At 39.3% G+C, this 144,179-nt stretch overlaps 2 protein-coding genes and 1 pseudogene across 9 annotated transcripts; 2 read left to right on the forward strand and 1 right to left on the reverse strand.

Annotated features, from left to right (window-relative positions):
* Positions 1 to 2,807: 2,807 nt before the first annotated feature.
* On the reverse strand, positions 2,808 to 3,294 carry LOC109437540 (transcription factor BTF3 pseudogene; annotated as a pseudogene).
* A 3,022-nt stretch (positions 3,295 to 6,316) lies between these two features.
* Positions 6,317 to 72,250, forward strand: TLCD4 (TLC domain containing 4). 7 transcript variants are annotated; one of them, XM_019716838.3, is made up of 7 exons: positions 6,317 to 6,511; positions 26,902 to 27,067; positions 30,975 to 31,064; positions 32,778 to 32,836; positions 35,015 to 35,109; positions 40,525 to 40,598; positions 67,219 to 72,250. In XM_019716838.3, the coding sequence occupies exons 2-7, from the start codon at positions 26,913 to 26,915 to the stop codon at positions 67,535 to 67,537; spliced, it is 792 nt and encodes a 263-aa protein (XP_019572397.1). In that variant the 5' UTR covers positions 6,317 to 6,511; positions 26,902 to 26,912; the 3' UTR covers positions 67,538 to 72,250. The 7 variants fall into 7 exon arrangements, with proteins under 7 accessions (XP_019572397.1, XP_019572403.1, XP_074175053.1 ...); XM_019716844.3 differs by having other exon boundaries at positions 6,323 to 6,603; XM_074318952.2 differs by lacking the exon at positions 6,317 to 6,511 and adding an exon at positions 6,666 to 7,351.
* A 10,718-nt stretch (positions 72,251 to 82,968) lies between these two features.
* On the forward strand, positions 82,969 to 100,052 carry RWDD3 (RWD domain containing 3). Of its 2 annotated transcripts, none has more exons than XM_019716847.3 (4): positions 82,969 to 86,201; positions 95,393 to 95,880; positions 97,691 to 97,806; positions 97,905 to 100,052. In XM_019716847.3, the coding sequence occupies exons 1-4, from the start codon at positions 86,117 to 86,119 to the stop codon at positions 98,017 to 98,019; spliced, it is 804 nt and encodes a 267-aa protein (XP_019572406.3). In that variant the 5' UTR covers positions 82,969 to 86,116; the 3' UTR covers positions 98,020 to 100,052. The 2 variants fall into 2 exon arrangements, with proteins under 2 accessions (XP_019572406.3, XP_019572407.3); XM_019716848.3 differs by having other exon boundaries at positions 95,393 to 95,833.
* Positions 100,053 to 144,179: the final 44,127 nt, after the last annotated feature.

The following is a 144,179-nucleotide window of genomic DNA, read 5'->3' on the forward strand; positions in this document are numbered from 1 at the left end:
GGAAGAACTACTTTAGGTAAGCAGTGAAACTCCAAGGAGTTTAAGTAACAGAAGACACACATTCTATTCCCATGTAGGGGAGAAGAGAAAGAGGAAGATAGCTGGTCACTCAACTTCTCGGGAAACCCTTCATCTTATGTAAAGTTGGGGGGAAATCATGAAATTCTGGAAATAATTTTCTATAGAAGCTAGTGGAAGAGCTGAATTTTGAGTTCAGAGTGATGAAATTAACAGGGCTATCAGTGAATTAACTCTTTGTATTTTTATACTGACTTCCAAATTCAAAGGATGATTGTTTTTTTAATTGTTGTAATGGTCATTACAAACCAAAGAAGGACAGATCTACAAAAAAAAACAAAAAACGTATCTAAATTATTTAGGAGACATGTGGTTTTGAACTTCAGCTCTTCAGAAGTGCCCCCTTATCTGCGGGGGCATATGTCCCAAGGCCCTCAGTGGATACCTGAAACTGTGGATAGTACCCAACACTATATATACTAGGTTTTTTTCCTATATATACATAACTATGATGAAGTTTAATTATAAATTAGGCACAGTAAGAGATTAATGACAATCACATAATAAACCAATTATAAAATATACTGTAATAAAATTTATGTGAATGTGGTCTCTCCCTCAAAATATTTTATTGTACTGAACTCACCTTGTGATGTGAGATGGTAGAATACCTATGTGATGAGATGAAGTGAGGTGAATGAGACATTAGTAAGTAAAATAAGGGCTACTTGAATACAAGCACTATGATATTGAGATAGATGATCTGGTAACTGAGACAGCTACTAAGTGACTGATGGGTGGGTATGTATACAGTATGGATATCCTGGGCAAAGGGATAAATCATGTCCAGGGAGGGACGGAATGGGACTTGTAAGATTTCATCAAGCTACTCAGAGTAGCATGCAATTTAAAACTTATGAATTGTTTATTTCTGGAATTTTCCATTTAATATTTTTGAACTGTGGTTGACTGCGGGCAACAAACTGTGGAAAATGAAACTGTGGCTAAAGGGGACTACTGTATTTGTTCCCTCCCCCTTCCAAATCAATATAACAAATGTTGAATGTTTTTAGCTGTTGGTTATATTTACTTATATTCCAAGAATTTTTTGTATGGCTATCAATCAGAATTTATGCAATTGTTTTAAAAGTTTCCCATGATGCTCTTAGAATTTGCATTCTTTGTTGAAAGAATTAACAATTTGGATTAAGACAAAGTGAATTGAAACTGAGTGCCTTTTACCTCTGCACTGAACATTAGGACTACTTTCCCTTTCTGTACTAGTAGAATACTGTGTGCATAAAACTGTTGAAAGTCAAATCCTGATAATTTTTAAACTGTCATCTGGTACAGGACTTGCTGTACCAACCAGAGGGCAGTTCTTCTGAGGGTCTCTAAAAGGGAAGGCAAAGCAGTTCTTGAACTCACTTGATTCCCTTTTATTAACCTCAGGTAATTGCTTTGGATAAAAAAATGAGGGGAAATATATCATTCTTTCGCTCTTTTCCTCTCTGGAATGTAGGGTATCAGTTAAGACTCTCCCCTAGCCATAGAACTTCAAACTCTTAAATGAGTTTCTTGACAAGCTAAGAAAAGTGGGAAGAATATGTGTGTGGAGAATAGATGCACTTGGCAGGGTGTAGTGTAACGTGCAAAGGTGTATAAGATAGGAACCTTGTCTTCAAACAACTTAAAATCCAGGTGTGTTCATTGATCTAACACCCAGAATAGTTTGGAGACTTTCAACTGTTTTGGACTCTGATGTACCATAATAATGTTGTCTTTTCTACTGGTGATGGGCTTCGATAATTAGGTACTTGTTCAAGAAAGCTGAACTTTGGATGAACATGTGATTTCATTTATTTCTAAATTCAGAAGGTATTTATTGTTTTCTGACTAATGGCAGCAAGAGAGGTAAATTAGGTGTGGGAACGAGACTGGAGCAAAGAAGACTAGTTGGAGGTGGTAGCTTTGATCCAACACTGAATGCTTCTGTTGGCCAAGAAAGGAGTCAAAGGTGACTCTCAGTCCTTTGTGGTGGCTTGGGGGGTCATGTAGCCATGCAGAAAGATAGAGAACCACTGCTAATAATATTTCATATGCAAACTGGTTATGCCAAAGGTCCAGATTTTGAAGACACCAACTTCTGTCTCTAAATGTTTAGAGGAAAAGTGAATTTCATATCTATATCAAGTCATTTCTATGCTAAAGAATTCTGACACTTCATTTTAATTTGGTATGTATATTGTGAAATGCTTGATTTGTATTTGATTGGGAGAATTCATAGATTAAGTTAAATTTTCTTATCCTGATGATCTTTCCATTATTGATATTATAGTTTTTAATGTTATGCATACATAGTATTAATAGTTAAACTTTTCCTTACCCCACAATCCATTTCTCCCTACTTTTTGGCTATTAAACAATATGTTAGCATTTTGAGATAGTCCACATTTTATTATGGGATATATTTGACAAAGTTGGAAGACATTTAATTGTAACAGTCTTCCAAAAATTATTTTTTACCTGGTGTTTTCTTTCTTTTACTAGGCAAAGAACTTTATTAACCTTTGTTTCAAACTTTATTCCCTAGCCTCTTCACCTTAATTAGCTGTAAAGAATGATTTGTGTATAAGCAAAAACTGGAAAGAGCTGCAGTATCCAAGGGGCTTGAGCTTAAAAATATTAGAGATCGAGATTTTTATCAGATCCATAAACACAATTTTAAAAAGCAGTCATAATATAAAATAGCAGCTCCCAGTAACTTCAAGTTTTATCTTCTTCAGAAGTTGACTCAGTTCAGTTTGCTTCACTCTTGGCAGCCTCATCAACATTCTCTACAAGGTCTGGAAGTTCACCATCATCATCCTCTCCGGTAGCAAGTGGTGCTTTTCCATCCACAGATTGTTTGGGCAGAGCTTGGGCCAGTCTCCCTGAACTAGTCAGGCTGTCTGCACCGAGCTGGTTTAAGTAGCGTTTCTGTCAGCTGCTTGGTCCCAGCATGGCCTGTGATGGTGAAAGTGTTTGCTGCCAAACAGGCTTGAACTTTAGGGTTGTGAAAGTGGATCACTGTTCATTGGTTTGTGAACGTATTCCCCTCTTCAATACTAGAGACATTGTTTACCCCTAACTTCTTTAAGGAGAACTGAAGTTTTTTATCATTTGATGTAGCTGTTCTGTGAACCACATTCTTTCTGAGAGCAGTTCCTTTCCCATCAATGCGCACTTGGCCTGCAGTTCGGCGAGTTTCGCCTGGTTCATGATAGTTTCTTTCATCTTACTGGAGAGGAAATGGGGCTGTGTCAGGAAATATGGCTGGCGCTCAGGGGTCTTGGTCAGACCAGCTGAGAATCTACCTGGTAGTTTCTATCAAGGAGAATTTTAAAATATGAGACTAGAACCATACTTTTCATTGTGGAAAATAAATCCCCACAAGATGATTTTTTTTTAGAAAAATTAAACTAGATTGTCTTCTTTTTAAAATAAAGAGCTTCTTAGTATATTGCAAAATATAACAAAAATATTTTGAAAAGAAATGGCAATGGGTGATTTTTTAAAATTGTTAATTACTAGAGGCAAAAATGTTTTGTTTTTACTAAAATGCAAAGAATGCAGACCTCAAGATTAAATGGAAGATCTGAATGCAGCATATTTTTTTCTATATAAATAATAATTGTAACTGTCATTCTTGATGCTTCTAACTTCTCATATAGAGTGTCTAAAACAGGAATTTCAGTTAGAGATGAACATAATTTAAATGTACGGAGTGGGTTGGTTTATAGTAACATTATTGCATGAACAATAGTCATAGTAACATTAGGAGATCAATTTGGGACATATAAGGGAAATATGTTTCTATATTGAAAAATAATGTCATGGAAAATTGTTGATTTTTCTTTTTAGTTATTTTTAGGATAGTTCATATGTTCACTTGAATTTTCACTTATTGTATTTCATTAAAAATAAAAATTACATTTTCATAATTTATTCCATATCAATTATAATTTACATTAATTATAATTTCTTTAGCATTTATAATAATTTATATTAAATTATGTTATAGGAAAAAAATCACACAAAATAAGATAAGCGAAAAAAAACACAAAAGACATAGAATCTCAACCACGCAGAGATAACCATTGTTAATATCCTGAAATGGTTTCTTCTTGAAAAATTCTGAAAAACAAATGAAAGTACTTTTACATACTCAAAAAACCTTACAAAAAATTATTGATACACTATAACTACCAATAAAGAAAAATGTCATATCTGAGGTTATTCATTTGTGACTAAGTCAACTATTCTTATCAAAATGTTTTGGTGTCATTTTGGTTATCTCTTCACTAATGGAGAAGATTGGAGAATTGAGGCAGTTTTCTAAAATGCTTTAATTATCCTGTTGAGAAAGAAGCAGCTTTTGGTTTCAGTTTCCCAAACAATTATCTCAGTTTAGAAGTTTAGGAATTTTTGGAAGCAAATTTATGAGGAAAATTTGCCGCAAAAGAATTTTTGTATTTTTTTCTCTTTAAGCATGGATGTATAATTTATTTTCTCTGAACTGTTTCTTTGACTGTTTTCATGAACAAAAAGTATAAAAAGTGCAATTTATTTAGATACATTTAAAATGCAGAAAAACTTCAGATAGTAAATACAGAATCGGGGGAACTGTCCTTGGAAAGGGAGTATTGGTAAAACAAAATTAAAATTTTTTAAGGATTTAAATGTGAATAATGAAATGGATATTTAAAAAAAATAAGCTGTATTAAAATATTAAGGGCAAGTATGCAGTTGTTATATTCTTCTACCTCCTAAGGTCATTGAGTTTTGATTAATTTAAAATTTTCAAAATTCAAGTAATATTTACTGAATTCCTTTCCTATCTCTCAGGCCTTGTCCTTGATGTATTCACTTACATGCTCTGTATAATTTCAAAACAACCCTGAGGATTTGATGATGCATTTGTAGAAGCCTAACCTGAAGGAATATTGTGGAACATAAGAGTATACTGGATTTCTGTGGGTTTACTTGGCTTTGACCACTGCTGTGGGTGTTAGAGAATATGCATATCAAAGATAATGATGGTGCAATTAGGAAAAAACAGAGCAAATGCCAGCCCCTGGAGATAAGCATAGGTGCAAGTGTGGAGGAGGTAGGCTTGATGCGTGTTCCTGAGGTGATATGTGCAATCTGTACTTGCAGGGCTGACCCCACAGTTGTGCATATACAACTGCCCTGCCCACGGAGAGTTATGAAGTAGCTACATGAGTGCATAAGGTAGGTATGGGGCAAACGAAACTTGTCAAGGACTGTGCACGTTGTGGTCAAAGGGCACCTGTGCCCTGGTGTGTCCTTAGAGTCTTGGGGAGAAAAAGGGGAGCATGCACTTTTGGGGGGGATGCAAGATCTTCCTTCTTGCTTGACTGTAGGGTTTTGTCTTTTCTAAGTCAGGCCAAGGTCCATTTGCCAAGACTGGGGTCTTCAGAGGTAACTATGCATTATTATCCCCATTTTACAGATGAAGAAATTGAGCCCGGTGAGGTTCAATTAGCTAAAGTGTGTGTGTTTGTGTGCATGTACGAGTAATACACAGAGGGTGCCAAAAAAAAACAACGTATACACATTTTAAGAAAGGGAAAAACTATTAAAATGGTAATACTCAATGTATACTGATAACGAAAGATGGATACAAGTCACGTTTGACTTCTGCAATTACAAGAGGTGCTCAAAGTGGTTCCCATCAGCGTCCAGACACTTCTGATTACAGCAAACTACTGCTTGAGCAACGTTGACCAAAGTGTCCACTTGTATACATTTTTTTGGTACCCTGGGTATGTATTAGGTAAGATATATTAGCTCTATTGATAGACATTTCTTACAAATAACTGTCCTATGTTAATAATAGTGGTGTTTACTAAATAATTACCTAGAATTTACCTCTTTCCAAAAAAGGATTTGTAATCACTTTTTGTAAATTATGACAGCCTAACTATACCTCTTCATTATTTTGTTTTATTAACAAACAACTTTATCTTGCTGATCCAGAACACTTGGACGTTTTTGAGCCTATATTTAGCCCGTCAGAAGAGCTATTATTTAATGACAAACTTTATGCTCTGGGCAACTTGAAATTCAGAGCTAGCACCACAAATTCAAATCCTACTTCCCCACTCTGACAGCAGAGCGGCTCCTAATGTAGACGGAGTGCTGGTTTGTTCTCCACAGTGTTTTTCAGACCCTCTGAGGAGGCTGCTCGGAGAGCGTGCCGCTTGCACACACGCCCCCTATCCACTGTAGAAAGCACCTGCAGCCCCAAGCAAGAACGCGGCGGGACCGGCCTTTGGCCAAGTCAGACGTGGCCGGAAAAATCAATAATTGCGCCGTCCTCTCCTTTCTGATGATGAAACCATACGCTTCTTTTGGGCAGAATTTGGGAATTTAAGGCAGAATGTAAACTCATAACCTGAAAGGAATCCTGGTGACGTGGCGAGCCCAGGTACTGACCGCTGTGGAAACAGACTTAGGCCGGTCCCCCTTTGCGAGCTGTTGCTCGCTTTGTACAGCCAGGCACCGTCCGCTCTTTCCCGGGTGAGGGTGCTTTTCTAGGATTTCCACGGCCCGCCACGGCGGTTCTCGTTTCTGAGTCCTTCCCGGGACCCGGGTTCCAGCCCCCCAAAATCGGCTCCGCCGCGGGCCACGGGCCTCGGGGCCCCGCCCACTCTGGCAGGGGCTCGAAGCCGCGCCAAGCCGGAGCGGGAGCGGGGTCCGCCGCGGCCCCTTTAAGGAGCCGCGCTGCGGTAACCCGAGCCCGCAGTCCGGGCGCGGCGGCAGCTGGATCTCCGGGACGTCTCCCCGGCTCCGCCGAGCATCTCGCGGGCGGGCTCTGGCCGGCGCCAGCCCTCGGGCCTGGCCGGAGGACCGGACTCCTGGAACCCGACCGCGCGCAGCCGCCGTGCGCACGCTCGTCGCCCCGGGACGCGGCACAGGTGACGCTGTTTTCAGGGTTTCGGGAAGAGGGCGAGTACATTTGGCCCCGCGGGTCTCCGCCCCGGCCTATTGCGGCCAGGGCTCCGGAGGCTGGGGGCGTTCCAAGAGCGCGGGGCTGCGGCGGCGCCGGCAGGTGCGTGCGGCGGCTCAGCATCTTCTGGCCCGCCTCCTGCTCAGGTGGGGTCCTGGCCCGCAGCCCCCGCCCGCCCGGACGCCTCCGTGAGTCCCACTCGCGGTTCCCGGGTTGCCTGGAGTGCCTCCTGGGTCTCAGCTCAAACGGACGGGTGCTTTGGGCATCTGGGAAAGCCTTCTTGGTAGAAGCCGGTACCCAGTCAGGTGCATCAAGTGGGTAAGTCTCCCCCCTCCACCTCTCCCTACTAAATAAAACAGGAAGCTTTTATTCACCGTGGCGGTGCTCAAGTGGGTCTCATTTTTAGCCACCTCGTACTAAAGAGTCTAGTGCAAAGGGACTGGGCGCAGAGTCCGAGGCTGACACATTGGGTTTCTGTTTCCAGCTCTACCATGGTCACACCGGGCAAGTTGATTAAACTAAGCGCCTCGGTTTACCTGGCCATGAAATGGGATCCATAATGCTAGCCTTTTCGTACAGCCCCGAGAAGGTAGGGCAATCTCGACGAAAACTTTGAGTTTTTATGTAAGTTCGTGAAAGGGTCGCTGTTCCTGGCCAGTGTTCTCTTAGTTGTGCGCATCTGAGTGTTAATGTGGTGCACACTGCTCTGTGAAATTATAAAATTGGTCTTCAGAAGTGATCGTTAACGGTGTTTAAATTAATCTGATAGCAGTTGGGGACAAGATGGAAAAGTTTGTGTGGATGTTAGGAGTTGATGTGTGCAGTAGGAAAAACTTCTATTTTAGTAAAATCTTTACTCAGTCATAAATGGAGTTGAGAAGAATGGATCTTGGATTGTGTGTGTTTTAAGAGCTATTGCTATGTGAACACATAATATAGATCAGGCTGCAGCGTCCTCTTTGTGTAGTCAGTTAATAGCCGTGGACAATACCATTTCGCTTTCATCTGTGCAATATGTTAAGTAGAGAATTTTTTCCCCTTGTTTGTCTTTTCCTTAAATTCTATGGGTGAAACTAAATGAGAAAAGTGCATCCCTGCCAGCTAGAAGGTTGGAAACAATGGCAGGAGGAATCCCAGATTTTAGTGTATTTGCCCCCTCTTTCCTGTGCCATCAAATGATCCATAGGATACTCTATTTTGAGGGTGCTTCTTTTTTCCTATCCCTGCAACTCCTTCGGCCACATTACCTCCCTCCAGAGTTCGAATCTTTACTGTGTGATCTTGTATGAGTTTTATCTGTCTAGAGCTGGATGTCTCATACCCAGCTGCTCAGCCAGTCAGAATTATTTGCGCTGTGAGCTATTCCTATTCCTTTCACTCTAAGCCTTCTTTACCATGTTGGAAAGAATAGTGACTCTGCAGTTAAAGGCATGTACTTGGAGTACCTAGGAATGGCAGTATCAAGGCGCTGAAACTTTATAGCAAACTTCAAAGAAGTGGGATCTTCTGAATGGACCCTGGAGTATGGCTGCAAGAGTTGGCCTACTTTTTCCTTCGTTTTCTAGACTCTCTATTGGAGAGAGATTCATTTGATTATCAAGGTAAACGGAGGCCTTGGGAGCAGGTAGCTATCAGAAATCTAACTCAGTGCTGGACTGATTAAGAGTTCCCAGCATAGGAGTGGGGAGGCAAAAGAGGTGACTTGGGAGGGGATGGAGGACCCTCCCAATAACAAGATGACCAGAGAGGTAGTAAAGGAGCCCTGGGGAATGACGGAGCTGGTATCCTAGGTGTGACTTATTCTTCTGTCCTGTTCCCTTTGAGGGTGTGTCTTGCCCTTCAGAGCCTAGCACAGCTGTCCTGTAGTTCTACACCTGTTCACTCTCCTCCCTTGGTGCTGGAAAGGAGATCCAGCGTTTATGTCCCTCCCTCAAAGCTGGCATTCCATGTAGGGGAGGTGGAACTGAGCAGTTTACTTCCTAAGAAACCTTTAGATGCTGGTGTGTCCCCACACCCTTCTTCTCAAATTATTGTCCTATACTTACAGATGAAGATGGCTGAGAAAAGTCCATAGGAAGATACAGAGAACTATCTGTTTTTCCCTGTAGAGGAAGATAGTGAATTAATTGGGTGAGAATTGCGGGCGACTGAAAAAGGGCAGGCAGGACTGGGGCGGAGTTGTGCTGGACAGCTTGCACCCTTGTCCTTTGGGGAGGAAAGGATGCTCTACACTCGTACCGTGTTGTGCTTTTCCTCTTTCCGGTTGCCTTGTGAGAGGAGGAGTGTACCAGGATGAGGTGGGTGGTCATCTGCTCTCAAGGATGGGACGCAGACTTTAGGTCAGCATTAGGGATGAGCTGTGTTCACCTGGTATAGGTACCAGACACTGGGTGTGTTATCCCTGAGAAGGCGTTACATCGCACGAGCAAGGTGAATTGTGTAAGAAAATCTGAGGCATTTCAGAGTGACTTTGGTGGTGTTTTTTCTTGTTGGAGATGAAAGGTAGCTCACAAAGAAATAGAGTCCTATGGCTCTGAGTTTTGTTATTCATAGTGAGACAGTTGGATGTGCGACAAGCAATTCCCAGACCTTAAAAGAAGACAGGAATAGCAAAGGATTTTTTTTTTCTTAGACCATTGGTCTGTTCAAGGAGAAGGCAGTCCTGTGGACACATGAGAAGAAGCTTGTAATCACTGTAAAAAGCTTAGGTTTGTGAAAACGGTTGATGAATAAGGCAGCTGGAAGCCTGTTCAGAGCTTGAGCCAACATGAGGAAAGGAGTCGCTGAGCCGTGGGACCAACAGCAATGGGGCGTCTGAGTAGATGGCGGATAAAGCTTGTCTAAAGCAGTGTTTCAGACATGTTTGGATTACGTCACAGGACAAAATGCATTTTTACATCGAGACCCAGGACAAATTGGCTGATGGATGTAGGCCACGTCTACTTTTATCAGCTGGATCGGGAGCAAAGGGGCTCCTGGTGCAGCGTGGGTGGGTGGGTGGCTCATAGCTTCCCATCCAGCTTTGAGAAGTTTGTGCAGAAGAAAAGGGTGGAATGTGTTGTTTCCAAAGCCCATTTGCTGATCATACTTGTTAGGAAGTTTGTTGCTTGCCTCACAGGGAACTGGAAAAGCATAGTATTCTCATTACATTTTGTAAAAGGGTTGGATTGTCAAGGCTTCCTTAGACATCTATTTCAAGATCTACAATCAAACTGGAATCATCACTCATAGATTTTGAGATGGCCAAAAAGCTTCTTGGAGAAATAGGTGACGCAGCACTCAGCATCTTTGAGTGAATTCTAGTATTTGTGCACTGGAGTTAATCGAGGCTAGAGTTTATCTGCAGGCCTTTGGTTTCCTTTTTATAACAATTAATATCTGACTCCTACACCCAGCACACTCACCCGTGGGCAAGAACAACAAAGCCTGGAGGAAAATGTACACAGGTATCAGAGTTCACCCGGTTGCTTGGTTACTGCTTGCTTTTATCATCCACATGCTGACCTAGTTGGATCCTCCGATTGACCCATCCCTTTCTTGTCTGATTTTCTTACCTTAGCTGATGTTTTCAAAGTTTAACTCTCCTCAACTCTGATCTTTATCTACTGCTTTCACCTCTGTTTTCTCTGATATTATCCTGATCCCCGGACTTATGGTGTATGCCTGCTTATTCCTAAGGAGCCGATGTTCGGATCTCAGCCTGTGCGGTATTACTGTCCACTGCATCTTGCTGTGGCCACCCTAGAAATAACTGTACATTGATGGGTTCATACATTTGTTTTGATTTAACTTTTAAATTTTGGGGACATGGAGAAACGATCTTGTCAATTTAATTAGCTTTCTCCAAATAGGCCTTAAAAACTTTTAAACTACATTTTGAGGCATAGAAAACTTCTCTCTATTTGGTATGTATTTATTTGTGGAATAGGAGGAAGAAGGAATTTTCATTTGATGAAAAATTTAGAACAAATTTAAAAAAACATTTATAAAGTGTTACATTTTAGGGACATAATTCCCTAAACTAGTCTTGCTCAGTAAACTGTTTTGCTCTAAAACATAAAAATAGTGAGACAATTATGAATTGAAATGCTTTATAATTTGTTATATGCTATTTTAAAGACTTATAAAGACTACAGCTGTGCTCCAATTGAGAAAGATTCTTGGCCTTTTCATATTTTAAAAACCTGCAGGAGTGTTACTTAGCAGATCAGTTTCTTACGTGCGATGTGGAAGAATCAGGGCAAGAGAAAGGTTGTAGGATGGGAGCTGAGTTGTCTGAAGGGAAGCCCAAACTGCTCGGAGTATATCCTAGCTGAGTAGCTCTGAGCCAAACTCTTAAGGCATTGGCCATTTTTTGAGGACTTGAGAATGCTTTATAGCCTCAAGTCTCTAAATGTTTTCTTCGGTGTTTTTTAATTTTTAAATTACAAAAATGAAACTTGCTCACTATAAATAACATTACAAACAACCAATACTCTTCCCTCAACTCCCACCTTCTTCAGTTTCACTCCCAAACACAATCAGTTACCATTTTTGGGGGTATAGCCCTTCTGATCTTTTTCTCTACAAATGCCAAAATGTGTCCAGTTATGTATTTATGAAAAATTTATGATTTCACAGCCTACTGTGTTTTTTCACTCCACAGTATGTGATGGGCATTCTTCTGTATTGGCCTGTTCATTTAAATGTCTGTATAACCTGTGATGGTGTAGCTGTATGAATATATTTAACCATTTGCTTATCATTGGACCTTAAGCTTTCTTCTAATAAAGCTGTAGTAAACTCCCATGTACGTGCATCCCTTCACATGCATGGGAATTTATTTTGAAGGTAAAAGATAACATAGTAGACTGCTTATTTTATAATTCAGGTAACATAGTGCTATCAAGATTTGCATATTCTATCATTTAATTCCCCAAATATTCACTCAGTAGTAAAAACATAGCACTAGACACTAGGAATTTCAAAGTGTGGTAATGTGCAGCTCTTGTTATAAAGAGGTCCCTATCTAGATTAGGGGGATGAGGCATACACACTGACAATACTATCTTTAGTTTTATTTATACCCTACTTTGTTCCAAAACCAATTTGGAATGGCTTACAAAGATGCATACAATGTGACAAGGTAAAGTAAATTTAGGGTAGAAAAAAAAAATACTCTTATTTTCCGCCATCAAAGGAAAATAAGATGGAGGTAGGAGTGAGTTTGGTTAGTGTACTCTGAAGTAGTGTTATTTTCTTCCTGGAAGTGCTGGTGATAAGCTTTCTGGCAGCCAAAGAGAAGAGGCCAACAATCCATCACATGCTTCAAGATGTCCAGAACAGGAACCAAATTGGAGAAACCCATCTAGTCCTGATTCTAGGAGCGGGGAGAAATTTCTCCTTTGGATTTTCATCAAGAAAACACTGCATTTACAATGGCCAGCATTCTCAACAACACTCCTAATAAAGTACAGTAATTCTAATGCCTTTGCTTTCTGAACCATTTCACATTATGTTCCTTGTTACTGGCTAGGGGTGTCATGCCTTGGCACTGCTCAGATTAGGCTGAGGTGTAAGTTCATGTGTTTAAATCAGAAATAGCTTTATGAGGACCTAAAGAGTTACATAACCAATGTAAAGAGCGATCTGATATTGTTTTTGGACACTTTTTTCCCCCTAGGTAGTACAGAATATATCATTTTAATGGGATTTTTGTGAGTAGAACCTATTTGCCCAAGAATACTAGACTTGCAACTAACAAACCAAGAAGTGAGGGTGTTTAGAAGGCATTGATGTATTAGAACTATAATAATGACTGAAAAAAATATTTTCCTTAAAAAATAAAATAAAATAAAATAAAGAACAAAACTCCGCACTTGGTCCATGCAGAAAGGATGGTACTTGTTTACATGGATCAATTAACTCCACAAGTTAGAAAGGAAGACCATTCCAAGAAGTTTTTCCAAGCTTAAAATTGTTAATGGTTGTAGAATGTGGGAGTGTCACCAGGACTTAGGGGTCCCTATTGGTTGGGGTTGCTTGACCCAATTTCATAAACCTGGGAAAACGTTCGACTCCCATGAGCCACTGAATCTGAGCTTCTATGACCACATCCATTTAAGTCTTGCCTCGGGGACAATGCCCCAGACAGCTCTTTATTACCAAGTCTGTGGCTCAAGCTTAGGTACTTTTATAGGATTTACCATGAGTTGAAACATGAAGTTTGTAGTAAATGTTAAACTTGAGACCACCGGAAGCCACATCTGATATGATTTACATATCACTTCACTAGCCTGTGAAGTGGTTCAAGGAAACATGTATGTCAGTGTGTTTAGATTTTTTGTTTACCTGATTGTGTCAAACCAGATACTGAATCAGGTAGACAAGTACCATGTTTATTGGAAAGTAGTGCAATTGGAATCAATTTGAGGCAATGGCAGCCTTATGGGAGGAGATCAGAAGGGAAACCACTTTCAAGATACCTTGGGTAGAGTTTTAAGTGGCCCTTAGGTATAAGGGTAAGGGCCACCTAGAAAAATTTAAAACTCCTTGCTGTCTTCTCATTTAAGCCACCAAATTCCCCAGTCAGATCATAGGTGTAGACAAGCTTCAGGGGTTCTAGGTCAAAGGTTAAAAGGAGAGAGGTGATCACATTGCTCTAGATACAGACTGTCCTATCCCTCTATAACTTGCCATCAGAGAGGTAGGTATAACATTTCTTGCTTAGGAAAGGGTAGGTAGCAATCATAAGCACTATCCTTTATTGAGTGGTGTTTTGATCTATTGCTGAATAACAAACTGTGCCAAAATTTAGTGGCTTAAAACCATGATTTATTAATTCTTATGATTCTGTGGGTGGCCAGGCAGTTATTCAGTTGGTTATAGGCTCACTCATGTGGCTGCATTCAGCTGGAGGGTCAACTGGGCTGAAAGATGCAAGATGGCTTGCCAATGTGGCTAGTACCCTATTTCCCCGAAAATAAGATCTAGCCAGACCATCGGCTCTAATGCTTCTTTTGGTGCATTACAGCTGATGGTCTGGCTAGGTCTTATTTTCGGGGAAACACAGTAGTTGGTGTTGAGTGTTGCCTGTCAGCTGGGCAGCCTCAGTTCTCCCTATGGCTTCTTATCCTCCAGTAGATGAGACAGTTTCTTTACATGTCAGTCTCAGGGCAACACTACAGGAGAGAGAAAGGCAGATGCTACAAGGTCTTTTGAGGCCTTCCTTAACTCCTTTTCCTAGCCTCAGAACTGCCTAGCTTCTCTTCTGGTGTATTCTATTTGTCAGCAGGTGGCAAGGCCAAACCACATTCCTGGGGGCAGAGACATGGACTTCACCTCTGGATGACAGGAGTGGCAGTGTCCTATTGCAAAAAAATTTATGGCCATTAAATGATTTATAACAGTGGTTACTGTGCTAGGTGCGTTTAACTCATCTCATTTAAGCCACAAAAACATCTTATACAGTAGGCCTTTTTATCCCCATTTCATAGACCTTGAAGGTCAGAGAGGTCATGTTCTTCTTTCCCAATGCCACTTCGTAAATACTGGGGCTAGGATTTGATTCTAGTCTCTTGCTACCTGAATGGAATTTGTCTTAAGAACTCAACAGGAGGGAGAGATTTACTCAGTTGTTATTTAGCCCCTATGGCCCATTTAGTACTGTCTCTTGTTTTCTGTGGGGAGCAGGCAAACGAGAGAAATGAAGGCAGGCCAGCAAAGGCCTTCCTCAGCCACTTTCCTGTATTGTAGGGCCTTTCTCAGCGGTAATCAGATTGACTATTTGGAGACAAGAAGGACCTCTTTGTCTCTGTAGGTTCTGACTTCCTAGGTTGCTTGGCAGGTGTCCCACTGATTCCTTTAAAAAAAAGAACAAAACATATTTTTCAATCTTTCTCTGTCCAGCTTTTCCTTGATTTCACAGTGTTGGCAGAAAGCCAAGAGATGTCCCAAGCCAAAAGGCTCCTTCTGTGATCCCTCCAGCAAGGGAAGAGCAGGGCTATGGAAACTAATTCATCAGAAGTTGGGCAGAACCTCATTTCTCCTCCTGATTCCCCCCAGGCGATGTGGCACCACCCAGTCTCCGCAGCTTCTGCGTCAGGGCCCCTCACGCACAGAGACCCCTTCTGAGGTTCAGAGAGGGTGTTGCATTGAAATGTTGATTTTCTTAAAGATGGGCCCTCAAATTGTCTAAGCTTCCAACCCCTTATTTTTACTGTGTCAAGTTCTGTATTTGTGTGACCTTCCAATGACTCTTGTCTCCTGGCTCGAGACATTCTGGTTTATTCAAAATCCAGTGGCTGTCATTGGAACTCATAGGTTTCAAAAACAAAGACTTCTTTATAACAGTTTTAAGTAGGGCGAGATGCTAGGAAGCAACATTTATCAAGTAAATAAAATATGCCATCTGTACTCTGAGCCTGAATTCCGTACAGAGTGAACTCCTGAATTTCCTAAGGGGAGAATTTTTCAGTGGTCGGGAGATGGGAAGCAGCAGAGCAGTAGGGAAAGTTGGGGAAGGAGGCCTTTTCCACTGTCGGTTCCTTGTAGCCACACTTCTTGTCAGGCATTATAAAAACAAATCTCAAGTCAGATAGTCAGTGTAAAATGAAATAAAACATTTTAAATAAGACAGAAAAAGTTGACATGACATAGATTAACTATATTAAATTAAATTAAATTTTAAGATAATAGCTAGAACATGTAAAAATTAAATAAATGTAGACTAGGAAAATAAAAATAAAAATCTTGTTAAAATTCTAATTAAAAATACCTATGATAGAAGGGATTACTGATCAAGTGTGACTATTTGGAGACAAGAAGGACTCCCTGATAACCAGGGGAGAAACTACTTCTTGAAAGAGCAGGAATTCTCAGGGAAGTTTCAGGAGATGGGCTAACCCCCACCCTTGCTATGTCAGAATCTTCTGGTGGGGATTCTTGGCTATGTGAAAACGTCAAGAAAACTGTTTTCCCCCAAAAAACAAACTATAGAAAGGAACACTACAGAATCTTCTTCACTGACAGGAATAAGCAGAATATATACTGAGAAAGTACTGTGTTTGGGGGGAAAGTATTGTGTCAGATAGGAATATGAGAGATCTTGGGAAATCTTGGATTAAAGAGCTCTGCAGCAATATGAATTAACTTTCAAAATAGTTCTCTGAGTTGTGACAGTAAGAAGGGCCACCATACAGCCCCGGAGGGTAGATACTTCCTGCTGGGGGTGGGTGACTGGTACAGAGCCAGGTTGGGGAACAGTTTAGCCTCCTTCATGCCCTGCCATCCTGTGATTGTAACTATTATGTTGAATTTTGGGAAAAACAAAGACCAATTAGAACTGTATGAACATTCAACTTTAAGTATTTTATTCTTTTTTTTTTAATTCTTTTTTTTTAAGTTATAGTTGACATTCAGTATTATTTTATATTAGTTTCAGGTGTACAGCATAGTGGTTAAACATTTAAGTAATTTATGCAGTGATCGCCCGATTAGTACGCACCTGGCACTATATATAGTTGTTGCAACATTATTGACTGTATTCTCTATGCTGTACTTTACATCCTTGTGACTGTTTTGTAACTGCCAGTTTGTATTTCTTAATCCCTTCACCTTTTTCACCCTGCCCCAAGTGTTTTATTCTTTATCACTAAAACAATCTATAATCCAAAAATATTGTTTCTGGGAAGTGTCAGTTGCCAGGGTCTGTAACTGGCAGAATCCAACAGTTTCTCTTTAGCTTGAATTCTGTTATGTGCTCCTGGAGAGAAAAGGTTGACGGAATGGGGAAAATATGAAGGATACCCTTATTCGAAGTTTAGTGTCTCTTAACTGCCAGGGAGGAACCATCGAGGTACCTTTTCTATAGTCACGAGCAATTCCTTGTTAAATCTTAAATATATCATCTATTTAAGAAAGGGAATGTAACTTAATCATATTAATACAGGGTTCCTTAGCCTTTCCTGGTTTCGTCTTCATTTTCTTCCCATTGTCCCACTTAAAGAGCAATACAGTGAGTCGTGGAGGATTTATAGAAGTTAGGCTGACTTTTATGCAGCTGGCTTCCTATAGACTTTCACACTAAGGCTAATGTTTCTTGAACTTGATACTCAGAAAAGAAAAAGAGATGGTGTTTTCTGCATATAAGTCTCCTAACTTTAAAAAACTATAGCTCTCAATGCAGAATTTAAAAAAAACAGCAGTAAAAAACAAAAACTGTAACTGCAGTTAGCTGAGAGCTTTGAATGCATTTCATTAGAGGCTTAACAGTTTTCATATGAATGAAATGTCAAACGTAGGGAGTGCAATTGTAAATCTTTATTAAGGTGTTTCAATGTCTCTGGTTAATTATTGACATGCAAGAGCATTTAGACAGATAATTGCAATGTACCACCCATATGGAAATGCAGACAAAACTCAGAATGGGTGTGTGTGTTGGGGGGCAGATATGCCTCTTTTTTGATAGGGGTTTTGTTTGTTTGGTTTGGTAAATATCTTCTACAGTCATATGTTTATCTACAAATGATTCACAGTTTGCAAGTAGAGACTTGTTAAACGTGTTTTGGCTGCTGACGTAGATAAATCAATCAATAAGTACTTCTGTACTTGGTAAGAGTATGAAAATACAGAGCAGATTACAATTACATATACTCATGAAAACTTTGACATGCATACCATGTGTTGTAAGAGTTTGGGATAGTCAAATCAAGTATGTTGCTATGGGCTGGATGTTTGAGTCTGCCCCCCTCCCAATTCATATATTGAAATCCTGACCCCCAAAACGTGGTGGCATTAGTTAGTGGGGCCTTTGGGAGGTGATTAGATCTTGAGGGTGGAGCTCTCACTAATGGGGTTAGTGCTTTTGTAAAAGAGATTCTACAGCGCTCCCCAGCCACATGGAAGAAGGCCCTCACCCACCTATTCTGGTACCCTGACCTCAGACTTCCAGGCTCCAGAACTGTGGGCAATAGATTTCTGATGATGTTAAGCCACCCAATCTGTGATATTTTGTTACAGCAGTGCAAACAGACTAAGACACGTAGTCAATACTAGTTCATTTATAATATTGATGCTCTTTGCCTTGGGGCATTTGGAGGTAAGAATTTTCTTGAAGTCAGTATGTTGTCATGCTGTTAACATAGGAATGTCCAAACCTATAAAGAACTTTTATAAGATTTTATTTGAACCAAACTGATGACAGTTGCCAGGAAGCAAGCTCTCAAACTCTCTGGTGAATGACAGTTTGGCAGTTTCTTTTATGCATTTGAAATTAAGGAGGGAAAGTAAGGAAGATTACTTGGAGGTGGGAGAAAGCCAGGTGGGGATTGGATTATAGGACAGTTAACAAGATTATGTGCCCCCTGAAGGGTGGTTAAGTGTGTTAACCTGGATGCACGGAAATAATGGCCAGGGCGTGCTTAAGGCAAAGATAAACGTTTTACTAAAAAAGTTACATCCCTGGGGCTTGACTCCCCACCATGACCTGCCAGTTAGGAATCTATGGTCAGATTATCCTGGCAGGTTATTTTCCACAGAACCCCCTTTTCATCCACAATGCTGTCATACTAGGGCTGTCAATTTAGAAACTTCTTTATTCCAATATTCGGATTATACTGGGAAAATGAGGGACCCGTAACTGATGAGATACTAGTTGAATGGAAAGCACATGTAAGAATATGAATATCTATTACTGTCACTATTTTGTTTAATAGATGTTTAATGAGCATATACTGTGTGCAGGCACTGTGTTACGTATGGGACACATGGAGAAAGGGAAATCTCCTTATCCTCGTGGGGCTCACGTTCCACTGGGGGAAGGAGTTAATCCATTTATTTATTTAGTTTTAATTTAAAAATGCTTTTGGTTTTTATTTTAAAACTAAATGTACTGGGGTAACATTGGTTAATAACATTATATAAATTTCAGGTGTACAACCTTATAGAACTATATCTGTATACTCCATTGTGTGCTCAGCATCCAAAGGCTAAAGGAGACATCCAGTTAAATTTCAGCTGTGAAGGAGGGGACACAATACTATGAGCACCGAGAAGGGAGGAATTGACCAGCTGATGGAGCTCAGAGCGTAGGCTTCCCTGAGGAAGTGAGAATTGACCTAGAGCTGAAGAAGCATGAGACGTGGAGGGACAGGGGAACAGTGGGGGAACAGGCTATGCAAAGGCCTTGTAGACGGAAGGAACATGGCATCTTTAAGGAACAGAAAGAAGGCATTAGCTGGAGTGCCGCAAGCAAAGTCCAAGTTTAGGGGTCAGGCCATGAGTTTGGTCTGAGATGCCTTTGAAATGCTGGGTAGTACTGACAAGTGGGCAGTTGGCTGTACGTGTCAGGAGCTCAGAGGGGAGGTCTGGGATGGCGATTTAAACTTGAGATGGTTCTGCATATAAGTGGTAACTGAAGCCACAGGTATGGGTGAAATCACACAGGGAACAAGTAAGAGAAGAGGGTCTGGGACCAAGCCTTAGGGAATTCTGTTATTTAGTGGCGGGCAGAGGAAGTAGTATGGTGTCATGGAGACACAAGGAAGAAAGTGCTCCAAGGAGAAGATGGTCAGTTGTACCCCATGTTGCGAGAGGTGAGGTACCATGAAGACCACACATAGAGGTCATTGCTGACTTTAGCAGGAGCTATTTCAGGGGAGTAATGAGGGTAGGGATAAGAATGCAGTGGGCTGAAGAAAGAGAGGTGAGGAATGATGACGGCACGGATAAACCATAGGAACTTTTTCCTTAAAGAGGGTGGGCAGGAGAGGGAGAGAGAGACAGAGGGAGAGAGGGCAAAGAGAGCAAACTAGACTCTTGAAGAAGACGTGGTGGCTCTCTTGATTTTTGTTTTACTGGGAACTTAAGCCTGTTTAAAAGCAAATAGAAAATCTAGGTCAGGAGACAATAAGGGATAATGGGGAGCAAAAGATTCCTAAAGGAGCCAAAACTGGTGGGTGTGAGGTTGTCTGAGTGGGACAGCAGATGCTTGAAAGTGCAGGTCATCTGTGGTTGACAGTGTGATATTGAGAATTTTCATGTGTTGGCTTCTACTTTTTTGTGAAGTGGGGTTTTGTGGAGAATGGGGGTGGATGGTTGGAGGTTCAAAAAGTTAAGGACAATTTGGAAAATTAATCGTAGAGCGTGAGAGGACTGGTTGGACTCTGCAAGGATGTAGAAGTACAGGGCAGTGTTGAGGGCTGTGTGATCCCTCTGTAATTTCACACTCGCCAAACTCCGTCTTCTGGTCCATGACTTTTTCCAACAGTGCTCTGATTGTTCAGGGCTCGTTGCTGACTAAATAGTTGGGCATATCCGGGGTTGGTGTTTTAAGCTCTTGGCAGTGGAAAAGGGAATGTAGGGTGTTAGTACTAAGAGTGTTGTTGAAATGATGGCTTCCAGGATTTAAGCTTATTAAAGAGGGAAGCAAAAAAAGAGGAAAGGGCTAATGAATTGGGGAAAAGCTGAGAGGTCAGTGGACTTGAGAATGATGTAATACTGAGCACACTTGAAGGAAAGGTCAACAAAGGGAATACTTCAAATGTTATTTTGGAGGCAGGAAAATGATGAGTGAGTAAAGGTCCATGGGTGGTTGAGGTGACATGGAAGAGGAGCCGTTCCAGATCAAGATAAAAGGACTGAGTTGTTCAGGAAACCTGGGCCTTCTACATAGGTAGGAAATCACTCAGGATGATGGCAAGGCTTGAGGACATCAGTGAATGAGGGTCAAAGTCTTTGGGTGGGAAGATGTGTTTGAGAAGTTGGAATATGATACCAGTGAGGAGAGGAAGAGGGTGGTATAACTGAATAGCAAGGCAAAAACATTACTGGGGGTGAGGGAATGGAGGTGTAAGGCCTGAAGGAGACCCTGAGGAGCAAAGAGGATATAGGACCACCTCCTGACTCTCAAGTGTGAGGGACTAGGGAGCCACTGCCTGAGAGGGTTGCAGAAGAGGGGTGTCTTTAGAGCACACAGGGGAGACACCAAGGATGGCGTACTGTTTACTGGGTATGGAACTGCAATTCCAGGGCACCTGGAAGGGTTTGGAGGTGGAGGGGTTGATGGACTGGGTCCAGAGGCTGGGAAGGAACTTGGGATGATGACAGGGATGGTAGAGGATAGATTTCTGCAATGGGGGCTGCCGACATTTGAATGTTGACTAATGTAAACAGAGATTAGTTAGGGGCTTAGGGCCTAATGGCCAGAGAATGATTTCGTTCCACTTGGCTAGAGTGATGACAGACCCAGAAATCACATGTCCTGTGTGCTGCTGGAGATGGATGATGGTGGAAGCAGAAACTTACTGAGTGCACATCTTATGACAGTTGCTGTTCTAAGGGCCCAACATATTATATAGGTTATTCCCTGTGACCACCATGTCATGTTTGTACTGTTGTTATCTCCATTCAGCAGTTGAGAAAACTGGGGTTCAGTTAAGGTAACTTATTAGTCCCATGTCACACAGCCAGCAAGTGGTGGAACTGAGATTCAAACTCAAGACTGTGACTAAGCCTGTGTACTTCCCACCATGTTATAGGTACTTAATATTTTCTTACATGTGAAATTTTGATTTTTTTAAGCATAAAGGACAGACTGCTGAGAAGCTAAATGTAGTATTTAACACAAAATTGCCTCTTGAGATACCAAAATTAAGGTCAGTCCTAGAATCTCAGAGTCTTACTCTGAATGTTAGATCAGCACCCACCCCCTGTGTGCACCAACCCTTCTAGGGTTCCTTTTACCACTTCTGTGGTAGATGCTGGATACTTGTAAATTATTAGGAGGGTCTTCCTTAAATTAAGCTGAACTCTTTCCTCCCTGTAATTTTTGCCCATTTGTGGCATTTTGGGGAATGCAGAATTAAGTTCCCTCTTTCACTTTTCCATAACAGGTCTTTAGATATTAGAAGAATGCTTTCGAGTCCTCTCTAAGTAATCTTGTTCCCAAGCTAACATTACAATATGATATGGTTTCTAAAAATCACCATCTTAGTTACAGTAGTCTAAAGGTACTTTGGTATATGATTAATTTAGAGGAAAGTGGGACTGATATGTGCCTTGATCCAAAGGTACACTTCCACACACTAAGGTTTCCCGTGTGTGTGTGTGTGTGTGTGTTTGTGTGTGTGTGTGTGTGTGTGTGTGTGATGTGGCTATTTTGCTAAGTCCTTTACTTGGAGGTTGACTTTTAAAAATTTGTTCCTATTATATCTTTCTGATTGGGACACATTATTTCAGCTAATGAAGATAATTTTAAATCTGATTCTGTTAACCTATTACACTGCCTATCTTTCCCAGCTCTGTTTTATACGTAGATTGAGTAAAAATATAAATATTTATAAAAATATTACTGAAGCAGACCAAAAACAGAGGACCTTAGGGGACAGCAGGAAATATTTCTGAAGTCTACTTTAGATCATTGATCTACATGCCGCTTTCAGTTTCCCAACGAGCTCTGGATTTACCTAATTTTGTTATCCAGTCACATTTCTTTGTATTACCCGTAGGGCTATCATGAGAAACGTTCAGAACTTTCTTGTATTCAAGTCGTCCTTCATTTGGGATTCTTCAGCCCACCGGGATTTGGCTGTGGGAGTGAGGGATGGGAAGGAGTCCAGGGTGACTGAGCTGTTCTAGACTGGAAGATGGGGAAGTGTTGTGGATGATAGTGTCATTCTCTGTGATATGGAGCCCTGGGGAAAGGGCTGGCTTGGGTCATGTAGAGCCTGGCGGGCCTCTGGGATGCCCATATGGAGCCATCCAGAGGGTAGCTGACTGTCCGGACTGTGCTGGGGGAGGTGGGGTCCAATTGCATCTGACTGAAGCTGTGTTGAAGGTGTGTGGCACATGCCCAGGCAGAGCCCATAGTGTTCAGAGAAGAGGTTCTGGGTCAGGGTGGCAGGGGGTAGTCAGCATTGCCACGCTGAGAGCATTCATGCCCGATAGCCTCCATATTTTGATGCAATGGGAAGAAATCTCTATTGTAAGGGAGAGGGCACTGGAGCTTTGAGAGTTGTGAGTGTTTGCAGTCAATGTGGGGAGCAGGAAAAGGATCTTACTAGGGATGGGAAAGGAGTGCTAAGCATGAGTACCACATTCTTGCCAGCTTTTCACTTTCTTGCTGCCCTTAACGACAACCAACCACACAAGACTTTCCCCTGTTTTAAAGGTCTTTTACTTTTAGCGTAGCTCTCATCTGAAACTAGAGAACGTGAAGGGGTACAGTTGTGTGTGTGTATGGAACTGACATTAGTGATTCTAACATGCTCCCTAAGGAATCCCTGTCCTGACAAGGGAGTAACAAGCAAAGGGAAATTAGAGTCATAGTTGTGTTCCCAGGTTGGTAGTTCTAGACTCAGCTGGTGGAACGAGTCCTTCGGGCTCCAGCTCAAAAAGATGTCCTCTTGGTTCACCTTGAACACCTTCAGTATCTCCTCATTGTTTGTGTGTCCTCTCTGCTAGGTATTTACTCCCTGGAAAGCCGGGAGTGCCCCTTGGCACCCTGAACTTACCACTTTATATATAGTGGTGATCTGTTTCTTTGCTTCGCTACTGGTTCATAAGCACGTCCTTCATTTTATTTATTTATTTATTTATTATTTTTTCTTTTTATTTATTTTTTTATTAGTTTCAGGTGTACAAAACAATGTAATCGTTAGACATTTATGTCCCTCACAAAGTGATAACCCTCCTCCCCCAACCTACTACTCCTCTGACATCGTATATAGCTGTTATAGTTCCAACTGACTATTCCTTATCCTGTGTGTGTGTGTGTGAGTGTGTGTGTGTGTGTGTGTGTGTGTCTGTGTCTGTGTGTGTCTGTGTGTATATAAAATTATAGTTGACATTCATTATTATTCAGCATCAGCTTTAGGTGTACATTGCAGTGGTCAGGCACGTCCCTCATTTTATATTCTGAGTCTCTGCATAGCACTTGGCTCATGGTGTACATGTGACCAATGTTGGATGAACTGTTGGTTGAAGGAAGACAGAATTAGCCTGGCTGTGCTATTTCTGGTGGCCCTGCCTCTGGGAGAATCCTCCTGCTGGAGGAGGGGGTCTCATAAGCTGATGGCGGAGAGGTGTACTTCAGACCTTTTTATGTCCTTCTTTACTAAGAAACCAGCTTGAATTCAAGTCTATGGAAACAGTCTTGGGGGATGTACAAACGGTGTGTTCAAGAGGTCTCTGGAAGAGTTTCTTTGGTGTCCACAATTCTTTTGAATCAAGAAGGGCTAATTCTTTTGAAGGTTCATGTCTAGACACTTGCCTTGTAAATTGCCACAGAAATATTTTCCTCTTAAGTTCGGCTCAGCCTTTCTGGGACAGTGTCCCAGCCTCTGCTAACTACAAGCCACACGTGGAGGTATATGAACTAGAGCTAATACTTTTCTACTTTTACTGTGTTTTCCTGGACTTAATAATTACCAAACTCTTAAAGGCCCTTAATCTATGTGAGTCATGATCATTGTTTGGTTTTACCTCTTTTACCATCTTGCAAGATTCAGTGAATGAACAGGGACAATTGCTACCTACCAGAAGTCTGGGTTTTCTGAGGAAATTGGTAAAATATCCCTAGAATAGCACTTGATCTGGCATGACTGATGAAGCAAGCAGCTGCTTAATAGGAAGCAGAGCTGGGAGTAGAATGATTTAATTAACTTCTGCCTGTTGAGCCTTTAATGGAAGCCACAACTTGACTTTATGGAGCTCTTTAGTTTTAAATGGAACATTTTTTTTGCAAAAGAAAACTCTCAACATATACCTGATGGACTCCAGTTAACTGACAGTAAGTCTGTTGAAAACATCAGATATCCAGTATAAGACAGACTTAATAAAAACTAGCTCTTTTAAAGAAATGATAATTTTTTTAATGGTGTGCTTTTTTAAATGTATTGGTTAAATTAACAATTTATAAAATCGTTAATGTTGCATGATTCCTATTGAGTTTTATGACAGAACTTTTAGCAACCATTCATAAAATAAATGCTTTATTATATATGTTGAATTTTAACAAAAGTAAATGAACAGCTCATGCCCGGCCACCCTCCAGGACCCACAGGAAACATGCCAACCCTTCCAGGGCAAACTGTCATCATATTTAAGATTATTCATGTTATTCATCTAACCATACAGAGGGTGCCAAAAAAATGTATACACATTTTAAGAAAGGAAAACTGTAATAAAATTGTAATATTCAATATATACTGATGACAAAAGATGAATACAAGTCACGTTTGACTTCTGCAATTACAAGAGGTGCTCAAAGTGGTTACCATCAGCGTCTAGACACTTCTGATTACAGCAAACTACTGCTTGAGCAACGCTGACCAAAGTGTCCACTTGTATACATTTTTTGGCACCCCCTGTATATAAGGTTAGACTCTCTACTACATGGCCTCCAGATCCCTATTTGCTTGCTTGCTTGCTTTATTTTTCTGTCTGTCTGTCTGTCTATCTAGCTATCTAACCTATCTATTATTTGACCCCTATTTGCTTTAATCCTAGAAAAACATCACTTTTCCATCTCACTTAGAAAATCATAATGATGTTTAATTTATGTACAAAACTTACTTTTATGTATTATTTGGTTAATATTAAACTAAAAGACCACAGATTAAAAATTTTAATGCCCAATAAACACATGTTAAAATAAGAAAAAAGTAAACGAGCAGTAAAGTTAATGGAATCTCACAGAGAAGAATTGTAATATCAATATTTTTTGCTGAGCACACACACCAGAAAAAAAGAATGAGGAACGAATTCATTACAGACACATAAATTCTTTCAGAAGGGCCCCTGTGGGGGACTGATTCTTAATATGATATCCTGGTTGGAAGGGAATGAAGTGAGGGTATCGCTTGTACAGCCAGTGACTTCGCTGTTTTTCTAGTGAATTGGCTTCAGTAGGTGACCTTATTTTTCACATTGGGAAGCTGGAAATATCTATTGATTCATTTCCTTTTCATTTGAGGATTAGCTCTATCAAAGAAGAAGCCATAGAAATGCTTTGTTTGCTGGATATGAGCAAATGCTTTAGTGTCCTTTTTTGGCCTAAATGTTCCTAAGATTTTTAGGAGCAAAATAAAGTTCAGCTCAACAAGACAGAAAACATACTGTGAATGTACGTATATGCATATTACTATTTGCTGACTCTATCCTTCAAACCTGAAGCTCTTTTATAAAAATCTTTTATTTTTGAGATAAAAATCCGTGGAGGAATTTTGGTCCAAGGATATGTGTGATTACAGAATATTGTTTTAAAATTAAATACTGATTTAAATAGTAACAGAACAGTAGTGCGGTTATTTTCCAAGATGGTATTATTCTTCTTCTTAAGATTTAAATTTTAATGTTTGTTCCACTGTACAATTAGTTTTTATTATGTAATTATTTTGTTTTTGCTATTGCAGATAATGTTTGTTCTATTATTGCTTAATTGTTTCTCAGAAATTATCTAACCAACTCTCATTTTATAAATGAAGAAGTTGAGTTATAGAGAAATCAAGTAATTTGGCCTTAGTTTAATTACAAATATTACTAAAAGAATACCTGCAGTTACAGCGCTGGAAATTCCCTCATAATGTTAAACTCTAAGACTCAGATCATTTTGAATAGCGTGATGTTAAATTTGTCTCCTGAAATTTATAACATTGAGATCTTTAAGATAATAGATTTTTCCCCCTCTTTTATTTTAAATACAAATATAAGATATATGACAAATCATTGCTACAGGCTCAAAATTCTTATAGTTTCTTTGTATTCTTACATTTGTGCTAAATTAAAATAAATTAGTAAAAATACAACCACACTCTTTTAATATAAAAAAATTAATTTAAGCTTATCATGAGCAATTTAAAGCAATTTATAGCCCTTATTTCTCTTAACAGGTTGAAGAAATATGGACACCAATACCAAACTGGTCATCAGCACTGTTTTTACCAGCTTTTTCGCCTTTCAGCTTCTTTTCCACTTTATAAGTTACTGGTTTTCAGCAAAAGTTTCTCCAGGTTTTAACAGTCTCAGCTTCGAAAAGAAGATTGAATGGAACTCAAGGTAAAGCTTATGAAAATGTAATTGATTTTTTAAAAAGCTGGTTTTATGAAATTAAATGATTTAAAATACTTCCCAAAAGTTTTTCATTTAGGACCTTACAAAAATCTGAGATCAATTTTTTTATTTGACCTTAGCAATGAAAGAAAAGACAAGTATATAAATCTCACACAAGAAAAATTTAAAAGCTTTTATATTGAAAGGTGGTAGGAAAAAGTTATTCCACTTTCTGGGGAAATGTCGGAAGGTTAAGTAGATTTTAGCTGCTGTGGAAGAGTGCTGTTTTGCATTCTTCTCTGCAATATTTATGACAACAAACACATGGTCTTTGGAAATGATAACAGATGTAAACATTAGTTGGGGCTCTGAGTAGCCTATATATAGCATTGGCTGGCTTAGCCCAACCGGAGCAGTTGAATGCCACATACCAGAGAACATGGTGTACGATTAGCACATCTGTGTCTCTCTTTTAATGAACTTTTCATTACAATTCAGAGCCTTCCAGAATCTATTTTTTTTATTATACAATCCTAAAGTAAAAATTGCTTCTTAGATTTTTTTTTTAAAATAGAAAATGAATAAGACGTGTAACGATATAGAAGACTGGGATACTTTTAATTAGTTGGTTTGCACATTTTTGTGTGTTTGCAACTCCTTAATCTCTCACAGGATTTCAAACACAAAATGACTCTGATGACTGCCTCACTGACTTTAGAGCCTTTCAGGTGCCCAGACATCGCTGTGCATTTTCAAACCTCAGAGTGGAACAGCTATGGGAATATTTTTTGTCGTCATTATTTAAAGTTAATGTTAACTATACAATGAATTCAGCAGGTCTCTAAAATTACTATAGTCAGTTTTCATTGAAATTTTCTTTTAAAATTAAAGACCTTCTGTCAAAGTCCAAGTATTTATTTGAGCATGGTCATATTTAACCTGAAATCCCCCCTCCCCTTTTTTTTTGCGCCAAATTGTTTTGCAGGCATCTACTTTTATAATTCAGACTGTGAATAAGACATTAGTTGTTTTCTTCAGCACCTTACACTGATTTGTCTGGTTCATATATGATACAGCTCTTTTCATCCCAAAAGTGAGAATTCTTTCTCCATGTATATTTGAAAAATAAGAGGCATGATTTGTCTTAAGAGTAGCACAAAGATCAAATGTCGGATATTAAAGGTACTAAACATTATTTTAAAAAAACCTTTCTAATATGAAGATAGATAGACTAGTGGGAAAGAGAAGGAAGGGACATGGGGAAATACATTTTCTGTGGCTAAATTTTGAACTATTTTCACTGTGGTTCGAGGGGGTAAATGCATTTGAATCTTGAAGACTTGCAAGCCAAAGAAATAGAGAGGGCACAAAGAAATAGGAGCAAAAATGAAAATGAAATGAAATGATGAAACTAAAAAATACTTTGCATTATTTAGTCTTATCACTGCCATTCTGTAATGCATGGAATTTCCATTTGGGAAACTGAGTTCCCATTTTAAAAAGGAGTCTAGGATTATATAAGATTCATTATGCTATTCAAGTGGTGTTCTCTCTCTCCTTTTCTGTCCCTCAAATTTACTCCTATTTCTCACATCAGCTGGGTTTACATGGGACTTAAGCTGTGAGGTGGTGAGTGCAAAGAAGGAAAAAAAACTTGCTGCTTTTTGAGCAAAGAACACATATCTGTCTTGAAATCCAGCCTCCATTCTTTAAACAGATCAGCATAACACATATAATTCTTCCTAGCAATCAGGAAGGTCTCTGAATAATGAGTAGTCCAAGTCATCTAGTAGAAAAAGGACAGGAAGGAAAAACTCACTGGAAAATTCATACCTGAGAGATAGCAGTTTAATTAACTATAAGTGAGAAATTGCTATACTTAATGGTTCCTTTTCTGAAAACATATACTTATACGTGTTATTTATGTCATAATTAAATATTTTTTCTTATATCTATTTGCTTTCCTACTGTATAGGAAGTCCTATTGTATTGAAATCCTCTTATTTTTAAATCAACTTTTCCAAAATTGAACTGTTTTGTCTGTTTGAACTATCTAATTTTTATTGGTAATACTCATACTACTTGTGAATGATTAAATCAGCAACTTTAAATTGCTATTCTAAAATGGTCATTATTTCCTTAAAAAGCACTATCTTTTTATAAGCACAAACATTTCTTTTTAACCCTCTTTTGGAAAATAGTTGAAGTATTTTATCTTAGGTAGCATCATAGTTTTTCTTTTTAGACACTAAGGCATCTATATTTCACTTTGTCAGGAACCTGATTTTAAAGAACGAAAGATGGAATTTTTACTAACAGAAGTTGCTAAACAAATAGACTTTTAATACAGAATAGTATGTAAGCACAGAGTGTTTCCTTCTCCTGTTCATGGTAGTGGGAGCTATTTGATCCAAGTATATTTAACTTTTCTCTCGTGAATTATATGCCATTTCCATCACCGAGGGTTGTAATTCTTTCCATTAACCATATGACGTCTCAACAGAGAAGGGAATTCGAGGCCTGAGCATCAGGAACAAAAAGTTAGATTTTTTTCCAAAAGGAAACTTTTTGATGTAAGGTTATTAAAAACTAAAACAGGCTTGTGAGAGGTTATGGTTTTTCTTTTCAAAGAATTTTTGAATGGCAACACACAACTGATTATATCACTATTTAGATGGAGTATTCTATTTGAGATAAAGGATCTTGCACTTTTATCCTGTATGTATTCAAATGGGATACAGGGGTACTTGGCATGAAAATTCCAGGCTTGTAAACCAGATAAATTGGGTTAATTATTCACACTTCAAAATGATTTTTTTGTATTACAAAGGATTCGTTTTGTCGATGCCTTTATAGTAGCGTGAATCTTTGATCATTTAAAATATGATTTGATTGAACTTGACATAGCTATTTAGGACCACATTATCTATTAGATCAAGTGCATTGATATTTCAAGTTACAATAAGATTTTCTAATATCAAACTTTATATTAGTTGATACATTTCACTTTTAAAGATTTGGTATCATATTATACAGAGAAATTCATTACACACCATTAATTTCTAAAGAGAAAACTTGCTATTCCTTTTTTCTAATGAAGAGAAAAGGAACTTCATTACTTGTATACTTTTTCATGTGTGAATAAATATAGAGTATCCTGTATACCGTTCTTTAGGTCATATCACAGAGCTTGGATATTGATTGAGTCATTAAATTATTAGCAAGAGACGTTCATAGAAACTGATATTTTTCATCTAAATCTTATTCCTTCCATAAAAGAAAATTTGACCTGGATGTTGTGAAGCTTTTGCTTTCACTTGAGCATTTCTTTTAAAAACAGATAGATTTTCGGTGTAAATTCATGGTCACAGATTTTCTGTGTAAATTTCTGTGTAAATTCATGGTGCAATAATTCAGGTGAATGTGTATTTCATGGTCCGTTCCAATTCTGATTCAGGATATGGAGTTGGTTGAGGCCCGAAGATTTGGAAGTCATTTCTTATTGGAGCAGGAACCAAATCCCACAGTGATGCCGCTGGGGAGGGAGCTCCATCTGAGCAGAGTGTAGGGTGGTGGGCTCACCAGTCACCATCTGTTTGCACAAAGCTCAACTCCATCATAAGATATGCTTCTGCTTTAGAATTTTAAACCAATAAGTGATTCACCAATTTTCTAGCAGGAAATTGTAGATCTGGGTATTTTTCTTATTATTAATTCCAAAGTAAACTTGTGGCCCTTGGATTTCTAAATGGCAATTTCGTATTATACGTACTCTCAGATGTGCTCTATTCTTGTATTTAAATGTTTCCAGATTTAACTTCTTCAGAATGTTAGACATTTTGTCAGAATTAAAGTTTATTGCAAAGAATCTGAAATCCTTGTGTGCATTTCATTTCATTTCATTTCATTTCAGGGTAGGATCTACATGCCATTCTTTGTTGGTTGGGGTTTTTGGCCTTTACATTTTTTTGTTTGATGAGGCTACAATTGCTGATCCACTTTGGTAAGCTGTTTCTTTCCAATATATTCAATTTGATTTACATTTTAATATTAATTATTAATAAGAACATCACTTTAAAGTAGAAAACGTTGATGGTGTATGATTTATTGAAATGCTTGTATATAAACTTATTCCAGCAAGGTGCATTAAAATGATTTTAGATTTGAATGCAAATAATGAGGGTTGTTTTGCCTTAGTATTGCTGTTGTTATCCAAAACAGGGAAAATACGATGATGTAAATGTTTATACTGTGTTAGTAAAACCAAGTTAGGATAACCACTGAGCAAAAATGAGTTATTATTGAGGTAGGATAGTCAACTTGGATAACATCTACTTAAGACTCAGTCTTCCAATTTATGTTTGATTTTGACCCATCATTTGATATCAAAGATAAGAAAATGAGACTTACAGATGTCCATGTAAGAGGAATTTAGTACCACATAAAATTTGAAGTACTAGTAATAACTGTGTTCATCACTAATAGGATAATTTGTAAGACGGTTCTTTCTGAAAAATTTAAATGTCATTCCAAGGCAGAAATTTTACAAACTGTGTTTCCTGGGTTCATCTTAGTTTGAGAAATGAGGTATGTTTTGAGAAAGCGCTGCATGGTGATGTGGGGCAATTTAACCAGGACTTGGACCGTCTTTGTTTGACTGCAATAATGTTTTGATGTTTTTCATTCATAAATATGGAATAATGCCCATCAGAATTATACCAGTATTGATCAATTTTCATTGGGAAGATATTTTTCAAAGTGTATCTATTTAGTGAATTTAATTCCTCGACAAAGTTTTTGTATAATCTACCCAAACAATTTTTAGCTTTGTTCTTTTCATATTCTTATTTTATTAACATGATTGTTAACAGAACCAGTTCTTTTTTTGGAAAGTAAATTTTATAAGATTTGATTCATTGATCAGTTTTTGTCCATATCAAACTTTTACCTATTATAATTTTTGATATTTTTACATTTTCTTTGATGACATAATTTGTTCCAGGTCCAATTTTCCAGGATCATATTTGCAGATCAAAATTTATAAAGAAGATATAACTTCTGCTGAGTCTTTTCATTTGTAGTTTAGCTGTTATCAATTTTATTTTCTGTTCATTTCACCAGTAGTTCACATCATAAATCAGATGATAAAGGACTGATAATTTGTATTTGTTTCTTGGAGTGAAGAGCATTAGTAGGGCTAAAGTGTAGGATCTTGATTTGTGGAGGGGTCAAAACATCAGGATTAAGCGGTCTTGCTCCAACCATGTACTGATGTATGAAAACAAGCAAGTCCCTCCAGTATGCAGTAGAGTGATGATGCTAATAGTATATGGCCTCATATCAGGGGCAGGCTAGACAATTTCTTGAGGTTATTTGAGTTTCTGATTCAGAATAAGGAATAAAAAAAAAATCAGCATCTGGAATTCTGTTTGAATTCTATTTGAAACAAATCACATGAGAACACATTTATAAAAAGTTGTCTTTTGATAAAACTATTTTCCTAAAACTTTTAGCTAATAAATATAAGAAATTATTATTTATGCAATTAGAAGTACAAGTATTATTATAGCTAACACAGTACCTTGTGCAAATGACAATTTACCATTTGAGAATCTATGGAAAGCATTCTGATTATATTTAAATTTCAATAGAAAAAAAGTAGCTGTCATCTATAACCTATGTGCTAAAAAAGATACTTTTTTAAAAATATTTATAGGGGTGATTCATCGCTTGTAAAAGTGAATATTGCTGTTTCTTCAGGCTACCTCATTTCTGGTATGTGATATGTCGTTCACTGTTTCTAAGTTATTCATGGACTTATGCAAGGAATATACAGTCTATGCTTTTGCTTTATTTATTTGAGAAGTAGCTTTTAGGACCCATACAGTGGGAATAAATGCTTGCTGTGATGGTACATGAAACATTTTCCTGTTGGCTCTCTGGTTCTTGTTGAAGATCAGAGCTGCTGGGGCCTGGACAGTTTTTAATAGCGATGGTTCATTTTGGCCTAACGAGCCTCTCAGGTGGAATTACTGTGAAGCTAATGAAGTTTAAGCTTCAATTGACTTTGAAATGTGTTCCCATGGCCATGGTTTTGTATTGTTTTGGTAAAATTTGCAAAAGCAAACTATTTTAGCCATAATTAGTTAAGGTCACAGACTCTTTCTTCTCCACATTTCCCTCTGTCACATTTCCCCTTGTGTTGGATAGGGTTGGAATAGCCTTTGATACAACTAGACAAAGGGAAGTTAAGTTGAGCATATGCCATTTAAATTGCTTTTTGAAAACATATTTTGGACTGTCTTCATAAAATAAGAGAAAAATAACAGATCTCTTACTTGGGCATTTATATAGGGAGACCTATTTTATAATTTTCAAATTTAATAAATAGCTGAAAGAAAATCCAAATAAAAATAATGGAATATGAAGCAAAATTGATAAAGATGGGTAATGGACTCAGTCGAAAATTTTCTACCATCAAGAAGTGATCAAAATATTAGATTATATCAAAACATGTAATTCATTAAGAGGAAGAGATAAATTTTGAAGAGAAATAATGAATAGGCTATTATCTGATGGCCCAATTAAAAGAAGAGTGAATCATGTAGACACATTGAAAAAAATTTGCTAATTTGGCACATAATGCTGTCATTGACAAGAATAACACAAAATTTATAATATATCTCACACATTGGTTAATGAATATTGTCAATTCAGAGTCGTCACTACCCAAGAAATTTTGTAGGAAAGAAACTTGGTAAAGGTTTTCCCAAATAAGATAAGGTCCAAAACACTTAAAAATAAGAGTTATGAACTTTTCTAAACTGAGCTGAATGAAAAGTGAATTCTATTTATTCTCTCTTTGGAAAATATTACAAGATCGTTACCATAATAATTGGTGACTAAAAGGTACACAGCTAAAATGTGTAGGGAAAATGTATCTAACAGGAGTACCAGGAAGTTAATTACTAATAGTGTTATATTGTCTTGATTTCCATATTTGTGCTATTTATTTTCTCCTTAAAATTTGTAATCTGATGATTTCTTTTCTCTTTATAAATATTTACATCCAGTTTTATATTAACACGTTGCGTACGGATCACGAGAATCTTCACAAGGGATTTAAACCCCGCCGTACGCAACGTGTTAATAGCTTTTTATTTTTTATAAAAGATTTCCATACTTTATAATCTCCGACTCCATAAAACCTCAGTTTTCCCCTAATTTCCATACATGATAGCCGTTTGTTTCCATGTCTAAATTTCATGTTTAACCATTGGGTAAAGAAAATAGTTGCATTAACATTTTGAAAAGTTTGTTTTATTAAGTGAAATTATTTTCTGAATCATGGTGTTTAGATTCAGAATCTTTTAAAGAAAATTGATGCCTTGACTTCTTTCTTTGGTGTGTCTTTTTAACAGTCATTATTCTTGGTGGCTTTTGCTATTTTGAATTAATATTTAATCACATCCTTTGTTAATTTTTAAATACTTTTTGTTGAATTTGTGTTACAAATGAGTTGGTCATTATTTACCTTTTCTGTGACCATCACATCTATTTGAATTATTGTAGTGATGGAAATCAGCAATTTAAACTTATTTTAAAATTATTTTTATTCAGTAAAGTTTTCACTTTACTTAACCCTGGAAACATGTTATTCATTTATTCTTTCAACAAATATATTACATAGCTACATGCCAGTCACGGTGATAGATGCCCACACTTGGTCCTCATTCTGGAGGAGTTACAGTAGAGTGGGGGAGACAGTTATACAGAAGCTGATACTTTATGATAAAGTGGGTAATTGGACAACTGAGGTATAAACAAAGTGCTGTGGGCTCAGAGTGTACTGTGACAAATTGTCAGGAGAGAGAGTTAAATACACATTAAAAAAACCAAAAACAATGCAACTTTCTTCCTGTGTAATAACTTACGTATTTTTCTTTTTTACAGATTTGTTGATTCTCATTTTATATTGGAAAGTGATTGGTGACAAATATTTTATAATTCACCATTGCACAGCGCTGTATGCCTACTTTCTTATACTGGTGAGTGCCGGGTTTTACAAGAGCCTGAAAAGCAGACAAGAGTGGGAGGAATTACTTAAGGGTTGACATAAATCTAAACATAAAATTCTCAAATTTTCAAGATCAACTGAAAATTTATTCAGAGTCCCTCTTGTGGTATGCTATCTTATTTATTAACAAAAGTAATAACTTTACTTGGGTGTCTGTTTTAGTGTGTCTGTTTGAATTCATAAACTTTGAGAAAGGCAGATGACCCCAATTTCTTGAATTTTCACTTAAAACCTTTAGGAGCCTGTAGCTATTGATATTTGTCTTTCTTTTTTCATTTATGATTGAATCTGTGTCTAGCCAGAACTAGGTATAGAGCCCTGTACATCCAGATAAAATATTTTTCTGTTCAATTCCATGTATAATTCCATGTACATGCATAATTAAACTTAGGTGTTGTGAGAGCAGTGTGGAAGTTTGCTCAGAGACTTCATCAGAATTTCATGACTGGGCTAACACAGGGCACTCACAGCAAATCTCTGGCAGTACTACCTATTAAATTTTATATCTAAAATTACTTTTTACATATTATACATTTGTAAATTAGCAATTTTATGTCCTGTACATGTTTGTTAGGCTTCACAATGAATTATTTTTCAATCTAGATATACCAACAAGCCCAAGATAGATATTTAGAAATAATTGATATATGTAAACAAGGATAGTATACATTTTATGTAATAGATATGGTATACCATTTCATGTTTTCTCTCTTTTAAAACTTAAATGTAATCACTGCCTTTTTTTCTTAGTTGATATTACTAAAATCTGTATATTACTGGACATTTGTGACTATATGGAGGATTTTTTAAAAATTCGCATAAATGTGTATTAATAATATTATTCTATTTTTCTTATGTTTACCCACACAAAGATACCTGGTGAATAAGACATGTATTTGGCAATATTTCTGCAAGAATCAGATATGTCAAAGCATCTCTCTGTATCACTCATTCGAAGTCATAAATCTAAATAGCACAATATAAATGTTTTAAAAACTATGCTGGTTTTAATGTTCTAAATAAGTGCTCATGTATCCTGAAAGTTATCTATAATCATTTTATTTTTCTGAAACAATAGGCTGTTTTTACGGGCATTTCTTACTGTTTATTTCTTTGTCTTTTTTGTATTTTAATAGATACAGGTAGGTAGTTATAAAATACAGACTTATACTTTTTATACTATGTCTTCAGTATTTGGTATACAAGCGTTTTGTTTCCTAAAACTTTTGCTAAAAAGACATGGAAACTGACTAACAAAATACTAGTTAACTCTGGGAAGAATGTGTGTGAGTACCCGCTGCGGTTTAGAAATATGTTCTTTGAACAGGAGTCACAAGTAATCATTGCACTATGAAAATAATACAAGCTAGTGAAAGATAACAGGTCATTTACATGCATTTGTAAATATACTATGACGTGCTCTTTGCTCTTGGCCACTGAAATCACAGGCTTGGCAAGTGGCTGGCGGTGCACGGATTGGCAAGTTGAATATTTAATCATGTGGGATGAATACTGTTTTCTCTTTGGAGTTTTATGCTTTATAAATATATCAGTAAGTGCATGCTGGATTTTTAAAAAAGAACTCATCTTTTGTCTTATTTCATAAAGTTGACCAAAAAATTAACTGCAACTTTTTTTCTAGAGATGGTTGCTTTTCGATATGTCTTCCTGTGTTATATTTTATGAAATAAATGAATGGTATGAAATAAATTTATGTAATTAAAGTGAATCTGTTATAGGGAAACAAAATAGAAAAAATTATGAAATAATTGTTTATAAATATAGTGATCCCATGTCATTTATTGATCTTACATTTACTCTGAATATAAGAAAATTTTTTTTCCATGAGTAAATTCCCAGGCCACTTTGTGCATTTTAAATAAGGCTAACAAAATAATAATAATAATAGTAACATCAATGATTGCGATAATTATTATTTTGTATGGACTTTTAGTATTTTTATCATTTGTATAATAAAAACTGGCATTTGGAAAGCACTTTGACTTGATACTTGTGCAATGATTTAAGTTGTTTGTAGTAAGCTTTTTTCCTTAAAAGATTTTCTAATTGGAACTAAATAAGACTTCAAATGAAGAATAGAGGTAAGTTACCTGTGAGTTTTAAATGTATGCTTGAACCTTGAGGATAGTGTAGTTGAAAAATCGAAAAGTAAGATTCTTTTGACTTTAGGGAATTATCGGGTATTTATAGGTTATACCGTGTTTCCCTGAAAATAAGACCTAGCCTGGTCCCATCAGTTGTAATGCGTCTTTTGGAGCAAAAATTAATGTAAGACCTGCTCTTATTTTACTATAATATAATAAATAATATAACATAACATAATATATAATATATTATATAACATAATATATAATATATTATGTTATGTTATATCATTATATAATATAATACATATACAATATAATATAATATAACATAACATAACACATGGTCTTATATAATACAATATGATTGGGTCTTATATAAGACCGGGTCTTATATTACTGTTTGCGTCAAAAGACGCATTAGAGCTGATGGTCCGGCTAGGTCTTATTTTCGGGGAAAAACGGTATATAGCTTGCACCAATAGCATGTCACATATGCTAAAAAAAGAAGCTGTTTTCAAATTTAGACTATTAGGGAAGGTACAGTAGCAAACAAAATGACAGCTTTCCTGGTTAGACCATATCCAAGATCATCATCATCTGCAGTCCCTAAACTGGCACGTGCTGGTATAGCGACTGCCAGATAACTGTAGAGGGGAGATTAGATGAGGTAACTATTGTCCTATAACAAACAAACAATTAAAGGACCCGCAGAGGTCAGCCTAGAAAAGCTAAGTCGTAGGATATCATGGCTTTGAAATGTCCGTGGAAATGTGGAAGGACTGTTAAGTGGAAGAGAGTAGACTTATTTTGGATTAATTGAGATGTTGGAACTAGAACCAATGGAATGGTAAAGAGAGGTTGGGGAGACTTCTGTTTTACAGAAGAGACATCCCCAGTGAATAGAAGATCTTAACAATGGCCTTTTAAAGTGGTTCTTCTACCCTAAGATATCTTCAATCAGCTAGATATAAAAATAGATATAAAAGGTAGACACTTTGAGTAGGAGCTTGCACTACATCATCTTTAAAGTTCTGAGATTCTGTGATTCAACTGTTTTGTTGAAATGATTTGATTTAGTTCTAATACTGGAGAGCTAGGCAATGGGCAAGTAAGAATAAGCCAAGTTATGTCACCAACTTCTTAAGTAACTGTGGAAGGAAGGGGTGAAAGCAGCTGGCCTGCAAATCTGTTCACTTCTTTGGGAGAAGGGAGGGGAAGAAAAGAAGGCAGGTACCTCCGGTCTAATCTCCTTGTTAATGGGACTTTTGGGTCAGTAGTACTGGCGTTGGTTACGAGGAAGTGATCTTAACTCTGACATTCCCTTAGGATGTCCCTGGCTAATGATTCCCTACAGTAAGGAGAACCTGGGATATCCGAGGCTTGACTCTTGGAGAATGTCATGCAGGCTGTAGAACTTTTCGGGGTTATAAGTTACCCCCTCATGCTGTGTGAGGAAACTTGTGAACCTCACTTAGTAGAACCTTCATATCTTCTGTGCCAGAGCCCCTTGTTCAACACAGGAAGGACCTGGCTTGCCAATTACCCTTGATGCCCCAGACCTCCCTCCGCTTCCTCTGAATTATTTGATAGCCTCTATCCTTGTAATATTTAGTAAGGCTTAATACTAGGTAAGTAAGATCACTGTTTCCCATGAGTCTGATTCAGCAATCTAATCCTGTTAGCTCAAACCTCAACTCTTCATGTAAGTAAACAGTCAAAAACCTTGAATGATTAAAGTTAAGCAAATAGTTATTAAATGTAGGGTGGATTTTGTTCCCAAATCTCATTTCTAGATTGATGGTACTCTGAAAGGTTTCCCATGGACATATGCTAAGGCCCTGGGTCAGTCTAAATAACCTATAAAAAAGAACACAGTCACATTGTTTCCCATTTGGGATATCTAAAACTTCTCTCATACCAATTATACAGACCTAGTGGTGGGAGCTGCCCATCCCACTCCAAACCATTTGTGGTGACAGTATTTAGCACTGTGCTGGCATAATAATGTAGATGCATAATAATTTTAGTTATCTTTTTCCCGTATCTTCTAAATCTCCGATCCTAGTCATTCTCAACTGTTAGAAAATTAAATTTCCCATGGTACAAAAATCCAAATTTTCATAATCTCTGGCTAAAAGAATTTTCTTTTAAGCTCTGGAAGGGATCAGACAAATCCCATTTTGTTTTCCCTCAGAGTCATGCAGAGGCCATGGCAAGTAGGAATTTTACTCTAGGCAAAGCTCCTTTGTAGATGGCAGAAGTGGAAACACATGTTGACCAGAAGTGAGCTGTGAATTTTGCCATAATTTACTAACAGTAAAATGTTAAAATTGGTAATTTATTTATTTAAAAATATTAGAGCACACTTAAATCTATCTTTCAATAGCATCTCTCTCATTGATATTGCAGTAGGTTTACTTGAGTAGGTGGAGGATAATGTCATGAGGAAGTAGACATAACATGAAGCTTATTGAATGCCTACCTGTGCCCATAGAAATATGGGCCATACATGATGCTCACTGTCATGAGTGTATTAGATTAAACAGGTGGAGAGTCATTGATGTACAGAAAGCAATATTATGCAGCTTAGTCCTACACTTCTGTGCAGCTCACAGTGATTTTGTACTAAGAAGGTGGGGGTAAAGGGTAAGGATATGATAGAAACTGTGGGATCCAATTAGATAGCTGAGATTTAAATACAGGAAACTATTTTAAAAGTCAAGCAATACATCACCCAGTGATAAATCTGTGATGCTGTAGCAGTTCGGGGAATAAAAAGATGAGTGTGTTAATTTGTATTAATTTTTTTGGTCTGAATACGAATGTTTGTAAAAAAAATTCTGAGTTTGTAGAAATATAGGGCTTCATAAGCATAACGTTTTCTAGGTCTGATTGTCCAGAGATAATTACTGATAATTCTTTTTTTTTTTTTAAATTACTGATAATTCTTGATGTATATTCTTGTAGTTTCTATGCCATTACTAATGGCTACTTGCAGAATTCCTTAGCATAACATAATTGCTTAAAATCTGTTTTTATAAGTGAACAGTATATACATAAATGAATATAAGTGTACAACACCTTTTGTCTTTTAAAAATATTGTAGAATTCTAGTGACATTTCTAAATTCTCGTAAAGAAAAAAATCAGTTTAACACACTTGGTCTATTTTGATGTTAATTGTTATTTTATGCTAAGAAGCTATTGAATGTTTTTCAATATTTGGAACTCTTGATGAGAACGTTACCCCCGACACTGTGTTTTATGTTCAACTCCCAGAGAGATGGCGTGCTGGGATACATTGGGAATTTCCGCTTGCTCGCAGAATTTTCCAGCCCCTTTGTGAATCAGCGGTAGGTTACTGATATCCTTAATTACTTTAAACTTGTGCCATTTATTTTTAGTCTGGGGAAATTTTTTCCCCCAAAATCCTAAAGCTACTATATAAAAATAAACATGTGATATGAATTATTGTCACCATGTACACTACTGTAAACCCTGGAAGTACATGGTTTATATTTGCTTTCTTTATTTTGTCCTATCTTTTTTGCCCTTTAATCCATTAAAATTAAGTTTCCTCCTCTGTCATTTTGCTGGAAATGTTTCATTAGTGGCACAGGTGAATTCTCTTGGGTGCCTGTCCTCTTGTGTCTCTGTGGACTTGCTGCTGTTGATCACCTCCTCTTCTAATACCTAACTCCCTTTCCTTTCATGACCCTGCACTCACCTGGTTCTCGTATTTCTCTGACCATCCTCTATGTCTTCTTTGTAAGAAGCAATTCCACAAAGGCTGGTGTTCCCCAGGGCTCTCTTCTGGTCACACTGATCTACTCTGTGCTTTTCCCTGAGCAAGCTCTACTTTCATGGTTTCAGCTCTTACCTGTTTGCTCATTTTAGTTTGGATTGCATGAATTTTAGAATCAGATAGACTCAAGTTGCAATTCTACCTTGCCGCTTCCTTGCTCTGACCTTGGATAAAGTATTTAACATCCCTGTACTGCAAGTTGCTTTCTCTATAAAAAGAGCATGTTTAATATTACCTGCTTCTTTATTTTCTCCTCCCAGGTGGCACATCAAATTCAATACGTCTAAAATAGAATGCACCATATTTTCCTCTGTATTCCCTTGTTTAGCATGTGGCTCAGCTGTTGTCTCACTTATGCCTGCTCGACAGGTGGAGTCATCTTTGACTGTTTCTCCCTCACCTGTGTTTGGTCATCACCAGGTCCTACCACATCACCTCTTAAATGTTTCTTGCCTGTGCCTCCTCCTTTCCAACTCTACTGTCAGTGCCCTTGTTCATCATCTCTTGCCTCAGCTACTGTACCAGCCTCTACCCCTGTACTGCCCAGTAGAGTAGCCACAAGCCACATGTGACTACTTACACTGAATTTAATTAGATCAATTAAAAATTCAGTTTCTCGGTCTTACTTGTAGCATTTAAGTGCTTCATAGCCCCATGTGGCACATTTCTAGCACCTTCATTGTTGCAGAAAATTCTTTTGGACAGAGTGTGTGGGTGGGTGTGTGTGTCAGAAAACTAAGGTTCGAGGGCCAAACTCTCTGCCTTTTTTTTATAAATAAAGCTTTATTGGTACACCGCCATATTCACTTGTTTACCATGAATGCTTTTATACTGCAAAGGCAGAGTCGATTAGTTGTTACAGAGACTGCATAGTTTCCAAAGCACCTTTGTTTTAAAAAAGATTTTTATTAAAATATAGCTAACATGCAATACTATATTAGTTTCAGGTGCACAGCATAGTTATTCAGCAGTACCCACCTGGCACTATACAGCGTTATTACCATGTTATTCCTTATACTCCCTATGCTAAGAAGTAATCATAATGATAAGTCCAGCAACCATCTGACACTGCACCATGCTGTCACAATATTGACTATATTTTCTATGCTGTATATTACATCCCCAAGACTTACTTGTTTTATATCTAGAACTTTGAACCTCTTATTCTTTATTTTCCCCCCTTTAAAAATTTTTCAATTACTGTTGACATTCAATATTATATTAGTTTCAGGTGTACAGAATAGTGGTTAGACATTTATGTAATTTAGGAAGTCATCCGCCTGACTAGTACCCACCTGGCACTGTACATAGTTATTACAATATTATTGGTTATATTCCCTATAGTTTACATCCCCATGACTATTTTATAACTACTAGTTTGTATTTCTTAATCCCTTTACCTTTTTCCCCCTGCACCTAATCCCCCTCCCATCTATCACCCCATAGATCTAGTACCCATCTGACACCATACATGGTTATTACAATATTACTGATTATATTCCTTATGCTATACCCTACATCCCCATGACTGCTCTGTAACAAATTTGTGCTTCTTAATCCCTTCCCCTTTCACCCACCTCTTACCCCTCCCACCTGGCAACCGTCAAAATGTTCTCTGTATCTATGAGTTTGTTTCTATTTCGTTTATTTGTTTATTTTGTTCTTTAGATTCCACATACAAGTGAAATCATATGACATTTGTCTTTCACTGTCTGACTTACTACACTCAGTACAATACCCTGTAGATCCATATATATTATCACAGATGACAAGATTTTGTTATTTTTTACGGCTGACTAATATTCCATTGTACCACTTCTTTATCCGTTCATCCATTCAGGGACACCCAGGTTGCCTTCATATCTTGGTTTATATAAATAATGCTGCAATGAACATATGGATGAGCATGTCCCCTCCAAGTAGCATTTTGGGTTTGTTCAGATAAATACCCAGAAGTGGGAGTACTAGGTCCTTCTTTGTCTCTTGTTTTAAAGTCTTTGTTTTAAAGTCTATTTTGTCTAGTATAAGTATTCCTACCTCAGCTTTTTTGTTTGTTTGTTTCCAATTTCTTGAAATATCTTTTTCCAATCCCTTTACTTTCAGCCTCTGTGTGTCTTTCACACCTTTCACACACAGAGACTCTGTGAGTCTCTTGTAGGCAGTACCCTGTTTCCCCAAAAGTAAGACCTACCCAGACAATCAGCTCTAATGCGTCTTTTGGAGCAAAACTTAATATAAGACCCAGTCTTATTTTACTATAATGTAAGACCAGGGCTAATATAATATTATATAATATAATATAATACCGGGTCTTATATTAATTTTTGCTCCAAAAGATGCATTAGAGCTGATTGTCTGACTAGGTTTTATTTTCGGGGAAACACAATATGTAAGGGTTTTCTTTTGTTTTGTGTTTTCATCCATTCAGCTCCCCTATCTTTTTATTGGAACATTTAATCCATTTACATTGAAAGTAATTGTTGATAGGTATGTGGTTATTGCCATTTTGTTGTTCATACTTTTGATTTTCATTTTCTTTTTTTTTTCCGTCTTAAAGCAATTCGCCTAAGATTCCTTGTAATAGTGGTTTGGTGGTGATGAACTCCTTTAGCTTTTTCTTGTCTGGGAAGCTCTTTATCTGTCCTTCGATTCTAAGTGATAGCTTTGCTGGGTAATCTTGGGTGTAAGTTTTTGCTTTTCATCACTTTAAATATTTTTTTTTAATTAAAATTTATTGGGGTGACAATAGTCAACAAAACTATGTAGGTTTCAAGTGTACAATTCTATAATACATCATCTATATATTGCATTATGTGTTCACTAACCAGGGTCAGTTCTCCTTACATCACCATATATTTGATCCCCTTTACCCTCTTCTACCATCCCCTCTCCCCCTCTTACCCTCTCGTAACCACTAAATGTGTATGAGTTTTTGTGTCTTTGTTTGTCTTGTTCCTTTGTTTCCTTCAGTTTTGTATGCCACATATGAGTGAAGTCATGTGGTTCTCGACTTTTTCTGTCTGACTTATTTCACTTAGCATAATAATCTCAAGATGCATCCATGTTGTTGCAAATGGCAGTATTTCACCTTTTCTTATGGCAGAGTAGTATTCCATTGTGTATATATACCACATCTTCTTTATCCAATCATCTATCGAAGGACACTTTGGTTGTTTCCATGTCTTGGCCACCATAAATAATGCTGGAATGAACATCGGAGTACATATATCTTTACAGATAAATGTTTTCAGATTTTTTGGATAGATACCTAGGAGAGGGATTGCTGGGTCTTTGGTAATTCTATTCTTAATATTTTGAATATCTTTATTTGAATATCATATAAGAATAGAATTTGAAATCTATTCTTGATATTTTGAGTATCTTTACAGATAAATGTTTTCAGATTTTCTGGATAGATACCCAGGAGAGGGATTGCTGCGTCATATGGTAATTCTATTCTTAATATTTTGAGGAACCGCCATACTGTTTTCCATAGCTGCTGTACCACTTTACATTCCCACCAAAAGTGTGTGAGGGTTCTTTTTTCTTTTTAAGTGTATGTCCTTCACATCCTTTGTTAAGTTTATTACTAGATATTTTATTTTTTTTCTTGCAGTTGCAAAAGGAATTTTTTTGGTTTAATTTCTGAGATTTCATTGCTAGTATTTTGGAATACAATGGATTCTTGTACATTGATTTTGTAGCCAGCAACTTTACTGTATTTGTTTATTGTTTCTAATAGCTTTTTGGTGGAGTCTTTAGTATTTTCTTTATAAAGAATCAGTCATCTGCAAAAGTGGCTAGGACTTCCAATACTACGTTGAATAACAGTGATGATAGGGGGCAGCCCTGTCTTGTTTCTGAATGTAGAACAAAAAGCTTCATTTTTTTTTTTCATTTTTAATTATGATAGTAGCTGAGGGTTTGTCATATATGACCTTTATTATGTTGAGGTATTTTCCTTGTATACTGATTTTATTAAGTGTTTTAATCATAAATGGGTGTTGTATCTTGTCAAATGCTTATTCTGTCTCTATTGATATAATCATATGATTTTTATCTCTTAGTTTGTTTACGTGGTGTATCACATTGATCAACTTGTATATGTAGAACCATCCTTGTGCTCCTGGGATGAACCCTACTTGATCATGATATATAATCTTTTTAATGCATTGTTGTAGTTGATTTGCTTGAATTTTGTTTAGGATTTTTGTATCTGTATTCATCAGAGATATTGGTCTGTAATTTTCTTTTTTGTGTGTTATCCTTACCATGTTTTGGTATCAGGGTAATGTTGGCCTCATAAAATGAGTTAGGGAGTACTGTGTCTTGTTTTGTCAATGTTTTGTCTCTTCCAAAACATTGGTTTTGGAAGAGTTTAAGGAGGATTGGTATTAGGTCCTCTTTGAAGGTTTGGTAGAATTCACTAGTGAAGCCATCTGGTCCCGGACTTTTGCTTTTGGAAAGGTTTCGGATTACTGATCAATTTCCTTACTGTTGATGGGTCGATTTAGATTTTCCAGTTCTTCGTGATTCATCCTAGGAAGGCTATATGTTTCTAAGAACTTGTCCATTTCTTGTAGGCTATTGAATTTGGTGGCATATAATCCTTCATAGTATTCTTGAATGATCCTTTGTGTTTCTATAGTCCGGTTGTAACTTCTCTTTCATTTCTGATTTGTTTATTTGTGTCTTTTCTCTTTTTTATCTTAGTGAGTCTATCCAAGGGTTTGTCAATTTTTAAAATCTTTTCGAAGAATCAGTTCTTGCTTGCATTAATTTTTTTCTGTTGTCTTTTTGTTCTCTATTTCATTTAGTTCTGCTCTGATTTGTATTATTTCCTTCCTTCTGCTGACTTTGGGTTTCGTTTGTTCTTCTTTTTCTAGTTCTTTAAGGTGTAATGTGAGGTCGTTTATCTGGGATTTTTCTTGTTTGTTGAGATAGGCCTATAATGATGTAAACTTCCCTCTTATTATTGCCTTCACTGCGTCCCAATAATTTCTGACAGGATGTATTTTCATTGTCATTTGTTTCTATGTATCTTTTGATCTCTCTTATTTCTTCTTTGACCAACTTGTTCTTTAATAACATGTTGTTTCATCTCCACATATTTGTTGTTTTTCCTGCTTTCTTATTGCAGTTGATATCTAATTTCAAAGCCTTCTGATCAGAGAATATGCTTGGTATGATTTAAGTCTTTTGAAATTTGCTGAGGCTAGTTTTATGTCCTAATATATGGTCTACCCTTGAGAATGTTCCGTGTACACTAGAAAAGAATGTATAGTCCGATGTTCTAGGATGAAGGGCTCTATAAATATCAATTTCATCCATTTGGTTTAAGGTGTCATTTAGGGCTGATATTTCCTTCCTTATTTCCTGTGTGGATGATCTATCCATAGCTGTTGGTGATGTATTTAGGTCCCCTACTATAATTGTGTTTTGGTCTATTTCTCCCTTTAGTTCTGTTAATAGTTGTTTTATATTTTGGTGCTCCCTGATTGGGGCCATACATATGGATGAGTGTTATGTCTTCTTGTTGTATTGTCCCCTTTATCATTATGTAATGTCCATCTTTGTCTGTTGTTACCTTTTTTTTTTGTCCTGAAGTCTGTTTCATCTGATACAAGTATGGCTATACCTGCTTTTCTCTGGATACTATTTACTTGGAGTATCAATTTCCACCCATTCATTTTGAGTCTGTATTTGTTCTTGTAGCTGAGATGCTGGTGACAGCATATGATTGGGTTTTGTTTTTGATCCAGTCTGCTCCTCTGTGCCGTTTTGTTGGTGAGTTCAGTCCATTTACATTTAGGGTAATTATTGATATATGAGGATTTCCTATCATCCTATCTTTTGTTTTCTGGTGGCTTGGTGTCTGCATTGTTTCTTTGCCTTTTTGTTGCTGTCTGTTATTTCAGTGTGGTGATATTCTATGATTCTTTCCTCTATGTCTTCTTTTTTTATGTTGTATATCTCAGTTCTGGATTTTTTTTGGGTGGTTACCATTAAGTTTATGTAAAAGAAAGTTTCATATATACAGTAGTCTTTTTTTTTCTGCATGCTTTTTTGCCCCATTCCCCTTTGGAGGTTCAGATCTTTACTCTCGCCCCTTTTATGTTTTTGTAGTCTCAAGTTATCCCTAGTTATGCTGTGAGTTGATTTCTGAGTTGCAGTAGCAAGTTGTCTTTTTCTTCTTTTTCCTTTTCTTTTTAATTTTTTTCCCCTTCTTTACCCTTTATGTTTTGTTTAAGTGTATAGTGCCCTATTTTGTGCAGTGGTTGCCATTTCCTGCTTCTGTCTGCTCATGGTTTTGTATTCTTACGATTTTTTGTTTATGGTCAAATAGCCTTCTTCAGTATATTTGTAATGCATGTCATGTGTTAGAAAATTCCTTCAGCTTTTGTATGTCTGGAAAGATCTTTATTCCTCCTTCATATCTAAAGGATATATTTGCTGGATATATTATTCTTGGCTCATTTCTCTCTTTCAAAAATAGTTTGAATATTTGATTGCACTCCCTCCTGGCTTGTAGAGTTTCTGCTGAAAAAATCTGGTGATAATCTAATGGGCTTTCCTTTTTAGGTTACCCAATCTTCTTTTCCCTGGCTGCCTTGAGAATTCTTTCTTTGTCATTAATTCTCGACAGCTTCAATATAATGTCCCTTGGAGAAGGCCTGTTGGGATTGAGGTAATTAGGTATTTTGTTTGCTTCTTAGATTTGAGGATCCAGTTTTTTCCCCACAGGTTTGGGAAGTTCTGTTGACTGTTTGAATATACTCTCTGTTCCCTTCTTCCTCTCTTCTCCTTCTGGTATGCCCATTATTCTTATGTTGCTCTTTCTGGTGGAGTCAGAAAGTTCTTGTAGAGTTCTTTCATTTTTTGTAACTCTCAAGTCTCTTTCTTCTTCCATCTGTGTCATTTCCAGATTTCTATCTTTCCTATCACGAATTCTTTCTTCCGTCTGGTCAGCTCTATTACCCCAGCTTCTTTTTCATTCTTCCTTTCTTTTATTGAGTTCTTCATCTCCAGAATTTATATTTGGTGCTTGTTTAAAATTTCAGTCTCTTTGGTAAAATGTTCATTTTGTTCTTTGATTGTGTCTCTGAGTTCATTAACCTGCCTGTCTGTGTTTTCTTAAATCTTGTTGAATTTTTTCAGAACTGCAACCTTGAATTCTCTGTCATTTAAGTCACATATTTCCATGTCTTTAAGTTAATTTTCTGGAGAGTTTTCATTTTCTTTCTGAGTTGCCTTGTTACCTTGGTAATTCATGGCAATTAATGAATTATTATTTCTCTTCTTGGGCATCTACAGTAGTCGGTTCTGGAGCAGGTTGATATGAAGAGGTCTTTCTTTTTCTTTCCTGTAGGTGTTGCTGGATTGTCTTATTTTCTCTCCTGCTGCAGCCTTTTATTTTCTCTCATGCTATAGCGTTATATTTTCTATTGCGCTATTCTGGCTTCTCACATGATTGGGATTTCCCTGAATGGGGGGCTTCTCCTTTGAGAAGAGATGGTGGGATCTCAGGGCACTGCCTCCATGGGAGGATGTGGAGGGTGATAGAGTTCTGAGCTTCTGAAATCCCACTGCTGCTCCTGCAGCCCGATTCAGAGTCTGTGTGTCTCAGCAGCTCTGGTTGCCCCCAGAATGATCCGCCCAGAAAGATGGGGGCAGGGTGAGCTACGAAAAGCTGCTGGTGTTTGTGGCTCTGAGCAATGGCAACTACCAGCCCATAGCTGCCTTTCCCCTACAGTTCTTTCTCTTTCATTGGAAGTAGTTGCACTGTGAGTCTGTGGCTGCAGGAGCGTCTTTCCAGTTTTAGGGCTGTAGATATTCTGTTCTTTAATCTGACACTGCTACTATTTCTTCTGGAACCTGCTTCTAACACTGGGAGGGAGGGGGTGGGGTGATCTCTGGGGGTGGGGGTAAGGAGGGGGTTTTGTCGGACAGGCTCCTTGTCTTTGTTTTCTGTTTTCTGCCTGGTAGTGAGGGCTTAAAATATTGTTCTCAGCCTTCTGAATTCAGTGTTTGCTCCAAGGTCTCTGCCACGAGCTCTGGGTTCAGCCGTATTATATGCTGATCCCTCAGGTCTGTGGGCCACAGGGCGGGTACCTGCAGCCTGAATCTTTCCTCTCCACGGACCACAGTGAGCTCCAGTCTGCATCTTGGGGTCCGTGTTTCTGCACTTTCCCTTTCCCTCCTCCCCTGTTTGTCTGATTTGTCCACCTTCAGGTGATTTGATGCATGGATCTCTCAGATGTGCTAGTGTGTTGCTAAGGGAATCACTGTTGAATCATAGCTGTTCAATTTCCAGGGAAATTTCAAGAAGCACTCCTCATGCCGCCATTTATGTAACCTCACTCTCACTTTGAATATTTCTTGCCAATCCCTTCTGTCCTGCAAAGTTTCTGTTGAGAAATTAGCTGATGGTTTTATGGAAGCTCTCTTGTAGGTAACTAACTGCTTTTCTCTTGTTGCTTTTGAGATTCTCTCTTTGTCTTTAACCTTTTAATTATGATGTGTCTTGGTATTGGCCTCTTTGGGTTCATCTTGTTTGGGACTCTTTATGCTTTCTGGGCACGAATACCTATTTCCTTTGCCAGCTTACGGAACTTTTCCGTCATTATTTCTTCAAATAGGTTTTTTTTTTTTTTAATTTATTTTTAAAATTTATTGGGGTGACAATTGTTAGTAAAATTACATAGATTTCAGTTGTACAATTCTGTATTACATCATCTATAAATCCCATTGTGTGTTCACCACCCAGAGTCAGTTCTCCTTCCATCACCATATATTTGATCCCCCTTACCCTCATCTTCCACCCCCCCACCCCCTTTACCCTCTGTCAAATAGGTTTTTAATTCCTTGCTCTCTCTCTTCTCCTTCTGGTACCCCTATAATGCGAATATTGGTATGCTTGAGGTTTTCCCAGAGGCCCCTAAACTCTCCTCAATTTTTTGAATTATTTTTTTCCTTATGCTGTTCTGATTGGGTGTTTTCTGATACCTTATCTTCTAAATTGCTGATTTGATCCCTGCTGCATATAATCTACTGTTGATTTACTGTAATGTATTCTTCGTTTCCATTATTGTATTATTTATTTCTGACTGCTTCTTTTTTATGTTTTCTATCTCCATTTTTATGCTACTTATCTCTCTGTTGAAGTTCTCCCTGAGATCATTAAGCATCCTTATAATCAGTGTTTGGAACTGCATCTGGTAGATTGCCTGTCTCCATTTTGTTTTGTTCTTTTTCTGGAGCTTTGTCCTGTTTTTTTATTTGGGACATGTTTCTTTGTCTCTCCATTTTGGCTGCCTCCCTGTGTTTGTTTCTATGTATTAGGTAGGGCTGCTATGTCTCCAAGTCTTAGTAGAGTAGCCTTATGTAGTAGGTGTGCTGTGGGGCTCAGTGGCACAGTCTTCCTGGTCACTTGAGCTATGCCCTTCAGGTGTATCTCTTGTGTAGGTTGTGTGTGCCCCCCCCCCCTTGAAGTTGAGACTTGGTTGCTGTTTGCATGTTAATGGGAGGGAGTGACCCATGGGCTTATTGGTTTTGAGGACTGGCTGTGACGATAGTTGAGTAGCTGTGGTGCTGGGGCTGACCCTTAAGAGAAGGATCTACTTCCACTGGGCTCTGGTGCCTTCCCAATCTGCCCCTTGGGTGTGTTGTCCTTGGAGGTGGCTGGGTGATGCTCCAGTTTGTTACAAAGCTGGCTTCTGTGGGCACCAGCCCCAGGGACACATGGGAGGGGGCCTGCTACAGGTGAAGTTCAGCTGCAGCCTGTGCCCTACCCAGGACCTCATGGCAGGAGCCAGAAAGAAATCTGCAGATGGCCACTGCCCTTGCCGTGCTTGGATGTGCCTCGAGAGGCAAAGCCTCGAACCAAGGCTGGCTGCTGCTAGTGCCGAGCTTAGGTCTGCTCAGCCAGAGGTACAGGACATGCTCAAGTCAGATGCCCCTTGTTTGGGTTCTGTGAACCTTTGAGAGACCCTAGGAAAGTCTGCAGCATGAGCCAAGGCAGGCAGATTATACGAAAAAACCACTGGAATCTTTGGTGTGCCTGAAAGTTGCGTGAGTTAGGGCATCAAATCACCAGGGTGTGGTGAACAAACGGAGTTAGTCAACTTGATGGAGACTCAGATATGGTGGCTCCCTGCATCTGCACACTGGAAAGTCATGGGCTCAATGAAGAAACAGTGGCTTCTGGCACTCCTCTGTCCAGGAGAAAGCAGCTCCTCCAGTCCTCGTCCTGAAGCCAGATGACTCAGTTCCCACACATATGTCCCTGTCGCCTCTATAGCCACTGCCCCAGTGTGGGAGCTCAGAGACAGTGATTCCATCAGTGAGTAAGTCTGTGTGTGGCCCCTTTAACAGGAACTTCTGGGACTCCAGCTGCCCTCCACCTCACTCAGCCATAGTCTCTGCTGGTTTTCACAGCCAGAATTCATGGGGACTTTTTTCTCTGGCACCGAAACTCTGGGCTGGGGAGGGTCTGGGACCCCTCGCTTGTCTGGTGGGGACTCCGCAGCTGAGATATCCCTGGCAATTTTTAATGGTCACACGTGGGACCAGCTCATTCCCCATCTCTGCTCCTCCTACCAGTCTCGAGGTGGCTTCTTATTCATGTCCTTAGTTGTAGGGCTTTTGTTCATCAACATGTCAGTAGATTCTCAATGATGGTTGTTTTGTAGTGTAGTTGTAATTTTGATGTGGTTGTGAGAGAAGGTAAGCACAGCGTGTACCTACTGTGCCATCTTGACCAGATGTCCCAAAGCCTCTTACTTTATGTTACTAGCCGGCTCTTTATGGAAGAAGTTTGCTGATCCCTGCTGTAGACTACCTCTTGTTCTGTTCCCTTTCATCTCTCGTCTATATTATTGTTTTCCTTTAAAACACAAACATCAACATACGGAGTTCCCCTGGTTGAATCCTCTAAGTGTCTCCTGCTGCTTACAGGATAAAATATGGGCTCTTTAATGTGACACAAAAAGCGCTACAAGTAGAGCTGTCTTATCTCTTTCTGCCACATTTTCCCTCAAAAATCTCTTCTCACTCTAACTTGCGCATGTGCTGGAAAGGCCTCCTGGCTCCTCACTCATTCTTTAAAACTCATCCCTTATCTGTGCTTCCATAATAGCAATATACAGTTAACATATCTTGTTGTAAAGTTGTAAAGTTTCTCTATATATTTTCTGTTTATTATCTCTGCATTGCAACAAATAATACTGCAGTGGAAGGCAACTTTTCTAAAACGTAAGTTCTTGAACTCCTAAATTTCCAGAGTTAATATTCATTAAATACAAATGTTTCCATGCCTGAAAGAATCACATCTGCAACCAAGATATAACTAAGGTCAGTTCACAGCCCAGTGTCTGTGTCGAGGCCCAGAAACAGAACAGCATCCAAATCCTCACTGGAGTTTTTCCAAGGATGTCAACAAAGATCCAGTTTGTTACTTACAGCGACACTTCTTACAATTCTCTTCATTCCTCTGGAACTCACAGTATCTTCTGGATCCTGCAGCATCCCCGAGGCTCACTTGATCTTTTGCCTCTCAACTCGTGATTCCTCAAACTCACTGAACCATGAAGGTATTGGTTCTTTCCTCCCACCCTCTTTTCTCACTTTTTTCTTTTTTTGTCTACATGCAAGTAGGCCCTTTCTCCTCTTTCCAAATGTGAATCAGAACAGATAGTACAAACACATTAGTCCAGATAATACAAAAGAAACCCCCCAAATTGTTTTTACACACTTGTAAATAGTATAGTGAGTACGACACTCTGCACAATTAACTCCCAGGAAACTTAATTGAAAGGTTCAAGTTCCTTTAGATGGACAGGGGCAGGAAGAAATGCTAAATGATCAAAGACAGATTTTTCTGTATGGCACTGAGGGGGGATGACAAACACATACAATTTGGTATCCTTTCTTTTAAATCCGGCTGACTGATAACTGAATGGTGGGTACAGGAGAGTGTTTCTCCTTCCTTCTTCCTCCCACATGCACATCTTCCTTCTTACTCCTGCTCCTTTCCCTCTCACCTCCAGTGCTACTTACGTTCACAAGCAGCCTTTATTTGTTGGAATGAAGGAGTGTTCCAATTAGGTGAGAAGACATGGATGGCGACAAAATAACTGGTCCTTCTGACATGACAGACGAAGATAAGGACAATTATATAAATATTATTTTACTTTGAATTAATATGTGAGTTTTTTTTTCTTTAAAAGAAACTGGCTTAAAGACCAGGCACTAGTCACATAGAAAAATTGGCAGAAGGTAACATGGTGATTGAATAGGAAAGCCCAAGGATATGCTCTTTAGGTCTGGGTTTGTAGATAATCACCTTTTCAGGCAACCAAAGGTTTGGAAAGTGTGTGAAGTGGTTGTAGAGCAGGAAGTAGTCTGGACTAAATACAGTCAAGGAAGAGCAGTGGGTTATTGTAGTCATCTAGGAAAGAGATGCTGAGGACCAAAAATTATAATGGCAACAGTGGAAGTGGAATGAGTCAGGGAACGATTATAAAGATTTTTAGAAGATGAAGTGGACAGCGCTTGGTTACAGACTGTAGGAATAGCCCGGGAAGACTCCAAGTTTCTGACTTGAACAACTAAGTCAGTGATGAACCCATTGAGTGAGATTGGGAGGCTCAGAAGAGAAGCAGGCAGTTTTCTGTGGTGGTGGTGGTGGTGGTGGTGGTGGTCCTCGGGGGAGGGGTGGTTAGACAAGGAGCAGGGTATGGGTTTTAGGCATGTTGAGTTTTAGGCATATTTGAGAATTTGTGATTAGTCAGGTGAAGATGCCCAGCAGTAAATTAGAAATATGGAACTACAAGTAGAGCTTAAGAGAGGACTTGAAACCAGAGATGTCAAGCCCCTGAGAATGAATGAAGTGACCTTGATGTAGAACACACAGAAGGAAATGGTCCTGGAGCACAGATATTTAAGGGGCAGGCAGAGGAAGTGGAGACTGAGAAAGTGTAGTTAGGCAATCAATAGGAAATACTGTTATGGAAATCAGGAGAGGAGAGAGTGGAGTCTGGTGGTTGGCAGTGTCATATGCTATAGAAAAGTCATCTGGGATGAAGGCTACAATGAATCTATTATCTCGATTATGGGGAAGCCAGCAGTGATGGATTTCTTTTGTAGGGGATGCAGTCATACTGTATTGGCTTGTGCAGTACAGCTGGGACACACTGTTGACTTCTCTTTCAAAAATGTTGGCAGGGAAGACAAGCAGAGAAGGAGAGAGTTTTGAATTAGGAATAATTGAGCATGTTGGAAAGAGGGAAGGAAGAATTAGTCTGTAGATGGGGCCCTAGATGGAGCAAGGGAAAGTGGATAATTGACTAAAGTCCCAGAAGGTGGGGTGGGATCCAGAGCATGGGTGAAGAAACAGTTAACCTTGGAGAGGGCAAGAGAAACCTCTTCATCTGAGTATAAAGGGAAAGGTGCCTGAATAGATGCTTTGAGGCCTTGGGATCAGAGTTTGAGGAATTCATGGTTGATGGACTCTAATAGACAGAGGGTGCCAAAAAAAAATGTATACACATTTTAAGAAAGGAAAAAACTGTATTAAAATTGTAATATTAAATATATACCAATAATAAAAGATGAATACAAGTCATGTGTATACATTTTTTTGGCACCCCAGTTATATCTCAGTTAGTAGAACAGTCCAGTTCCTCTGATGGGATTGAGAAGCAGAAGGGAATGAGGAAGGGAAGTGACTTGAGCTACGGTAAGACAGGTTTGGAGGCAATTCTGTGGAGAATGCGAAGTTAAGTAAAAGGGAGGTGAAGGAAATTTGAGAATTCAGCTGAGGTTTAGATCTCTTTAAATTATATTTGTGCCTTTATGTTAATATCAATAGGGTGAGTGATATTTATTGATCTTTTAAAATGTATCATAACAGCTTATAATATGTTATATATGTATATAATATGTTATGTATGTATATAATATAGTATGTTATGTTAAGCAGGTATGTTATGTATATAACAGCTTATCTATGTACGTAACAGTATAGGGAGGGGCTATCATTATCCCCATTGTGTAGAGAGAAAACTGAGGCACAGAAGTCAATAACAGAGAGAGGTAAGACCACACAGCTGCTCAGTGGCAAAAGCAGGCTTGGAACCCAGGCATCTGACTGTGGAGTGCAGTACTCACCTTCACCAAATGCTGTCCTACTTAAGGAAAGCTGGCTTGATGAGAGGCTGGAGGTAGGCAGGGTGGCTGGGATAGATAAAGTGGTGAGAGAACCAAGGGTGCTGATGTGTGTACTGAAGTTACCTGAGCTCAGGTAGATAGGAAAGGATGTGAATCAAAGTCTAGGGGCTGATAATAAGAAATTTGAGAGTTGGGAGGGCAAAGAAGAGGTTCAGGTGGAATTGGGTAAAGTGAAATATGGGATATGAAGAGTTGTGGTTAGGAAGGGATGGATTATTTGAGGTACAGCATCTATAGTAACCCCACGTAGTCAAAGAAGCGAATGGCTGAAGGATATGGAGCAGAGCAGGATGGAGGATCGGAGATTTGGATTAGACCAGAGAATGTTGACTTGACTGCTTCAGTGATGGTTTTCCTATTTGGAATCTTATTTTATAAATTGAACAATTGCTACCTAGTTTCTCTTAATTGCCTCGAATAACATCTCTTCTCTTTCACCCTACATTTACTTATAAATTGTAATATACTTCTTATTCTACAAATTATTCCCATTGGGCATTTTAATTTCTCATAAAATATTTTCATGTTTTTCTTAACTGTTAATTTTTAGTTTCTGAGACTGAGCAGTTTTTAGCTTAGTCATGACTAATTCGGTCAAGTTGCATATTAAGACACATGGCTATATTTTACTATATTTACAATTTAAGCTCCAAAATAATGATGTAAAATTAGGCAAGACAGTCTTTTTTAAAGAGAGAAAAGTAGAACAGATACTCACTGAATATTTTAAAAATAAACTTTTGAAAATAGTTTTTGATTTACAGAAAAGTTGCAAGGATGATTTAGAGAGTTCCCTCAGAGCCCACCCCCAGCTTCCCCTGTTGTTAGCATCTTACATTTGTCACAATTAATGAACCAGTATTGATACATTATTATTAACTAAAGTCTATACTGTATTCAGATTTCCTTAGGTTTTTTTTTTTTATTAGTTTCAGGTGTACAAAACAACACAGCGATTAGACATTTAAACACCTCACAGTGATAATCCCAACAACTCTACTACCCATCTAACACTATACATAGCGATTACAATACCATTGACTATATTCCCTATGGCTGTATATTTTTAAAATTATAGTTGACATTCAATATTATTTTATATTAATTTCAGGTGTAGAATGTAGTGGTTAGGCATTTATATAATTTGTGAAATGATTCCCCTGATAAATCTAGTTCCCATCTGACACTATACATAGTTTTTACCATATTAACTATATTCCCCACACTGTATTTCACATCCCTGTGACTATTTTGTGACTACCAATTTGGACTTCCTAATCCCTTCTCCATTCTCACCCATCCCCCCCAAACCTCCCATCTAGCAGCCATCAGCTTGTTCTGTGTATCAGTGAGTCTGTTTCTGTTTTCTCTGTTCATTTGTTCTGTTTTTCAGATTCCACATGTAAGCGAGATAATATAGTATTTATCTTTCTCAGTCTGACTTCTTTCACTTAGCATGATGTTCTCTGGGTCCATCCATGTTGTTGCAAATGATAAGATTTCATTCTTTTTTTATGGCAGAATAATACTCCATTGTATAAATGTAATCACAATTTCTTTATCCAATTGTCTGTTGATGGGCATTTCAGTTGTTTCCATATCTTGGCTATTGTGCATAGTGCTGCAGTAAACATAGGGGTGCATATAGCTTTTCGAATTACTGTTTTGGATTTCTTTGGATGAATACCCAGGAGTGGAATTGCTGGGTCATGAGGTAGTTCTATTTTTAATTTTTGGAGGAACCTCCATACTATTTTCCATAGTGGCTGCACCAATTTGCAATCCCAGCAACAGTGCACAAGGGATCCATTTTCTCCACATCCTTGCCAGCACTTATTGTTTTGATTTATTGATGATAGCCATTCTGATGGGTGTGAGGTAATATCTCATTGTGGTTTTTATTTGCATTTATTTGACGATTTTTTAATAATGTTGAATATTTTTTCATATGTCTACTGGCCATCTGTATGTCCTCTTTAGAGAAATGTCTCTTCATGTCCTCTGCCCATTTTTTAATTGGGTTGTTTGTTTTTTTGGTGTTGAGTTGAATCAGTTTTTTATAAATTTTGGATATTAACCCCTTATCAGATATATTATTGACAAATATCTTATGGTTTCCTTTGCTGTGAAAAAACTTTTTAGTTTTACATAATCCCATATGTTTATTTTTTCTCTTACTTCCCTTGCCTGAGGGGATATAGAAGTAAAAATATTACTAAGGGTAATATCTGCAAAATTTTTTCCTATATTTTCTTCTAGGAGTTTTACTGTTTCAGATCTTACGTTTAAGTCTTTAATCTGTTTTGAATTTATTTTTGTATACGGTGTAAGAAGGTGGTCCAGCTTCATTTTTTTGCATGTGTCTGTCCAGGTTTCCCAGCACCACTTATTGAATAGACTGTCTTTACCCCAATGTAAATTCTTGCTTCCATTGTCGTAGATTAAATGACCATACAGGCATGGATTTATTTCTGGGCTCTCTATTCTGTTCCATTGATCTATGTGTCTGTTTTTATGCCAGTGTCATGCTGTTTTAATTATTATAGCCTTGTAGTATAATTTGATGTCAGGTATCGTGATACCTCCCACTTTGTTCTTATTTTTCAAGATTGTCGAGGCTATCCAGGGTCTTTTATAAATTTTAGGATTATATGTTCTATTTCTTGTGAAAAATATCCTTGGTAGTTTGATAGGAATTGCATTGAATCTGTATATTACCTTAGGCAGTATGGACACTTTAACTATATTAATTCTTCCTATCCATGAGCATGGTATGTGTTTCCATCTATTTGTATCTTCTTTAATTTCTCTCTTCAGTGTATTATAATTTTGTGAGTACAGGTCTTTTACTTCTTTGGCTAAATTTATTCTTAAATATTTTATAGTCTTTCAAGCAATTGTAAATGGGACTGTTTCCTTAATTTCTCCTTCTGATAGTTTATTATTGGTATATACAAATGCAACTGATTTCTGAATATTAATTTTGTATACTGATACTTTATTAAATTCATTTATCAGTTCTAATGGTTTTTGATGGAGTCTTTGGGATTGTCTATATATAGTATCATGTCATCTGCACATAGTGTCAATTTTACTTCCTCTTACCAATTTGGATGCCTTTTATTTCTTTTTCTTGTCTGATTGCTGTGGCTAGAACTTGCAGAACTATGCTGAATAGAAGTGGTAACAGTTGGCAACCTTGCCTTCTTCCTGACCTTAAGGGGAATGGTTTTAGCTTTTCCCCATTGAGTATGATGTTAGCTGTGGGTTTATCATATATGGCCTTTATTATGTTGAGATAGGGTCCCTCTATTCCCAGTTTCTTAAGAGTTTTTATTATAAATGGCTGCTGGATTTTGTCAAATGCTTTTTCTGCATCTATTGATATGATCATATGATTTTTTTTCATTTTGTTAATGTGGTGTATCACATTAATTGATTTGTGGATGTTGAACGAAACTTGCATACCAGGGATGAATCCCACTTGATCATGGTGTATGAGCTTTTTAATGTATTGCTGAATTCTGTTTGCTAATATTTTGTTGAGGATTTTTGCATCTATGTTCATTAGGGATATTGGCCTGTAGTTTTCTTTTTTTGTAATGTCTTTGTCTGCTTTTGGGATCAGGGTGATAGTGGCCTTGTAAAAAGTGTTTGGGAGCCTTCCCTCCTTCTGGATTTTTTGGAATAATTTGAGTAGAATAGGTGATAATTCTTTTTTGAATGTTTTGTAAAATTCACCTGTAAAGGCATCTGGTCCAGGGCTTTTGTTTGTTGGGAGCTTGTTGATTACTGATTCAATTTCCCTGGTAGTAATTAGTCTATTCAGGTTTTCCGTTTCTTCTTGAGTTAGCCTTGGAAGGTTGCATGTTTCTAGAAAATTACCCATTTCTTCCAGATTGTCTAATTTTTTGGCATATGGCTGCTCATAGTAATTTCTTAATTTTTTTTTTTTTTTATTTCTGTGGTGTCTGTTGTCACTTCTCCTCTTTCATTTTTGATTTTATTAATTTGGATCCTCTCTCTCTTTTTGTTGACGAGCCTTGCTAAAGGTTTGTCAATTTTGTTTATCTTCTCAAAAAACCAGCTCTTGGTTTCATTGATCTTTTGTATTGTTTTTTTGCTCTCTATTTCATTTATTTCCACTCTGATCCGTATTGTCTCCTTCCTTGTACTCCCTTTGGGCTTATTTTGCTGTTCTTTTTCCAGATCCCTTAAGTGTAAGGTTAAACTGTTGATTTGTGATTTTTCTTGTTTCTTTAGGTAGGCCTGCATTGCTATGAATTTCCCTCTTAGGACTGCTTTTACTGCATTCCATAGATTTTTGGGTCGTTGTGTTTTCATTTTTATCTCATGATATCTTTTGATTTCTTCCTTGATCTCATTGTTGACCCATTCATTATTTAGTAACATGTTATTCAACCTCCATGTATTTGTGTGTCTTTCAGTTTTTTTCTTGTAATTGATTTCTGATATCATAGCACTCTGGTCAGAGAAGACACTAGATATGATTTAAATTTTCTTAAATTTATTGAGACTTGTTTTGTGGCCTAACATGTGATCTATCTTGGAAAATGTTCCATGTGCTCTTGAGAAGAATGTGTATTCTGCAGCTTTGGGGTGAAATGCTCTGAAAATATTGATTAAATCCAACTGGTCCAATGTGTCATTTAAGGCCACTGATTCCATTTTTATTTTCCATCTGGAGGATCTGTCCCTTGTTGTCAGTAGTGTGTTGAAGTCCCCTACTATGATAGTGTTACTGTTGATCTCTGTCTTTATCTCAGTCAGTATCTGTTTTATATATTTAGGTGCTCCTATGTTGGGTGCATAGATGTTTACTAGGGTTATGTTCTCTTGTTGGATCAATCCCATAATTATTATGTAATGCCCGTCTTTGTCTTTTAATATATTCTTCATTTTAAAGTCAATTTGTCAGATATAAGTATTGCAACTCCAGCTTTTTTCTTATTTCCATTTGCATGAAATATCTTACTCCAACCCTTCACTTTCAGCCTGTGTGTGTCTTTTGATCTGAGGTGGGTCTCTTGTATACAGCATATACAAGGGTCTTGCTTTCTTATCCACTCAGCCACCCTATGTCTTTTGATTGGAGCATGTAATCCATTTACATTTAAAGTGATTATTGACAGGTACATAGTTATTGTCATTTTGTTATTTGAATTTCTGGTCTTCATTAGTTAGATTGTCTTTATCTTTCTTCTGTTTACAGAAGCCCTTTTAACATTTCCTGCATTGCTGGCTTGGTGGTAATGAATTCCTTTAGGTTATTCTTTTCTGGGAAGCTCTTTATCTCTCCTTCAATTTTAAATGATAGCCATGCTGGACAAAGCAATCTAGGTTGTAGGCCTTTGTTTTCCATCAGTTTGAATACCTCCTGCCACTCCCTCCTGGCCTGCAAAGTTTCTGCAGAAAAGTCATTTGATAGTCTTATAGGAGTTCCCTTTTATGTAACCACTGTCTTTCTCTTGCTGCTTTTAGGATTCTCTCTTGTCTTTAGCCTTTGCCATTTTAACTATACTGTGTCTTGGTGTTGACCTGTTTGGGTTCATCTTGGTTGGAACTCTCTGCACTTCCTGGGTTTGTAGGTCGATTTCCTTCACTAGGTTAGGGAAGTTTTCGGTCATTATTACTTCAAATATATTCTCGATGCCTTGCTCCCTCTCTTCGAATCTTATGGTATTCCTACGATGTGCATGTTGTTGCACTTGATGTTATCCCACAGGTCTCTTAAACCATTTTCATTGTTTTTTATTCTTTTTTCTTTTTGTTGTTCCATTGGGGTGATCTCTGCTAACTTGTCTTCTAAATCGCTGATTCGATCCTCTGCCTCATCTAACCTGCTGGTAATTCCTTCAAATATGTTCTTTATTTCAGTTGTTGTATTCTTTAGTTCTAACTTGTTGTTCTTTATGATTTCTCTTCTTTTTGTCGTCAGTAAGCTCCTTAAACATTCTTATCATCAGTGTTCTGAACTCTGTCTCTAATATGTTGGTTACCTCTGTTTCATTTGGTTCCAATTCTGGAGGTTTCTTCTGTTCTTTTATTTGGGACATATTTTTTTGTTTCCCCATTCTGGCTGACTCTCTGTGTTTGCTTCGCTGTATTAGGTGGATCCTCTAGGGTTCTCAGTCTTTGCTGGGTGGTCTTATGTAGTATGTGTCCTTTATATTTGACTTGCACCACTTCCCTTTTCTCCTGTGCGTGTGCTCCAGAGGTGACCCTTGTGTTGTGTGTATTGTCCTGTTAAAGTTGAACTTTAATTGCTTTTGGCTTGTCAGTAGTTGGGATGACTTCTAGGCTGACTAGTTGTGATACTTGGCTATGCCCACAGTGGATGAGCTGCTGTGTGAGGCTTGACCCCTCAGATGAGGCTTGGCCCCTATGGGCTCTTGTGCCTAGAGAGAATTCCATCTGGGTGTGTCACTTGAAGGTCAATACTCTGGTTTGGTCTGGAGTTTGCCTCTGGGTGTGTTGAATCCTGTGCCTCTTGATCTGGGCCCTGGTGTAGGGCAATTGCAGAGCAAAACATATCAACAAGCACAACAACAAAGAAAAAATGAAATACACTCATATGTAAAAACAACTGATAACCAACATGCAACACAGGCAAACATATCAATCAAAACCAAAAAACAAACAAAAAAAATTGATACAGAAAAATGGAAAGAGGGAGGAAAAGTAGGGCAAGGAAAAGAAAAAAGAAGAGAGAGAAAGGGGAAAATGTGTGTGTATATATGTACGTGTGTGTGTGTGTATATATATATATATATATATATATATGCGTTAAAAATGATAGTAATACTAAAACAACAAAAAAAGAGAGAAGGAAAAAATGCAGTGCTAGTCTTGGCTTGAGCCTACCAAGATAGCTTCTCCTCTGCTGCACAAAAACTCCTCTGCGTCTTGTGGAGGCAGAGCCAGCCACCTGGTGTCCAGAGTGACCCTGGCAATGCAGTTCTAGATGAATGGGGTTATGGGGTATGGCTGGCAGTTTTCACAAAGTCAGTGCAGTTTCTGCTCTTTCCTGCACAAATGTGCTGAAAGCATCACAACCAGCCACTTGGAGGTGGGGTTATTTCCTGTGCCCAGGTCTCCTGAGTCTTAGGGTACTTCTTCCGTCAGACAGTGTGGGGGTGTGAGATTTCTGAGCAGCTGAAAGCCCAGAGCTGCCTCTCACCCTTGCTGCTGACCCCTGAGTGTGTCTAGGCAGCTGTTATTGCCCTGCTGTAGGCAGACCAGAAAAGGTGGGGACTGGGGAGGGAGGAGTCTTCTGTCTCCCAGCCCGACCTCTTCCCTAGGTCACAGCTGCAAACCTGGGCTTTTTCCAGATCCTGAGCGCTATGGCTCCTCTGTAATCTAACACTACTACTCTGTTCAGGGACCAGTTTAAGACTCTGGAAGGGTGAGGGTAGGATTGGGAGAGTGGGAGGAGGGAACCGGGTGTGGAGTTTGCTTTTTGTCTGACCTAGGGCCCAGCTGGAGGTCTCACAAGCTGGTTACTGCCTCGAAAGCTGGATAAACTGACCTCTCAGCAGGAGAGATCAGCTGTGGGGAGCAGGGAGAGAGCCCGGCTGCTGCAATCTCTGGTCTGAGACCTGAGACCCCCTCCCCAATCTCCCCCCCTCCCCGCATCCCCGCAGCAAATGTGGGCCGCGTCTCCACTCCGCTCCCTTCCCTCTTCCCCTTACTCGCCCAGTTTCCCTACCTTCACGTAATCCTCATGCGAGTCTCTTAGCTGTTCTGTGTGATGAGCAGAGAGCCCTCTGATGGGTTATAGATGTTCAGTTTGTGGTAAGTTCCGGAGGAGAACTCAAAAAGGCCACCTTGCTGCCGCCATTCCTCTGTCATCCCTATGGTTTTGTTTTTAAAGTCTGTTTGGTCCGATATAAGTATCGCTACCCCAGGTTTTTCTCATTGCCATTTACGTGAAATATTTTTTTCCATCCCTTTACTTTCAGTCTATGTGTGTCTTTTGATCTGAGGTGAGTCTCTTGTAGACAGCATATGCATGGGTCTTGTTTTCTTATCCATTCAGCTACCCTATGTCTTTTGATTGGAGCATTTAGTCAATTTACATTTAAAGTGATTATTGATAGGTACATATTTATTGCCATTTTACTCATATTTTTATCTATTTTTTCCTCTCATTCTTATTAAAGAAGTCCTATTAACATTTCTTGTAATACTGGCTTGATGGTAATGAAATCCTTTAGCATTTTCTTGTCTGGGAAGCTCATTCTCTGTACTACAATTTTAAATGACAGCCTTGTGGGGTAGAGTAATCTTGGTTGTAGGCCTTAGTTTTTCATTACTTTGAATATTTCCTGCCACTGCCTTCTGGCCTGCAAAGTTTCTGTTGACAAATCAGCTGACAGTCTATGGAAGCTCCCTTCTAAGTAACCAGTTGTTTTTCTCTTGCTTTTAGGATTCTCTCTTTGTCTTTAACCTTTGCCATTTTACTTGTGTCTTGGTATGAACCTGTCTGGCTTCATCTTGTTTGGGTTCTCTGTGCTTCCTGCGCTTGTATGTCTATTTCCTTCACCAGGTTAGGGAAGTTTTCCATTATTAGTTCTTCAAGTAGGTTCTTTATTTGTTGCTTCCTTCTACTTCTGGTACTCCTACGGTGTGAATGTTGTTATGCTTGATGTTGTTGCAGAGGCCCCTTAAGCTATCTTTTTAAAAATTCTATTTTTTGTTGTTGTTGTTCCGATTTTCATTTTCTCCTATCTTGTTTTCTAAATTGCTGATTCGATCCTCTGCTTCATCTGATCTGCTGTTGCTTCCTTCTAGTGTAGTCTTCATTTTAGTATTGTGTTCTTTCCTCCTGACTGGCCTTTTATATGGTTTCTATTGTCTTTTTTTATGCTTACTATCTCTTTGTTGAAGTTCTTACTAAGTTCTTTAAGTATTCTTATAGCCAGTGTTTTAAACTCTGTCCCGGGTAGGTTGGTTGGCTCCATTTCATTCAGGTTTTTTTCTGGAGGTTTTGCCTGTTTTTTTTTTGTTGTTGTTGTTGTTGTTTGTTTGTTTTTTGAGACATGTTTCTTTGTTTCCTAATTCTGGCTGCCTCTTCGTGTTTGCTTCTCTGTATTAGGTAGGTCTCCTTTGTCTCTCAGTCTTCACTGAGTGGTCTTATGTAGTAGGTGTCCTATGTGGTCCAGTGGTGCAGTCTCCGTGATCACCTATGCGTGTTTTCCGGGAGTGTCTCTTGTGTGTGTTTTCCTGTTGTAACTGAGCTGTGATTGCTTTTGGTGCATCAGTGTGTGGGATTGACTGCCAGGCTGACTGACTGAGGATTGGCTGTGCCCACAGTGTATGAGCTGCTCTGTGGGGCTGACCCCTCAGAAGGGGATTCATCCCAGTGGGCTCTCATGCCTGTTGCAACAACCCTTTGGGTGTGCCACATATGGGACTAACCAGGTAGTGCTCTGATGTGGTCGGAAGCTGGCCTCTGGGTATGTTGTTTTTGGTGTTTTCTGGGAGGGGCTCCCACGCAGGCCAATTTCAGCCTTGCCTGTGACCAGCCCTAGACTATGTGGTAGGACCTACAAAGCTATATGTAGTTGGTTACTGCCTGTGCTGGACCTGGGGACATCTGGGGGTGGCCTTGATTTGAATTGAGGCTGGCTGCCATGAGTATTGGGCCTGGGGCAGTTGAGCAAAATGCCCAGGGACCCTTAGGCCTATTGCAATGTACCAGCTTCCCATAAGGTTCAGCTGTTGAAAGAGCGTCCTTAGGTGTGTGGGCTGAGCCTGTTGACCCTCTGTTGAGAGTATCTCTGGTGGTGCAATACTACCCAGGTGAGGTAGGTTCCCAGGGAGTCACGAGGCATGGCCAGTTGTTTTTACAGTTAACGCAACTTCAGTTCTTGTGCCGGTGCTGGGCCTGTGACTACTTTGCAAAATGCCCTGAGAACACTGCAGCCAACCACTGCTCACCTCGTTCCCACAGATTGCCGAGAGCTTCCCAAGAGAGGTTGTAGTACAAGTTCTGGTTGACTGCCCACTACCAAAAGTTTTCCAGGCTGCTGTAGGCTGTCACCTGCTGTAAAAGGCTTCCACAACTTGTGTGGTAGAGCCAGCTGCCAAGGAGCTGAGAGTGCCACCAGCAATGCAGCTAGAGCTGGGCATCTCTAAGGTGGTGTGCACATGTGGATTTTATCAGACCAAAGTGGTCTCAGGTTTGGGGGAGGGTTCAATCTAGAAGAGATGGTGCCCTTCTATAGGCTACATGTGAGGCAGGCTCCACACAAGGACAGAGGCAGCTGTCCCTCCTGCCCTCGTCCTGAGCTACACAACTCAGTCTTTCCCCGTATGTCTCTGGTGCCTCTTTTGCCACCCCTTCACCGGAGCCCAGGTGAGTGTTTGCAAACGAGTAAGTGTGTATGCGGGCTCTTTAAGAGGATGTCTCAGTTTCCAGCCACCTTCGGTCTCACCGGGTTGGACAGAGTCCTTGTTGATTTTCACTGCCAGATGTTGTGGGAACTCCTCTTTCTGGCATAGGACCCCTGGACTGGTGAGCCAAGTGTGGGGCTGGGATCCCTCCCTCTTCAGGGGGCACCTTTACCACCAATGTGTCCCCCCTGGTGTTCAGCCATTATTTGTGGGTTTGGGGTCAGCCCATTTCATGTCTCTGCCCCTCCTACAAGTCTCAATGTGGCCTCTTCTTTGTATCCTTAGTTATAGTGGTTCTGTTCAGCTGGTCTTCAGATGGTTCTTGAGGTTGGCTATTCTGTAACTTAGTAGTAATTTTGATGTGATCCTGGGAGACAGCAGGCATAGCATTTCCTGAATCCACCATCTTGGACCTTCCATCTAGACGCTCAGATTTCCTTCGTTTTTACCTAATGTCTTTTTTTCTGTTTCAGGATTCCAGCCAGACACTACATTACATTTAGTTGTCATGTTTCTTTAGATTCCTTTTGGTTGTGACAATTTCTCAGACTTTCATTATTTTTGGTGACTGTCAGTTTTGAGGAGTACTGATTAGGTGTTTTGTAGAATATTTCTTAATTTGGGTTTGTCTGGTATTTTTCTCATGATTAGACTCAGGTTATGCAGTTTTTGGAGAAAGACCACAAAGTAGAGTGCTGTTCTTATCACATTATGTCAGGACTGCATGCTGTAAACATGACTTGTCACTGTGGATGTTTACCTTGTTCATGTGGCTGAGGCAGGGTTTGTCAGATTTCTTAATTTTAAAGTTACTCTTTCCAACCCACCTGGCTTCTATACTGAATTCTTTTGGAAGGACGTTACTATTCATAGGCCCGTCTTGAGGAGTGGGAGTTATGCTTCACCTTGTTGAGGGTACAATATCTACACAAACTATTTGCAGTTATTCTGGAGAGGATATTTATCTCTTCTCTCATTCATTCATTCATTTATATTACTATGCTTTCATGGATATTTATGTTATACTTTGGGTTATAATCCAGCACTGCATTTTTATTTGGTTATTCAGATTGTTATAGTTTTTGCTTTTGGGAGCTCTTTCAGTTGGCTTCTGCATCCCTTTGACATAACCTCATCATTTTGTTTTTTGAGCATTTTCTTGCTTTTTGGCACTAAAAAGTACTCTAAATTTGTATTGTATATTCTCTGTGCCAGCCCTGGAACCACCCATTTCTCAAGGAGCCCTGGTTTCTTTTATTGGAGAATGGTGTTAGAAACCAAGATCTGGGCCCTGGGTTTGCTCATTGCCCCTGGGAACCATTGTTTCTATGCCTTCCAGCTGACAACTTGGAAATGCACTAACCTTTGAATTCACACACGTCTAAAATTATTTCTGTGTATGTCCTTGGCCTCTTCATATAAATCTTAGGGGGATGTTCACTGAATTTTAAAAACTATATTAAAATGGTAAATTCTCATGGATGCAGAGTAAATGTGATGTTTCTTTCATTTTTGTCCAGGTGGTTCTTTGAAGCTCTGAAGTATCCCAAATTTTCCAAGGCTAACGTCATCAACGGAATACTCATGACGGTGGTGTTCTTCATTGTGCGGATTTCTTCCATACCTCTTTTCTATGGCTACATTTATTCTGTGTTAGGAACAGAGGCCTACATGAGGCTTGGATTTTTAATCCAGTGTTCCTGGATATCTACTTGTGTTGTTTTGGATGTGATGAATGTCATGTGGATGATCAAAATTACAAAGGGGTGCATCAAAGTCATCTCTCTCATCAGTCAAGAGAAAGCCAAAAACAGTGTTCAGAATGGAAAACTTGACTAAAAGTGGGCTATTGATAAGCATACTTCATTACTACCTGTATTATATCTACTGATAGGATGAATTCTTGGCATGTTCTTGTGTTCCTTTATTAATTATACTTGTTTTCCAGGGTTTCCGTGTCTTCTTTTTTTTAACATTTAGAAAAGAGAAACTAAAATTTCATTTTTATCCCAAGTTTTCTTTCCCAATTTTCTTCCGCATTATAAGCATGGATAAAATCTTAAAGGTTTAAATTAAAAGTTGTAAATATAATGGGGAATCTTTTCAGAAATCTATTAACCTGCATTGGGATTTTTCTCTGTGGAAAGATGACTATGCCAGTTTGGCACACTTGGTTTTGTGTTACCAATTTTGCTGAAAGAATCGGAACTACTTTTAAATTTGTAAATAGCTCTCAACATTTTGTTGTACTGCACTTATTTCTTATTATGGCTGTCATTGCCTGTGTAGGGTTTAATTTCTAAATTGTTGAAATGTTCTTAGGCTATTAAAAGTGATGTATTTTGCACTTAGGTGTGCTATTATCTATTAACGATGAAGCATTTTACTTACTTTGGGCATATTTAATTAGTTCAGTCATGGAAAATACTTTCTGCATTTTTTGATTTTTCAAACATCACTTTAGTATTTCTATTTTTAGCATTTTATCTTACAGTAAGGCTTAAGACAGATCTTATAGAGCTCCTTAAGAGATGAATTCCACCTAAAAATGCATGTTATAGATGATTAAGGCTAATAGGAGGAATCAATTAAGAAAAAGCTTTAACATTGCTATCTCTGTTTCCCTTGTAGTTTTTCTATGAAAAATATTTCTATTTGCAAAACGTGCCCTGAGTTCAAAACCCAACACCATCAGTACCAAAGTCTTATATAATATTTATTTATCATACTCCTAAAGTAGGTCTCTTCTTGATGAGACCAAAACTACAAAAAAAATCAGTATTCATATTTTACTCAGAGTTTACACCCATGCTTGCTTAGTCAACGTTTTGAGTGCTTGAATGGCTACAGGGAAAAAAACCAGATAATTTAACTATTCTGATTACCAATATTATTGTCTTACATGACGATCAATGGTGATTCTAGCTCTGTGTGTGTGTGTGTGTGTGTGTGTGTGTGTGTGTGTGTGTGTGTATGTGTGTTTGCTTTTGCTTTGGTTCTTGTAACCTGAATATAGAATTATATAGTTAGCTATTATTGCATTTACTTATTTTTCGCAAGTACTTGACTTTAATGATTGTTTTTACCTAAGGAAAAAAAAATTAACCGGTGGTGAATACTTGAATTTAATTGAACCCAAACCAAAAGATCCATTCACTTTCTCAGTTTGAATGACAATGTTTGACTCATTTTCATTGCTCATGTTATGAGGATGAAGGGAGACTGCCCAGATATTTCAAGACTTTTGATTTAATTTGATTTGATTTGGCTGTCCAATGCAGATAGAGCCCAATTAAGTTTTAGAACATTTAAAAAAGGTAATTGAAATCTCAGTCAATAACCAAATGATAAAATGAGATTGATTGGCTCATATTAGGTATACCTATTTTTGAAAGACTTAAAGTAATGTGAAATATTGGTATTTTTTTAAAGCTACTAATATTACATTGATAATTTGTTACTAAATGTAGTGCCTTCCACATTATAGGCACTTACACATGTGTTAGTTGTTTAGACGGGTATAAAAGCATATAGTTTTATCTTGTTCTTTTCTTGGTCTTATGCAAGAAAACTAGCTTTTTAAAAGGAAAACATTTATATTAGAAAACTATTTTGGAAATTCATTCCTTTAGAAAGAAATAAAACTTGAAATAAATCTTTGTGACTCTGAATACTTCTATAGTTTCTGAACACAGATTTTAAACCCACCATCAAAATGAAGTTTAGTGTTTCCATATAGCAGTTTCAGTTTTTATAGTTGTTATTTCATGCTTAAAACTTCATTTTTACTTTTGTTGACAGCATCTTTCATTAGTATAGCTGCTCACTGAATAAGCATATTTAAAATATCAATGTTTTGAACTAAAGTTTGTTACTCCCTTAGTCAGCAATTCTTATTTTGTGCTGGCTCCATGACAACCCATTCAGCATCCAGATTCAATACCCAAAAGTAGATTCTACATACTAGTATTTCCTCATATAACAGGCATGAAATGGAAAAGACACTACAAACTGCCATAATACTTTAAGTCAGATCTTTACAGCAGCTGTATTTTGCTGTTCGATGACTGTATCCACCTCCCCAAGATACAAGTAATTAAAGATGGAACATATCATTTATTAAACAATGAATTTTTCATTTATTAAATGACAACCTTTTGCTAGCCATTTTACATATTAAGCATTTTGACTTTATGGATTAATTTAAATGATTCTATTTAGCATTCTGATTTAACAACTCTGTTAAAATATTTATAGAAAATAAAAGCAAATTGGTATACATTTTTAAGCAACTCTATTTTTGTAAAAAAAGATTAGTGACAACCTTAACTATAAAGATGCTCTTTGAATGTGTAGTAGTCTAGAAAATAAATATTCTTACATAATTTTGAAAGTGAATGAAAATCAACTGAAGAGCATGCAATATAGATTCTGCATTAGATATTTTATTCGGGAGAATTTAAAAATAATGAGCTTGAGTTCATAGAATTTGCATTTTCATGTCTAAAATCTTTTTAATGAGTAATGTTTGCATTTATTTAAAACTCAAAATGGAGTTATATATGACTACAAAGAAATTAACTCCTGCTTAAATTGTGTCTTGATACCTTATAGTAAGTTGAAATGCCAGTTTTGTTCCATCTGTTTAATTCTGTTATTTTATATTTTATGGACTAGGCCTGTGTTAAGAGAAATAATAATGTCTTTACCATTCTTAAGATTGACTGATATACTATGTATGACCCACTACTGTTGTAAAGATCTACTTTTAAAAATTGTCTAGTTTATCGGTGTTATTATCTAATTCTTTTCTAAATTTTAATCATCTATTTGACGCAAATCAAACTTTTGCTAAAGTATTAATTGTACACTTCCTCTGGAGAATGGTTCTTTACTGCTGTGAAGAGCCAGCTTAACTGTTGGTCACACCATTTGTTATCATGTGTTTAGAAATATTCTTCTCATGGAGATATATAGGGAAAGTATGTTGTAATATTCATGTTTGTTCTGTTTCATTTTTAAGGGAAATAAACATGTCCCAAAGACACTATTAAAAGAAGTGTTTGCACAAGTTTCAGTTTCTAGGTTACTCTTAACTCCAAATATGTAAATATATTTTTGAATTGGCTTTAAGTGGTTGAGTCTGTTACATGAAATTGAAAAGTCCATGTAATTGTTGACATAATCAGTTATACTTCATAGAAGACTATGTATTTATGTGTTTTGGATTCCATAAGAAGCAAACTCATATAATTTTATCAGAAATGTGGCACAGTGTTTTTTAACAGGTACCAGCACAGTAGTGAGACCCCTCCTATGTGGAGAGGCCTGGGGTGCACACACACCTTCCTAGCCTTAACCACAGCTGGTCAACGACAGACACTAAAACTACTTGAGGGAGAGTCCTGACACGAATTACATGTGGTATGTATGAGAACAATGAAAAGTCAACGGGACGTTGTGTTGGAGGAGACACCATGACTGATTTTCCTTTAAAAGCCATGATGCTCCTTCAATCTAGAAGTTATCCCTCTGAATCCTTCCAACCCTTCCATCTCTTCCTCCTAATGCCCTAAACATTTCATCAGCACCTCCCTCCTTTGTGCCAGCACCTTTCTATGTCAAATTTTGAGGCTTCCCCATACCTGTAAGCTTCCCTGTCCATTGTGGCAAATTTAAAAGTTTACAAGTAGGTTCTTTCATTGAAAACAAGCATTGAAGTAAGTTTAAATAGCGATCAAACCATAATTTATTAAGAGGCTTCAGGAAGCCATTTAGCATTTAAAATACTTGTTTACAGCATGAAACAAAGCTAATAATGCTATGGTTTTATTGAGTAACACCTGCAGTTTCTCTTTTTTCTTAAACTGGTTTAGCAATAAGAGCTTTATAACATGTTTCAGCTGGGGATTCATTGTAGGTGTATAACTTATCTAAATATTTTTCCTTAGACCCCATGACAGGAAGAGGAGGAACTGAGGTGGCTGTGTTGAGGATGTTACAAGGAGGAGGTGCTGGTCTGTGGCAGTGTTATTGAGCCCTGCTCTTTAATCAAGCCAACTTAGTTATGGTCATGTTTCTTTTAAAAACAAGCTTGCCAGCAAGTGGCTTACTCAGGGTGTTTTCTGAAGTATGACACCCATGGACTTGAGCCCTAGGCCTTTCTAGTCCAGACCTCAAACTGCCTCTACTAGCTTTGGTAGTAAGTCATACCCTTACTGGAAGGTACTTTGGATAGCAGGGAACAACTAAAGGCAGCTGCTAAAGATTGGTGTGTTTTCATTGAAAATGTTTATACTGATTTCCTCTGAGGAGAAGACAGTTTTAATATCAGGCCTTATTATTTAAGACCAAAACCAATGAGAAATATTTCTAAATCTTAAAGATATAAATATAATACCTCTGGATAAAAACTTGTTAATATCATCTGTATATTTATTTCTTTATATCTTTATGTAATTTTTTCTGTAATGAAGTGTGCATTAAGGTGTTTGCTACTTCATGGTTAATGAAGCCTAAAAATAACTAAATAAAATATGCTATGTATTTTCATTTCTTGCTTGGTTGGCTTCTAGTATGATTATGTCTACTTTCAAGGAATTTTTGAATAGATAATATTCTCTTACTAACTTGTAACTAGGATGAGTTAGAAGATTTTGTCGTAATTATCAGAATTTATAATAACTTTCAGACATAGATTTAATTCGAAAAAGTTACTTGAAAACTGAAGTACATGCAATAGCTAGAGTGATATATACACATTTTTTTCCCTGAGAATATATAACATTAATATTTAATTGTCATAAAGATTTTGGAAGTCTTTCAAAAGACATTTAACATTTTGAGAACACATCTAATTTATTTCCAGAAGGCTTGAAGAACTTTTGTTTTCTTTACAAAATGTGAGCCTTGGTAGTTTACAAATCAGTGTTACTCAGATTTATAAGCAATTAAAATAGCAGTTTATATTCTTTATTTTGGTTTCTGGTTGTGCTTTATGTGGAAGGATTAATAAATATCTTTAGGTAATTCCCTTAATATTTTGAAATGTTGTATACGTTATTTGTATGTGTGCCATTTTAAAGTATATGCAAGTTCTCAGCAACAATCTGCATGTTCTACAAGATTGGCATTACTTTGACAAGACAATTTGATTTAATATTAAGAATGTGTATAAATTTAATATCCTATATATAAATCACTCCTCCCCCCCCCCAATGAAAACTTTGGGATTTTCTTGTTTTAGAACATGAATGTGGTGCCAAGCTTTGTATTTTGTGAAAAAATAAATAAATAAATAAAATAAATAAAGTCACAATTATTTAGTGCAAAAGTTTGAGTCTGCAAAGTGTACCCTTTAATAGTAATGAACGAATAGATTGATGATAAAAATTACTTGTTCAAATCAAATCATGTCCAGTAGCACCTGAATCCTAAAGTTAATATTTACCCTTCAAGATGCTTTAGCGCTTCCCTCCCTTCTTCCCGTCCTTCTCTCCCTGAGGCCTGGGCTCGTAGTGAACCACAGGCATAGCACTCATCTCAGTCACACTTGTTAGTAGAAGGAATGGTGCTATCTAATCAATAGGCTCTTTTAGATTAAGTAAAACTTTAGCAGTTTTGTTTTTAATCTCCTTCCCTTTGTCCCGTAGGCCTCTCATGTCATCTCTAGTGGTTTGTGCCAAATATCTTGGCTGGAATTCCTGCCTTCTCAAATTGCCTGTGGTCTTAATCTTGCACCTTGGTCTGAGAATACCCAGTAGACCAGGAAGCCGGGTACTGATGGAACAGAACCCTGAAGTGGTTTGGCCTTTGGAGAGTAGCATGAGTCATGCTTCAGAACATGCCGAAAATGCTGTGTGAAGACTGGCAAAGGAACAGCTGAATTTCAAAAATAAAATAGCAGTCCCAGCTGTCAGTGGAGATGGGCCACAGGTAAAATGACATGGACCCAGAGTCCCTCTAAGGCAAGTGGAAATGGGTGTTTTCCCACCCCTCAGGCTGTCTTGAAGACCAGTCACCCTTTGTTTCCTGTTCCCTAGTTTTACTTTCTGCTTTCCCTCCTTTTTGGTAGTCCTTAAGCATGTGCAAAATAATCAGTATGGCAAAGTGGTGAGTTTTCCCCGTTCTAGTAACCGGCAGATGTTCTTGGGTGCGCCCCGCAAACAGGGCTCTGAGGCCTGTGCATATCCCAGGTGCTTGAGTGGCCCATTGCGATTCATGGCACAGTGCTCCTCGGTCCTGGCTGAATGGCCCCTTCCTCTCTTCACCTACCTCCAGCTAAATTCTACGCCACACCTAATCTTAGAGTTTTACCAAATCATTGATGACACCACTCCAGAAATCCCCAGAGCAGAACTTTCAATGTAGACCTGGGATTCGTAGGGAAAAATGAAAGGTAATAGGGATAAAATTTGAGAGATGGAAATTTGGAAAGACTGACACAGGAAAAGGAGACAGGATTTCAGAGAACAGGAAAAATGAAGTAACATGCTATGTACATGTCTCATACATTGCATTTGGGTGACATGAACTTAAGAAAAATGAATACAGTGAAATTCCTATACCTGGTATAAGAATTTTTGTCTTTTATATACATAACGTAATATATCCATTATCTATTATATGCCTCTATGTACATGTATATGTGTAGGAGTGTGTGTGTGCACAAGAGAGCAGATCTTAGCAGAGTTTCACTCACTGCCAACAATCAGATGCCTCCGTGCTGAGGCAGGAAGGATGAGGTGGAAGACTTTCATGGAGCTGTGGTCCTGGGGGGCTGCCTGGCCCTGCAGGAGGCCCCGCGTCCTGCTCTGTTGTAGATAACAAAATCCAACTGCCCAACCGTTCAGCTTCCTGGAGTGACTCATGGTGTCAGGCAGGCTCATCATGACAGGTTTTAGAAGATGAAATGGGCAGTTTTTAAAGGATACTGGGTTGTGGACTGGAAGGGTGTTATGAATAGATTCGGCACAAGAGGGTAGGATTTTGTTTGAATTGTAAGTTGGAAAGAGCAATTTAGAAAGAGTGTGGTGCCTGAAAGCCTAAGAGAACTGTGAAAAAACATCTTAATCTCTGTGAGTCTCAGTTTCGTTATCTGTACAATGTTTGGAGTATCTCTGATGTTCCTTCTGACTCTCCTATTAGTAAGAGCTTTCATTTGAAACAAGCAATTAGGAAGGAGCAAGTGTAGCTTTAAGGCTTAGGAATGTGATTAAAATGACATCTGAGGGAGAGTCTCAGTGTCAGATAACGGGAAGACCGAAATAGATTAAAGATGAAGAAACTGGCCAAGCAGCTGCAAGGTGGTTAAGGCTGATGCCTGGCCTAAGACAAGGAAGGAAAAGAAAAGCCAGATCTGATAAATATTGCAGAGGGAGAGTCGAACGGATTTAGAGAAACTGAACATAAAAAGTGAACTGCTCTCATTTCTGACTGTTTTGCCTTTACTGTATCTGCGTCTCCCAGGTTTCTGACTGGTCACTGACCTATAGTTTCCCCACAGCCCTACAGGCTCTCCACTCTGTCCTTATAACTCATTGCTCCTGTGGTGTCAGCCAGCCCTATCAAGTCGAAGAGCTTAGAAAGGTCTGGAGATGATGGTAAGAGGCAGAAAATAAGGCCCTTCTGTGGAGTCTGGCTAAGGTCTAGCAGGAGGAGGCTGGATGCTGCTGCAGTGGGGAGAGCGTTGGACAAGGTGGTCTTTGGGTGGTGAGAAAAGGGGCAAATATCGAAGTGCTCGTCTGAAAATAAAAGGCGTCTCAAAGTGAAGGGCAACAAGCATTTATTTGGGATCAGTAAGGACAACTATTTGGGCATAATGTTTTAGGCAGAAGCCCAAATAATGTTCACATTAGGAGACACAGGCGATGGGTATTTATGAGAAAGGGAAGGGGAGCAATCCCCTCAATAGGAGCAAGGCATTCTACAGGCACAGATAATCTAACAGTGACGCTAATTCCAAACAATGGTTTTAATTTTCAGTCTGGTATGCATAATAGCTGCTTTCTTATTACCTTTGCAAACAGTTCTTTGGGGCGGAAGATTGCTTTAGGCCCAGCCTGGAGGTTATTTTGCCCCGTTTTAACATTCCATTTTAAAATGGCTCCATTTATATTATTGTTGACAAAAGGTGGGAACAGAAGCCAGTGTTTGTCCTGGAACAGGGGCAGGGAGGCTGCAGTAATGGTGTGAGGTTTCCAATTTTGGCTTACAAATAAAGAGGTGAAGTGGAGAGGCACTCCAAATGTTCCTTCTTGGACTGCCATACTGCTGGTCTCTCCCACCACACTCTTTCCCTGCCCATCTATCACACATGCTACTGACCGACTCATTTTAAAACACATCTTCAATATATGTTACAGCCCTGCTCAGAACTTCTAATAGGCTACTCCCAAGTCTACACTCCTTAAACCAAACTAGCTATTCAAGTCCCACCAGGTAGGTGCCCCAGGCTACACCTGCTCATTCAGCTGCCAGCCCCGGCACTTACCATGCCTCTAACATGGAGCCCCTCTCCTCTCACACATCTGTCTCCCACTTATCCTCAAGACACATACTGAGAGAATTGCTTCTTTTTTTCCCACCAAAAAAAAGCAAAACAGACACACATTCAAGGAGAGTTGAGAGGTTTAAGTTCCTTAAAATCATAGTAAGCACTGGCTAGATTGCCAAGAGAGTTCCTGGAACAACCAGGATAAACAAATTTATTCTTTTTTTTCTGAGTGTTAACCACACAAGCTATTATTCTATGGCTAGAGAATGGAGGAGTGGGAGAGGAGCTCTCAAACTCATCCTTGACAGCCTACATCACAGAACTTCCTATCCTGGGTAAGTGTCTACAGTCATAGCCGAGCTGCTATGTTTTGCTTCAGCCTAAAGGCCAAAAAAATGAGTTCACCCATCCCCACTGAATGGGACAAGTGGTGGGAGTTCAGTGCTCTTCGGGCTTCAGAACAGACTTTGAAAGTTTTGAGTAATATGGTAGAAACTTCTTTTGGGAGTCTGGAAAGCAGTTTTGATTCCAGTTCTGGCACTATCACCAAGTGACCACCCTAGGCAAGTGCTTTCCTCTTACTGGCCTTTGTTTTTTCATCTGTAAAGTGAGGAGTTGAACTGGGTAAACTGAAGGCCCTTTTTCTTTCAAATTCCAAAATTCTATGGTAATAGGAATTAGAATCAAGGTTATGGCAGGCTATGAACAAAATTCCTGACAGACAGCGATTCTAGAATATTGGTTTTAATTGTGTTTTTGCAGATGGCTTAAATTCTAATTCTGATTGTGACTCTATGCCCTTGGGCAAGGCCACTTGTTTACAACTCTGTCTTCTTCACTTGGAAAGGAGATGGTATTCCTTGCCATCGAGGAACCTAGCCAAAAAGGCTGAATGTAATATTTCCTGAGTGCTGCAACATTATTAGGGGAGAGATAAAGTTTTAATGATGTACTTTCCTACTACACTTGCGGCCAAGTGGATTTTAAAAATATTCTTCCTAGTGTAAAATGTAAACATCTTGATCATGGTATCCAATATAGAACCTATTTTTTTTGTTTCCCACAATAAAATATCATCAGAAAGGAGAATAGACGACAAATGAAAATGTAAATAGTAAGATGTTTATTCATCTTTCACCAAAACAAAAAATCCGAATTCTCCAATTCCATTGAGAAGCTAGCCTACCACCAGTGGGGTCAGTCACCTTGGTTGACTCAGACTTAGGTAATCAGACTTTCCATAAAATTTCTATGGGACCCTAGATGTGGGCTGCTGGGATTAGCTGGTAGGCTTCATGCAGAGCCAAGGCCAGGATGAAATGGGATAGGGGAATTATTCAGACAATGTTTACTGTCTGTGACTTAGTTGGGTGCACACTCGATTGTTTCCTGCAACTTTATTGGTCTTTAGCTGACTGGTGATGGAATTACCTATAGGGAAGTTCCACTCCAGGCTTTTACAATCAGTAATGGACTCTCCAAGACACTATATACAAGGAAAAGTAATAAGTAAATCTGCATTGCTCTAGAGGGAAATGTGATTCCTTAGCATTGTAATGAGTAAAAATAAATGCTAATTAGGATTTATGTTGTAAAGAATGGGATAAGAAAATGATGTGCCTGTTGGTTGGTTTTGTTTCTTCAAAAATTACCACAATGAAAACTTTTATAACTGTACCATCACTTATAAAAGAGGCATCTAAGCTTTTAATTAAAAATGTGAAGCCAGAAGGAAGAAGTCTACACTGCAATGTCCATTCCTTTCATGACTCTCCAATCATTAATTTCAACTCTTAAATATCCTTATGCTGGACGTAATCAAATATTTACATTTTCTATACTTTACCTGGGCTCCAGGGACCTGCTGGAAAACCATCCAACACTGTGTAATCAGAGCCATCACAAATTCATGATCTCAGTCATTCACTTAGAAAACCTGTAGGTACCAGGCACTGCGCAAGGCAGAGGGTATAAACAGTGAACAAAACTGTGAGGATCCTTGCTTATGGGAGTTGGAAGGGACTAGAGGTAAGGAACAGGAAAGCATGTAGTATGTGAAGCGACTCTGTAGGGTGTGACTCTGTAGGGATCCTCTCTGATCCCAGATCTAAATGATTAATACTAACCTGAATAGTAAATAAAATATAATACCCTAGTCACACATTCAGGTGGAAATATATTTCTAATCAGGATGGATCAGCTACCATGTGGTGTCCCATTTCAGTTTGCAATATAAACACTATATAAATTTACTACCACATGACTTTCATACTTAGCTCAGTAATGCAAAAACTTTTTTTGTGTATTAACTGTAATAATTCACTATAAAATCTATTTTTTTCGTGTGCATAATTTAGTCAAGTAAAGTGGCAACTGTGAGAAACTATTACTCAAATGTAAAAACTTACTGTAAAGGTGACAACATACTATATACGAGGTCAGACAATTAAGTTTTCAAACTTGTTGTGATGATGTTGCTAACTTTTTTTGGTATCAGAGGGATTATTCATTGTGAATTTGTACCAACTGGACAGTTAACCAAGTTTACTAGTTGGAAGTGCTGAAAGGGCTGCATGAAAAAGTTAGACGACCTGAACTTTTTGCCAACAATTCATGGCTCTTGCATCATGACATTGCGCCAGCTCACATAGCACTGTCTGTGAGGGAGTTTTTAGCTAGTAAACAAATAACTGTATTGGAACACCCTCCCTGCTCACCTGATCTGGCCCCCAATGACTTCTTCCTTTACCCAACGATAAAGGAAATATTGAAAGGAAGACATTTGATGACATTCAGGACATCAAAGGTAATACGATGACAGCTCTGATGGCCATTCCAGAAAAAGAGTTCCAAAATTGCTTTGAAGGGTGGACTGGGCGCTGGTGTCAGTACATAGCTTCCCAAGGGGAGTACTTCGAAGGTGATCATAGTGATATTCAACAATGAGGTACGTAGGACTTTTTCTAGGATGAGTTCATGACCTTAATTGTCAGACCTCGTGTGTGTGTATAAAATTATATATCTATATCTATATCTATATCTTTTTCCTCCCCTGTATGAAACTGTGGGGCTTTATTAGGAGTAATCCACTGTTCCCTTTGTCTATTTTTTTTTCATTACTCTGAATATGACTTAAGTGAAGATATGGGTAATAATCTTCTTGCTTAATATTGATGTGTATCAACATGTTAAAGGAATAATAAAATCTGGTGGGAATCAGAGTAAAGTGAACCATAATCTGTTTACTCAGACACTATAACCATATATTCACTCATTCTTGATTTATTTTACAAATATTTAGTACCTTTTATATGCCAGTCACTGGTTGAAGATACAAGCAAATATGGTATGGAAACCGCCCCATCCCATCTCCTGCCAGTCTTACTCTACTGAGTTTATAGACAAACAAACAATTATAGTGCTGTCTGACAAATGTGTAAATATGGTAAGTGATGAGAAAATATAGGAGGGGTTCCCAACTCAGACTTGGAGGGAGGGGTAGGATTCAGACCTGAAGAATGAGTACGAATTCACCAGGCAAACAGGTGGGAAAGTGTCTTACAAAAAAAGAGAAGATTAAGACAAAGTGTTTGGTAATATCCTAGTAGTATGAGCCCAGGTTGGGCTTCATCTAGAAGTATAATGTTCCTTCTAAAACTGCTGAAGCTATCAGTGAAGAAAATACTGGCCAATCACTGTTTCAAAGGGTAATGAGAATCATATAAATATAGCAGAATATTTACCTGAAACAACAGACAACAGTATTCTAGCCTAGCCTTTTTATTTTTAAATAGTTTTAAAAGATGGTAATACTGACACAAAAAAATATTTATTTTGTCTGGGGTTTTTTTTTGGCTTCATTTTTCTCCCCACTGAAAAAGAACACAACAAAAAAGTGAAAAACAATGTCGGGGAAATACAGAAACACCAGCATAAAAGGACTATTGTTTTGATCCAGATTGTGTTAGAATGACTGTCAAACCAGCTTTTCTATTCCAATTGCTGGGAACTACATGACCATCATTGTGAAATTCTTGAGATACAGGCAGGCAATCTCATCTACTCCTGTGATTTCAACAGGCTGCTGATTACTAATCTCTGAAGACCCATCATCTCCCTGCTACACTACAACTTCAAAAAGGTCTGTGTTGCAAACCAGTTGCTGCGGAACCTGGCACAGTACTTGCCACATAATCAGATGCTCCATTAATGCTTGTTGAAAAATGAAGGCAGAGATCTATCTTTCCAGCCATCTTTTCCTCCTCCTCCTGCTCGTATGATGAGAAACCTCTAACCATGGCCAAACCAGCTTCCTGGCCCTTCTCTGATGGCCCTCTGCTCACCTGGCAGGACACTCATCACCCTGCCCCAGGAAAGGCTGATTTGATGCCTCTTCCAGGCTGGACTTGGAGCTCCTGGAGGGCAGTGACTGTGTCTTCTTTATCCATGGAATGCTTGAGACTTCATAAAGTAACAAGCATGTATTAGGTGCATGCTTTTGACCAAAACCCATAACTGTTGAGGAAGCAAGTGTATGAAGAGTTTATAAACTTTAGTATCAATAAATGTTTACTGAATTCATAATTTGCCAGGCACTGTTTTAGATGTGGAGGATAGAGAGGTGAAAAGGACTGATAAGGACCCCTAGCTTCAGGGAAGTTAAAATTCTAATAGAGACAGACAATAAACATGTCTGACTCTGTTTTGGATGCCTGACCACTGAGAGCTTTCAGCCCCACTCCTTCCTTTCCCCTTCTGCCTCACCTCTGGGCAAGCAGGTAAGAAAATCTGGACACGCCTTTCCTTGTTCAGACCACAGAAACCCCAGTGGTGCACAGGAGAACTCTAACCCTGGCCCACCCCAACCATGATGAACACCAGAGCCACTTGCCTCGCCTTTGTTCAGGCCATTTTGAATTGCCCTGCTTTTTCCAGACCCTCTTGGTGCATGTGTGTCCTCCTCACTCTAGATGTCCGCACCAGTTTGCAGTGCTGGTGGGCACCGATCCTGCTCTCTGTGGGGCAACCACAAGCACATAAACAAATAAACAAGGTGATTTCAGATAATGATAGATGTGAAAGGAAAAAGTTATGTGACAAATTAATTTCTTGACCAAAACTCAACTTGATGTGGCAGGACTGCCAGCTATCTCCCAGTGGTGTTTTCTCTTTTTCCATAACAAGAAAGGAATAATAATAATGCTTTATTTCTTCCTCCACTTTCAGCTGGGTATATGGCCTCCCAGAATAAAAATGATATTTCCCAGCCCCATTCTTAGCTGGGAGCAGTCATGGGACGCAATTCTAGCCAATGGGATCCTACTGGGTCCCATTCTCCTGAACAGATGTAGACTTGGTGACTGGAGCGCCCGCAGCCACCCTGGACCAGGGCATGACCATAGGGATCAGAGCGGTGCAGAGAAAACAAGAAGGGGCTTTGGGTCCCTACACTGAGGAGCACCCGAGCTCTGCCTGCCTTCCTCAACTTGAACATCTGAGAAAACCACTTGTGTCCTGTTAAAGCCACTGAAGTTTTAGGCCCTGTGCTTTTCTCACCTGGACTAACCCTAAGCCATACATTTGTTAAACACATTACTTTAGGATCTGTTATTTTCTGTCTCTAATATCTTTCACCAACTCTGTTCTTTCTACTTAGCCCTGTTTCTTCTTTTCCCTTCCCTCCTGTTTCCCACCTTTATTTCTGTCCCTTGTTCCTTAACTGAGCATTATGCCAACTCGAATATCTTGAAGTACATTTTAAAAACTAACTTTTATTCTAGAGAATGTAAAATACACAAGATTAGACACAATACAATGCGAAATCCTTTTGTACCCACAACTCTGCCTCAGCAGTCATTAACCTCTGGCCAGCTCGGCTCGGTCCATACCCTTGCCTCTTTCCCCTTCCTTCATTATTTTGAAGCAAACCTCAGACTTCATATTATTACCGAATAAAGTTCCAGGTCTCACTATTCCTTAAGAAGCAGATAAATCAATCGTCTTCTTCTAGAAATAAATCCAAATTCCTAACTCAGGCTTCTCTTCACTTCATAAAAATTATCCTTTTTATATTGTTTTTGAAGTGTTTATCTTCCTTTTTCTTCTCTCTCTGTCCCTCCTCCTCCTTCCTCTTTTTCTCCTTTTCTCTCTTCCTTTTTCCCTCCGTTTGTATCTAATACATCTTTTGACTACAGGTTCCTCCACATCCAACTTTATTTCTTCAAGGAAATCCAGGTCTAATTTTCCCACTCACAGTTGCAGTTCTTTAATACACCTCTTTTCAATTTCCAACCAGTGAGAAAATATTTTGCTAAAATGGCAGAGCTTACTCATTTATAATTTCTTTATGAGTTTGGAGAAAACATTTTTTTAAAAGTCACACAGTCCCCAGTCTCCCCTCAGATGATAAACCTGGCTACACTATTAATACACAGCGGGAAAACAGAATGAAGAAGCATCCATTTATAGTAGTAGCCAACATTAAGCATTTGGTGTTATTTGAACTAGACAGATTCTAAAACCCTAATGATACTGAAGACTTGTCTTCACAGCATCAGTAAGGCACTGAGCTTTATGGCAGTGGACCTGGGCTGTGCGGTATTTCCCACCAAGCAGGCTGGAACTGCTTTGCTATTACTCCTGCAAAAGAATCAAGCATGTTTCTCAGAGGCAGAGTGTAGCCAGTCTTTTGGAGGGAGTACAGATTATTTGCACATGGGGGAGGCAGATCTTCCCACAAAACTGTACAATTACAGAGTCAGAGTCACATGTTCATAGATTTTATGTGCTTTTATTTTATCTTGGTGGAAAAAATAAATCTGTGACTTGCACACTGGAACAGAACAGAAAGAACCATGACCTATCAACACCACTGACTTTATATACTTTTGGAAACCTACTATATTCCTGAGCTTAGCAAACACATTTCTCCTCTGGGAAGTTATGGGGGTACGTGCTATCTCAGGACCATGCTACTTCCACCTATATCATGATATCGAACTTCACACCAATAAGGAAATGTGGTAATTCCTGTACCCTCTGTGTGGTGAAAGCACCTGTAATTGCTACATGTTGTTTGTACTTGTCTAGACTGAAGACTGGGAGTCTGTGAGAGCAAGGGCTTGTTGCTTTCATCTCAATACTCAGCTCATGGAGCCAGACCAACAGTCAATGAGCACCCAAGAACATTTTACGAAATATATAAATACAGAAACCCTTTAGACAAAACCAGTAGCACAGCTTCTTGGAGAGGTTCATTTAGCAAGTTGGCATTTAATGCCTCTTTTGTTCTCTATTCTTAGTGGTTCTTGAAGGCCTTTTTATTTTTCTCATAGTCCTACTATGACAATTTTCCTTATCGCACCCCACTCACTTCAGTATTAGGATTCTGAGCTTTTTTTTTGACACTACTAACACTTATTTCTCCTAATACTTTTAAGATTGTGTGTCCTCATTTCTATGTCCAAGTCGGGTTGGACTTAAAATTTCAGACATAGAGTTGAGAACTTAAGTTTACATATACTATTCATGATAAAATGAGAAGTCTTTTCCCAGGAGAGTTAAAAGAACTATCTTCTGGGCTAGTGTTTTTAACTAGAGGTGAGAGACTTAAAACTTCTCCTTATGGTCTTGGGGAAGCGACTATTTAGAAAAGCTGCATGTATAAATTATATTGTTTTAGCCAACCATACACTGTTGAGGCTGGGGAGTGGAGAAAAAGTGAGAGAGATGGGGAGAGGGAAAGAGAAAGAAAGACTGCTCTACGTAGACATTCATCCACAGGTCTAGACATTCATTTCACATTTAAATATTGAGAATTTTCAGTAGCCTGTGAATACAAGAAAATTTATTACATTACGGTAGGTTTTAGGTATTTGACATGAAGCTGATATTTTCACAGTGTAAGAAATATCAAGCTGACATTATGCTGTCTCTGTGATGATTATTTCCAAATGTCAGAGAACTGAAACTTATTCAGGGGACTTCAGGGCCTTAGGAGAGTGTCAATTTAAAAGACATTCACATCGTCTTTTTATTTAAACATGCTAAATGGAGTATGAAAAGCAGGTTAAGAAATCAACAAAGAAAGGAAGAGCAATGAAGAAACCTATTGACAAGAAAATTTTAATAGATTGATGTATTCTGACACTAGGCTTTAGCGACTGCCTCTTAATATTTCTGACAGCTGTAGTCTTACTAATTCATATTATTTCACTCATATCACTTACGGTGAATTTAGGAAATTAAAAGTAAAAAATTAAAACTATCTAATTTTTTGTGGACTATCTTTAATAAATAAGTGAAATGACTAAATCAATATTGTCTTACCACTTTTAATACTAACATTGGACTTCAAACTAAAATGAAATAACTTAGTGATATTTTAAATAAAAAATGTATTCTTTTGGTCACCAAACTCTTTAACAGCTAATTATGAACCTACTGTACTGCTGTTATTTTGGAAATAACTCAAAAGTGTTCTAAAAAATTATTATTAAACAAACTGGCCACATCAGAGATAATTATGAGTTTAAATAAACATGTCTTTCCAATTACGTGCACAGCAGTACTCTTACTTACATGGGGTCACTGAAATCCCATGGCATCCTCTGGAAAGCATTTCTCCTGCAGTTTATCTTGTTAGCTTTCCTTTCCGTTCTCTGAAGCCAGTATCTTCCTTTTTAAAATCCCTGTTTAGCAACAGTGGGAATGCTGTTGACGGTGGTAACATGGATTCAGACTCTTACAATCTACCCTGTTGGTTTTGAGTTATGTAGGTCAAAGACAGGAGTCACCATGCAGCCATCTAAATTTCTGATATTATTTCTGATACAAACAAAAACTGTGGGACCTCCGTGAGCTAGACCAGCTACTTTGGGGGGCTGCAAAATTTTAAATGGGTTACTCAAAACCCAAAAGTCAAGCCAAACACGTTGACAGACAGAAGTATCACAGACGATCATTGTAACCTTGTTCCCTAGTTCAAAGTTGAAATAGGTGGATTGAGCATTGTTACCATATCACCATAACTCAAGTTAAATTAAAGTGCTGGATTCAAGGACCAAAACTTCATTAATTCAGCTCCAAGAGTCTCACTGTTTTGTATGCGTCAAATTTCTCAAAATAAATAATACTGAAAAGCTAGTGTTTGCCATTTAGCACTTGATTTTATCCCCAGAGCCCAAGAGTTCCACTGGCCGATTTCAGCAGAGCTGTCCCCTGTGAAAGCAGGAGACAAATGGGCACCTTGACGCTTAGTTCCCCACACGGTTCTGGGCCACCCCAGTAACATCCTCAGATGCCAGCGCTGAGGTCCAACCTCCCCTTTTGCACCCCATGAGGGAACGAGATCCTGGTCCAGAGTCCCAGCGCGAGGCACAGCCCTCGGCCTCTGGCTGTTGTTAGTACCCCAGACCTCCCGGGGTCACTAAGAGCTCCGGGGGGTGGAGGATCGTGTCTGTATCCCCCACGCCTGCATCAATTCTGAGCCGGACAAGGGCTAACCTCTTCTTCTGGTCACTTTCCTGTTTGTTTTTCTTCCTAACCAAATTCCTTTCACCAGGCGTGTCCTCCTCCCCGCAGCCCAGGCCGAGTTTGGGCAGGTTGGCGAGTTTTCAAGGTCTGGGCTAAGAGTGGGAGGACTTCCAGCTTTGCTGGGAGGCCTCCGGCTGCCGGAAAGCCACGCGCGAGACCCTGCCCCGCGTCACCGGGCTTTGACCCCCGAAAGTCCCCCAAAGACACGGAGCCTCCCTCGGGGAGTCGGGAAGCAGGAGCTTCGGGAGGACTTCCGAGGCCGCTCCTTCCCGCCCGGCCCGCCGCGCGCTGTGGAGACGCGGGGCGCCCCCCAGTGGCCGCCAGCCGCGCTGTTCCGGGGGCCGGAGGCGGTGGCGGAAGGGGCGGTGTTGAGCCGGGACCTCGCGGCGATGGCGGGGCGGGCGCGGGAGGAGCTGTCGGCCTTGGCGGCGATCTTCTGCGGGCCCGACGAGTGGGAGGTGCTGAGCCGCTCAGGTGAATGCCGCGCGCCGGGGCACGGGCGCCCTCTCCTCCCCGCCGCCGAAACCGGGGTCCCTGCCCGGGAGCGCACTTGAGGTCCGGCTCGCTGATGAGGCAGTGCTGCCTGCCGGGGACTGGAGTGGTGTGTGGGCAGGAAGGAGTGTGAGGCGACCCCCTAAACGTGACCAGTGTCGCGCCTCTGCTCGGTCCTGTGCAGTGAACCGAGAACCTGACCCCAGGCTCGGGCGCCCCCTCCGGCCGGCCCTGGCCTCCCGCGCCCCACGCGCCCGGCGGGTTTCGCCTTCCGGCTCCCCAACGCGCCCTTCCGGCTTCCCAACGCGCCCTTCCGGCTCCCCAACGCGCCTTTCCGGCTCCCCACGCGCCCTTCCCGCTCGCATGCGCCCCTTCTGCCCGTCCTGCAATGGGCTCCCCTACTCTTTCCTTGGCCGTCCCGTACTTCTTCAGCTGTCACCTTAAAAAGATGCCTATCTTGACACCCCTAATTTAAAGCCAGCTTCCCCAAGTTGCATTATTGGGTGTTCTTTGTAAGCACTATGCATTATGTGGTATTTGGTTGTCTCAAGTTGCTTGAGGGCAGGGGCACTGTCTGTTTTCTAGTCATAAAACCCCAAGCACCAAGGACAGTGCCAGGCACTTAGCACATGGTAGGTAGTCAGTAAATATTTGCTGAATGAATTTTGGAATTTGCACAGTGCTCAATCTGAACCTTTTCTCAGTTATGTTTCTAAATTGATGTTCTTTTTCTTGTCCCCTGAAAGGTAAGTGCCGATTACAGGTTCTTGGGGTCACATTAATTGTTCAGCCCGCATTTATTCCCTGTAAACATCGACAGTTTCAAAAGGCACCGCCCCTGTCCCTAGGAACTTACAGCCTACAAAGGTTCTTTTGGCTATTTTTGATGGTAGTTAAAACTTACTCTGTCCCTAGCTGAGGCTTCTATTAAGTGAAAAACAAAAACTGCCCTTTATGAAAAAGGGCAGTAATGCAGATAATTTTCTGTTTTCGTGTGGTTTTCAGATACATCATGTAAATTTTTTAGCATGAGATTTAGCCTTTTATATTTCAGCTACTACTAAAGTCGCCTTTCTGACCATAAATTGGTTGACCTATAATAAGGTCCTCTAAAATATGCTGGGTGTTCTGAGTAAGCCAACCAGGATGAAGATGGTTTCGTGTCTCCATGTGGTATGCTGCTCACATTCCCAGAGCAGGAGTTGACGCCTCTTTTTTCATCGCCCATCTACTGGTATACACGTCCATTGAGCACTGTTACATTCCAGGCAGTGTGAACCAATTAGTGTAATGGACCTGCTTTTGTTTTAGTGCCTAGCCTGTCTTGTATCTTTCTGAAACACTTGTTCAAAACCCATATGAAAGGATTGACTCATAGTGTTCTCTTGTCACTGCTGTTCTGATTGGCTAGCATTCCTAGCTCTTCATCATCTGACTCCGCTGTCCCCACTGCTCTCGCGCTGATGAAACTGAAGAGATCATCAGTTTCCCTAAATTCCTTTATTATAGCTCAGCTGGGAATATCCTGGAAAAACGAACCTATGATTTCCCATCACACCCTAAAGAGGATGAGTAGTAGTGGTCTGGATCATAAGTACACGGCTGAGCATAAGACACTGCTGACAGATCAGAGAAAACCCAAAAAACTAAGCATAGAAAGAAAGAGAGCAGTTTCTTAATGTCGAGAACACTATGGACCCTTTATCTGCTATTAAATTAAATATGTCTTTCAAGCCATGCCTCCTAATTAATTTAATTCAGTGTTCTGGCATCAATAAGTAATTGAATTATAAAAGAATTCAGTGTAACAATTTAGAGGACATTTTGTTGCTGAAACGTTCATTGGAGAATGAAACAATTCAGTGACTGAAATAGGGATGTTTGATCTTCACAAATGGGAATTAAGGGTGAGGTAAGGACTTTTTTAACAGACCATAGTAGACATTCAGTGGCCTGCTCGCTACCATTCTCCTGGTCGCTGTCAGCTTTGTTTAGAAGATATAAGCTTGATACCAGAACATTCTAAATGCCATCAGTTTTTCCCTGGCTTCCCCCAAATAAGCTTCTGCTTGTTGCCACTGTGGTGGATGGCAATTCTGGTTCACAATAGCCCAGGAAGGCTCAGGGTGTCAACCAAAGAGTCAACTGTTAAGGCCATAAGATTGAGGAGGCTGAATAATTAGATTCAGTTTAGCTGGGCTAATTTGTGCTGAGAATTGCGGGGGCCCTATGTACTTGTTGGCCTCCTTACAATGGTTATAGTAAGCTCATAGGAAGAGGCATCAGGTGTAGCTATCTCTTACGGGTACAAATTCTGTAAGGCCCCACACTCCTGTCTACTAGGGAGGTCTGTGGGTAGAGCAAATCGGGGGTACTCTGCCCCTCCCTGTGCAGGGCACTCAGGCCAGGTGGCAGTTTTAATGGGTCACCTACTGTGTACCTGATCCTTTCAATGCATCTTCCTTGATGAGGGTTCTCTTAGCTTTGTTTTATACTTGAAGAGCAGATGATCGATGTTCGTGCTGGTTAGGTAACCACCACAGGCCCCAGAGTGTATGGACCCTCGCACTGCATCGTGTTCCCTAATAGAGATGGGGCTGCTGCAGCAGGAAGACAGTTCTTAGAGATCAAGGATAACACCTGGAGAGAGAGAGAGAGAGAGAGAGAGAGAGAGAGAGAGAGAGAGAGAGAGAGAGAGAGAGAGACAAATGAGCACCCAGAGAAAGAGATGGGTATGACCCCACTTACGTGCAGAATAGCAGAATAATTCTGCAGGGGAGTATGTGTGCATGCATGTGTGTAAGCACCTTGAGATAGGTGAGATTGGTATTGTTATTGTCGCATCCCGCACGACGCGAGGGTTGTGGGGAGTGAGGAGGGCGACGCAGGGCTAAGAAAAGACAGTAGCCATGAATAGAGTTTAAGTGCGGGGCCAAGGGACCTGCACCCTCAAGGACTGGGCTGGGGGAAGGTGGGGGGCTGTGCCCACCTCTATGAACCCCGTGGGTTCTCCTGTTGGTCACCACTTGACTGCACCTGGCTTGAGTTGTTCCCCCCCACCACCCCCGTAGGGAATCTTAATTGTCGTTGGCTGACCAGCCATCTTTTTGGGGCCAAACAGGGAGACATAAGGTGCAAGCACAAAGGTGAAGGAATGTCCCTGAAAGGATCCGTCTCACAGACTCTCCTTTCTTTGGGGGCAGGTACGAAGGGACAGACAGGTAGGCTGCTGCGTGGCCACATCTCCCCCTTTTTGTTTTTGAAGCATGAGAAACACAGACTCTGTAGATTTTTCTTCCACTTATGGCCCATCAGAGGGCTTGTTGTCCACACCTGAGGACTAAACAAAATAAACATAAAACAATAAACAGAATAGCAATAGCACCAGCAAATCCTCCACCTAGGGTTTTCACCCATGTGAGTGGATGATTCAAACGAGAGCGTTCTTCCACAGTTGCGGAAAGTGTCTCCTCTCCTATGAGGAGTGAGAGCCTTCCCACACCCAAGGGGCGTGGATGGGTATCTATAGATGTCTTCTCTTCTGTGGGCTGTCGTTCATGGTATGGTTTAACACCGACCAGGAATCCACAAAGGTTTTTCTTCCGGACCTGGAGAAATACAAGCAAAGCCTCGTCCCCAGGTTAATAAAGTTCCTAGATGCCATTGATTAGTTTGAATGTCCTTCCACCAAATAGGCACATTTTCCAAAGGTTTTGGACCCTGGAGACTATTGAAATGTCTCTCAGACTCGATGTGTCCAAGGTGAGCCTTGGTATCTGAGCCAGATGAATTTAAAAAAAATTAAAGTAAACATGGCTCTTGCTAATTGTATCTGTGTGTGGGGTTCTCCTTTTTCTCCCCCTTTTTGTTTTTGTAATTGTTCTTTCAACATGGCATTGGCACGTTCAACAATGGCTTGACCCTGGGGGTTGTAAGGAATACCAGTGGTGTGAGTAATGTGCCATTCAGCACAGAATTTTGTAAACTTGGCACTGGTATATGTAAGGCCATTGTGTGTTTTGATACAACTATTGTTTTCGCATTATTAAATCAATCTGTAAAAACTGTAAAGCTTTGAGGAATAGGAGCCTGTCTGAGTTTTTAAGGTAAAATCCAATTAGTTTTCAGGAGAAACTGAAATAACTTATTTTTTGGATAATGATTGTCAATTGTCTCAAAAAAGTTACTAACAGTAATTTGTTAAGATTTAGAATGAATGTTTAAATGTGTTATCATTTAAAAGGGAACCACTATTTTACCTGGTTTTTGTCCATTTAAATAAAGCACTCTGGTGTGAGTGTTTGATATGAGTTCTGAGGTTAATTCTACATAGTTTGGAAGCAATTTAGTGCATTTGTTATGTAAAAAAAAGCCACTCTACCAGGTCATTTTGTTGAACAATTACCGCTGTAGGCGAATGTGGAGTAGGGGAAATTAGCATTTGTAAAGGCAAAGAAGGATCAATATGTTGAACTTGAGCGTCCTGGATTTTCTGATTTAAATCCCAGTCCCTTACGTCCTTGTTGAGATGAGGGCTGTATAGGTTGAGTAATTCCCTGATTAAATCTTCCTAAACCTTCTCTTGGTTGATAGCCCATTTGACTCATAATCTGTTGACTCTGAGGACTGTATTGTCCAGGTGGTATCCAAATTTCTGTTTTCCATTGTGTAAGCAGATCTCGACCCCACAAATTAACTGGAATGTCTGCAACATAGGGCTGTAAAAATCCTTTCTGTCCCTCTGGCCCGAGGCAGGGAAGAATGCAGAAACTTTCTGCTAGAAAAATTTCTGTCTGTCCTGTGTTTTTAAACCTCCAGTTTTTCTTTGAGTTCCCTTTTTTCCTGGGAGAATGTATGGGAGCAAAAGTAATTGTGCAATCTGTTCTCCCTTTTTAGCTGTCCAAGGGACAGATGAGGATATTATAATTTGAATTTCCCCTTTATAGCCAGAATCAGTATTACCTGTATGAACTGTAACTCCCTTGGATGTTAAACTATAGCGACCAAGGAGAAGTCCAACTGTACCTGGAGGAATTGGTCCAAAAAGTCCAGTGGGCACATGTGGAGGAGATTCTCCAGCAAGTAATAAAATATTTTGTGCTGCACAGAAATCTATAGCAGCACTCCCTTCTGTCATAGGACTTAATTGTTGAATTGAAAGTCGGGGGGGAGGTACTGCCTGATAATTCTGAAAGGCAGTCTGATTTACATATGTCCCGGTTTTTGTCATGGGGCCTGGGGCTGGCCTCACCTCTCTTTTCTCTGAAGAGGGATCCCATTTTTATGAAAAATTGATCTGCATTCAGAAGCCCAATGATTTCCTCTTTGGCATTTAGGGCACAATCCAGGGGGTCTAGGTCCCGTAACAGTATTAGTATTAGGCAAACGGGAACTGTTTTTATTTTTCTTTCTGTATTCTTTTCTGATGTGGCCTGGCTTCCCACAATTGTAGCGAGTACCAGGAAATTTATTTTGACCTATTTTTAATCCAGTCATGGCTTGGGCTAACATATTAGTTTTCAATAGTTCAGTCCCTACTCCTTGACACAAACGGATGTGTCCCATAGTGTCAGTTTTTCCTCTCATGGTCCCGATGGCCTTCTTGCAGTCATCATGGCATTCTCATATGCCACGATCTGTAAAACTGTCTCAGCTGCCTGTAAATTGGTCACCTGTTTGCTAATAGCATCCTGTAACCTGGCAACAAATTCAGAGTATGGTTCTCGATGACCTTGTAAGATTTTTTTGAAGTGACATCGGGGTTTTACCCTCAGTTTCTATTTTTCCCCATGCCAATAGGCAAATTCTTTGTACTTGTTTAATAGCCTGTTTATTCATTCCTATTTGATCTTGGGGGTTTCCCAATGGCCACTCCCTAGCAATTGATCTTTGACAATAGCTATATTGAGAGTCTGATTAAGTCTAGCTTGGGTTTCTGCACCATCAATCCACCAAGTTTTAAGTTGCAAAAACTGGCATGAGGAAAGAAGTTCTGGCTAGGGTGTTCCAATCTGTGAGAATTAATCTGTTGCCATCCACTGCACTCCGTATAAGACCCATGGTGTAAGGAGAAGTAGGGCCTACTGTGTTACAGCTTGTTTAAGCTCCTTTAAAAGCTTAAATGAAAATGACTCGTGAAAATTCCTGAACAATGTTAGGGTGGTCTGAATTTGCGTCAGGTGTAACGCGCTCACGAATGACAACAGGGAAGGCAAATGCCTTGATGTCTCCTTCCAGTCTCGCCTGCCTTATACCCTTCTCCACGGCAGAGAGAGCTGCGGGGGAGCCTCCTGAAGGCAGGGGAGGTGCACGAGCGGCATAAAGAAACGGATTAGCCTTTTTCTTTTCCTGCTGCCCCGGTGAATCGCATTCACACGCTGTAAAAGCCGGAGGCGCAGATCAGGGATGGGAGCTGAGGGCTCCAACGGGGTATATACTGAGGAAGCTTCCAGAGACCCTTCCTCCTTTTCCTCAGATTTCTGTACTTCCTTTTTTCCTGTATCTTTCTCATCAGTTTGTAAAGGTTTTAAAACCGACCGGGTTAATCTCCACGTATCCCAGATGGTTACTGGGAGAGAAACTCCTATACGATATAATTTGCGGAGTTCTGTACCAACTTTTTCCCATGTTTTTAAATCTGACATCCCTAAATTTGGGAACCAAGAGCAGTGAGTTTCAATTACTTGGAGGAGCTCCTCTAATTTCTGATCTGACACTCCAGCTCCTCCAGCCTCAAGAAGGTCCTTGAGCAAACAAATATAAGGCCTATATTGGCTATTAACATTCCCCATTATGTACAGAGAAAAGCATAGAGAGGAGGAAGACTTTCACTCTGAACGGATTCAGATGCCCGTGTGGCCGCGTCCCTCACAGGACTTTCAGGTCCGTCGTAGCTAAAGGTGCACCCGTGTAAACCCCAGGCCTGGTTAATGCCCTCAGGCACTAAGTCACCGTTTTGCCTTATGACTTAGACCTCGGAACCGCAGATTAGGGCCCACACAAGCTCCGTAGCCCAGGCAGTGGAGCTATAAACACACACTCACACATTCACACCCTTGCACACAGAAAGAGAAAATTCCCCCTTTTAACCTTGGTTAAATTCTCCAGGAGTTACCCTTCTTTCTTCCAGTAGTTGTCGCGACCTGTCCCGGGCCTTGCGCCATAAAACCTCTTTGAAACCTTTTTGTATTCTGACTTGAGGTTGACCTTCCTTCTCGAACCCCACAAGTGAGTCCCGAAAGCGGACCTCAGAATTGTGCCCCATGTTGGACGCCATATGTCGCTTCCCTCATGACGAGGGTTGTGGGGAACGAGGAGGGTGGCACAGGGTTAAGAAAAGACAGTAGCCATGAGTAGAGTTTAAGTGCGGGGGCCAAGGGACCTGCACCCTCAAGGACTGGGCTGGGGGAAGGTGGGGGGCTGTGCCAACCTCTATGAACCCCGTGGGTTCTCCTGTTGGTCCCCACTCGACTGCGCCTGGCTTGAGTTGTCCCCTCCACCCCCCGCCCCGCCCCGTGTGGAATCTTACTCATTGGCTGACCAGCCATCTTTTTGGGACCAAACAAGGAGACATAAGGTGCAAACACAAAGGTGAAGCAAAGTCCCTGAAAGGATCCGTCTCATAGACTCTCCTTTCTTTGGGGACAGGTACAAGGAGACAGACGAGTAGGCTGCTGTGTGGCCACAGTTATAAATCTTCATTTTCCTGATGAGGTGGTTGGATGTCACAGATATTATATTGCCATAGTCAATACTTATTATACGTGGAATTTTGTTCCTAGAAATTATTTTACAAACCAAAAAGTTGTAAACTGGGAGGTGTATAAGACCCAATAACATGTAATATGTTTACACAGTAGTATCTCCAGAGTGACGTTTTGTATTCTGCTAACACTAATGTTCAGATTGCATTGGGCCCTCTTGCAAAATGAATCATGACTGTCACCCACTGACCCTTCTGACTCCGCTGTGCACTTTTTCCTGCAGATTGTCAGTACTGAGCTCACTTCTATAAAACCAATTCAGCCTTGAACTTCACTTCTGAAGGTTGGGATTGACACTTCCAGCTTCACTTATTTGTAGTTTTTTTTTTTCTTTTCTTTTTCTGAAACCACGTTTTAAATGTATATAAAAACCCAGCTGTAACAAAAACAAGCACTAGTGGATGCATGCTTCTGTTGAGCCGCCTGGGAGCAAAAGGAAAGAAAATCCTGTGTGATGAAGTATGAAAGGGTATTGGGGACTTCTTACTGATTTTCTGAATAAAGTCTTATCTGAGGATATAAAAAAAAAAACTGCAGAAAAAAAAGCAAGTATAGGGAAAGTCAGTTGCCGATGATATATAAATGATTTCTTAATGCGCTCTAAATGAATCTTGAAGAACTCATTCTTTTAAATTTTGCTTATATTTTCCAGTGTCTTCTGTTATAATATGTGACTATGAAGTAGGGTGAATCCTTAAAAATAACATTCATGTGGTATGGAACAAACACATCAGAGGGGTGAAGTGATGCAAATCTGAGAGAGAGCGGAGTGTTACATCTCGTGTCCTATGTGTGCTTCCCCATCCTTCTTTGGCTGAATGGATGTCTGCCCAATTTTAGTTCTTCTTGCTACCGTCAGGTCACACTGATACATATTAGAAGTAAGACAGAGGGGGTCCAGGCAGTCATTGTGTCATGCAGTCATGAGTTCTCCACAACCCAACAATCACTCGGGATTCCAGCATTTGCTTTGATGTGGACTGACCACAAAATGACTTTCACTCAGTTTAGTGTAGAACTTTTTCATTAGTTACTGATTTTCCATATACATGATGTTTCTCTGCATGTTCATATGAGTTTATTAGGGGTTTCCAGAATTATCAGCTAAGTCTGGGTAGAAAAAACATTTTATAATGAGAAACCTTATTGGTAACCTGAATAAAAATGGGGTAAGAGCAAGTGGAAATGCCAGTGAACTACCAGGTGCTGGTGTGCATGAATCCATGAATTTATATGTATGGTTGAAGGAAATCATCTGTAGATCAGGACTTTCTCACTATTATGTGTCTCTTCAAAACACAACTCAGTTTTCACATGCAAAATAAATTGACACTTGAAACAAATTTTAACTTGTTAGTGTTCTATTCAAATTGAATTATGTGCTAATCATTATTTTTGGATGCCTTCCAGAGACAGATGGGACTGTTTTCAGAATTCTCACGAAAGCCGAAGGACTTACGGATGCAGATATACCCTTAGAATTGGTGTTCCATTTACCGGTCAATTACCCCTCCTGTCTACCTGGTATCTCGGTTAATTCTGAATACCTGACCAGGGCCCAGTGTGTGGCTGTGAAGGAGACGTTACTTCAGCAAGCGGAGAAACTTTTGTCAGAACCCATGGTTCATGAGCTGATTCTCTGGGTTCAGCAGAATCTCAAGCACATCCTCAACCAGCCAGAAATAGGAAGTGGCAGTGGAAAGTGTACGTTTGCAGCAAGCACGACTGTGGATGATGGATTGTGGATAACTCTTTTGCATTTAGATCACATGAGAGCGAAGACTAAATATGTCAAAACTGTGGAGAAGTGGGCTTCCGATTTAAGGCTGACGGGAAGACTGATGTTCATGGGTAAAATAATACTGATTTTACTACAAGGAGACAGAAACAGCATCAAGGTGCCAATAAGTTTAATGTTGAATAGGAATTTGGCTGTTTTTTTGCTATAATGGGTGTCTATATAAGTCTGTGTTATAACAATGGGACAGATTAATCATTTAGATACTTCTGCTTTTCTATTACCATGTTAACATCTCCATTTTTGTAAGAATATCTTTAACTTCTAATTAGAACTACAAACTTGCAAAACTTGAAGAATAAGTAGTCAAGATTATATTTTAAAATTCATGCCACTTAATGTGAGAGGTTATAAAAAAAATCTCTGGTACATGAGTGTTTGTTTCTGTACTTAGCCTCAACTTTGTAAATGTGCTCTTAAAACTTAATGCATATTTATATTTCTTTCCTAAGTAGGCACAGCAAGGTTTGTATTTGTCGGTAGGCTGCAAAAAATTTTAACTTTTTGGCAGTTAAAGAGACATTCTGACACCTTAATTTGCTATCTATAATACCTGGAAAGAGGAGCTGGTCCTTCCTAATCAGGATTTAGTGTGAGTGGAAGTGGAGTCATTAGGGCTGTCAGCTTGTCACCTCCTACATAACTTTTGCTTTCCACCTGAATTGTCTCAGCAGCTGCTTTCAAAATCATCATCTTCAGATTTTCCAAGTTCTCATTCTAAACTCATCTAACCTGTTTTATGTGGTACCAAACGAGAAAAGCTGCTTATTATATTTTAAATCTTAAAAGAGCTACAAATCACTTAATAGGTTTCATGCTTTCAGATGGGTTGAGTCAAGAATCATTACAATTGAATTTATTTAAAACATTTGTCTTGCACAACCTATAATCTTAAAGATTTGTAGAATAACTACCTAGCTTTTTCATGAAGGGCTCTTACCACAAAATTTGTTTGACACTTAGTTAACCAGATTAGTGTTGGGTTATAGCATATAGATACAACAAATTCAAGTTTAATGTAGATCCTAGCTTGGGGTCTGACCAAGGAACCATATATTTAAAGGTGATTTGTAATAATCTATGAGAGTTGATCCTTTTGGGTAAGATACTGGCTTGCAAAATGGATACAAGTTAATTTTCTTGCTTCTGTTCCCAAAAAGCGTCAGATTTTTCTTTAAGCCAGCCCAGGCATATCAGGCTAAGTGCACCTGCTTTGCAGATGTTGCTCAGACTGGATCCATTGATTAATTAACAAGTATTTATTCACATGACTAGAACTCTGCTAACGTAGAGAAATTGCACTTTTTAAAGAGTTCTTTCTTTTTTTATTAACTGTCCCTAAAATGCCGTATAGTGTAAATATTTCTGTCAAATTTTTGTAAGATTATAGATCAGGATTGAGAATTACTGATACATGTTTACAGATGCCATCAATTTGGAATGGCAAGTGCTGTACACCTGTGAATGTCATTCAGACACTGAAGTAGTGATAATAATGACAACAGTAGCTGGTGCTGTATTAAGGGTTCCATAGCACTGAGTGCTTTGCATGTACTGACTCATTTAATCATCACAACTTCCCCATAAGGTAAGTGCTGTGATGAGAACCATTTTATAGAGTAGGTTACTAAGGCACAGAGGGTTTAAGTAATCCACCAGAATCACAGCTAGTAGGCTGTCCAGTCCAGAATTAAACCTGAGTAGTTTGGTGACCTCGCTCTCAACTCCTGCGTTCACCACTACATTATGCTGCCAAGTATGTAAAACCACTGTAACTCTCTCACTGCTTGTTTCAGAAAGAGAGTACTCTTTAAACATGAAAATAAGCCCGTGGGTTTATGGTTCCTTTAAAAGTAGGACTTTGGGATTCAGAGTAAGATGTGTATTTAATGTACTGATTTATCACTTAGGAGTACCTGATTCTTCAGAAAACCTCCAAAGTAGATGTGGACTCAAGTGGAAAGAAATGCAAAGAGAAAATGATTAGTGTACTGTTTGAAACAAAAGTACAGACAGAACACAAAAGGTATAATTTAGTACCATTGCGGATGGAAAAGCAACTGAATCGATAATTATACTCTGACAAATCTAGGCATATTCATGAGTTTCTTTTGTATAATGCAGGTTTCTGGCATTTGAAGTTAAAGAGTATTCATCGTTGGATGAGTTACAAAAGGAATTTGAAACTGCAGGACTTAAGAAGCTTTTCTCCGAATTTGTACTTGGACTGGTAAAATGAAGACAGGAATAAAATAGAAGACAGGAATTTTTTAGTAAAACAGTAATGGTTTATTTTTGATTGTTTGTTCGCATTGGATTAAGGAGTGACTAATTGAAATAACTCACAAAGGGAATGATTTTAAAGTTTCTGTGAAGCGAAATGGTAGATACCTAACTTCAGGAACAAAAGCCAGTTCCTTTGTGGACTATCAAACACCCATGTGTTCTAATTTTTAGCAATAAAAGCTAGGTTTAGTAGATGGAACATTCTTTGAAAGATAAATATAAAAAGATGATGGTAAATGAGTCCTTCTGTTACACAGAGTATTTGTTTGGAACTGTGCAATTTTCTGGCTGATTTTCTTGTAATGAAATGATTTTTAAAAGAGGTTCGTTTTCATGTTTATATTTTTAGCATTTGATCATGATCTCCCTCCATTTATCTTATTATGTCTAATGCTTTAAGTTGAATGTTAACAAAAGTATAAGACTGATTTCTTTGTAGAATTGCATAAATTGTTAGATTAAATATAAACCAAAGAAGTTCTGTAGAACTTAATTTACAACTACTTCCTTTGGGGTCCCAGAGTAGCATGGTACTTGCTAACTATAGGACTAGAGAGTCGATTTAAATTAAAATTCTGTTTTGAAAAATTTACTTTCTGGTTTTACAAGGGATGAAAATGTTTCACACAAAATGAATTTGGCTTGCTAGATGGAAGAAATTATATAGAGGTACTACTTTTTATTTCTTAGGAAATCTGTTAAAGTATGATAACCTTAAAATATGTTTGTTATGACCTAAGGATAGAAGAAGCCATAAAATAAAAGCTCATTTTAAAATCTGTAACAAAAGCGTAAGCAGGCATTGAGGTCTGAGAAAGGATATTTGTGTGCATGAGGCTACCAGGGCTTCTAAAATAAGGGGCCAGGTGATGGAAGAGAGGCCATGCGTTTTTCACTGCAATTTGGGAAGCACAGTGACGTCATTATAAAAGTAAAACTGATGGGACAGATAAGTGAGGAAACATTGAGACACGCTGAGCAGTGTTTTTTGACAGTGCTGCTCTGTGACCATGGCAGTTAAATCTGATTGTCTCATTTTCAGGCACCCTTGTGATAAAAGTATACCTACCTGATGATCATTTTATGAGACTCTATTAATGAGAGGGGATTTTCAGTTTATTTAATCTCATTCCAGAGTGTTTATGATTTTTTTCCTCAAGAACTGGTAAGTGTAGTTAGATTGTTCTATGGAAAATGTATATGGCAAGTTGAAGCTCCACTACTGGCACGCAACACTGAGAAAATAGGCTTGAAAATTATGGGCTGGTCAAATATATGGTGATGGAAGGAGAACTGACTCTGGGTGGTGAACATATAATGTGAAATATAGATGACGTATTACAAAATTGTACACCTGAAATCTATGTAACTTTACTAACAATTATCACCCTAATAAACTTTAATTAAAAAAAAGCTCATTTAAAAACTAACTAACTAAATAAATTATGGGCTGGTCATTATTACCCCTTTATTTAATTTACAATAGTTTTAGTGAAAATGAAAGTAGTGAAAAAGAACAGAATTTAGAATATTGGCCATATTGTTGGGATGGATGGAGAGTGATCACGTACAACGACATGAAAAGTTATCGCCATCAGGCTGTTAACAGTAAGTAGCAGGAGTATGAGTTGGCGTCTGAATTGTACCACAACTGTACGGCTGGTCTTCTGTCTTACCTGGCCTTTTCTGTGTGCAGGTGTCTTCCACTTCATGCTTTATGGTACTCTTCCAAACTTTCATCTTCAAATTTGACTCTCTTTCCCTAAAGAAGAGCTTGAATCAGGTAAAATTGAATGTTAATGATGTCTTTCTCCAACATAATTAAATTCCTCTCTACTAAAATTATGTTAAAAAATATTATTATTTTCTTGAATGTTTATATCTAAGTCTTTCACAAATATATGCACATCAGAATGCAAAACTAAGCCTCAACATGTTTAAATTTAAATTTAATTTGACCTCTGGATAAAGGAAAATTTAAAATTATATGCCAAAAGGCTATGAGTCTCTGGTCTTTCTTTAATTTTAGTAGTTGAAGAGGCTCTTAATGGTTTCCATTGATATTTTTGCCTCAAACTATGATGCTTTTCTTTCAGCTTGAGATATTTATGAAAAGGTAATTAGGACTCCTGCTTCAGTAATAGTAGACAAACTTCTGATGGAAGAGAACTGAAAACAAAATATAACAACATCCTCTTAAAAGTATTAACAATCTAGAAGATCATGAGAATTGCTACGTAGAGGAGAGGAATCCAGGAAGAGGAGAGGAATCCAGAGACGTGAGCACAGCACCTGAGGCTGTTTTTCTTCAGAGTACCTTTATCAATCTGGAAGAGGTAGCCGAGGCCGAGTTAATTTTTGGCAGCTTGAAGATCCAGGGAGTAAAAAGTTGTGGTCTGGGAGGTAGAGGAGACGGGGCCAAGAGCTTGGACTCCTGAAAGGCTACACTGTAGGAGTAAGAATGAACTTTAAGTATGCCAGTTGTCCTAGACTATAACTAAGCTTTAAGGATTCTGGTGGGTCCAAGCAGAACCTCTATTCCTGCTGCCATATTTACTCTGTCTATGAGCCCTCTGAACAAGGGCTAGGATGCTAGTGAGAAAGGCTGGCTGACATTCACAAAATGAGTTAGCCTGTCTATTTAATCAAGGAAGGCTTTCTCTGCTCATATTTTATGCTCATCAGGAGGTCCTTTCACAAATCTCTGACCCAGATCTCCTTGTCATTAGTCTTCTGATCTTATTCTTTCAAAGTTCTTGACTACCTAGCCAACGCATTAACCTTGCCCATGAAATACTGCAGATCTACAGCTGCGCACCATTGGGTCTTCTGGGTCATGAGGCCCAAGGAGAAGAGTAGCATGCACTATACTCTAGATATTCAGCCTCTTGCTCTGGGTTCCACTCAAAACAGGCAACTCCAAACGTTAATCAATCTTTGAGGCAGTTTTTGCAATGTTGGCAGCTCTGACTGTAATATATATATATATATATATATATATATATATATATACATATATGTATATATATATATATATATATATATGGTTTCCTTTAGTCATGCTGCTCAAAGTTGGTTCAGGGACACAATCTTACCTACTACCCCAGACCTACTGAACTAGAATCTAAAATTTAACAAGATCCCCAAGTGATTTGAATGCACATTAAAGTTTGGGAACCACTACCCTATAATCATATGTTCCTAAAAATATGTGAGGAGGTCGAATGTGAAAAATTGAACAATAGACATACATGTTGTAATGGGCATTCCAGTCCCAGAAAACTAAAAATATTATAAGATTCCTAATTACTATTGCCTATCAAACAATATTTGATAATATATGTCTAACATTTCTTACATATTCTTAGTTTTGTTCCTTGTCTCATAGTTAACACTCAACTGAGTAAAGATTAATGATTGTTATGGATAAGATGGAGGTCATTTGGCATGCTAAAAAAGGTGGATGTACAATTTTGTAGCATAAGGCAAGGAAATGAATTTGAAATAAATAGATTAAAAATAGGAGCAATGCCCCCGTATTGTGAAAAACAGACAAAAATGTCTAAAGGTTGCAAAACTGCCAATGATGTATACAAATTATTAAGAAGTGAAAAAAGTTCATGAATGGAATCTATATTTTTGATCAGTTTGTCATTTCAACTAATCTAAAGCCTCAGTCAGTTTACTTGCCACCATTTGGTTTTTGACAATTCTTGTTTCCAAAAATTCTGGATCATATAATTTAATTTCTTCAATTTCTTTAGATCACCTGAAATTATATTGCTTTATTCCTTCCATCCCTCTTGTATTAGGGTTCTCCAGAGAAACAGAGCCAATAGGATATGTATTTCTTTATTTTTAAGGAATTGCCTCCAGTAATTATGGATGCTGGAAAATTCAAAATTTGCGGAGTGGGCTGGCAACCTGCAAACTCAAAAGGGCCAACCTTGAAAAGCTGTCAGGCTAGAGACCTGGGGAAGAGCCAATGCTGCAGCAGAATTCTGAAGGCAGTTGGCTGGCAGAATTCCCTCTTGCTTGGTGGAGGTCGGGCTTTTGTTCTATTTATATTTTCAACTGATTGGATGAAGCCCACCCAGATTATGGAGGGCAATCTGCTTTACACAAAGTCCAATGATTTTAATGTAAATCTCACCCCAAACAAACTCCCTCACAAGAACATCCAGAATAACGTTTGACCAAATACCTGGGCAGTGTGGCCCAGCCAAAATGACACATAAAGTTAGCCATCATGCTTCTCAAGAAATATCCCATCTGTAGCTTTGCTTTCAGAGGCAAAGAATGTGGCTTTCAGTTCATAGCTGCTTGACTCATTGCAATAACTTCCTACCATGTTTTCACTGCTACAAAACATTAAATACTGCTATGAATCTGTAGTAGCACCGGTAAGAAAGATACCATTTACAAAATAAGCTAACAGCTTGACAAACTGTGGTTTACTTTGGCCAGAATGACCCCTCTTGAGTCAGAATTGGCCACAATAATAAATTGCACAAAAAGCTACATTTCTACTAGCATAGGAGTATAAAAAATGTGGACTTGAGGACATATATTGATTTTTTAAAAAAGTGAACTCATCTGCTTTGGGACATCTTTCCAGAGCTCTAAACTTGTGTTTGCTCAGTTCATTGTTGGCAGCAGATACCCTGAAGTGTTATTTGGAGGGAATTCTGCAATTGTGCTCCTTTTTAGGTGAACCCCAACCTGATCATTTCTGAGACATATGACTAACTTTTCCCCATCGTTAAGGGGAAAAGGTACTAGCTTCTGCTTATCTCAGCAGTAGACCATTCATGTAATTAAGAAAGCTCTGTTGTAAAGTGCTAGTGATTTCCCAAGATTTCATGTATGTATTCTTTCCCTTCTTTATTCCTTGGGAATTTCATCAATTTCCATAGCTTTCATCATCCCCTCTATGTAGTTGAGTCTCAATTTTACAGTTCAGGTCCTGACTTCTTTCCTGACTCTAAACATCCATTTCTTACTCTCTGTCTGCCACCACAACTTAGATGTTCTACCAACACCTCATATCCAATGTGATTTAAACAGGCTCATTAATGATCCAAGGTATGTTGTCGATGTTATTGACACTATCACAAGGCTGTGAGGATTAACCTTGGACTTTGCTTTGACTTCTTCCTCTCTCTAGTGCATCCAATTAGCTGCCAGTCTAATTCCCAGTGATTTGTATATGCATAATTGACCCATCTTTTCCATTTTCATGGCTGCCACTGTATGTCAGGTTCTTATTTTTTCTGGCTAGGACTATTGGAAGTGTCCGAACTAGTCCTGTCACCTCTGTCCCATCCTCTACATGGCTGCAGTTAATAATCCCTCATGTAAAACTCTTGGGGTCAGGTGTGTTTTAGAATGCAGATTTTTCTTTTTAATTCTTGGAGTTTTAGAAAGATAATATGGAGAAAACACTGTTTATTACAAAATCCCACTGGAGCACCATCCTGTAAGCAAACATTGTTATTTTGAAGTGAAATGTATGACTATTCACAATAATAAATAAAGAGTATAAATTTTCTCAGATTGTTCATGTTAAACTTTAATGTGAAGTGAGTTCAGATCAGATTGCCTTTTGTCTCCAAGTAAATTATAAAAAAAGGAAACAGACATATTTTTGATTTTTACAAAATTTGATTTTAGAATTGTGGATAATAGTTGGTAGACCTGAACTAGATAAAACTTCCTCAAATAATCATGTCACTGTGATTTCCTACTGGATTTGCTGTAAACTCTTCACTCTGCCTTTCTGAAATGCCTTCTGAATTTGAGCACAAACCATTATTTTCTGGTTTTATCTTCCACTCACCCTCTACATATCTTTTTACCCTATAGCTAAACTGGATAAATACTACTTTTTTTTTTCTTCTGCATATTTTCAAGTTTGTCTTTTTTCCTGAAATGTCCTTTCCTCTTGTCCATTCTTCTGCCAACTATCTGTTGACATTTTTTTTGTTTCCAGAACTTTTTACTCTATAAACAGTTTGATCCTCATCAATAATTGTTTTCTAGTCTGAATTGTTGTAGAAAGCTTCAGTTTCCCCACATGTAAAATGAGAATCATACCATTTTCTTATCTCTTAGACTTGTCACTGGATTAAATAATGTGTGAGTGCACCTTAGTAGAACCTTAACTGAGGTTAGTTCTCCCCTTTTCCTCTCCTTCTTTCTTCCTTTTTCTTAGTATATACTGTATTTTATGTTGTAGCTCTAAATGTACTCTTATTGTCCCCACCACTGGATCAGAAGTTTGTGAGGGTAAAACTTTGCTTATTGAAAGCTCAGTAAATATTGAGTTATGTGAAATGAATACAAATGGTGTTACTAGAGAAATTTCAACTCTGGATTCAGGAAAGACTGGTTCATGTATATATGAATGTACACTAAACTCAAAACCTATGATCACAGGACCCATTTTGAGGTTTAGTGTAGTAATTTTTTTCTGTGGCAAGTATCGGCCTAGAGGAGCATATTTTTTCTGGTGCACAGTGTGCTGTTGGGAGACTCTGTCTAGAAAGCAGTGGGCAGGAAGACTGACCCAGCTCCTGCGCTGATGAGACATGGTGCATGCTGGTGTGGCCCCTGGGTAGTGGGAGGGCACTGACTGCTCTCACAGTGTTCCGTGGGGCTGGCTCAGGTGTCATTGAGCTCATTCTGGGGTGGGGAGGTGTCTGAACACCATCTCTGCTTTGTCCACCTGATCCTTTCTGACCTCCAGGCTCTACTATTTCTCTCTTGCTCTCAAAACATCCCCTCTAGAGTCCCTTTCACCCACAGGCCACAGAATATTATGTCCTCTAGAGAAAGAAAAGCTAGTGGTGGTAGAGATCACTAAGTGTTTCCCTGATTTCCAGTCGAACCTTCTTTCTTAGTAATTTTTAAAGTAATTTTTACCTGGGTACATTGCTCTCTAGATAAAGCTGTATTTTGCAGCTTTCCTGGAAGCTAGGGGCAGCCATGAGACTGAATTCTGGGTAAATGGAAGTGCTATGTGTGACTTCCAGGAAGGCTTCCTGAAGGCGCTGACTCCCCGGGAACTGTGGCCTTCCACTGCCGGGAATGTGGACATAGTGGCAGGAACTTCAATGGCAGACTTGGATTATGAACTGAGCTTGAGGGTGAAAGTGAGTAGAAAATAGCAGCTACCGTCTGAATAGTTTTTATGTGAAAGAATATAAAAACATAGCTTTAAGCCACATTTTCAGTTTTCTGTCGTAAGCCATGAAAGCCAGTGCTGATGGGTCTAAATTTTGATACCTAGTGCAAACAATAGAAGCTAAAGTGGGACTGACTTGAAATTATTCCAAACCTATTCTTTATGGTTTTAACATCTGCTTGGAGTTCTTAGAAATCTAGATTTTTCTTAATTCAAAGGAAGCTTTCAAAATATGTTGTCTAAGAATTTAATTTTCTTATTTACTTGTGTCCAGCCTCAACAGCCATCCTCTATTGAGGTGGCGGTGGATTGTCCTAATTATTTGGGAAAAGGCTATCAGAAGATGCAAACGGAAAAGATATGTAAGTTAGTATTTTCAAATGCCGTCCCACATCATATCCTGCAGATAAATATTCCTTTGACTATTTGTAGGGAAATACCACCTTTGCACATTCTTATGTTCCCATGTTTCTAGTAAAGTTCAGGTCAGTTTTGAATGCTTTTATTTTTGTTATTAAAATCTTTCTCTTTCCCAAAACTATTACTAATAATTACTGGAAATCTGCATGGTACTAAGATAGTAGACTTAGAAAGATGTACTTTTCGTTCAGAATTCTTCCAAAGACACAGATTCCTATGAAAATAACACACAGGAAAAGAAAGTGGCGAAAAATATGCTGTGAATTTAATTTTTGTGGACTTCTTGGTTTTCATTAAGCCCACTGCTGGATGTATATTGTCAGCCAACACAAATGTGAATTCCCAAGAAATCCAAGGAGACAGAGAATAGAAAGAAGACAGAACATATTTGATTTCTTTATGGGAGAGCTTTGTTTTAGACCCTCAAGTATCAAGTTATTTATATCTATTTATGTATCATCCATGTACATATATGCACAAACCCACACCCTACATACCAGGTAGGATCTCAATTAACTTGGGATGAATAAGGTTCTCCACAATCCAAAGGTCAGTTTCTTAATTAACAAGGCTCGTTTGGAAACATTTGAGAGACGAAAACATTTTAAAGATGTTTTACACTCATCTGACAAGCAGACTGGGTGGAACATAATCTAAGCTCAGAGCATGGGGACTGTCACAGCCAGGACTGCACCAGCTGTGATGTAAAGAATCCCCCTCCTGATCTGTGAGGTGCACAAACCACAGCTCTCCCTTCTGCACAGCCCCCAGCTGCTTTCATGTTTCCACAAGGGCTTGTTTCTCTTTTCTTTTTGCTCTCTCTACTCCGTTTCTCCTTCCTCTTCCTCCTTTTCCTATACACCATGTCGTGCGGGAGACCCTGCTCGCTGCGCCATTTGTCGTGCGGGGCGGCCTGCGGGGTCTCTGGTCCCGCTCCCCACATAAGAACGCAGGATATGGTGAGGCCAAAAAGGAACACCCACGGAGCCATAGGTAGGGGAGTCATACCACTATGGTCTCACTGGAGGCTGGGCCCACCGGTCGGGCGACCTGCCGTCCGCCTTTCCGCCAACCAACCGACCGACGACTCTTCTCCACTCTCTCTTCTGTTCCTCTCTCTCGGCTCTCCTCCTCCACTCTCTTCGGCTTTGCTCGGCTCTGCTCGGCTCCTCGGCAATTCTCGGCAATCCTTCGTAGCCACAGAAGTTATACCGGCGGCCAATCGGCTAGTCGGCCAATCAGCCACAGCCGACGGCCATCCACCACCCGAGCCAACACCCCTCCACGTGAGGCCGAGAGCCTGTAAAGTACTTTCTGAGGCTCTGTCCCCACACTCCACCCCTACAGGGTCTCGCCTCACAATCTACGCCACAAGCGTCTTCCACGAGGGTCCCTGTGCCGTATTAGCCTACTGACACCTACGGACGAAAAGAAACAGTAGTCTTAGGAACCAACAATGGCAAATCCCTTCCATCTGGGAGGATACATGCTAGCTTTTTGTCCTGGGAAAGGAGGGTTGCTGCCACTGGCACCTTTCCCGGTTTGTGGTACCAGACCTTTATGGCAGTGCTTGGGGTCCCTTGCAAAGTTTCAACATGTAACAGAACAGGGGAACCCATAATAGGCCATAGTGAGAGCACATAGTTTCCTTGCAAAATCATCCCGGTATCGGGACCTCTGTATACTACAGTCACTTGCGGTGGCCACTCAGCCACCACCCCTGGCGTCACTTGCAAATCATGAGTCAAACCGGCCCCCCATGGGGCTATCAGACCCAACCACCGACAGTGGGGGCTTTTGACCTGCCAGGGCCAAGTCCATTGCTGCCGTTCCCCTGCTTTCAAGCACGTGGGTGCTGGCAGCAAAATGTTCCCATTTCTGCCGTAGCCTGGCTTTAACAGAGTCTCACTGGTGGTAACTTGTAATTGTATGGGAGCGGCCGTTGGATGTAGCAGAGCTTCTACTGGTGTGGGCCCTCCCTTCCGTGGTCTCTCATTCAGGACTCTCAGGACGTCCCATAGGCGAGAGGCCCAGTCACGCATCGTGGGAGGGTGTTTTGACACTCAGAGACCTTGCTTCAAAAGGCCATTATAGCATTCAATCATGCCAGCTGCTTGTGGATTGTACGGGGTGTGAAATAACCATTGCACGTCCATCCTGGAAGCCCAGCGCTGCACTTCTTGCCCTGTAAAATGGGTACCCCTGTCACTTTCAATGACTTGGGGGCGCCCATAGAGGGCGCACAGCCACGTACGAGTGACCACTGTATGCCACTGATCCACAGCCGGACAGGCCCAAGCAAACATCAACCCTGTAGCAGTGTCCACTGCTGTAACTGCGTATATCGCATTGCGGGCCTTAGGCAGGGGTCCAATGTAATCCACTTGCCAGCGAGTGAGGGGCACCCTCCCTCGTGTAATCTGCTGTGTCTCCCAGGGGAGCCTCCACCTTTGGGGGCTGTCCTGGGCACAGACAGCACAGTCATAGCAGGCATCTGCTATCTTCTGCCATTTCAAAGGCAGGCCCCAGCATCTGCTCACCTGCCACATGGTTCGGCTTCCAGCGTGCTGCAATTTCCTATGCAGCCAATGGGCCACATCAGTGGAAGGAGCCCATTCTAACCATCAGACCTGTGCTAGGGCATCTGCTTCATCATTACCTGGGGACACTAAGGGGGAGTGACATGCATTTGGGTCACCTCCTTTCTCTGCCCTAGGTCCCAGAAGTCCTGCCACATGGCTTGACCCCACAGTGGACGGTGTCCCACCAACCAGTTTTGGTGTTTCCATGTAGGGAGCCACAACGTTAGGCCCCGGAACACCACCCAGCTGTCAGTGCAAATAACTAGGGGCCCAGGCTCATGGCTGATTATCATCCACACAGCCCGTAATTCAGCCCACTGGCTACTCTGGCCCGTCCCAGTATCAAACCAAATGGTGTCTGTTTTGGGCTGCATACCAATAGCCGTCCAAACAGCTGCAGCCCCTCGGCTAGAACCATCAGTAAACCAGGCATCCTCAGGTACTGGGGGCTGTCCTTCTTTGTAGGGCGAGGGCTCCAAGTCCTCCCCTCTAGGCAGAGCACTTGGCTCAGCCTGGGCTACAAGCTCCACAGGCCCCAGGACCTGTTGTAGCTCTGTGCTCAAAGGGCTTGAACTAAGGGTGCTACGTTGCTCCAAGTAGGCACCCCACTTGGTGAGGGTGGTGGTCTGTGCCACCCCCGTTTTGGGTCCCTGGGTCCATGTACGGACCCACCCCTGGACAGGATAGGTTGTTCGAACCAACACGTGTGCTGTTCCTGTGATGGTTTCTGTGGCCACGAGGGCTGCATACACAGCAGCCAGCTGTTTCTCTATTAGAGAGTAGCGGACCTCCGCTCCTTTCCATAATTGGGACCAAAATCCCACTGGCAACCGGAGACGCTCCTGCCGTTGCCAGAGGCCCCATCCGTACCCCTCTTGGGTTACGTGAACATCAAGTTCAAATGGGCGGCCGGGGTCCACTACTTGCAGAGCCTGTGCCTGCTGCACTGCCCGTTTCGTGGCAACGAAGGCTAGCTCTATAGCCTCTGTCCAATCCCATGAGGCCCCCTTTTTTATCATATTGTACAAGGGCCTTGCCATTTGTGCTAAATGGGGTACAAACGCCCGCCAATATTCTAGCAGTCCCAATTACGTCTGCAGTTGAGAGACCTCGGTCAGCCGGGGAAAGGCTTGTATCTTATCAACGATTACCTCAGGTATAACCTTTGTCTTACCCGACCACACAACACCCAAAAACTTGATGGATAAGCCAGGGCCTTGGACCTTTTCCTCATTCACCACCCAGCCGCGTGACTTCAGGTGGCAGAGAAGAGAGGGAGCTGCTTGCTCTAAATCAGAAAGAGAATCTGAGGTTAACAGAATGTCATCAACATAATGAAACAAGGCCACAGAGGATGGGTGATCCCACTGTGCCAAATCCTGGGCCACGAGCGCATGGCAGATAGTGGGGCTGTGCAAGTATCCTTGCGGAAGGACTTGAAAAGTCCACTGCCGCCCATCCCACGTAAAAGCAAACTGCTCTTGACACTCGGGTGCAATGTCAATGGAGAAAAAAGCATTGGCCAAGTCCACTACATAGTGATATGTCCCCAGACGGACAGTCAGATGATCCGTTAAATCATGAATTGAAGGCACTGCAGCATGCAAGGGTGGCGTCACCTTATTTAACTCCCTATAGTCCACAGTCATTCACCAGGTTCCATCTGGCTTCTTGACAGGCCATACTGGGGGAGTTAAAGGGACTGTGCGTTGGCCTCACAATATGTGCCTTTTCCAATTCCAATATTGTACGACCAATCTCCTCCTGTCCTCCTGGCAGGTGGTACTGTCGCACTGTAACCATGAGCCAGGGCTGTGGCAACACTTGAGGAGGGTGGTGAGCATGCCCACGTGTCACCGCTTTCACCACCCGGATCCGGAGACAGAACTCTCCTACCGATGTCTGTAAGCTGAGGCCATGTAGCACGTCCACCCCTAGAAAATACTCCGGAACGGGGGAGACATAAACCTTGTAGGTACGAGGAGGAAGCCTTCCTATACCCAGTGGTAAGGAAACGGCTTTCACAGTCACAGTTTTTCCCCCGTAGCCATCAATGCAGATTGCTGGTCCAGGGAACAGTTCTGGGTTCCCATAAACGAGACTGCAGTCGGTGCCAGTGTCAACTAGAGCCAAAACCCTCTGTACATTCGAAGGGGACCAATGTATGGACAGCTCCACGTGGGGCCTCCGGTCCCTGCTCATCCCCTCTGACCAGGTACCTTGGCCCCACCCCTAATCGAGCTGCAAGGAGTTGGCCTCAAGTGGCTGCAGGAAGTCCTGGAGGGACACGGGGTCGCGCTTTGCCAGACTCCTCCTTTATGCTTCTCCGGAATTGTTGTTCCGGACGCAACTGTTTCCAAAGTTCAAGCAGGAGTGCATTGGGTTGTCGGTCTATTTTCTTCCTATCGACCCCTGCTGCCACGAGATCACACCACATCTGTGCGCGTGTTACTCTCTGAGGCCCGCGACCTCGCCCCTTTACCTTTGGTTTGGGCTTCCAGGTCTCAACTGTGTGGACCTCCTGTCTTAACTTCCTTCGCCTCCGGCTTTCAACATCCCCTAGGGTGGCCATGGCAGTTGTAATTTCATGGATCCGTCGCCCTACATACGGTGTAAGAATAGCAACCAAGGATCCAAAAGCACTCGCAGGTGCAGTATCCAAAACCAGATCTCTCATGCTGGCAGTAAAAAGCTCGTCATCTGGGCCCTGTATGTTGAGGTTAAAAATAGCATGTCTCATACCCATTTCACGGATTATTTGCGTAAGTTCTGTATATGACTGCCATTGACTCACAGTGTCTGGCAGCTCGCCAGCCTGTTCCCATACGGTGCGTACGGCAGCAGTGAACCATGCCATTAGAGAATGGTTGCCCTGGTTGTTGGCCAATCTATGGCAGTTTTGTAACCTTTGTCGCAGGGACAGATGCACTGTCACGAAGGATAGCTTTTCCATCTCGCCTGGTGAGCAAAGAATGCTGTCTGCTCCCTCATCCCATAAACGTAATAGCCAAGCCGAGACTGGCTCTCCAGGGCGCTGTCTGTACCGCCTCCCCAGCTCCTGCAACTCAGTGGGAGTGTATGGGGCGTAGGTTGTGAACTCAGTCACAGCTGGGTTGCCGGCAGCAACGCCCCCGGGGCCCAAAGGTTGCTCACGTTTTACCCTTTGCTTCAAGATTGGCCGGGCTTGGGTGTTGGGAGCTACATTGTCTCCACTTGCTTCCTCCGCCTCTGCCTCAGAGTCTCCACCTTGGGGCCCATGTTCTAACAGGCGGACCCGGGCTTCCAGTGCTTCCAACCAGGACACCTGGTTCGGCACCCGGGCCACTTCATTAAGCCCATTTTCCGTGTTGAGACTCAAGGCCGTGAGGAACATCCAGCCCACGTGGCCGGCTGTAGCCTTCTCCTCCTCCGGCAACCGCTCAGCCAGAGCCTGCAGCGCCCTCTCCACACTGGCCGGAGAGCCGTCCATGTCCTCCCACCTTTCCTTGGGGGTCCAATTCCTGAGAACAGTGGCCACCGAACACTATATACTGTGTGGGGGTCACACATCCTCCTGCCCAGAGTCAGATGCCATTCCTACCTGGTCGGAATCTTGCTCACCGTGCCAGGTGTCTGAGTGGGTGGAGTCCTCCGCGGCAGATGTCTACCACCCTCGGAGCTTAAGGCCGCAGCAGATCACCAAAATGAAGGCAATGCCGTCCATGGCCAAGAGGGTGATGTGCCAGCTGGAGGCTTGAGTCTCCCAGGCAGACCGCGCCTCCCGTTCCCGGTGTCGCTCCGAAGCTGGGCTCTCACACGCACAAACCGCTCCACCATGCTTCGGTAGGTTTTGGCTGGCACCATACCCTGCTCGCTGCGCCATTTGTCGTGCGGGGCGGCCTGCGGGGTCTCTGGTCCCGCTTCCCACATAAGAACGCAGGATATGGTGAGGCCAAAAAGGAACACCCACGGAGCCATAGGTAGGGGAGTCATACCACTATGGTCTCACTGGAGGCTGGGCCCACTGGTCGGGCGACCTGCCGTCCGCCTTTCCGCCAACCAACCGACCGACGACTCTTCTCCACTCTCTCTTCTGTTCCTCTCTCTCGGCTCTCCTCCTCCACTCTCTTCGGCTTTGCTCGGCTCTGCTCGGCTCCTCGGCAATCCTCGGCAATCCTTCGTAGCCACAGAAGTTATACCGGCGGCCAATCGGCTAGTCGGCCAATCAGCCACAGCCGACGGCCATCCACCACCCGAGCCAGCACCCCTCCACGTGAGGCCGAGAGCCAGTAAACTACTTTCTGGGGCTCTGTCCCCACACACCATTTCTGATGCTTCTTGTGATCTCTGCTATTACAAAGATTGGCTGCTTGTTGATTTCTTTTCTCTTCCCTCCTCTCTAGTTTTGCCTTTTTTCTTCTTGTCTGTGTCTTCTCTCCCTTTCTTGCCATTTCTTCCAGATTTTATGACTTTAGGGTAGCTGGGCTTAGGTTTTAGAGATGTTATCACCCAAGGAGGGTGTATTTCTTTCAGTCAGTCCCAACCAATCACCATGTGTCTTAAACTACATCTCTTTTGTACTTTTTGTTATTTCCATTGGTACTCACGATTACAGGCTTTAAAAATTGTTTTTACGTTCATAGTTTGTTCCTGAAGGTTGACAGTGCTTGATTGACTGCATAAGTGTGTAAGTGGAGTATCGTATATGTAGAGGTCATAGACCTTAGAAGAGGGGTGTTCAAACTGTGGCCTGCGGGCCAACTGCGGCCCATGATCCATTGTTAATTGGCCCGCAGCAAATTCCAAAAATATATTTAGTTTACTTAAATAAACCAGGTGAGGCAATACGTACCTCACCTCGAGTGAGTGGCCCGGCTGTTTGTGTATTTTACCACATATGGCCCTTGGTGAAAAACGTTGAAAAAAGTTTGGACACCCCTGACTTAGAAGAAAGGACTAAAAACATGGTCTAATCCACCTACCTTTTGTTTGTTTGTTTTTAAAGCTGGATACTAAAGTAAGTTACTGACCCAAGGCGACTCTAACATCTGGTAGCAAAAGCAGGACTAGGATATAGGTCTGTCTATGTGGGGACAGAGTCCCAGAGAGCAGTTTCCGGGCTCTGGGCCTCACGTGGGGAGGTGCTGGCTCGGGTAGTGTATGACCATCAACTGTGATTGGTTGGCCGTCAGCTGTAACTGGTTAGCCAATTGGCTACTGATGTAACTGCCAGAACTGTGTTGATTGGTTGGTTGGTTGGCAGGCAGAGAAGTGAATGGTTGACTGCGGATCGTGTGGATCCTACTTCGTGTGTCTCCGCCGGCCGCCAGTGAGAATATAGTGGTATGAGTCCCCTACCTATGGCTCTGTGGGTGTTCCTTTTTGGCCTCACCATATCCTGTGTTCTTGTGTGGGGAGCGGGACCAGAGACCCACATGACACCCTGCATGACAGTCTATAAGCTTACTTTGCAAGGAAATTATATTGACTCTTTAGTCATATATATATATATATATATATATATATATATATATATATATACACAAGGGGAACTCAAGGAGCTAAGGGAAGAACTGCTGTCCAATGTTACAGCCTCCTAGGGAAATATCTGCTCCATTTTGCTCTGGCATGTCAGAGACATGAGCGAGAATTTCTTTTATTCTTGATTTGTAAAATTATCCCTAAACTTATACTCCTAGTAAATTCATAGTTTCCTCATATGTAAAAGCTGTTTTCTTATGATTGCAATAATTTATATATGAATAGAACATACAGAGAACCTGGTGCCTAAAACTTGCTATATTTTTTTCATGCATATTGGGTGTTTTAAGTGGCCAAATGAATCTTTTTGATTGGGAGTAAGCATTCTGTGTATCACAGAATCTTACATGTACTTTCAAAAAACTTAATTAAGATATATTACTGTTAGAGAAGTAAACATACAAAAAAAATCTCCTTTGGCATTGTATTTATGTATTTCATTTTATCTATAAAAGTAGAACCTGAGACTTGCAAAAAATTAGAGATTTTTAGTTCAGCTCTCCACCCAGTGCAGTCATTTTTAAAAATTATTACTTTGACTGACATCCACTTCTGCTTGAGAACATTTAGAGATTGGTACTATCCTCATGAGGCAGCTGTTACTATTATCGGACAGCACAGATAGGGGAAAAGTTCTTTCTTGCATTGAATCAGGATTTGCCTTCCTTAACTTCCAGGTTTTTATCCTAGTTCTGGCCTCTGGTATACTAGAGAGCTAGTATACTCATCTCTCCATGACAGCCCTTCAAATCTTTGAAAGCAGATAGGCCTTTCCTTATTCTTCCCTTCCCAACTTGCTTGAATAATTTATCAAAAATTATAGCTTCTCCTCTTCACTTGTTCATTTGTCTTTCATTACATTCTAATTGGTCAAAGTCCTTTTTAAACTGTGGCACCCAGAATTGAATTCTATGTTATAGATATGGTTTAACTAGCTAGAAATGCAATAGAACTGTCACAGGTGGTGATCGGTGGGTAGAAATTTATCAGGGAAGGTTCAGAAATCCCTTAAAAAGAAGGTGACTTGTATAAAAACATGTGGTAAACTGTAAATTGCTTTATAAAAGGAATACTTTCTTACATTCCATTTTAAAACTTTAAAAATACAAAAAATCATCAAAGGATAGCTTTTCCCCCCGTCAATAACAATGCTGATTTCAACCTTTGGATTAGCAAAGTTAGCAGAGTTAGCAAAAAGGCTTGTATTTTTTTCTTGGCAATAGTTGAAAAACAATTTTAATCTTAGCCATTATGTTGGGGTACTAGGCCTTTTCTGAGTTGAACAAATTTTAAATAATCTAGTCATTTTTGGAACATGCTTTTTTTGATGCATATAATGTCATTTTTTATCTGTACATATTTAATAAGAAAATAGCAAAATCTCCTATAGACAAGACATTTTAATAAGAAGAGCCATTGTTACATTCAAAGTAGAATTTTTGAATCCTGTATTTCTTCCATTTTAAAGTATACTTTCAAACATTTTTTATTTTAATTTTAAGTAGAATGGAAATGTGATTTAATATTGTCATATAACCATTCATTCTCAGTTGCTTATTGAGTGTTGATTACGTGTTAAGGACTTGAAAAAGACATTAATAAATTGTTTATCCTTCTTCTAACTTTCGAAAAGTATTTAAAAAGAGTAACTTTTTATCTACTGTGTTTGGCATGAATTTATACCCTGAACATTCTGATTTAAGATTTAATGCACTGCTGTATGGAATAATCTCAAAATTAGCTGTAGCAGGTTATAGTTAGTGAATGTAAAAATATGTATGAATATAAATGTGCAATATAAATATGAGAGTAATGGTAATGATGGGGTGCCAAACACACTTCCTGGCACACAGTAGATTCTTAATCACTATTTGCCATGTGAATACTGCATATTAGGAGAGTATAATTACTAAACAGGCAATTAACCTGGTGTTACAGCTACACGTTGAGTTCTGTAGATTGATATGCCATTGTTCAAGCAAGTGAGACACATTTGGGACTGCACTTTAAGACCTCAAATCTCTCTGATAGGAGCATTATTTCCTGCTCAAAAGAAATTGCTACATTTTCTAAAACATGGCAATATTTTAGTGGCTATAGTTTGATTTGCAACATATGTCAAATACTCTAAAGAGCATAAATTATTTAAAAATACATAAATACTCAGAATAAGTATCAATTCTGTGCTGACCACACTGGAAGGAAATTTATTAAAGAAAACAACCCAGTAAATCACTTCCAAGGATTATTTATTTAGAAAAATAAGAAAAAGTAGAATTCTGGAGAATCATTCATTTGTTGGTGCACTTTGTTTTTAATTATGCAATTCAAACTTTTTCTCTTCCTGTTACAAGTCTTGGTGACTAAGGCCATATAAATTGAAGGGAGTCTGCCTTTTAAAATTAGATTTGGAGTTATATAATTTAAATTTATGGTACTAGGTCCAGAATTTCTCTTTCTATTGGATTTTCTTTCTTTTTAATAGTTAAAAAAATTATTATACAAGTAGGTAAATGTTTCTAGAGAAAGATTGTGCTTTATATTTTGTAAAGTTCATCTCCCTAAGCAAGGTATTATTTGGTTAAATATAGACTGAAGAAATATGAATATTCTAATAGTATCTAGTTGTTATTGTTTTTTGTTATATGGATGTGTGGGGTTTTATATCAATATTAGTGTTTTCTCAACTTCATAGTGTTTTCCTCCAGCAAAGAACTGTCTCTTTTCTGAAAAGGAAAAAAAAAAAAAATTGCTTATAAAATGAGACCATTTTGCATATTAATTAGGAGGTCTTTGAACTCTAAGAAAAAAAATCTGTTAATGCTTTGGGTATGGAACAGTTATGCATTCAAGGACTTTAATTTTATGTTAATAATGCGACAAGCTTTACATTTTTCTTTGTTTTGTTTGCATTTCCTGAAGATAATTTAATGCTGATAATCCATCCCTACACTGCACAGAGCGTGTTGTATGGTTTCCCTATAGTTAAGATTGTATCAGCACTCCCATTATAAATCTCTATTACCCATGGTTTATAATTTAATTGAAAAAACCCACTGCAGGCAGAAACTCAACATTTACAGTTTCAGGCTAAAAGCAATATTTCTCTTTTAAAAATTGCCTCCTCTATTTAATTTCGTAGTTAATGAAAATAGAAGGATCATCCTGGAGCTGATTTTGAACAAAGCCAAACAGATCATTGTCTAGAACAAAAATAATTTCTAAATAAAAGTAGTTGATATCTTATCATTGGCCTAATACTACAACATTTATCCAAATGAGAAAAAACAACAGCACAATCTGCTTATCCTTTCTCTACACAAAAATACACACAGGGAGAATATGACAATTCTGTATAATCAGACATCTGTAAAATATATACTTGACAATATTGGGTGAGGTGTTACATTTTTATTTTATTTGAAAGTGCACGGTTTACTCCTTTCAGTGGATCTGGGATCTGGCTATGGAATCTGGTTTTTGTCAAACTGAGATGAGAAGGGGCACAGGGAGGGAGGTGCATGCTCTGGAATTCTTTCCTTTGTCTGCCATACAAATCTTAAGTTTATGCTTCAACTACCTTGACAGGATTCAGGGGTTAATTAACAGTCGTAGTGGTTTCAACCTGCTTACACAGTACAATTGAAAAGATCAGGTTTTAGGTACACAGTGGTTTTGTCATCAGCTTTTGAACCCAAATCCTGTAATGTAGAAAGGTTAGCCTGCCAGGTAGTATGCAATCTCCAGTCAAGACATTACTTGTAGTTTTCTGAAGTCCAGTGAGACAAAGAAAGTGTGAGGGAGTTAGAGCAAGATGTTCTCTATTTCCCTCAACTCATCAACATTTTTCTAGTCAAGTCTTACTTGTAATGCTGCATGTGAAATAGATGCCATGATTTCTTCACCCTAAGCTGTCAGCACTCAGTAACCCCACGGGGAAGACCAGTCCCTTGACTTCTGGCTTATTGTAGGGCTGGGTTGATGGGAGGGCACCAGCGGCCGATAAGAAGGAAGAGAGTGAAGCTGAGTATTGCTCTCCCTGTGGGGTTACTGAGCGCTGGCTGCCTCCCTAGACCCAAAGTCACAGTTCTGGGAGGTGAGCCTCTCAGTTCAGCTCTGTCATTGAGTTTCTAGCCCTCTGCTTCTGGCCCTGGGGACTGCCCTGTTCCTTCTGGGTTCCCACCATCCTGCCCACACCCTTAGGAGTAATCCTTTTATGCAGTGCTCCCAATTTGTGCTCTGTATTTCCTGTCTGAACTCTTAAGTAAGACTCCTTATAATATTACTTGTATGAGAGTCATAGCTCATGTCAAGGTAGAGTATTACCCACGTTTTTAATCATTTCACTTCTCATAAGGGGAAAATGGTATCTTGTTTTAATTTATATATTATTTTATCATTATTGAGTTTGAACATCTGTTCGTATGTTAATTGGATATTTGCATATTTCTCTTAATTGTTTGTTAACATTCTTTGCCTATTTTTCTTTTGGGCAATTTCTCTCTTCCTCTCCCTTTAAAATTCCTATTATAAGTGGACTATTTTTTCCTATTATATTTTTCAACTGATTGTTGTTAGTATAAGTGAAAATTATTGCTTTAATATTTTGCTCTTCTTCTGAACCATTTTGTTAGTTTTACTAGGTTTTAGTTGATTCTCTTGGATTTTCTAATATCATCTGCAAAGAGTGATGATGCTAGCTCTCCCTTTCTCATTTATGCCACATTTCTTTATCCTGTGTTACTATACTGGCTACTCTTCCAAAACCCTGTTGGACAATAAGGGTGTTAGTGGGAATCTTTGTCTTACTCCTGACACTAACTTTGGTTTTCCCAGAGTGTTTCATAGAACACTAACACTGACAGATACCCCCTTGAGAAAAGTTTAGACTTGTGTGGGAAGCAGTGCAGAGTCCCAGTGCACACGAGCATGTGAAAGGCGCTGAGGTTTTTGTTTTGTTTTGTCCTTGCCTAATACAGCTCTGGTACTGAATTTTGTAGGACATTACCAGCTCAGTAATTTGCATGGGTAACTAGAGGACCAAAATACAAAAATGTTTTGTAATAATATAGCTAAACCACTGTGGTTTTATGCAAAAACTCTGAAATTCTAAGACTTATTTATTATGCCTCTTCTCAATGCTTATTAGGTAAAAATATAAGCCACTTTTGTATTTAAGGGATTGTATGAATCATCCACCATTTTAGTATGTTTTACTCTCAAAAGAAACAACTGAAGTAAAAAAATAAGTTAAATAGAAGGCTGGTTGTCAGGAAATCACATTGTTTTCTCTCCCTCTTTTCTCTGTTGCACACACACACACACACACACACACACACACACATACACACAGAAATAAAAAATTCTAGGACCCAAAAGACCTCAAATTAACCATTTTCTTACATGAGCATGTTTCCTTGTTCCCCTCTCTTCTCTCTAATACCTTTCCATTATTCATTCCTTTCCTTTTTTTTCTTCCAGTGCATGTCTAGTTACCTCCAGAAAAATCTTTCTCTATCTTTGCTTTTTTTCCATTCCAATTATCAGTTAAAAATTACTCTTATCATTGTTGACAAAAATCAAGGTTAATATTAGAGAATACCTGCAATAAGGGAAGGGAAAGACACTCATTTATAAACTTACCTTAACTGCACAAGTATTTAAGTCCTAGTAGAGAATTGGTGACTAACTCAAAAGACCTTGTGCGGACAGAGCCCCAGAGAGTTGTTTACAGGCTCTCAGCCTCATGTGAAGGGGTACTGGCTCGGGTGGTGAGTGGCCGTTGGCTGTGGCTGGTTAGCCAATTGCCGCTGGTATAACTGCTGCGACTACGGAGGACTGCCGAGGATTGCCGAGGAACCAAGCAGAGCCGAGCAGAGCCGAAGAGAGCGGAAGAGGAGAGCCGAAGAGAGAGGAACAGAGGAGAGAGTGGAGAAGAGTCGTCGGTCGGTCGGTTGGCGGAAAAGCGGACGGCAGGTCGGCGTCCGGTGGGTCCAGCCTCCAGTGAGACCGTGGTGGTATGGCTCCCCTACCTATGGCTCCGTGGGTGTTCCTTGTTGGCCTCACCGTATCCTGCATTCTTATGTGGGGAGCGGGACCAGAGACCCCGCAGGCCGCCCCGCACGACAAATGGCGCAGCGAGCAGGGTCTCCCGCACGACAGACCTTAAAAAAGCTCAGAAGTCCCCTTCGGAATTCTCACAAATGTCTCATCTACTTTCTACATTTATTCTCTTCCAATGAAAACTATTATTCCTAGAGCACTTAAGAATAATAAACTATCTTTTATTCAATTTAACTTTCCATTTTATTTAATTACGAGTATCGAAACAGTTTGCTTTCTGCAATATTTCATTGCAAGTTTTCAGCTGTGCTATAAGGCTAAGTTAAGCCTTTATAGGTATTTTTTTTTGGATAAACTTAATCCCCATTTATTGCTTCTAGGATAATAGTCGTCTTAAGTTTCAAAAAATTGACATGTAAATAAACTCTTGGTAAATAACTCACTTATAAATTGGCAATTTCCTATGTGGTGAATTAAAAAAAAACCCAAAACAAAAAACAAAAAAACAAAAACAAAAGATGGACCCTCTTATTTTTACAGAATTTCTTTAGTTAGTTCAGTTATGTCAAATTTATGGGTGTGAATTTAAATTACACTTCTAGGTTAATATAGAATTATAGAAATTCAGTGGTACCTCAACTTAATTGTTATCCATCATTTTAGTAATGTGTCTATTTTCATTTTTAATCAAATTTATTTAATTTCTGAAGTTAGAATTCCGGCGTTTCAAAGACTAGATCCATGATGCTAAATGTAATAGCATACTGGATTTTTTTTTGACAGGGTAGAGGGTGGTATTTGGCAAAATATCTTTTCCATTAAACAGATCTATAAGAAGAAAAATTCATTATTGTTAATGAATTCAGGGCTTTTACTTTCTGGAAGTACTCAGGTTGTCCGGAACAAAAATACACATTGCATTATGAACCATAACATTGCAAGGTTTGTAATATAAGAGCTGCTAAATATATTTTGAATATCAAAAAGACTGTGTTTCTTGCCTGAAGCATGCTCTTTGTTATATCTTGCTTCTCATATTCTTATCTGTTACGTGAGTAGTGAATCTCAATAAAATCTATGGGTTGTGTTATGTTTAAAGTCTACTTACTGAACCAATATTTTCACAGATAAGATCAATAATATAGTGTAAACCTTTGAAATTTAGATTGGAGAGGAAGCTGCCTAATAAAACTCTGGTACTGAATTTTATACATCTTACCAGCCTTTTAATTTTATATTCAGGTCCCAAAGGACCAGAAGATAAACTGAACATATCTGCAATTATCTGGATTAAACCATGATGGTTTATGCAAAAACTCGATGCATTTAAGAGTTATGTATTGTGAAGACACTGTGTAATGGTTACTTATTTCATTTCTTTGTTAAGAACCTTTGCCTAATGTTAACATTTTGAATTAAAAGTTTTACATTTATACCTAGTTAGTTGGACCACTAGTTCAAGATGCAGACTAAGAAAGCTCTATAGCTCGAAAGTGTATTTCATTCAATGATTTTTTTATATTGAGTTGGTATCAAATTCTGTATTTGTAAGGCCATCAGTTATTAAAGCGTGGAAATGCTAAATTCCTTTTGAAGCTTTCAAGAGGTATTTTAATTAAGTTTTCAAAATTGCTTTTGGATCATCTCCACAATTCTTTAGTGCTTTATTTCCATTAACAAAATAGTAATTAAAATTAAATTTTAAAGGAAATAACCACAGTAGGTCATACTTTTATTAACTTGAGGTAGATAATGAACCTGTCCTATATAAAGACTGAGCTAAATCTGCTGAGAGGCTGGGGATAGTGTATTTTAATTAAGGTAATCCTTATTTGTATCTAACAAATGGCGTAGCTACTTAGAAATTTGAGACCTTAGTGATGCACATTAGTACATTACCTCAACAAACCTAATAGAGATTTAATACTTCTGTTTAAGAAGCAATTTGTCATAAATTAAGAGCATTTGCATAATAAATTTCAAGGATGTCATTCTTTGCAGAGTTTTCTATAATTAAGGAACACATGAAACATTAAAATTTTATAATTTTTGTAGTACTAAGAAAGCTTGCTTTGTTATTAAACCAAGCCTCGTTTTCAGCTGCACAGAGCCCTATGGAAAAGTCCAGCTTTAATAAGGACATAATGAATGCACTGTCACTAAGATTTTTTTTTCTTCTTAACTCTTGAGTGATGGCTTATCTGTTCAAAGAATGTTTTAGCATGCAGAATGCAATTCCGAAGACATCCATTCAGTCGGATGGAGAGTATTTAATCATTTAAAAACTAGGCTAAAGAGACTTACCCCAACTGCACTACTAAATAGTTATAAAATACATCATATATAAATTAAGTGTTTTCTAATTGGGGGTATGAATAGACTCTTTCTTTAGTCAGTTAAGTGTTTACAGCATTAATACCTAGTTAGAAGAAAGGAATTAAAAAGCCCGTTTGATTAAGAATGACAGCTTTATTCTCAAGCTTCCTTTTATTTTGATGGTTAACAAGACAATTTTAGTATTTGCATTTTATTGATCCAGTAGAATAATTTTATGAAATAAAGCTTAAGATAAAGCTCAACAGCCTAGTTCACCTGCGGTCATAGGGATTTTTGACTTGTGAGAGTCTCTGTTACGTACACATTTTCACTTGGGGGTGACTTAAGATATGAAGGGATAGCTTCCTCAGAGGAGCAGGAATTTATACCCTAGTTAGTTTACCTTAGATTGCTGTGCATTCTTTCTTCTCATTATTTTCTCTCATAAACTAACTGAATCCCCTTGCTTTTTTCAACCAAGAGGAAAGAATCTGTATTTGCCACCAGTATCTACACATTTCATTAGCTCCTCTAGCTTGCAGTAGTTTTCCTACTATTAAAACTTGCCTCTTGGCAGAATGCAAGTGTTTATTCAACAGTCATTTATTGAACGTGATGTTTTAGAGGACTAATTCAGGTTACATGGATGTGGATATTGTATGTTTCATGATTTTTGACTCAGCATTGCATCGAATTCTAATTATAAAATATTTTGATGCTTAGCTTTATCACATATTGGAGCAGTATGGGAGGAAATGTTTCAAGCTATTCTCATATTTAGAGATTTCCATGCTATCAATATATGATTATTATTATTATTATTATTATTTTATTGTTTAATTGGCTAAAAGAGTCTAATAGTTACAATGTGTTAAAATTAGTTATATCTAAGAAAGAATAGTAATTAAAGAGGATATTTGAGTTCTTCCTTTCATTAGAAATAGTGCCATTTGTGACAACATGGATGGATCTTGAGATTATTATATTAAGTGAAACAAGTCAGACAAAAAGTCAAGAACAATATGATTTCATTGATATGTGGGATATAAAACTGAAAGCAAAAAAGGAACAAGACAAACAAATAAAGAAACAAAAACTCATAGACACAGACAGTAGTTTAGTAGTTACCAGAGAGTAAGGGGGGAGGGAGGAGGGAGATGAGGGTAAGGGGGATCAAATATATGGTGATGGAAGGAGAACTGACTCTGGGTGGTGAACACACAACGGGATTTATAGATGATGTATTACAGAATTGTACACCTGAAACCTATGTAACTTTACTAACCATTGTCACCCCAATAAACTTTAATTTAAAAGCAAGAAAAAAAGAAAGGCACATTCTAGTTCTGGAAATAGCAGGCACCTGAGGACAGTCATTTGTGGGTTCAAATCTCAATGTTGTTATTACTGGCTGGACTGTTAATTTCTACATTTGTACATTGGAAATAAGTCAAGTATTAGTTTGCTCTTTTCCTCAACTTTAAAAGAATATATTAATATGAAAGCTCTAGTGATTTCATATACAAAATTTAAAGCAACGATTCCTTCCTGTACTGTTTTCACTGCCACTTGCTCATCTCCACCCCGTATTATTTCAGTAGTCCCCCCTTATCTGAAGGGAATATGTTCCAAGACCACCAGTGGATGCCTGAAACCACAGATAGTACTGGGCCCTATGTACACACTATTTTTTCCTATATATATATATATCTACGATAAAGTTTAATTTATAAATTAGACACAGTAAGAGATTAGCAGCATCAAGTAATAATAAAATAGAACAATTATAGTATACTGTAATAAGAGTTATGTGAATGTGGTCTCAAAACATTTTATTGTCCTATACTTATCCTTCTTCTTGTAGTGACATGAGATAATACAACGCCTATGTGATGAGATGAGGTGAGGTGAATGACACAGGCATTAGCTACTACTGACCTTCTGACAATATGTCAGGAGGAGGAGCATCTGCTCCAGGTGATCCTGGATCATTGCGGTATGATGATGCCAATGGTTGGGGAAATTTAATGTTCTTGGACCGCGATGGACCGTGGGTAACTGAAACTGTGAAAAGCAAAATCACAGATAAAGGGGGAGTATTATATTTAAGAGTCGAAAAACATGCCTAGAAAGATAAAATATGATTGGTTTGGGTAAAACATGACATAATTAAGAATAAAAATGAGTAGTAGATACAGATCAACTCTCTGGGTGACTCGGTCCTTGGGATGAATTAAGTGTTCCTGAGCACTGGGGCTTTATGAGGAATGTCCGTTAGGTCAAAGAATTGACAGTCTGATGACTTACGTGAGTTGTTGTATAGATTGTGGTGTACTAGATGCTCAATAAAACCCGGTGCTTGAAAGCAGATCAGCTAACATGTCATATTGTGAGTGACCAAGTCTCCATTCCGTTAGAGTCATAAGAGCTAAAAATAGCTTCCAACATTAAGCGTTTTCTGTGTGCCGGGCACCAAGCACTTCACGTTAAGGAACTCAGTTATCACTACAACCCCGCAATTGTGATGTGATCATCACTCCACATCAGGAGAAAACGGAGGCTCAAAAAAGATGAGAAAATTGCCCGTGTGAGGAAGTCACAGAGCTGAAAAGCTAATCTAGGCACTCTGAGCTATCGCCCAAACTATGAACCACTTTGCTATCCTGCCACCTATGTTTTGTGGGTTGTTTAAGGAGAATTGGTACAAAGATGTGTTTGGGGCCCAGATCTTTCCTTCAGTAATTCTTTTCATTTTTGAGGTAGCTCTAGTGGAGGTCACATATAGGAAAGGGTCTGAGAGAAGAGCAGCAGAACAGATATTGGGCATGTTACAGGGGCTCTGGGGTCAGGCAGATGTTACTTTTTGAGTTGGCTCTGCAACTCCCTAGTGTGACCTCAGGCGAGTTCCTAAGGCTCTCTGAATTTCCTGCTCAGTAAAGTGATGACACTAATACCTCTACGGTGGGATTGCTTGTTTTTGTCACCCACATAGCAGATGCCCGGTTAAAAGCAAGGACTTATAAACTGTAGCTATTATTATAATTTGCCCATTATTTCTCCTTAGAGAAATAAATAATCTTAACAGTGCTCCTTTGCCTCAGTGCTCCCCTTCAAAAGTTAAGCTCTGCTTCATTTTTGTTAATTGTGGAGACTTACAATGTCCCTAGTTTCTATAATCTGGGTTTTATATTTGTGTTTTCAAATAAATATAACTTTCTCTTCTGGTGTATCCATTTTTCACATGAGAGAGGAATGAGCATCTGCATGAGATCTGCAAAAAAGGAAAATATTTTTATGAGGCACTTATTTGCAGTTAATCTCTGTGAGAACATTTTGTGGGAATGGGTGGTGGTTAAATTGATTTTGGAAGGATAGTCTTAACATAGCATGTTTTCATTTGGGAAGAGGAGAAGGACCTTTATTTTTTCATTTCAATTAATATTTATGGAGTACTTATGTGCCAGGTACTGTGCCTGGGTAGAGTGAATAGATGGCATTTTAAGTGACCACTGAGTAATTGATGGAGGCTGTTTGCAATGCTGTGGTAAGATGGATTGTGGTCCTGAGCCAGCAGGAAAGAGTACTAAGGATTGAGAGGGGGGGAGCACAGAATTGGACTCTGTACTTGCTGCTTATGATGGAACCATAACAATAATATAAGCAAAATCCAAACCTGATTCATATTGTATTAGAATCTCCCTATATTTATAGTGTTTTGAATATGTTGACAAGTTTGGACTTTTCTCTATTTATATATGCATATAATAATGTATTGCACATGTATTATGTGATCATTAGTGTACTTTATCTTACCCGTAACATCATTGTATACCATGTTGGTATGACCAGTGTGTAAGAGCTTATCTTCAAAGAGAAGTTATTAATTATCCTCAGATATATAACAAAGACATAGCACCTTCCCTTTAGGAATTTAGAGTTTAATATAGACAGCACTAAGACCAAAACACCCTATAAATATCAAACAGCTACCTACATTGAATAAAACATTTTGTATTTCTAGAAATGTCACCTACCTACCTTAGCCTGTTTGCTAGTAATTTTTGCTTCTGTTTCTGCAAAAAACAGAAAGAACTAATGATTCAGTTCTAATGGGGAAAGAGCAAAGGTGTCACAAAATCATACAGTTCTTTAAATTAGTTTTTCCCATACTTATTACTGTGATGCTCTTTCTCAATGATTGCTGCTCTAAAGTGTTAACCTTTAAAAAAAAATGTACTGCACATTTGGTTGCAGCACTATGATCTGCCAAATTCCAGCATTCTGAATGTTTCTACACCTTTGGGAATCCCCAGCAGATCTCCCTAAATTCCCTGAAGAGAGAAAAATTCAGATCATTTCCCCTCCTGCTTTGGTTCACAGAGAGCACAGACCTGTCCTTCAGGAGCAAACGCACAGTGGTGAGAGGTCAGGAAATTGTAGAACAAGGCGGCCAAGCTCTGGTGTGTTGAGCGTCCTCAAGAGTGAGCTCCATAGTCAGTCACCATGACTGTCTTGGTGTCTGAGGAAGATTTGTGTGAACTGTCAGTTGAAAGCATTGACAGTGTTCCATTAGTAATGAATTATGGAAGTAATTTCATTAATTTCTTTACCTCAGTCAGTACATGTCAGCGTAAGCTGCTCAACCAAATATCAAAAGAACCACTGCATTTTAACCTCTTAGTCTTTTCCTGTGTAACCAGGAACAGCAAAGAAATAAATTAGTGTTAACATTCTTTTTTTAAAAAAAAAAATGACCAGAGATAAGCAGTGGACATAATCTTTCCTGTTTTTAATTTAATGGCAGGTTTATGGTTTTATGCAAAACCATTCACGTTGCATTTGACCCTCTGGGAGCTGCCTTTTTTTTTTCCTGTGGGTATAATTTTGAGTCTTTAATAATCTGTTGTTAAATCCAGTCTGAGTTTGATTAATGAATTGTGATGAGCCAGTGCATTAATTTGCAGGTTTGGTCTAATGCCCTAAAAGGCTGCTTTGTTGCAGATATTATTAATGCTAAAGTCTTCAGGAGGAGCCATGGGATGGCAGTGTGGCCCAAATAATGGACAGGCTACATCTTTACAAAATCCCATTGATGGAACTAGAGCTCTAGAAGGATCCACATTATTGAGAGAAAATCCCTAGTTAGCTTTATATCCTAGAACAGGGGGCCACAGACCCCCAAGGGGCTGCTGAATGAAATTTAGGGGAGTCTGTGAATTTAGATAATAAAAAATTCTTTACTTTCATTAACCTCTAACTGAAATGTAACATTCTGTTCAATTATAAATATAGGCAACAGACCACAGTATTATTAATAGCATCTGTGTGACTTTGTCAACATTAGAAATCACAGACATTCTCATAACACATTAGAGGGTTGCAGTTGCAAGTACTTCAACATGTCATTTATGCTCATCACTGCTTCAAAATTGTCGTCATTATTAGGGTAACTGTTTGATCTGGTTATTTAATGTGTTAGTAAAGACATACATAGATTATAATATCACAAATTTTAAAAATGATAACTATATTTCAGTATAATTGGTTTCATTTGTATTCTTATTTTAGACATTTAAAAACATGATTCTGAGAAGGGGTCTCTGTCCTCCAAAATGGTAACGATCCCCCTTTCTAGAGGGACTGTGCTTCCACCTTTCCTTTTGATAAGTCGATACTTTATCTGTTTACAGGACTTTATTTCAGGAACAGGTCCAAGGTTCAGACATGTTACCCACGCGGCCATATTGTAACAGTGCCTGAGTTGTGCTGACATCATCAGCTTCTCCATTACTCCCCTCCTTTCCCCACCCAGGCTCCTGAAAGCTATGAACTATTGGTCTTATCTACTAATAACTTCCCAGCACATATTATACTTTTTGATATATAGTAGGCACTTAGTATATATTTAATGAGTGAATGATAGTTTAAGAAGAAACAGTTTTTTTGTTTTTTGTTTTTTTTGGTTCCATTTGAATGAATCTGGTTTTAAAGTCATTTTTTAAGATGAGATAAAATCTGGTATCCATATTCAAAGAGTTTATTGCGTTATAAAGTTATTTACAAGGTATTAGGCATGTTTATAGGAAGTGATATTAGTCAGTTTACTGTCTAGCAGCTCAGCTTATCATTGCACTGTAGACTCTAATAAATGATTTTTCAAAAACATTGTTATAATTAAACAAAGAGAACTGGAATTCTCCAAAGGCAAATAGAGCTACAGAGAGATACTAGGAAAATTAGATTAAGGAAAGAAATTAGCATGTGTGTTGGGAGTGTGGGTAAGTGTGTGCGTGCGTGTGTGTGTGTGTGTGTGTGTGTGTGTGTGTGTGTGTATGCACACACAAAGAGACCCAGCCTGGGTGAGAGAGTCTTTAGAGTTGTAAATTGCCTTGGAGATTATTTTTCAATTTAATTGAACAAATATTGAAACTGAAGCTCAAGGAGGTTAAATGATCACTGACCTCCTAATTGCTAAATCCAATAAAGCCTTCCCAGACCTTATCTTAACTTGACCATTCTATTGCATTTATGTTGGTTACCTTTTCATTTTCCTTGAAGCTGGTGCATGTGCTGTTTCTGCTACCCAGATTGCTTTCCTTTTCTGCACCTTGTTATCCCTGCCCCCTCCTCTTCTTTCAGAAGGATATACCTTCTAAACCCTCCTGGTCTCCATCCCTCAAGTAGAGCTTTGTTATACCTTAGTGTTGATCTTTTTTTTTTTTTTTTTCATTCTTGTCCTCCTAAGTAATTCTTTTAGATATTTTTTTCTTAACTCTCCCCATTCTTCCCCTTTGCTCTCTGACCCCTTCCTCTGGTGTAATTTTAGTACCATACTAGATAGACTGTATATCAGTTTATGTACTGTAGCTTTTTGCTGGGGAACAAACCATTATAATATCTAAGATGTTTTCATGTCCCCAAGAACCAATTTCATGTCCTTGGAGGTAAGGTCACCTCTGTAGGCTGCATGCTCTCATAGAACTCCAATGTCAGCAGCTTTTCCTGTCTGTGGATTCAAGCTATGTTACAAAGGGCACCAAGATCTGCCCATTTTGCTAACAGGAATTCCAGTCTTTTCTAGGGGATTCCTCCCCTCCTTAAACTCCTCAGAAATGTCTTTGTTCTGGCTGCCTGTTTCTACCTGTGTGGGACCTGGAAATGCAGATACGGACCTCAAGGATGAACTGGAAAAGGACTCTCCTCCACTTTGCTCTTGGGCATGATGATCAAGCCCGACACAGTGCTGGGTGGGGATGATGGTCTCTGTCGCTGCACTTGCCACTGACTGCAGGTGTCTGTGTTTGCTGTGACGCTGGTGGGGTAATTGCTCACCCAAGTGTGTTTTTGGTGATATAAGTCTTTCAATTTCATGTCATTCAGCTGTGTTCTCTAGGGTGTATCTAAGACACCAGGCCAACTTGGAACTTCCTGAGTGTCCCATGGTCTTTCTAGCCTCCAAGCTTGGCTCACACAGTTCCATCTTCCTGGAATGCTCTTCTCCTTTTCAAGTAGATAACTCCACTCTTGGTTACAATGTTACAGTATCGTTTCTTTCAGGAAGCTTTTCAAAAGCCCTCCAAAGTCTATCTATGATACCCCTCCTGTGTGCTCCCATGGGGTCCTAGATTCCTAGGGTCATTATATACAGACTGTTTATCTGTGTATCCCACTGTACCCTAAACTCCTTGCAGGGTTGTCAGCTTTAGCAAATAAAAATACAGGATGCCCAGTTAAATTTAATTTTCAGACGAACAAGAAGCAAATTTTTGTACAAGTATGTCCCATAATGAATACTGGAATATGGGATGTTTGTGTATTAAGAATTATTCATTGTTTATATGTCATTCAATTTAACTGGGCATCCTGTATTTTATCTGGCAATCCTAAGAACATGTCTTTTTAAAAAAAAATATATTCCTAGAGCCTTGCACAGTTCCACTTGTCTAAGAGGCACTCCATGAATACTTACAAGATGGGTTGATTGATTCTAGATGCTAGTGAGTAAGCAGTGAGCAAAACAAATGAAAGTCTTTGCCCTCTTGAAGATTACATTCTAGTGGGTAAATATACATAATAAATAAGGAAAATATGTAGTATGTCAATATTGATAAGAGCCATGGAGAAAATAAAGCAGAAAAAGGGGCATGTCTAACTGGGAACTGGTATTTTTTTTCTCTTTAACTTCGCTGTTTCAGTCTTTCTCATTTCAGTGGATGGTAACTCCATTCTTTTAGTTGTTTGTATCAAAACTGTGGAAGTCATCTTTCCTCTTCCTCTTAACACTCCTCATCCAACCTGTTAGGAGCTCCTATTTGTTGTACCATCAAAATACACCCAGAATCTGACCACTTGTCACCATCTCTACTGATAAGTCATTGGACTAAGCCACCGTCAACTCTCACCTGGATTACTGCAACGGCACCTGTGATGGTGTCCCTTCTTCTACCCATGGCCTTCTGAATCCCAGCAACAGAACGTGTCTTTTAAAATGTAAGTCAGATCATGCCATTTGTCTCTTCAAAACATTCCAATGGCTCCCTATTTTCCTCATTGTAAAAGCCAGGGTCCTTGAAATGGCCCTCATGGTTCTTCATGGTCTGGCCCTGTAACTTCTCTGACCTCACCTCCTAGAACTCTTTCTCTCCAGGGTGACTGACCAGCCAGCTTGTTTTGCCTGAAATGCCGCTGGTTATAGCACTGAGAATCACACATCTCAGGAATTACCTGAGTCCTTGGCAAACGTGGACAGTTGCTCTGCCCACCCACCACTCTGGCCACATGTGACTTTTTCCTGTTCCTCCAACGTGCCAGGCACCCTCCTGCCTTTGCTCTCCCTGTTTGGGATGCTCTTCTCCCTATGTCTACATAGCTAATTCCCTTCTACCTTCAGTTTTGCTCAGCTGTCATTCTTCTCAATAAAGCTTCCCTGAACACCTTATTTACAATTAAAACTTCCTTCTAATCCCTTCAGGACAGTCTGACTAACACTCCTTAACCTGCTCCAGTGTTATTTCTATAGCATTTATCTATGTCCAACATACTGTGTAATTAAGATATCTATGTTTATTGCTTATCTCCTCCTGCTAGAGTGTGGGCCCCATGAAGGCAAGAATCTTTGTTTTGTTTACTGATTTGTTCTGAGAACCTAGAAAAGTACCTGGCTCATATTGGCACTGGAAAAATATTTGGTGAATTGAACTGAAGAGGGATTGGCAGTTGTTGTTGGTGGAGGGAACTGCAATGACAATGGGTGGGTTCACAGGTATTATTTATGCAGAGACCTGAAGGAAGTGAGGGAATGAGCTGTGTGAATCTAGGGGAAGAAATGTCCAGACAGAGGGAACAATGAGTGCAAATGTCATGGGCAAGAATGTGCCCTGGCGTGTTCTGTGAGGAGCAAGGAGGCAGTAAGGCTGGAGTAGAGTGAACAACTGGTGGTGGGGTAGGAGATGAAGTAGGTGAGAGAATGGTAGTCCAGATCATGTAGGGACAAAGGTCATGACAATTATTTAGCTTTTTTTGCAAGTGATATGAGAAGCCAATTAGACAATTTTATGGATAGTGGTGACATGATCTGATTCAGCTTTAGCAGCTCACCATGGTGACTCTATTGACAATACACGAAAGGGAGCAAGGGCAGAAGTGAAAGACCAGATATGAATCTCTGAAATAAATCAAGAAAGACATGCTGTTGGTGTAGACAAGATTAACAGCTGGGAGGTAGTGAGAAATAGCCAGATTCTAGATAAATTCTGAATTAATACCAACAGGAAATATTGATAATCTGGATTTGAGGTGTGAAAAAAAGAGGAGTCAGGAATAAGTTTTGGGTTTTTTTAAAGTAAATTTCTCTGAGTATAACAGGCATACAGATAAAATGTACAGCTTGATGAATATTTTGCAAAGGGACAACTCATGTAATCACCTCCTCTAGCAGTACATAAAACTCCCAAGAGACCCCTACTATGCTGCTTCTCAGTTATTATCCCTCCTTCTCCAAGTCACCACTGTCACCACTGACTTTTCCCATATGCACAGCTTAATGCATATTCACAGGATTTGATGTCATGTTTTAATTATCATTCAGTTCAAAATGAATATGTTCTAATTTCAACTGTGATTTCTTCTTTGACCAATTTCCAAATTTTGGGGGAGTGTTCTAGTTCTCATTTTGTTACTGATTTCTAGCTTAATTCATCTGGGGTCAGAGAATACATTAATGGTTTCAATATTTTAAATTTTGGGAGGACTTGGGGACTTATCTTACAGCTCAGCATATGGTCAGTTTTGGTAAATGTCTCATGTTCCCTTGTTAGATGGGGGATTTTATACATCAATTGAGTCAAGTTTATTATTATATCATTTAGTCTGATTGTTCAATGAGTAATTTAAAAAGTTTGTTAAAATCACCTAATATTATTGTGGATTTATCTCTTTTACTTTTAGTTATGTCAATAGTTGCTTAACTTTTTGAGAGAATATGAATTAAAATTGTCATATTTTTCTGCTGGAATAACTTTCTCTACTATTTGAAAAGTGTTTTTATTGTCAAATAAAGCGCACATACAAAAGAGAGACAATGAATTACATATATGTATGGTTTAAAGAATAATAGAAAGATGAATATCTGTGAATCTACCACATGGCTTAAAGACACAGAAGTTCTTCTAACCTCCTTGTTTAAATTCCTACCTAGCCCATCCCCACACCAGTCTTCTGGATGTTTTGTTAATCACCTTTGCTTTTAAAAATAGTTTATCATGATTATAAGCATTCCTAAGTTATTGTTAATTTTATCAGTTTTTCATCTCCATAGCTGGTAGATTAACTTTTAAACATCATTGTGGAATGTCCTTTTTTATGTTTAATAATAGTGTTTACATGATATCTCTCCATTCTTTATCTGTCAATGTTTCTGAATCCTTATATTTGAGATTTGCTTATTTGTGGTTGAATTTTTATTTTTCCATCTTGTTGGACAAACTTTATCTTTCTTGGAGTATTTAGTCCATTTACATTTAATGTAATTACTGATATATTTGGAATTATATTTACTGGATATAATAACAGGTATCCTTTACTTAATAGTCTAATATAAATTAGTAGTTTACCACTTTCTAGACAGCACGAGGATTTAAGAATGCATTAACCATTTATTCCCTTCAGCTGTTTGATTTATTGTTGTCACACATTTTAATTATACATGTATTTTAAACTCTGCAACATATTGTCATTGCTTTGTAGTTAATAGTCATTTATGTTTATACTCATTTTTACCTTTATTTTGCTCTTCATTCCTTTCTGCATTTCTTTCTTTCCACCTGGCATCATTTTCCTCCTGTTTAAATAAATAACTTATTTATTTTAGTATGGGTCTGCTGACAAAAAAAATGCTCTTTTTTTAAATTTTTTTTTTGATGCTTTTATATCTGAAGGATAGTTTCTCTGTATATAGACCACTGAGTTCTCAACAGTTCCTTTCAGCACTGCATGGTATCATTCTTTTTCTTCTGGCTTCTGTGGTTTCTGTTGAGAACTTTGTTGTCATTGTTGTAGCTCCTTTGAAGGTAATAAGATTTTTATCTAGCTATTCTTATGGCTTACTTTTTATCTTTGTCATTTGGCAGTTTTACTATAACATGACTAGTAATGTGTTTATTCTGCTTGGTGTTTGGTATCTCTCATCTGTTTTGGAAAATTCTCAGATATTATCTCTTCACACATTGTTTTTGTCCCCATTTCTTCTCTAATTTCCTTCTGTTAACACTTATGGGAGAATTTTGCCATCTCTCCTGAGCCTCTTGCATTCTTTTCTATATTTTCATTACTTTCTCCCTTTGTTCTTTGGTCTGAATATTTTCTACTGAGCTATCTTATAGTACTAACCTTCTTTTTACCTGTGCTTAATCTGCTATTAAATTTACCTGTTGAGTTCTTGATGTTAATTATTGTATTTTTTCAGTTATAAGATTTCCACTTGATTCTTTTTTTATGGATTCCATTTCTCTGGTGCAACTATCTTGTTATCTAATTTATGTTTGATAACTCATAATAGCTGGATCATCTGTGGCACTGTTTCTATTGTCTTTTTTTTTAATGTGATTTCTTGGTTTTTGTAATTTTTTGTTGAAGGCCAGACATTATGTATGAAAAATTGTAGAGGCTCTGGATAATGCTATTTTTCTCTAATGAGGATTCACTTTATACAATGGTAAGCAGCCCGAATAGGGGAGGAGTCTCAATCCAATCAGTGAATGACAGGAAAGAGTCTGGCTCTCAGAATTTGTAAGGTTCTAGTGTCATCTGCTTGGGTTCAATTTGTAGGCCGAGTCATCTTAGGCCAGTTACTTAGTATTTCTGTTCATAAATTTTCTCATTGATAGACCAGGGAAAATATTAGTACTTTTCTTACAGGTGGTTAAGAAAATGAAATGAGTTAATATACGAAAGTATTTAGATTAGTACCTGACAATTAGGAAGTGGTCAACAAGTGTTTGCTAGTGTAGCTACTAATTCTTGCCCTGATCAGATAAAAACCTAAAGCCAAAATTTTTTCCCTTCTTTCCTACATTTAACAAATATTGATTGGAGTGGCTACTTATGAAACACAAGTGGAGAATGATTAGACCTTGTTAGAAGATAGGATCAGGAAATAGGATGGAATTGCTAACACTTAGATACTCTTGCTATATCGATAATAGAGTTAAAGAGGCAATGTAAGCATCTCTGTGCTGGTCCATGGTTATCCCAGGTAATTTCCTGCACGTAATCCAGCCAATTCCTGTAATGCTAAAAGGAGTTTCGAAGTGCAAGTCTTCCACAGTGGAGGTGATTTCAAAGACAGGTCAGTTTCCTACTTGCAGCCTCTGGAGTGAGAATGAGGGCTGATTAGAAGTAGCCAGGTTCGGGAAGAGGGAGTGAACAGCCTCTAATATTCTCTCCTTTCTATCTCTCTGGCTTTGTCTCTACTTCCTTTTGGAGTGGTGTATTCTTGATCTAGGATCCAGGAAATATGTTCTATCAAACCATGAATTAGGTACAATTTGATTAGAGAAGTTCCCACATAGTGTTTCTTCTTCACTCTTACAAGAATCGTACTAGTAGGATCATTTCAGTTTGATTGGATTCAGGTACATGATTATGCCATAGACACTGTACATGAAGCAATCTGTGTTTTGACTGGTGATAAATTGATAATCACCTCAGTGGCTAAGCCAGTCCACAGACAGGCAGTTAATATTGTGAAACTTCAATAAAGTCAGCTGTCAATGCGATAGATATTACAGATGAACTCTGTGATCTCTCATTGTAATCCTTTGAATCTCTGTTATCCATCACTCTATAATACATTTGTTTAGCAGGGAAGTTGGTTTCTAAAATCTCACCATCAAAGTAAGCCTCCACAATAACATTTCTAAATCTGACACACAAGTCTCAACAACACTGTCAGAACACTATTTAGCCATCAAATTTAGTGAGGTTATGTAAATTTATAGAAGGATGGTTAACAGATTGAAAAGTGTTCCCTTTTGTTTTCTTGGGCAATAAGATAGTTTTGGAAGCATATCACTCCCCACTCCCCTTACCAATCAGACATTTGAATAGCAGGTTTTGGGTACTAAGCTTCTGAGGTTTTCCTACTGCTAAATCTTAAGTGGTACACTGGAATATTTTCATGAACCAGGGCAAAACTTTGAAGAAGTAAATACTGTAAACATGTTTGTTTGTTTTTAATTTAGGATAAAAGATTTAATATTTTTTAGTTCTCTTATACTGGGTTTCATTTTCTTTTTTTCTCAATTCAAGTTTATTGGGGTGACAATTATTAGTAAAATTACATAGGTTTCAGGTGTATGATTCTGTATTACATCATCTATAAATCCCATTGTGTGTTCACCACCCAGAGGCTGTTCTCCTTCCATCACCATATATTTGATCCCCCTTACCCTCATCTCCTACCCCCCAACCCCCTTACCCTCTGGTAACCACTAAACTATTGTCTGTGTCTATGAGTTTTTGTTTCTCATTTGTTTGTCTTGTTCTTTTGTTTGTTTTGGTTCATATACCACATATCAGTGAAATCATATGGTTTTCTGCTTTTTCTGTCTGACTTATTTTGCTTAGCATTATAATCTCAAGATCCATACATGTTGTCACAAATGGTCCTATTTCATCTTTTCTTACCGCCGAATAGTATTCCATTGTGTATACATACCACAACTTCTTTATCCATTCATCTATCGGAGGATATTTTGCTTGTTTCCATGTCTTGGCCACCGTAAACAAAGCTGCAATGAACATTGGAGCACATGTGTCTTTATGGATAAATGTTTTCAGATTTTTTGGGTAGATATCCAGAAGACGGATTGCTGGGTCATGTGGTAATTCTGTTTGTAATTTTCTGAGGAACATCCACACTGCCTTCCATAGCGGCTGCACCAGTCTGCATTCCCACCAACAGTGTATGAGGGTTCCTTTTTCTCCACAGCCTCTCCAACACTTGTTAGTATTTGTCTTGTTGATGACAGCCATTCTGACTGGGGTGATATCTCATTGTGGTTTTGATTTGCATTTCTCTGATGATTAGTGATGTTGAGCATTTTTTCATAGGTCTATTTGCCGTTTGTATGTTCTCTTTGGAGAAATGTCTCTTCAGGTCCTCTGCCCATTTTTCAATTGGGTTGTTTGTTTTTTGTTGTTGAGTTGCATGAGTTCCTTGTATATTTTGGATATTAGCCCTTTCTCGGAGGCACTGTTTGCAAAAATCGTCTCCCATTCAGTTGGTTGCGTCTTTATTTTGTCGATGGTTTCTTTTGCTGTGCAGAAGCTTTTAACTTTGATATAATCCCATTCATTTGTTTCAGGTTTTAATTCCCTTGCTTTTGGAGTCAAATTGATGAAATGCTCTTTGAATCCAAGATCCGTAAGTTTAGTATCTATGTTTTCTTCTATGCAGTTTATTGTTTCAGGTCTTATGCTTAAGTTTTTTATTCATTTTTAATTAACTTTGGTACATGGTGACAAATAGCAGTCCAGTTTCATTCTTTTGCACGTGGCTATCCAATTCTGCCAGCACCATTTATTGAAGAGGCTGTCTTTTCTCCATTGTATGTTTTTTGCTTCTTTGTCAAAAATTATCTGTCCATATTTATGTGGTTTTATTTCTGGGTTCTCAATTCTATTCCATTGGTCTGTGTGTCTGTTTTTCTGCCAATACCATGCTGTTTTGATTATTGTTGCCCTGCAGTACAAGCTAAAGTCAGGGAGTATGATACCTCCAGTATTGTTCTTTTTTTCTTAAGATTGCTTTGGCTATTCGGGTTTCATTTTCAAAATGAATTATCACTTCAGTAATTCTTCCTGGAGAACTTGTATCCCACAAAGGCCAAAACTCAAGAGTAAAACCACTCATGGCTCTACTTAGCATTTCTAGGGTGTTACCTTTTATGAGGAAGACACTCTTCCCATGGCATGTTTTGAATTTATATGAACATTGTAATGAATAATCATATTGTGTGTGGTTCAGTCTCCTAAGGAAAGAATTTTATTTAATCTCAGGAAATAGGATCAGCTCTGTCAAAGTATTAGAGAGCCAAGTAAACACTTCCTGTATTTAAATTAAGCAGCTTTAAAATTACTTAAAGGGGCCTTACTAATTAGAGTTCCAGTGGAAAGCTTGGAAAGGTTTCAGAATGCTATATCTAAATCCACTTTTATTCTACTACTGATGGAAATTTTGAAGGGATTTTGCAGTTTCCCTAGGTAGTCAATTACAAACCCACTTTTCCCAATAATTTTCTGATTCATTATTCTCAAATATCAAAATACACAAAGGAAAATATAATCTTTAAGCTATGGCATAAGACATAGTGATTCAATCAAAGGTTTCTTACAGTTTAGAAAAAAATTTGGTTTTTCTCATCTTTACTCTGAATAGTCTGGGAGAAGTGTGGAATCAAAACCTTCTGAGGAAACGGACTTTTCTTCATGATCGTGAGCTCCTTGAGATCAGAGACATATATGTATGGTACATGCTAACTTCTCTCGGAGCAACATGCACAGTGTTGTGTGCAAAATTGATATTTAATAAATGTATAATTAAATCTACTGATTTATATTGCTTGGAAAAATGCTTCTCACGTAGATATTTCAGAACATTCTGGAACATGTTTTAAGATGTGTTTGAAGTCATCTCTAGGCTGTTTTACTTGCAGTTGGCTTTTATACCAATAGGACTTTCCTGGTGTCAGTAGACTGCTACTGGCTAACAGGATGGTTGCTTTGGCTTTTGAACCTGTTCAAACTAAACTTAATAAAAGGCCTGGGAAGCAGGGAAGGCGAGAATAAAATTAAATTTTTTTTTTTACATATTATTGCGTTATTATTTCCAAAAATAAAATTGTATCTGACATGATAATAAAAGCAAATTTTCACAGACTTATTGGAGGCACTGTATAATGTGTTTAATCACAGTAATAAGCAGTAAATTGAAATGCTCAGAAGGGAAATAGTAATAGTAGCTAATATTTATTAAATCCTTAGATGAGCCATGTTCTTAACCTTTAGGAGTATTGCCTTCCAGAGCTGGGTAACATTCCATTTTTTCTTCAACAATTTGCTTTTTCACAAGGTAACCAGCTGTGGTTTAGGCCCAGCTTAATTTCTTTAAGTCCTAGGTATGTGAGCCTATGCTAATTTTCATAGTCATATTAAAGGTTTTGCATCTCTTTATAGCATTTCATCAGATGCTTCCAAGGACCTGCCAGAAAATTCTGTGCCCCATCTACCTTGTGTTTCCAAGCCATGCTCAGTTCTCCGTTCCTAGATGTCTTCAGTCATTGGACTCTGAGGAATCTGAAGAGCTCCCAAGGCACTTCATTTTATTAAAGGCTTCCAATAAGCCTTCATGTACTATGTGGAATTTCATTAATTTGGAACTCAATGTCATTGTATTCAGACAAGGCCAGTCCAGAGTGCAGACAGAGGAGTCACAGAAAGAAGGAAGCTAGAACAGTTCCTCCCAAAGGAGGAACATAAAGGTAACAAACCAATATTGTTATTTACCACACTGAGGTTGAACTTAGAGGGATTTTAAAACCATTTTAAAACTCTAAATATGAAAAAACTGATAGATAAATTATTGGATTTGGGAAAGAAATATGGTTCCTGCCTCATGGCCACACAGTAACAAAGTTGTGAGCAGATAAGCAAGAGAGAAAAAGAACTCTCCTTCCCATCACTGTCAAGGGATGGTGCATAGTACGTTTCCAACTAATTTTAATTGGGTGAATGAAAGAAATTGCTATAAAGGGAGATTTGTCAGGACACTGGACCAAAATACCAAAAAACATGATAATTGCAAAACAACGTTAACTCGGATTTACTCATGCAGATGAGAAGGGCAGTGTGAGGGGCCATGGGACAAGTGATAACCAAATGCTTGCTCCCTCTAAGAGCTGGTGTATCTGTTCACTAACATGCTTTACAATATAAAGGAGGTGGGTGTAAATGGGGACCTGTGCAGCCAATTAGGTTTTGGTTTGATCTTTAAAACTTTTTTGTTTGCTTATTTGCCTCCTATACTCAATAATACCATTCAAACAGTGGGGTGGGATAATCTTGGACGAGTCGTTTAACTTGGATTTTTCATCTATAAAGAAATGCGTCGTAACAGGTGAGCTTTGAAATCTTTCTGTGCTCTAATCTTGTATTTTCGCCTTTATTCTGACTTCTCTGTTACTGGCAACCCCCCTCCACTAATTGGGTTTTACATATCTTGGGGTATACAGAGTTTCTGATTTTAAAAATTGTCTGCAAATGGGAGGAGTACAAAAAGAAAATGAGAGATTTACTGGGGGTGGCAGGTTGGTGAAGTATAAAGAGGCAGTTGAAGAAAGACTGATTCTCTGGTCCTTTATTTTAAGGAGTTTAATGATGAAGAAGGAATTCCCCAACAGGAGAGACCAAGCAATGGTTTCCTTTCTGCAGCTGAGGTATTCTGCAATGTTCTGGAAAGGCCTGGGGGAATCTTACCTGCGGCAGTCCTGAACAAGAGGACTTCCCCAGCTGGCTGCTGTTCCCCACCCTGACTCACACACTTGACTAGTGGCGGTCCCTTACAGGATCCCTTACAGGAGTCTTGGGACAAGATTCTCAAGATGGGATGATCTTTGAGAAAGAGATCAGTAGCCTGCCATAACCCATAACCCCTCAGCCAACATTTGTCTCTGTTTATTTATATCTCTAGGTTGACTGAACTAAGATTTGCTTTTCCTTGTTTTAGGCATTACCCTATAGGTCCACGCAGCTGGTGAGTTAGCATGGTGGGGAAGAGGGATTATCAAGTTCATTGACTTGAAGTTTCCCTTTTTGAAAGCAATCTATCCTGTAATTATTTCAGGTATCAGTTCTAAGTTTCATAAAGTTTAGCTTATTAGAATTGGGGGCAGCATTTCTAGTGAGTACTGGAATGTGTATAGAAAAATTAATGTAACCTCTGAAAAATAATTCTTTAGAAAATTACAAATAGCACCTTATGGTACTTTAGGAGCTTCATGGATTATTAAAAAATGTATTTTCAAAAATTAGATTGAAAAATATAACTAGGAAACTCATGCCTTTGATAGTCATACAGTTTGCTTGGGACTGAAATAATCCCTATATACCTACCTACTTCTTGGAGCACACTCCATGAGTCATATTTGAATACTAATTGGGGACACCTTTAGAGCTCTACCAATGAACAAAAACTATAATTGGGGATCCAAACAGAAATGCTCAGGTGATCTCAGTAAAAGAGGTCTTGGCATGCAGACAATGCTTAATAAATATTTATTGAAAGAATGAAACCGAAGAAACTGCTAACTGTGCTGGGGATGATGAGGTTTGTGATGCTAACTCTGTAAACATAGTGAAAGTAAGTAATTATTTATTCAGGAAATCAGCATAGAGGACATGTGGGACTGACATGGGGTGAACCAAGTGTCATAGATCAAGCTCAGCCTCTGCTACACACCTTTGTCTGTGGAGAAGTTATTTCTACTTTGTGGGCCTCAGTTTTCTCTCTGTAAAAGGAAGAGGTTGTCAGTGGTTTGTTTTCAAAGAGTGATTTTCTTTTTTCAAACTAAGTCTTCTGAAGAATCCTAGAAGTAGGTAAAAGTAGACCCTGTTAGGTTGAATCAGGAAAGGCACCCTGGAGCCCTGCCTGCTCTACCACCCTCTGGACCCCCACAGCACAGAGTTCGAAAGCGATGGGACTTGTGATCTGTGAGGTCCTATCCAATGATGTTGGGCAGTATTAATAGTCAGTGTTACTGATGGGAGGCCAGTGGGGGCACTTGAGGAGATGTTGTGAGAAGTACTTCTTTAGAGTATCATCTTCTCCCTTCAAACTTCTCTGGCCCGGGTAGTCTCTAACTCAGTTGATGGCATCACATTCTATGTTGTCTCCTACACCTGAACCCTGGGAGTCATTCAAGACCCCTCCCCTCACTGACCATATTCAGTAAGTCACCAAGTGCTGTCGGTTTTTACCTCCGACTGTCTATGGAACTTACCATTCCCTCTCCAATCTCATTTCCATTACCAGGATTCAGGTCCTTATCTTCTTTCTCTTGGACAATCACAACAAACCCTGGGCCAGTCTTCTGACCTTCAGCCTCATCCCTCCCCTTTACATAAGTCTTTTAATTGTTCCCCATGGCCTATAGGACAATTCCACCCTTCTTAGGAGGGTGGACAAGGCTTTCCATGGCCAGCCTTACTCACCTCTCCAGCTTCTCTTGTGTCATTCATCATGTATAATTCATGCTCTGGCAACATCAAGCGGCCTGAGGTTCTTTGGATATACCATGTGGTATTTATTGCACCTTCACCCCTTGGGTTGTCGTGATTCTCCTCCGGCCTTGCCCTCTACTCCTCTCTTCTGTAGCTAATTTCTAATTTTTAAGACTTCGTGCATGTCATCAATATAGAAAGCCAGCTAAGTGCCCCACTGTGTCTTTTGGGAAGGACTCTGCATGCTGCTAACACATAACATTAAACTTATCCAGATAGATCTGTGCCCTCCATTAGATTGTAACTCATTGGAGACCAAGTCTTATTTCTTTTTATACATCTATTCCCCAGTGTTAAATATAGTGCATGGTGCCCAGTAGGTACTCAGTAAATGAGCTATCATGGGATTATCTCTGGTCTCAACACATCAGCTCACTGATTCCGTTTCACATGAGATCAGTCAAGAGATCCAAGTGAGCTCAGGGACAAGTGAGGTACTAATGTGAAGTCTGATGCTTTCAACGCTTTCAGAATTTATTAAGTAGAAATTCGTATTTATTTTGTTCGAGTATTTATCATAAATCTATTTTAAGCTTTCAAAGTACTATTTGCTTCTTTTTTTTTTTTTTAACTTTTATTTATTTAAGTGTGTTTTTCCAGGACCCATCAGCTCCAAGTTAAGTAGTTGTTTCAATCTAGTTGTGGAGGGCGCCGCTCACAGTGGCCCATGTAGGGATCGAACTGGCAACCTTGTTGTAAGAGCACCCGCTCTGACCAGCCGAGCTAACCGGCCGCCTCCTGCTTTCCCTTGGCATCATTTAAGAGAAAAGTCAAAATACATAAGTGAAGAATGTTCAGTAAATTTACTCATGTACACTTGTGGGTATTTTGAGTAAATTTCGAACTGTTCTTTTGTCCTAATATGAGTCTCATGTCAGGTGAATGTCCCATGTCCCCTAACACTGGCACACTTGAGAATCTCAATCAGAAAAGTAAACTTCTTCAGTATACAATTCTCCTTCTCCTTGCCAAGCACCAGGGCCACCTCTAGCTTACGTAGCACCTTTGTGTTGATTAGGATGAAGCACCCTCTGCAGCGATGCAGCCGCAAGGGCACAGAGCGTGGCCATAGAACCATGCCTCTGGCTAAGAACAAGTTTACTGTCCTCTAGGCTGATGGCCCCACAGGAAATGGAGCAGGGTTTGAGTCCCTCTACCAGACACCTTTGTGAAGTGCACAGAATTACCCCGCCTGATGCAGAGCCACACACCTTCCTCTTGCTCCCAAATGACCATCTGTGTCTGCCAACTAAGCAGGAAGAGGACTAGATCTCTCGGAAGAACATTTTGGTGGGCTCTCTTGTGAGGAAGCCGCACTGCCATTTTGCTGTGGCATTCTGTGGTGCTTTCTGCGTTCTGACCAGTAAAAATCCCTTCTTTGCATAGAATTGACACTGTATATAACTAGCTCATTTTGCTAAGTGACAAAGCTGAATCTGTCGCAACAGGAGCCAAACTGGTGATCGCCAGCTCGTGTGCATTTTCACGCTCTCTGTGGTAAGCATTATTCACAAGCAGTTAATTATTGGTCTTGATGCATGAAACGAATATGACATTTGAGACAGATGTTTATTGTTTGTTACATATATTCCCCCCCCCCCAAAAAAAAACTCCAGCTACTGAAATTGACTGACATTACCATCATAATCTGCAGCATTTGTACATCAGGGTTGTATTCTGATCTCTGACCTGTAGGAACAGCCTGCACGTGTTACCACATGGACACGATTTCCTTTTTATTGATATGCTAGATGGAGTTTCTTAGAAAACTGTGCTCAGGCTGAAACAACTGCTGAGTTCCACCAGGGGCTGCTGTTGAACTTCTAAAAAAAAGTCATATTTCGGAGGGGGGTGGTGGTGGTGGATGGGGAGGGAGGGATGAGAATGGGGGAAGAGGAACAGGAAAAAAATCTTGGAAGAAAACCTGACATTTCTGTCTGAGGTGGAGCATGCTTTGCTGATGCCATACATAGACTGTTTCGGAAGTGTCAGTAGTGAATACTTCTTTCAGGACTCTTCATATTCTGTATCTCTGCGTAGCATACCCCGAGGAGCGTCATACAAAGACATAGCTGTCATGGTCTAATTTTGGATCTGAAAACTATGGTGACTGTCAGGCATCTTTTCCCATGTGTGATATTTATCTTCTCTCACAAACAAACTGAGTGGAGGGTTTTCTAATTAATTTCC

The sequence above is a fragment of the Rhinolophus sinicus genome, chromosome 7 (assembly GCF_057876585.1).
Source record: "Rhinolophus sinicus isolate RSI-liver-muscle chromosome 7, RSI-T2T, whole genome shotgun sequence".
In the NCBI taxonomy this organism is placed as follows: Eukaryota; Metazoa; Chordata; class Mammalia; order Chiroptera; family Rhinolophidae; genus Rhinolophus; species Rhinolophus sinicus.

What these genes read in the sequence shown, in the direction of transcription:
- TLCD4 (XM_019716838.3), top strand. Translation starts at nt 26,913, where the DNA reads ATGGACACCAATACCAAACTGGTCATCAGCACTGTTTTTACCAGCTTT. An exon ending in ATGCCTACTTTCTTATACTG is followed by an intron (nt 35,110 to 40,524) that starts GTGAGTGCCGGG and finishes TTCAACTCCCAG; the next exon opens with AGAGATGGCGTGCTGGGATA. An exon ending in AGCCCCTTTGTGAATCAGCG is followed by an intron (nt 40,599 to 67,218) that starts GTAGGTTACTGA and finishes ATTTTTGTCCAG; the next exon opens with GTGGTTCTTTGAAGCTCTGA.
- RWDD3 (XM_019716847.3), top strand. Translation starts at nt 86,117, where the DNA reads ATGGCGGGGCGGGCGCGGGAGGAGCTGTCGGCCTTGGCGGCGATCTTC. An exon ending in GGAGGTGCTGAGCCGCTCAG is followed by an intron (nt 86,202 to 95,392) that starts GTGAATGCCGCG and finishes GATGCCTTCCAG; the next exon opens with AGACAGATGGGACTGTTTTC. An exon ending in GTACAGACAGAACACAAAAG is followed by an intron (nt 97,807 to 97,904) that starts GTATAATTTAGT and finishes TGTATAATGCAG; the next exon opens with GTTTCTGGCATTTGAAGTTA.